Genomic DNA, 143,295 nt, shown 5'->3' on the forward strand with positions numbered 1-143,295 from the left:
TTTACTCAGCAAAGCTGAAGTTAATATTTTTCAATCCTTGAATTGCCTGATAGAAACCTCCTCAGAGGAGGAATTTTTTCTTATTAATCTTAGTGCTCTTTCTTGCTTTGTTTTATTCCTTTGTATGTATTTTGTAGCTTTTAAATACCAAATGAAAGTGCTTTATATCCTGTCATTATTGGCTTTGAAATCAGAGGTTAAAGAAAATCTCTCTGTGTAGCTGAGAATTTATAGGGTTTATTCCCTGGCTGAATATCATGTTCTAAAAGCCTGATGTGATGTTCTGCTTTGGTGACATAATGTAATACTCAATAATTTGACTGGGTTCAGATTTTTTTAATATCAAGGCCATGTCCCTTGCTGTACAGGTTTCCTTTACACAAGCCTGGAAGAACTGGCTTTATGTCTTATAAAATAACACGAACTTGTGTCTTTACCTGCATGTGAAATACAAACTTGCTCTTAAACCCCACCTGTGTTCTGCTCTGCAGAGCCCTGGGGCTCTGGCCTGGGCCCCTGGAGTGCATTTCCTGGGACTATAGAACGTTATTGCAAGTCACAGCTTGGCCTTGCAGTCTCCAGGTAGTGCTTGGCCTGAGTCACATTCCCAGCTTAAAATACGGTCTCTGGCTTAGCAATGTGATGTCTCTGTCTTAGTTCATTGCAACTACCCTTTAAATAATCGGTAATTACCATCCTTTAACCTTTAGTTCTAACCTGAGACAGCAGTTATTTAATATTATTTTATCTTAAGTGTTGAGGAAAGTAAAAATCTGTATTTCAAAGCAATTTAGTTCTAGTTTTTATCACATGATCTGTGCCTTTAATAGCTTCATAATTATTCTTACCTGGTCTGTCTCCTTCTGCCTCCCTTCCTCACAAATCTTCTTAATAGCACGAGCAAGGAATTGGCTCCTTCAGCTCCTTGTGCTGGAGGCAGGAAGGGGACTCAGGGTGGCAGAGCCCAGGCTGGAGCCTGGAGGGAAAACTCCATGGCAGGAGCTGCACTTTCCAACATTCTGTCCCTCTCTTTGTTCTCTGGGGTTTGTTGTGTTACATCTTTGGCAATGAAAATCACACTGAGATTCTCCAGGCAAAAGCTGGAGCCTCCCTTTGTGGAATTACATGAAGGGAGAGAAGATTCCCGACCCAGAGCCCCAAAAAAAGGGCGGGGAGGTGGGACCTGGAGGGGTGAATTGTCCCATCCTTGAGTCTTCATCCAGGTTGGTGGTTTCCTGCAGCCTGACCAAGTGTCCTGGTGTTCTTTGTGCCTTAAATTCATTATATTTTTGAATGTTTGACCTTGGAACATCCCTCAAGAAGTGGGGTGGGAGCAGGACAGTTCCATTTTCTTTTGTGTAGGATGAAATCCAATTCTCAGTCAGAGCTGCCTGTTTGGGTGTTACAATCCCCCTGTTAGAAACACCTCTGGGGGCTCTTTTCCTCCAATAAAGGGACAATTGTGTGTGATTAAATGTACTCAATTCCTCTAATTTTTTGGAATGGCAAACAACTGAATTAAGGGAGAAAAGAGTCCAAATGTGAGTTTTATGCAATGCTGAGTTCCTGTGCGAAGGGAAGTCACACCAAATAAAACATAAAATATTGAAATACTACAAATATATTACAAGCAACTTTTTTCTACCTGCCAACAGTTGAATAAGGGGATGTATTTTTGTTTACTAAGGCAGATTTTTTAGAAGATCCTTCAAGATTAGAGGAAATATTTGTATTTTTAGCAAGGTTTTGTGGTAAAACACCAACACAGTGAGTTAAGCAAACCCTCTATGTTCCACTTCGCTCCTGCCTCCAGTGAGCTCAGCGAGTTCCCCCCAAAGCCAGAGCTTCTCCTGCAGCTCTCACAGAAGGCCATTTCCACTGAGCCACCGACTCCGTGCTCTCCTGTGTGATTCCTTATGACAGAGTTCATTGTAGTTGGGTTGAGAACATAATTAAGCCGTGGCTGCTGCAGGTTCAGGGCTGGCTGCTTCCCTCTGCTGCACAGAGCCAGAACTGCTCCGAGGTTGGGCAGTCGGGGGGTTCTTCACCTCTAATCACATCGAAACGGGAGAACAGCAAAGCTGCCTCTTTGGGATGTGACTGACACTTGTGGGGTGACAACTCTCAGTGAAAAACTGTGTCATTGGCACCAAAAGGGGCTCCTCTTCTCGCTCTGGCTTGTACCTGAAATGATGTTTTCCTACATTAAGAACTACTCAACTTGTTGTGTTTCACACCTGAGGTGGAGGAGCAGCTGCATTTCATGATGTGGCACTGCCTATGAATAATTCAGAGCTGTGGTTACTGAGTGGGTGCCCTCAGTGCTTGCTCTGGAGATTAAAATGAAAATAATGAAGCAAAGAGTTCACTTCCCCCTGTTCCTCCTGTTCCTGGAAAGTCATTAGCAGGTGGCCATTCCAGAGGCACGGGAGGGAACTTAATAATATGACACCTCTGTGTTTGCAGTCCTGGCTAAACTGTCCTTAATTGGGATAAAAATAATGTGCCATTTCTCCTGGCTCCCTGTGGAGACACCAACACCTGGATGTGTGATGAGTGGATGTGGGTGGGATCAGAGGATGAATGTACATGGAGAAATCTAAAAGGGCATGGAAATGAGATAATCACTGATGCTGAAGTCGGGATTCTTCTTTGCCCAGCTGGAGAAAATGCTGCAGGTAAAATTTCAAGTGGAGCTGATTCCCCCAAATTACAAATCAAAGAGCGAATTAGGTATTAAGATTATGACATTTTCTAAATGCCTGGGTCTTATGATTCTTAAAATCGATTAGTGGAGTTCAAATGTTCCTCGCCCCTTGGCATGTTAATGCACATTTTCCTATTCTGATGCACAGCCAACCCCTTCAGCATTTTACTTTTTATCAGACTCACTTTGCTCTGTGCTGTCTGTCAATTTTTGGAATGAGTAAACACAGGGAAATGCAAATAGTTGTGTTGTCTTTCACCTCAAATTAATCAATTTAAAAACAATATAGATCTTTAACTCATCAGAGATGATGTTTTGTGACAGCTCCAATGGTGAATTCACTTTAAAACAAGTGGGTTGGAATTGCTTGAAGAGTCACCATGGGCTTTTCAAAGCAGGTTTTTTTTCCATCTCTGAGGAGGTGAAAGTTCATCCTCTGGAATAAAAGGGTTTATGCAATTCTTTTATTCATACAGAAACAAAATAACACAAATCTTGAGAGCAGCATTCATTTCTAGTTGCTAAAATGTAGAGTAAAGCAAAATCCAAACTAAATTAAGAAGGTATGGACATTGCAAAGAGAAAGATTCCATAATGGATCAGGAGCAAACTCTGATACTGTGATGAAGGATCAGTGGAAATGGGAATATCCACCTGCCCCTTGCCCTGTGCTTACACTGCAGGGTGAGGCCCAAACCCAGGGCTGCTCCCAAATGAGCCTCTCTGAGCTTTAGGGACACGAGACAGAGCATGGAAATAAACTGTTCCTGTCTGTGTGTGCACAGGAAATAACTCAGCCACCAGATGTCCTGGGCAGAGCTGGCACCCAGAGCTGGCACCGACCCTGCACAGTCCCACAGCTCAGCCCTGTGCCCCCAGTGCTGCTGGGGGGGCTGTGGAAGACAAAAATAGAACAAAAATGGAACAACCCCCAAAACTGAACTATTCCCAATTAATGATTAATGGCCCTCAGCCAGCCCTGTAGTGTTTCAGTGCAGGTGCAGCAGGTGCTGTGGCAGCTGAGCCTGTCAGGGCTCCTTTCTGAGCATCCAGTGTTGGATCTTGTTGTTAAACATCTTTGTTGTACCTGGGGCAGTAGTTCCTTATTTTATAAGATTTTGCAAAGTCATATAAAGACAGAGGCCCAAGGAAAAGCATCCTTGAAACCCCAGTTTTGGAGAGAGGAACGAGGGAGAAGGAAAAAAAGGACAAAACTTTTCTTTGATATCACTGATTTTTAAAATTTATGCATTACAAGTTGTGGAAATGCAAACCCCTCCCTTTGCAGGGGCTCTCTCCACCTGCAGAACATCCCAGCCATGAGGAGGTTGGCAGTGCCCAGAACCACCTGCATGGTGTGCCAGTGAGCACAGGGGTAAAGCAGGAGTAAAACTGGTGTAAAGCAGGTGTAAAACTGGTGTAAAATAGGTGTCCTGGGCTTAGGAAGGACTTCTGAGGCAGAGAGGGAGAAATGGTTGGACAGAACTCATGTGTGATCATTGTTTTTATTGCTGGCCTGGCAGAGCATGTTCTTTAAAAGGGTTGAGGGCCTGTGCTGTTTGAGTGCCAGGAGATCCAAAGCTCCTCATGTTTTATCTGCAGAGAGCCCTGTGGGATAACAGAGGCAGCTGAAAACACTGCCAGAAACTTGAGGGCAAAGGAAGAACAGGCTGAATTTCAGCTCTTTCTGCATATTCATGATGTCTTGTGGAACTCAACACTCCTCCTTTCCCTCTGCAGGGTCGATCCATGAGAAAGGCTTTGCTGGTCAGGCTCTTGCTGGTTCATCTGGGTCAGGACAGCTGAGCCCACCCCAAGAGCTTCTCAGCATTTCACTGGTTGTTGTTGCAGTGGATGTTCTGCTCACTCCTCAATTATTTACCTGTTGTACAGGTGTGAACATTTGCACCAGAGCCAACTGGTGTGTGCTGTTCTCTGACCAACAGCAGTGGCTTACATGGATTTATTCTCCCTTATTGCCAGATTTGCTCAGTGCAGCAGTGGCTCTGTCAGATCTGGGGCCATCTCAGGGACGTTTTCATTTGCAAGAGCTGGAAAATGAAGCAGCTCCTTTGATGTGCTCCTGAGATCAAGTCAGCACTGACCTCTCCAGCCTATTCCTGACATCAGGCGATGTGAATTCTGATTTATGGCAGAGCACAGGTGGGTTACTCCAAGGTCATACATCAAGTAACAACCCAATGTAATCACCTGGCTGCAGAGTTTTATGTTGCACTCCAGGAGAGATAGAGACTGAAAGCACCTTTGCAAACTCAGCTGGAACGTTCTGCTGAGTTTCCAGGATGGAGGAGGTGATTTATTTTTTATTTTCTCCTCCTTTCAGCCTGTAGCTGTGTGGGTTATTGAAAGTTCTCAGGGTATTGGCATATTCTGGCTGGAAAGGTTTCCTTTGCAGCTGTAAAGTGCTGTGTATTAGTGAGTTAATGTGGTTGAAGGCTGCAGAAATCTCTTTAGCAACCAGTCAGTGGCACAAGATATTACCTGAGATGTGGGAGGAAGGTGCTCAGAAGTACCTGTGGAAGGAGGAGGTCTCAGAGCTGAGCACTGGGGTGGAGATTTTGGGCTACAGATTCTGTCTGTCTGTCCCTCCCACTGGTTTTCTCACTGCTTGCTGCACTGAGGTGTTCAAGATTGTTGTTTGGTTTGGTATTTCTCCTTTTTGATTTTTGTTCAGTGGGGTTTTGATGCAGCTGCATCAAACTTTACCCTTGGAGCTTCGAGGAAATCAAGAATCCCAGATGTGGAATGTGGACTGAGCCTCCATTCATAGAAACACAGCAGTGCCTTGATCTTCCTTGGCACTTCTGGAGCTTTATTTCTGCATTTATCAGTGTGAGCAATGCTTAAAGAATGTATAACTTCATCCTTAGCTGCATTTCAGAAGCTGCTGGCACTTGCCTCGCCCTGAAATTTTCTTTTTGTGGAATATTCTGCTTATTTTTATTTCCAAGTGCACTGATTGAAGTTACAGCTGCTGCCCTTATTTCTACTTTTGCTCTCTCCCTCCCCATCATAACTGCATTATAAACTGGGAACTTGGTATTTTTATCTAAAGCACCAAACAGGGACTCGGTGGCGTAGGCAAAAATCTGTAATTAGTGGGGCTTGAAGCAGAAGTGGCTGTTTGTGTCCCAGGAAACAGGACTGAGCTGCTGACGTGGGCAGACCTTGGAGGGAGGGTGCAGGATGCTCTGACATGGTGAAACTTTCCTGTGCATCTGCTCAGCTCTGCATGATTTTTTTTTGTGTGTTTGTTTTTGGGTTTGTTTGGGTTTTTTATTGTTACTTTTACTTTCATTGAACAGGGAGAATGACCTAAAAGGCTGTTGAAGAAAATGTATTTTTCATATATTTGCTCTCTGCCTTTGCAGCCCTGCTCCTCATTGGGAGCAAACTGATGGCAAGGGAGGAAGGATCTTCTGATGTGATGTGCTCAGATATTGATTTTCTTCCTCTTAAAATTCTGTTTACAAATTCCTTTTGCTTTAATTATTTGTTTCTTCCTGAAGACAGTACAAAGCCAGCCTGCAGGAGGACCAACTGACAAGCCTTGTTCTTAAGGAGATGTAACTAATCCTGCTGCATTTCTCCAGCCTTTATCAGTCAGGCATTTCAGAACATTTTGTCAGTAGCAACTGAGTCCCCTTAAACCTGAGACATGCACATGTTTTTGAGTTTGGGAGGGAGGGAACTTAGTGCAGCTGCTCAAGTGTGAAGTGTGAATGAGAATAAACCCCGTGCTCTGACTCTCCTGGCCTTAGCACCTGCTGAAAATTGAGTTCATTTCCAAAAGAAAGGGAAATGGAGACCAAAAATCCAATATTTCACCTGTGCAATGCAGGAATATCTTGGCCAGGAATTGCACCATGTTCCACTTCCACAACTCTGTTCCTCTTACACACACCATGGTGCAAACATATTTGTTCTTATGTAGTGGTGTAGGAATCTCATGGTGAAACCCTTCTTTAGTATCAAGTCTCATTTTGAACCTTTTCCTGCTCCATTACTGGAGTTTTGTGTCCCACTAGAAGCTCAGACATGTCAAGTTCAACTGTGGCTTTTCCCTTTCCTGTCCCCCTCTGTCCTCTGATCCCTCTGGCAAAGAAAACCCCACTAATTCCTGATGTCCAATCTCTTATTGATCAAATCTATTCAAAGCAGAACAGCAGCGAATTCACTTGAGCAGAGCCCTGATTTTTTGGCCTTACATTTTGCTTGGACATGTGTCCTGATCAGGTATATAATAAAAATATTTATATGCAATTAGCTGGGGGAAGGGAGAGCAAAACAGTGACACTCCTGGCAAGAAACAGAATTTTTGATCACAGCCCAATGCAATATTAATAAGGCCCCAGAACGGGTGTGCTGGGGGAGTGTGTGTGGGGGGGCACCTTCCTCCTGCTCTCGTTCACAGTTTTGAGGAGTTTGTGCCCAAACGTGTGAATTTAACAGGGGTGAGAGAGAGGGTGGAAGGATTTGGGGAAGCTGCAGGAGCACAGTGAGGGCGGGTGGGAGGCTGTGCTCCCCCACAGCTGGGGGGCAGATGGTTTGCTTGGAGCTCGCACTGAAGTCGGGGAAGAATTTGGGCTCATTCCAGGGGGTCGCCCGGGGCAGGTCCCCCCACTGGGGGTCTCAGTGTAAGGTGGAATCTCAGTTCGGGGGTCTCGGGGGTCTCAGTGCAGGGAGAGTTCAGTTCGGGGAGGGCTCGGGGGTCTCAGTGCAGGGTGGAATCTCAGTTCGGGGGTCTCAGTGTGGGGAGAGTTCAGTTCAGGGGGGGCTCCGGTCCCTCTGCCGAATTTGGGGAGCGCTGATGCTGCACCTGCGCTGCGACCCCGCCCTGGTCACCTGAGTGTCCCCCCTGTCACCTGAGTGTCCCTCCCGGCTCACCCTGGAGGGGGGGGGGCTCGCCCCCCGCCCCACCTGTGCGCGCGCCGCCGGCAGGACCCGCCCCGCGCGCCCCCTAATTGGCTGCGGGGGGAGGGTCTGCTCATTAGTGATGCGGGAACGCGCCGCGGGCCCGGAGTCGGCGGCGGCCGGAGCGGGGAGCGGAGCCCGGAGTCCGCACCCGCAGCATCCCCCGCACCCGCAGCATCCCCCGCACCATTCCCGCACCCGGACTGCGAGAAAGGGCGGGAGAGAGAAGAGGGAGGAATAAACCCACCGCCCCACCAAACCCGCGGCGAATTCCCTGGCTGGAGCGCGACCCCGCAGATCCGCATCCCGGCTCCATCCCCCGGCGCTGCGGGCACAGCATGGGCGGAGGAGCCCCGCGCCTGGACCCGCGGCTGCTGCAGCTGCTGCTGCTGCTGGCGCTCTGCAGCGGGACCGCCGCGCTGCGAGGTGAGTGGGGGGCTCCTCATCCCCCTCCCTGAGCCAGGGCACCGGGAAGTTTGGGGCAGGGGGTCCCACCGGTTGCTCCGGTGCGGGGGACAATCGCGGCACCGGGATGAAGGAGCGCGGGTACCGCAACAAGGGAGGCAGCGGGCACCGCTCCGAGAGAGCACCCGCATCCCTCCGAGACAACCCTCGCCCCGCCGCGGTGCCAGAGCAGAGGTGGCAGTGCCGGGCAGTGCTGCAGGACAGCGGGCTGGGAGCCGGGAGCGACTCGGGGATCCCGGCGGTGCTGCCCGTGGGTTCAGGTCCTCGGAGCGCAGAACATCCACCGCTCGCTGCAGTTCGGCGGGCGGGGAGAGCTCCGCGCTGCTCCCGCATCCTCGGGCGTTCTGCGGGGCGGAGGTCCCCGGGACAGGGTGGAATTGTTCACCATGGTCCTGGCGGTAGGTCTGGCTGTCCCGAGATGGGGATTTGGGAGATTCATTGCCCTGTCCTGACAGCGAGGATCTCACCACCTGTGAAACAGCGCAGGTGCCTGAGAGTGATGCGCACACGCGAGGGGTTTGTTTTTCATGTGCGAGTAAGGCGGGTACTTGCGATGCTCAGAATCTTTTTTATTTTATATAACTTTTTGCTGGTAAATCACTCGAGCGCAGCGATCCCTTTAGGGCACAGAGCCAAAGGATGTCAACAGCCCCTCGCGCTCTGGCATCGCGCATTCCTCGGAGGCTGGAGCTGCATTTCCCCGAGCGTTGGAAGTGCCGGGGGAGGTGGAGGCGAGGGGGTAACCAGGGCTCTGTTATCCTTTTAGGAGGAAGGTACCTGCTGTTGATAAGGCAGTTTCTGTGTTTGGAGTCTGTGTTGGTATGTTCATTACTAATGGTTTGTTTTTGCATAATGGAGTAATCACACTTTGTGGATCCTAAAAGCTTCCTCTCGCTGTTTCGGCACCAGCCCCTCCTCGGAGCTCTCTTTACGTGCCTGTCGTGTCTGTGCTTCCATTTTCCTTTGTATAGACTTTATTGGCTCTGGTCTCTGCGAGGAAAATCATCCACGGGTAGCCAGGGCTTGTGAGACTCATCACAGCTCCTGGAGCCTCAGTGTTCCCTTCACTTGTCACATCTCTCACCGAACCCAGTGACTGATCCAGTACAGGGAAATCTGAGAGGCTTTTGTGTAATGGACAAAATGTAGCCCTTTGGGGGAGAAAAACCAAACAAATGGGGGAAAACCCCCACCTGTCTACAAGGCTGAGAATAAAACGAAAAATATTTCCTAATTTTTTTTTGTGCTTTGATCAAGAAGGGTCTGCACACGAGTGTGTGTGTGCTTTGGTCAGTGGTGTGAGGAGCTTGGTGCCCTTTGTGTTCCACCCCTGGGAGGACAGTGCCAGCTCCTGCCCCGGGGAATGTGGTCAGGATCGGGCACCACCAGCATCGACATCCCACACCACGGGGCAGGGTGATGTTCTGCTGCTGCTAAATAACAAATTTCAACTCTTCAAACTTGCCCCTCGGGACGTTTCAGGTTCAGGGCCGGGGCAGAATCGCTTTGGGGTGTCGTTCTGAGGAAGAGCAGGGCTTTTTTCCAGCAGTTTGGTGTCTGTGGGCTGTCAGTGGTGCTGCTGCCTGGTGTTTACTTGTGGCTTTGGCTGCAGCAGTTAAACCTCAGTTACAAACCCTTGAGCTGTAAGATTTTGGTTTATGAAGTTGTCTAAAAGCTGCCTCTGAGACAGATTGTGTTCCAGGCTCCTGTTCTGAATGGGGATTAAAGAAAAATGAAATGATTGTAGATACCCTTCACACGGCATTTTAAATCTATTGCAATGAATATACATAGATAGCTGTGGGCTTTTATTTTACAGGAAAAATTGCCCAGACACGATGGTAATTTGAGAGGAGTCTCACTAATATTTATTTTCTCATCGATGCCTGGAAACTAATTTTGGGTTGCACACCTCTGAATAAAGATGTGTGTAAACACGAGCATTAATATTCTTCTGCATCCTGATACTGAAGCCTCAAGGTAGATGTTACACAGTGTTGAGGGCTCTGAGTGCATTTTATTCTAAATTAGCCTTGTTTGGGGATTTTCCTGTTCCCACTGTATGGTTTGGTCACCACTGATTTTATGATGATAAAATGCTCTGTGAAGCCACCTAATGGAATTGGGGTTGTGGGCAGTGAGCTGTTGGGGCACAGATCTCCTTTTAGTCTGAAATCTTCTGTTGGTTTGTGGGGTTTTTAATTGCTTTTTAGCACAAAAAGCAGAGATCACATGCTGTTCAGAGAGCTGCATGTTTACAGTGTTATTGTGCATCGAGGAACTGACTCAACCAACCAGGCTCTGGAGAAATAAAACTTGTTTCAGATAAAAATAGCAGCTTTTATTGATATAGAAATAAGTCTAGTGGTGAAGGCAAGGACTAGTGTGCAAGTTGTGTCCTGGTTGTACCTTCTGTTTTAGTTTAATGATGCCCTTGTGGAAATTAGCTGAGCCCCCACTTATTTCCTTTTGAGTGGGTTGGAATTTCATTGTGTGTCTGAGGATTCTGTCCAGAATGTTCCTTGCCAAGAACTCGAGTGTCACCAGCCCAGAGCTGTGTGGGAGCCTCCACTGATGCTCTGAGGGATGTTGTGGGTTTGCTGTGCCAGTTCTGCTTCAGGTTCCACTGCACTCACACTGAGGAGGGTTTTGAGTGTCCCAAGTCCTCCATCCAAAAGGATTTATGTTATTCCTGTTGCTTTCTTGGACTGTCTGAGGTTTTCTTTCTCTGCTGACAGAAAATCTGGCTGGTTGGTTGTGAGGACACTCAACAGTTCAGTGTGTGAAACCTTTCAGATGTGCCACTATATTGATTTATTTGACCTCTAAGGATGTGTGTTAGTGATCCCCCAGCCAGGTGTGGGCTTGAGATGGGAGCAAACCAAAATTAAGGCAGGACATTGGTGCTGTAGGAATCTCTTATGGATTTGCTCAAATCACTCCATCCAGATAATGTTGCATTTTTGTCTTGTTAGGACAAAGCATTTATTAAAATGACAAGTCACTGCTCTGCCTGGGGCCACCCTCCCACTCCCCTGCAGGTCTCATGCGGGTTTCTCTGTCAATATTTATATTATTTAACTTTGTAGCTTCTCTGAAAATAAACTTCCTCTACTTGTGGGTTTATTTACTAAACAGAGTCTATTTCCAGCTCCTCTCAATGACCCAGGCTCGGGCTGTGTGTGCTACAACCTGGATTTGTTTTGAAATTTGTTTCCCTGAGTGGGAAAACTCAGGTTTTGAAACAGGAATTCTCAAACCTCCAGGAAATGTGGGCACTCCAAAGAGCAGGATTTCAAAACTGGGCACAGGGTGCAGCAGTTAAAGGGTTAAAGAGTATCCACACGTCTGTTTTATAAGTAACTTTCTAGTTTTGTTGAGTCCTGAGTTTTTTCTGTGTTTCTTGCTGTCTTTGTAATGTGTCATAACAGAGTTTGTGAGATAATTCAGACAAGTGGGAAAGGCTGAACGTTCCTTTAGAGCCTGACTTTGGCCATGAATGTGCTCCAGTTGTGCCTGTTCTGGGGCACTGATCCTTGGGAGGGTTGGTATCATTTGCTGTGGTGTGTTACCACTCTACAGGCTGGGATTTTTGGGAATGCCACAGCTTGGAATGGCAGCCAGTTCTCCTTGGATTCACCCAAACCCTGGAGAGCTGCAGGTCTGACCCTGGTCTGGAGCTGAAGGTTGCACAGCCCCATCACCTGCTCGCTTTCTAATGCACAAATCTCTCTGAAAATGTTGAAATGTTTGACATTTTGAGTGATTCTGCCCCTCAGGGGGTGCAGGGAGGGGGTGGTGGCTCTTGGCTCACCCCTGGCCCCACATTTCTGCTCAGGAGAGGTGGGATTTTCTGTCCCTTCAGGTGGAGGGGACAAGGTTCAGTCTGTGCAGAGCTGAAACAACCTCCCCATGCCATGAAGAGCATCTTCCATCTTCGTGCAGCAGGAGCTTTGTCTCAGGATGGGTTTTCACCAGGCCAGAATCAAAGCTGAAAGTGTTTTCACAGTGAATTACAGGAGGCAAACACAAATAATGTGATATATTTTGCTAAGATGGAAAATTACTTAAAGAGCAAAGCATTCCTTGGGGTCCCTTGATGCAGCTTTTCTGTGGTTTCAGTCCTGCTTTCTGCTGAAAGGTGCAGTCTGAGGAAGGAACAGAATGTTAACAGCAGAGGCTGCTGTTTCAGTTGTTTTTAGATGCTGCTGCTCTGAAGCAGATGGTCAGACTCATTTGTATGAAACAGAAAAATGTTTCCTTTTCTATTTATACTTTTTAATAGTCTTGTTGTATCACGTGGTTGGATTAGAGCAGGAGTATTTGTAAGTATTGAGGGGTTTATGTTCCCTTATCTCTAGTTGGGGTCAACAATCCACATTTTAGAGCATCTCATGTTCAGAGATGCTGATGCCACGTATGAGGCAGAGTCACCTGAACCTTGAATTTACCTGCAAACAGTGATTAATGTGATTCTCCTCATCTTCCCCTCCCAACCCACCCTTTGGTGGCCTTTCAACACCATTCCAAAATACTGGTAGTGAAGAGCTGTTCTTGCAGGCTCTTGGTGCAGTTCAGTTACTTTCCCAATGCTGTTTAATGCCAAATTCTTTGTAGGAATTTCCATGCTGGGAATGTTGGAGGGCAATTCCACTTAAGCATCATCTTCCCTAATGAATTTTTTTGCTGGCTGCTGCTGTAGGTATTTTTGAATGTTTGAGGGTTTTTTGCCTGTTTTACTTTTTACATTTATAAAAGTACAGACCTCAGTGATGCCCTGAGTCCATTCAGCTCCATTTGGGTTACAAACACTTCCTTTGGGAAGCTCAGCATGGTTGGAATTTATTCAGCAATTAGCTGGCTCTTGGATTATTGGGGAGGATGAATAGGCAGCAGCTAATTAATTTGCTTATACAGGGTATTCTTTGTGCAGTTCTGTAGAACAATGACAAATTAATGTGGTTTCTGAGACAAGAATGTGTGAGAGTCCAAGTACATCCAACACAACTCCAGCACCAGCTCTGCTCCTGGGCAAGAGAAAATGAGGAGAACTGAAGCACCACTGCAGGTGGCTCACCTGGAGATGGTTAAACAAGTGTTCCAATGCTCCTCTTCTGCCTGGATAAGTTTGATTTTTATTTTTTTTTCCTATAAAAAATGCTTTTGTGGCTCTAAAACTTCTCTCCCGTGGAAGGAGCTGCCCCAATCCTGGGAGTGAACATGAACAGGGCAAACATGGAGACTTCTTATAAATTGTGGACAGTTATTCACCAAATCACTCCTGAACTTCCACCTTTCCTAATAATAAATTGCCTTACAGAGAAACAAACATGTTCTATTAATTAAATTCAACCTTTGATATAAATCCATCTCTGATTTGCAGTTCAGCAGATGTGCCTGTGACTTTTATGGTGACAGATGCTCCAGGTTTGCAGCGTTCCAGGCCAGGTTTCAAACCACTAAAGATCTGTGGGAAGCTGTTACCCTTTGAAATATTAATTCCAGCTTCCCATTCCGCTGCTATTGCTGATATATTGGGAGGTATTTGCTGCTGCTGCCACCAAGAATGTTCATTTCCAGGTGGAACTCCTGTGCCTTTTAACTTGGCTGTAAAGAACAGAGGCTGTTTGGGGTAAAAAGGGGATTTGGGGAGGCAGTTGAGAGCTCTTTGCCTGTCAGGGCTGTGCTCTGAGGGTCATGCTGGATGTACTGGCTGCACTGGGGGGTGCTGGGGGTGCAAATATTTAATAAATGGTATCTCCCTTTAGCTCCAAGGGCTCTCAGGGGCATCTCTGTGTGTTATTATTCCCATCCTGGAGTTCTTGGAGTGAAGTGATTTGGAAAAAAGTACAGATTTGTTAAAAAGTGTGTGAAAATTTCCTGAGTAATTGTGTTTCCTGAAGCCTTTGAGCCTCCCCACGTGGTGCCCAGGCCATGAGCAGTGATTTCCCTGCTCTGATGGGAGGGGAGGGAGCTGCCAAGTGTTCCAGGGATGAATCCAGCAGTGCAAAGCCTCTTCTTTACCTTTGTGAACTATAAAGACCTGATAGAATCAAAGGGTCAGATGTGGAGTTCCAAAACTGAGTGACTTGATGTGTCTTCAGGTGGAGAAACATGATGTGAGATGCTGGAGGTTGGTCTTATTTTTCTGCCTTCTGCTCCACTTCTGATTTTGTTTGGGGTTTTGGGACCCATTTTAAGGTAGGAATAACATATTATTTTAGGCCTGGTATATATTATTTGTAATAAACATATTTATCCCCACATTCTTTCTCATTATCAGTCCAGCTTTATAGGCTTTTCCTCAATAGGGAGCACATTCAGTAAAATTAATTTAGTTTCCAGTTAAAAGTGGCAGCGAGTGAGTCCCTCCCAGTTGTCACCTGGAGCCAGAGTTTATAGTTCTCCTGAATTCCCAGAGCATTCCTTTAATTACCCAGTTTGCCACAGGAACAGCAAAACTCCTTCCAGTCCCACTAGAATATTAAAAATGTAGGACTTATTTGTGTCAAATGAGCTCACAAAATAAAAGATGAATTTCGAGCATTTAATCTGTCAGCATCAATGAATCTGAAAGGATTATCATTCCATTACAGATAATAGATTTTTCCCAAAGATAACTCTGCTACTTGACTTGCCTATTTCTGTGAAGATTGTTATGGATCTCATTTAGACTACAATTTAAACATTCCTGCTCTGTTTTGATTGAATCTGAGTCACTAATGTGGTACCTGCTTTATGTTGAGCTCTAACTTCTCTTCAATCCCTTGAAACTCTCATTCCTGCACCTTTAATTCTTCCATACCAAGAATAAAACCAGGATTACCCTTGTGAGGGGCATCAGAGGACTCTGTAAAATGAGGAGCAAAATTCCCACTGGTGTGGCCCAGGAAAAGACACCAGATTTTGGGGTAATTCTGAGTCCTCACATCTTTGTCTGGTCTTGGAGTGACACTGAGGTGTTCAGTTTATAACTTTATTTGATGCCCTAAGGAAATAGAACAGGAATATTTGTACCTTCTCTCCACCTCCCCAAAGAAATCTTTCCACCTCTTCTTCCTTCCTCTGTGGAGAAGAGCCCAGAGTAAGTGGAGAAACTTCCTGGGTTTAGGCAGAGCCTGAGCTGTGATTTTGAGCTGTACAACTGGAACATTCCCCTCCCATTGCCCCCCCAGAGGTCTGGAGCTGTAACAATTAGAATTAAAGGGTGATGGAGAGCAGGCCCTGCAAATAAATCCCCACTTTGCCAGAAGATGCTGGTTCTGTCCCCGAAATGGCCCCACAGGACTTGGCAGCATCTGAGACACTCCACTGAGCTGCACATGGAAATCCAAACGTTTGGAGTGTCCCCCAGGGAGTCTGTGAGTGGATCTTGGCCACATCTGGGGCTGATGCTCCCCCTGCACTCAGGATTGAGCTGTTTGAGGAGACAGAGCAGAGCCAGCTGGAAATGAAGATGCCTCAACCTCCGAGAGCTGCAATCCTGTCCCAGATTAGCACTGCAGAGCTGAGCCTTGGGATGTCAGCCAGGATTATGTGGCTCCTGAACGTCAGGGGGAGCTCCAAAAACTGCCTGAATTATGAGAATAATTGAAGTTTTCAATATTATTTAGTGCTTTTCTCTAGTTTGCTCTTTCCAGTCACCAAGGGGTTTTTGGATGAATCCATTAAACACAGGAAAAGGGGCAAATGATGAATCCCAGTGCAGGAGAATTCCAGGGAAATGCTGGGTGGTGACCTCAGTGTTCTTGGCTCTCCCCTCTGGCTTTGATGTGAGGTTGTGTCTGTAACCAAGTGACATTTTCAGCTGGTTTTACCCTTTCCAGCAGAGCAGCTCCAGCACTCAGGAGCTGGTTTGTGTGGCTGTGTTTGAAATACAGCTCTGCTCTTTAGCACTCTTACCCCTCCAAGATTTGAAGGCCCTCAAGAGATTCCCTATTTTTTCAAAGGGCAGGAGCAATGTTAGTTGAAGGGAGGAGGGACAGAAAACTCGCTGGTTTTACCTGCATTTTGAAAGTGCTGTTACTGAAATACCTGAGACATTCCACCATCCCAGCCTGGAAACCATCCCACTCCCCCTCAAAAACAGCTTCACAGGGAAAAGTAGAACAAGTTGCTACTGGGAAGTGTTTTTAACCCCTGGTTTCTTTGCTAATACGCACAATAAATCCCCACAGAATGCCCACAACCCACACAAAGGAGGTTTGGGGAGGTCTTGATTTTGAAACCTTGAGAAGATCTGTATTTAATGTGGTTTATTAGGGATATAAATTGTTTTCTAGGGGCCAAGCTGCTTTTCATACTGAAGCAGGAAGGAGCTTCACCAATCCCAGGGTTACTTGTGGCATTTTGGGGAGCGATGTTCTGTTTTTCCAGCTGGAAACGAGGAGCTGTGTGTTCCTGTGCTTGTTGTTGCTCCTGTGGGGTTTTCAGGCCATGCCAGTCACAGGATGACACGTCCTGTGTCCAGCCCAAACACTGGCTGGGCACAGTTGGCAGCCCTGGGGGTCCCTTTGCCTTGTCATGCAGAAGGAAAGCCATGGTTTGGACTCAGCTGCAAAGGAGATGTGCAGGAATAAGCTTTGGTTGTAAAAGAAAAAGGGCATCCTGTGCTCAGCTTTGGCTTCTGGTGACTTTAGGTGGGGCTGATCTTGGCTCAGGTACTGGTGTGAGAGATGGTCCACCTGAAAAAACATCGGGAAACTGGGGACAGGCAAAAGCTGCACTGTTGGCAGCGTGAGGTGGTGCTGGTTGTGCTGCTCTGAACTCAGTTCCTGCTGTGTTTCTCCACGTGAAGGTTCCCATCAGACCCAGCTCATGATGACCCGTGGCCATGGCTTGGAGAGCTCCTCCAGTGTGGCCTGGCCCAGCAGGGTACCCAAAATCCATGGATCAGAGTCCATAAAGAGCCCACAACAGTCCAATTTATTGCTGTGGAGCTGCTCAGATCTTTCCACAGTAGAATTATTTTTTTCTGCAGCTCTGTTGGAGGGAGAGGAGAGGAAAGATTCTTCTCTCACATGAACGTGGTGCTGTCACGAGCAGCATCATCTCTTCAAATATCTTGAGAAGGTGATGCAAGAGAAAAGGATCGATGATCAAGGGGAGTCAAGTGCACATGGAATAAATAACTCTTATCAATGGAAGTCAAGTACACATGGAATAAATAACTCTTATCAATTATAAACAATGGCTTGTGCTAATGAGATCTGCCATCTTTATATCATTATTTTAACTTAGTAATGCTAAAGTGCATTCTTGAAAAAAGGCTTCAGTTTGGGCTGGGGAGTCTGATTGTTTGTTTGTTTCTTTCTTTCTTCTTTTTTTTTCCCTTTTTTCCTGTGAATGACTTCAAAACATGATGGGATCTGTCAGAACACCTCCCCATAATTCATCAATGTTGTTCTTGTTTAACCAAGCTTTGTGAAACTCTGTGTTAACTACTGCGATGTGTCATGTTCAGCACCATGGACTGCTCCTTCCTGGAGTTCCCAGCAGCACCTCTTGAGTTTCACGTTTCCAATATTTTCAACAAAATGTAGCTGACATCTCAAAGCCTCCAGGTGGAAATGTTGTTTCATGATTTGTAGCTGTGGTTTTGTTCATCTTTCAGTGGTTTTTCTCTGAGTTTAGGCTGTGGATTTTCTTTTCCCTTTGCCTTTGGGATTAAGTTGGATCCGAGTTTGAAATGAGGCACCAGTTAAAGGGTGAATGAGGAGGTGGAAATAAAATCTATATAAATAAAACAACTTCCCCTCCTCGGAACAAGCAGAACTTTTTTTAAGCCCGAGCTGTTCTCACTCTTGTATTTATTTTCAATCTGCTGGGCAGGAGGAAAAACTCTCTTTGGGGCTATTGCAAATGCTCTTGGTGGCTTAATGAAACCAATTAACAAAATTCTTCTCAAGCATCTGATGCTGTGCAAGAAAGCACAGTGTTATTTTTGCCTGACAGGTGAGCCTCAAATGGGGTCCCAAAGTGCTGTCCTGAGGAAGGTTCTCCTGCAGCCCCTCACCCCTGTTCCGTGTCCCCTCATCCAGCCCAAAGCAGGTGCTTTCCATGCAGCACTGGGGACTCTCCCAGCTGGGCTGGATGCTCTGCTGCTGCCGCGGGGTTCTGGCTCTGCTGCTGCTGCTGCTGCTGCGGGGTTGGTTCTGGCTCTTGTGCCGCCGCCACTGCGGGGTTGGTTCTGGCTCTTGTGCCGCCGCCACTGCGGGGTTGGTTCTGGCTCTTGTGCCGCCGCCACTGCGGGGTTGGTTCTGGCTCTTGTGCCGCCGCCACTGCGGGGTTGGTTCTGGCTCTTGTGCCGCCGCCACTGCGGGGTTGGTTCTGGCTCTGCCGCCACTGCGGGGTTGGTTCTGGCTCTGCCGCCACTGCGGGGTTGGTTCTGGCTCTGCCGCCGCTGCGGGGTTGGTTCTGGCTCTGCCGCCGCTGCGGGGTTGGTTCTGGCTCTGCCGCCGCTGCGGGGTTGGTTCTGGCTCTGCCGCCGCCGCCGCTGCGGGGTTGGTTCTGGCTCTGCCGCCGCCGCCGCGGGGTTGGTTCTGGCTCTGCCGCCGCCGCCGCGGGGTTGGTTCTGGCTCTGCCGCCGCCGCCGCGGGGTTGGTTCTGGCTCTGCCGCCGCCGCCGCGGGGTTGGTTCTGGCTCTGCCGCCGCCACCGCTGCGGGGTTGGTTCTGGCTCTTGTGCCGCCGCCGCTGCGGGGTTGGTTCTGGCTCTGCCGCCGCCGCCGCTGCGGGGTTGGTTCTGGCTCTTGTGCCGCCGCCGCTGCGGGGTTGGTTCTGGCTCTTGTGCCGCCGCCGCCGCGGGGTTGGTTCTGGCTCTGCCGCCGCCGCCGCTGCGGGGTTGGTTCTGGCTCTGCCGCCGCCGCCGCTGCGGGGTTGGTTCTGGCTCTTGTGCCGCCGCCGCTGCGGGGTTGGTTCTGGCTCTTGTGCCGCCGCCGCTGCGGGGTTGGTTCTGGCTCTGCCGCCGCCACCACTGCGGGGTTGGTTCTGGCTCTTGTGCCGCCGCCGCTGCGGGGTTGGTTCTGGCTCTTGTGCCGCCGCCGCTGCGGGGTTGGTTCTGGCTCTGCCGCCGCCGCCGCTGCGGGGTTGGTTCTGGCTCTTGTGCCGCCGCCGCTGCGGGGTTGGTTCTGGCTCTTGTGCCGCCGCCGCTGCGGGGTTGGTTCTGGCTCTGCCGCCGCCGCCGCTGCGGGGTTGGTTCTGGCTCTGCCGCCGCCGCCGCTGCGGGGTTGGTTCTGGCTCTGCCGCCGCCGCTGCGGGGTTGGTTCTGGCTCTGCCGCCGCCGCCGCGGGGTTGGTTCTGGCTCTGCCGCCGCCGCCGCGGGGTTGGTTCTGGCTCTGCCGCCGCCGCCGCGGGGTTGGTTCTGGCTCTGCCGCCGCCACCGCTGCGGGGTTGGTTCTGGCTCTTGTGCCGCCGCCGCTGCGGGGTTGGTTCTGGCTCTTGTGCCGCCGCCGCTGCGGGGTTGGTTCTGGCTCTGCCGCCGCCGCCGCTGCGGGGTTGGTTCTGGCTCTTGTGCCGCCGCCGCTGCGGGGTTGGTTCTGGCTCTTGTGCCGCCGCCGCTGTGGGGTTGGTTCTGGCTCTTGTGCCGCCGCCGCTGCGGGGTTGGTTCTGGCTCTTGTGCCACCGCAGCGGGGTTGGTTCTGGCTCTTGTGCCACCGCAGCGGGGTTGGTTCTGGCTCTGCTGCCACTGCGGGGTTGGTTCTGGCTCTGCCGCCGCCGCTGTGGGGTTCTGGCTCTGCTCCAGGGCTGGTGGGTTGGGAAGGAGCTGCAAGACACGATGAGGAGGCTGAATTTTGCTCAGGGCTGAGCCTTCTGTTCCTGCCATGGCCCTGCTTTCTGCCTGGGTGCAATGATTTCAGGCAGATTTTAGTGCCCTTTGCAAGCCTTTTTGTGCAGGTATTTGTTGCTCTGGGGCTGCCCACAAATGATGTATCTTGATAGTTTTTAATATGTTTGAAAACAAAGGTGTTTGTTTTGCCTTAGTGCATTTTCTGGCAGGACTGACTCACAAAAGCAGAGTAAATAGTGTTGATCAAAGGACTGGAGTCTTATTTATTTTGGTGAAAGTCTGTTGGCTCTTGAGTGGCTCTTCAGTACAAGAGATTTGTCACTGGCAGGTGTTAATAAAGATTGAGGCTGTTCCAGGCACAGACTCTGCTCAGGGCTCAGGTGATGTCCCGTGTTCATGAAAACAGATTTTGACCTCTGGGTTGTCATTAAACGGTTTCTGCTGGAGCTCAGCAAATCTCTGGTGGCCACTCCTGCTGGAGGAACCTCTGCTGCTGACCTGGCACTGCAGCTCCTCGGGGACAACACCAGGGAGGTGTTTTAAAAAGGGGAGACACTGCCAAGGTGACTGGGGAGAGGCTCTTTTTATCATATCAAGGATCATTAAAACTTTAATTCAGCAAGTTTGGTAGTCCTGTTAGTGGTCCTCAGACTCACATTCTTGCACATCCTTAGGGGTATTTTTGGATTAGGACTCTGGAAATCTCCCAGAGTCACTGTTAGAAGATCATGCAGGTGGGGAACTGTGTTTTGCCTCCATGTTCCTGACCTTCAGCTTGGCAGTCAGAGCAGGATATGGGGATATTTCAGCAATTCTCCATTTGCTGTGTGTGATGCATCCAAAAATGTTCGGTTTTCATGAGTGAACTGTGAGAAAAGTCAGACTGAAACTAATTTATTTATTGTGGTTACTTACAAGTCTGCCTCTTCTTTAGCTTTGGGTTTGTTTTCAAATGACAGAGAAGCTGCTTGGAGGAGGGAAGTGTAAACTGTGTTAGTTGAAGTGTCAGTACCTCTCAGGCAAATATTCTGCCAGGTATTAATTTCATAACTGGGTGAACATAAGCAGTGACATAGAAGGGATTTGCTGTAGTTGCAGAGTGAGTGAAAAGGAAGAAACCCTCCAGTATCTTGTCCAGCCCCTGAATGGGCATGACCAGGGGAATACACACATGTGTGAGAGGCTGGGGGGCAGTGGGGGTCACCAACATGCTGTAGTGTTTCATTATTCTCTGTGGTCTCTTCAGAAATCATCCAGTTTCACTTTTAAAACCCCTCAGACCCATTTCCCTTTGTGTCAGATGAGTCAATGAATCCATAAGTTGTCCCACTTGTGTTCTTTCCCATCAGCTGCTCGTTGGCATCATGTGGGTTCAGTTCACTGTCTGAGACAGTGAGAAACTCTGAGTTTCTGCTCGGTGTTTGCTGTCCCTAATGCCTTGTCTCCTCCCATGCCTGCAGTGATAACTGAGTGTTAATGAGACTCACACAATCTGCTTAGGTGTGGAACTAAACCAGCACTTAACTGAAGTCCTGTTGAGCCTGGGTTTAATAGATTAAACCTGGGTTTAACCTCTTGAAACCTAGAACTCTGCACATGCAGGTCTGGTCTGACATGGCTTTGCTGGGTGATGGGCTCAGCCAAGGAGAAGACTTCAGGGTGACCCCAGTGGGCTCTCCAGAGCTCTCAATCCCCTTTGTGGTTTGTCTGGACTGAACTTGATGGAAGTGCAATGAATGTTTTGTGGCTCCTCCTGTGCTGTTGCCCCTCATTCCTCAGTGCTGTGGGACACAGAGACAGAATCTCATGGTGCAGCAGTTTGGGCACACTGTGGGCTTGGCAGGTCAGCCCTGAATTTTCACAAAATACAGAGCAACAAAGCCTTCTGTTTATAAACAAATCCATCTTCTCCCGCCCTGGAACAAACCAGGAAGCTGCTGAATTAATGAACACTGAAAATATGAGTGTGTGGCTGCTCTCACTTGGTTCCTCCCTTGCACCATTACTCTTGCAGGTGACTGTGAGCTCTTTGCCTCGGCTTTCACTGGAGCACAGCACAAACCAACCACGCAGGGAGTGATTCAACAAGTATTTGCTTGTATTGCTGGTTTTTTTTGTTTGCATTCATTTTACAGAAGGAGACTCTGTGAAATGTCTGTGGCATTGTGTATTCCACGTGGGGAGGGTCGGGAGGCAGCTCCTGGGGCCAGACCCTGAAGGGAAAATGGAAAATAAGTGCCAAGGAAAAGCAGCAGTCACTTATTTCTGTGAAGGAAACGCTGTGCTTGGGGCTTGGCTGCTCTGGAGAAGGAAACACTGCTGTGTTGAGCTTGTAACACAGGAGAGGGTAACACAGGACCAATTTCCTGCAGGCTGCAATGCTCCCAGGGCAGGAGCAGTGCCCAGGGCTGGGCTGTGTGTGGCCCAGCAGTGAGGGATGAGCACAGGGTGGGTTTGCAGCGGCACCACCGCCCTCCTCTCATCCCATTCCCATCAATAACCCCCCACTGTCTCATTGCTCCCTGGCCTCTCCTCCTCCTTCCCCTTCCCATTTATCTGCACCTTTTAAAAATGACCTTGTTATGCTTCCAAAAGACAAATTCCAGTGGAGGCAGCCTGGCTCTTCCCTGCCTCCCAATTAACTGCAGGAGAAATCCAGCTGACAGGGAAATGAGAGATGGAATTCATACCCTGAGCTGGGTGTAATCAAGACATAAACCAGCCCATAACATGCATCAACAGGGCTGCAACAGCAGCTTTAAACACATTGTGTGCTATTCTGCACACAAAGGCTGCTCTTTATGGTCTTCTGTGTGACCCAGAGTGGAATTTGCCTGATCTTGCAGAGCACTCTCTGTCTCCTGCTCTGTGACACCCCAATGGTGCCCTGGCTCACCAAAATCCTTCAGGAGAGCTGGGATTTTGCTCCCAGCTTCTCTCAGATTTCCTGAGTGCTGTAAAACCTTTGCTGTAGACACTTCTGAAACAGATTTTATGGGGATTACTATTCTGAAATTTCTTTAAGATATGATTATTTGGCAAATGCCTTTTACATAAAATGACATAGTAAGGGCTGGTTATTAATAGGGTTTTCTTAGTAAACAGGCCCCATATGTCTTTTGTTCTCTTCTGACTTATCTTAGCCCCAGTGAGTCAACCATAAATAATATTTTACCAGAATTCATTCTGCACTTGAAGCAGAATTGATGACCTCAATAGATGCCTTTCACCTGTGAATGTTGGTATCAGACTGTTCTTTGTGTCAGCCTGGCCAGGAGAGATAAAACACTCTGCTGCTCCTCCAAACTTTGAGCAATTCTTAGTAAGGTTGAGAACTAATAAATTTGGGCTTATCAGGAATACAAATATCCCATCTCAATGTCTGCATTTCTGAAAGAAACTTCAAAGAACATCTTTGTCTTAAGGATCCTCTCGTTTTTCACGAAAGGATGAAACCTACTTTTTGGAACCTTAAGTTGGTGTCTTCCCTCAAATCTGTCTTGACAAGTGTTTAATGGCATTATCATCTCACATGGACTCGGTGCTGGAGGGGTCTGAGCAGCTGGGAGTGCCACTGGAGTTCAGGGAGGAATTCTGCCTGGGAAGCAGCTGCATTGGGGGCTGAGCTCCCTGTCTGTGTGGGCTGGGACATCCCCTGGAGCTCAGGGGGTGTTGTGGGCCAGGAACTGCAGAGAAGGGGAAAGAAAGGAGTACTGAAGAAGGCAAGGCAGGGGGTGGCTGCTTCGGTTCAGGCACCAATTCACTGTCCAGAAGCACCAATTCAATTCCTAATCAACGTTTTCCTGCACAATGAGCCTCTGCTCTCCTCATTCCAAGCACTTAGTTTTTCATCTTGAGCTTTTGGGGAAGGATTTCAGTGATTGAGAGATGGGGAGGTAAAAAAAGAAACCTAATAACTCACTGGAATGGTTCTTAAATCACTCCATCTCTTGGGCAGGTCTGGCTTGGAGTGGGTTGGGAATAAAACATGCCCTGAGCAGCACCTGTGCTGTGGCATTCAGGAGGGACAGGAGGTGCTGCCAGGGCAGGTGCCCGTGGCCCTTCCAGCACTGATTGATTTGTTCTGGAGGTTTTCCCTGAACCAGTTCCTTTGCCAGCTGCCTGTACAGGCTGTGGGCCTGGCAGGGCCCAGAAAGGACAGGATGGGAAAAGTTTGAGGCTGTTTGTTATCAGCTGTCCAGGTCACAGATTGCTACAATGGGTTGGTTTCAGAATGTTATTAAATAGCTTTAAATCACCAAAGAGTTCTGCATCTGGGGGCAGATACCACTTGCTAGAAAACAATAAAATTAAATTGAAATAGATTAAATAACCAAGGAAAAGTTGGGTGTTGCCCATTCTTAAAATACAGAAGAAAGGCAGGTGATCAGCTAAAGCATCTTTCTTTCTGTACCAAATGATCCCTTTCATGCCTTATTAAAGGTGTGTGGGGTCCATCCTTGTGGTTCTGCCTTTCCCACAAGGGGATGAGTTTTCCTGGCTCCAGGGAGGAGCTGCTCTGCTCAGGATGGGTCTGGCTTCCTGAGCCTGTGCAATCCACAGGAAATCCATTGACTGGCAGGAAAATTGCCCCAGCCCTGGCTGTGCCTGCTGGAGCCCCACCTGAGACTTGCTTTGCTGCTGCCTCCTTTCCTGTTACTATCACAACAAAACTTGCTGCATTCCCAATGACTATTTTATCTGTTGTAAACACGGTCCCAGGGGAAGGGGCTGCCTTGGAAATGATTTGCATGTTTGACAGCAGCTTCTCTCTCTGGGAAGGGAATGTAGGACAGTTCAGTACCAGCCCCTCTCCTGCTTTTCCCTTCTCTGCTGTGGGTGGAGAATGACATTTGCAGCCCCAAATAAAAAAAAAAAATCTGCTGCCGTGCAGACAGTTTTCATTAATTTTCTAATAACTTAATCTGTGTCAAGGAACATAAAATGGATCAAAACCTAAATGAGAATGACTTTTTAAATAATAAAATATTGGCACGCAGCCTCAGTGCTTTGTCCTCCAGACTGAGGAGCTGCTGGAGCTGGAATGTTGCAGTGCATCTCAAAGGAACCATTTTTGGTTTAATATGGGTAAATTGCATTAAAATTAAAGTACAGAAATAGCCTCTCCTCAATTACAGCTGCAGCATGTGACTCCTCAGGCCTATTTACTAATTTTTCAAATCCTGCTGAAGTTATGACTGAGAATGTCATGAGCTTTTCTATTACAGATTTGGTGAGAGCCAATTAGTCCTGCAGAGCTGGGCCTGGCAGCTGCTGATGTCACGGGCTCAGCTGGGACCAAAAAGGACTTATTGGGATAATTTTAGTAGAATATTATCTAAACCTGGTGGATTAACACAACAAATAGTGCAGTGGACTCTTTATACTTGACTTGCAAAGCAGCTGCTGAACCTGCAGAGATTTGTACCCCTGTTTTCCTGCTTTCCATGAGCTCTGGGATGCAGGCACAGGTCAGGTCCTTGGAATGCACTCACAGGGAGAGTTGGACTAAAAGTTTGGTTATTCCCAAGAAAGTTTTGCCAGATGAAAAGTAAAACTTTATTTACAAGATGCTGCAAAGATATTAATCCTCTGTTGTTAATTGGACTTCATATAACTGGTACAAAAGTTCTGCTTCACCTGGAGATGGTTGTCTTGGTGGGATAAAACCAGGGTGTTGAATGAGTTGGTGGCTGCTTTGTTGTTGCTCAGGTACAAAGAGGGTCTGACCAAGCCAGGGCAGATTTGTCCTGTAGTTTGTGTCCAGTCAGGCACCCCCTCAGCACCTCATGGTTCAGCACAGCACCTTCGAGGCACAAACCAGGATTCTGCCTCTGCAGAGTGGCTCCAGGTCCTCCAGGCAGAGTGGGAAGAGGAGCACACGTGGCCTTGGCGGGAATTACAGAGGCATTTGCTAAAAGAGCATTGTTCTGCTTTTTTTCCCCTTTCCATTTAAAGAGCGATTTAATTGCATGTGAATTAAGGGGGTTTTTTAGATGGATTATTGCTGTCAATGGATTCCATAAACCACGACCTCTGCTCTGCAACCTCCTCTCAGAGCCTGGCAAAAAAAAACCCCAAGCTGCTTAACCATGACATAATTGTCAACTACGTAATTGTGCTTTGAGTGCCTCTGGCACTGGCTGTCACTTGGAAATGTCAGAAACTGCTGCTAAAGGCTCTGCAGTCATTTCAGTATCAGTCTGTAGCATATCCTTTGCTTCATGAAAACACTTCACTGCCTCGTGTACTGCTGCATCAGTGTAGATTTCATAAAGTGTCTAAAAATCCTCTGAATAAGCTCCAGAGCTTGGAATTGTTGGGCAGAGTTGGATTTAGAATCCTTTAAAAAGAACTCAGAGTGGGTCCTGTCATTATAAACAACTAGAAACAAAGATCTGCCACGTGCTCTGAGGTTGGAAATAATTCTATACAGATGTGACTCAGGTGGGGTGTTACCAACAGGTTTGGTCCGTGGGGCACCTGCCCTTGTGTCAGGAGCTGCTACTGGAACTGCTGTTTAAGTTCAGGAGAAGCAGGTTGATAACTGGGGTCAAGTCAGTCACTGTTGTCCTTAAAAACAACTGTCAAAACCTCTTTTAGAAACAGAATTTATCACTGCAGATGGGAAACATGCACTGAAACCACCCTGTCATTTCTTTTAGTGAAATCAGAACATCCCAAAATGTCCTAAACATGTCCCATTCCTTGTCAGTGAACCCAAACCTCCCCAAGAACTTCTTTCTGCTTCACACACTCCAGCCAAGACTATTCTGTTTCTGGATCAGGGCAGGAGAACTGAAGGGATGTGTCTCTGGAATTCCAGGAAAGGTTGGCTTGTGCTCTTTAAGTGGAGGGAACCTCCTTGGCATGTTATGTTTTCCCCTCTGTTTTTTTTTCCTGTCAGATGATTGTGTCAAGCTTTGGTGCTTTGCTGCTGTTTGCTTGAGAGCTTCTCCTCTGCTCGAAGGAGTTGTTGGTGTTTCACGACAACATTTGGGATGTAGTGGTAGTAAATCTCTATAAGCCAATGATGAGGAGACTTTGAAAGGTTTATATTTTGGCAGGAGGCCAGACAGAGGCTCGCTGGCACCTCTCTGCTGCCCTCTGCCTTCCTGTGCCTTCGCTCAGGAACGTTTGTTTCCTTCTGCTTTTCTTGTCCTGAAAGGTTTCCTTTCTCCTCGGTTTTGAGGTGTTGGCTTTGCTTTTTCATCCAGCTCTGATGAAAGTGTCCTTCCAGCTCACACCTCGGGATGGAAATGTCCCAACTCCTGTGCCATGTCCCTGTTGTGTGGCTGTTGGAGTCTCACAGTTCCCGTTCCTTTGGCTGTTGGAGTCTCACGGTTCCCGTTCCTTTGACTGCTGGAATCTCCCAGTTCCCGTTCCTTTGGCTGTTGGAGTCTCACAGTTCCCGTACCTTTGACTGTTGGAATCTCACAGTTCCCGTTCCTTTGACTGTTGGAATCTCACAGTTCCCGTTCCTTTGACTGTTGGAATCTCACAGTTCCCGTTCCTTTGACTGTTGGAATCTCACAGTTCCCGTACCTTTGACTGCTGGAGTCTCACAGTTCCCGTTCCTTTGTTGGAATCTCACAGTTCCCGTTCCTTTGACTGTTGGAGTGTCACAGTTCCCGTTCCTTTGGCTGTTGGAGTCTCACAGTTCCCGTTCCTTTGGCTGTTGGAGTCTCGCTGTCCCATCCCCTGTGCTGAGTCTGAGCCCTGGAGCCCAGCACAGCAGGAGGGGAAAGTTCCGCTCAGGATGCGCTGGGGGAAGCAACAACTCCAGGAGTTATTCCAACCCCTGCCATTCCGTGCCCGCATTTATTTGTGTGTCACAGTTTGTCCTTCCGTCTCCAGAGGCATCCCAGGCACTGGAATGTGGGCAGAGCCGTGTCTGGGATGCTCTCAGAGCCCGAGTGTTCCCTGGCAGCGCTGCCAGCTGTGCCACCCAGCACTGCCACTCGCGCAGCCCCGGCTGGCGCTGTCTGAGAACAGGAGTGCTGATGGGAGACAAAAGAGCTCTAAATGGCAGATTAAGAAATACCGGAGTACCTGTCTGGGCTCTGACAGTCTCTTTTCCATAATCTACTCAGGTGAAAAGGCACAACTAAACTTGCAAGCTCGGGGTTGGTTTTTTTCTTTCCCTTCCCTTGCCTCCCCTCCCCATCCTCTCCCTTTTCCTGACTCCTCTTTGATACCAAAACGCTGCAGCTTTAAAGGGCTTTGAACACAAACCTGGCACCAGGCACAGAATTGCTTCATTTTCCACTGGGCTCAGAAAGCTGGATTTGTCCCCCCCCCCCTTACAGCCTTTATTTCCCCTCTTTTTAATGGCACGCAAGTGGCATTTTCAGATAATCCTTACAATTAATCTGTGCTAAAAGGCCACTTTAGTGTGGGCTTTGGCTTATGGACATGGAAGGAACAGTCATTTGGGTAAAGCTTTGGGCTGAAATGCAGGGGGTTTGGGGCTGGTTTGAGAGATTTCACCAGTGACCTGAGGCACGAAGCTTTCCTGGTCTGTGCCTTGATTAACCTGAAATAGGTAAATCTTCCTGGCATGTGCCATTACTCAGCCCCAAGATATATCTGGCTTTCCAGGCACTATTTCAGCGAGCTGGGCTGAAGCTGCTCAGTGCCAAAGGTTGGGTTTAAATTAGTGTTCACTTAAAATGTTTTATAGATGGTGGTGGCGACGGCTGCGTTTCTGCAAGCCCTTGCAAATGCCTGTAATGTTGCTTTTTACCCTTTATTTAAGCTTGAAGCTGTCCTGAAGAATCCATACAGTCAGCTTTCAGGAGAGCTGTGGCAATAAAACATGCAGGAATTTGGAAATTTAGCAATTTATGGCCATATTTTCACAGGGTATTTGTCTGTAGGAGCCCAGGGTGGGTTGTGTGGTTGAGAGTTATCAATAGAACCTTTGCTGGTCTCTCAATTTCTGTGCTAATGTGCTGTAAGATCTTTCATTATTGATGGACAGTAAAACCTCTGTAAACAGGATTCTCCCAGCCCAGTGTGGATGCTCAGCTGGTTCTGAGGGTGGCAGGTTAAAGCCTCTGTGTTTGCAGTTATTTATGGTCAGAGGAAACAAAACCTTTCCTTACCTATCCAGAGACTCAGGTGGGATTGCTGAGGTGTCCTGGGCAGGGCCAGAAGTTGAACTTTGATGATCCTCGTGGGTTTCTTCCAGCTCAGGGCATTCCATGGTTCTCTGAGTCTGGGTTGTTGTACCTGTTCTATTCAGAAAGACTTTCCAGTTTGATTCTGGGCCACACTTGCAGAGCTGCTGTCCAGGGTCCTGTTCCAGGCACTGCTGGGCCTCCCTCAGCGAGAGCAGCAGAGTCTGGAGGTGCTTTGAAGTGTAAGTGCAATGAATGCTCAGCTACAAACCCTCCACCAGAAGCTGATCCTTCTTCAGAGAGAGAGAGACAATCCATTACATTATCTCTGATTTAGGACTTACAGGGAGAAAAGGAAACGCAGCTGCAGCCCAGGGTGGATGTGCAGCAATGAAAGCACCTCAGTGGAGCCCAGAACTTGCAGAGATCCACTGGAAGTGTAGAGGAGGATCCTGGGGGGCTTTTAAAGGCAGCCCCAGCACCTTCACAGCAGCCCCAGGGTGGGAGATGCTGTCCAGGACCTGCCTTGATTGCTCAGCACTAAGTGATGTGGGATTGTTCCAGCAAGATCTGACCTGAACTTGTTCTCCAGTTGTGTAGAGAAAGGCACAAATAAATGACATGTCTGGGTTTCAAACCTGTGTTTAAAATGTGAAACACACGTTGAGGAGGATCTTTAGCTGTTTGATGGCCATGGATTGATGGTGCTGGGAGTGTAAAACCCTGTGAAATTGAACTTGATGTGAACCATGACAGGCCTGGTTAAAGTGCTGACGCTTGATCTTTTCAGGTTTTTTTTTTTTGCTGTATTATAGGAAATGGGAATCAAGTGATAAGTGTGTTTAAGGATTCCTGTGGAAGGGCAGAGTCTGCCACACAGCAGAGCTTCTCCCTGGGGGAGCTCGGGGTCTGTTCCCTCCCCTGGAAGGGCAGTTCCTACAGCTCCTCTTGCCTTCAACTCTTGTTTTGGTTGTTATTTTTCTCTCTCTCCATGGTCCTATTCAAAACGTTGCAATTTTGTGAGAGGAGCAGGAACACGACCCTGGATACAAAAATAATTACTGTCCTTAAAGAAGGTAAAAGGAAGGGCTGAGTGTTTGGAAATGGAGAGCTTGTCCAGATCTCTTTTATCTGTACCAGGAGCCAATTACTCAGTTCAAGATGAAATGGAGTCTGGGCAGTATCAGAGCAGTGAAAACCTTCACCTGGTGACATCCCTCTGGAAATGTCACCCCTGGATCTGTGCCTGTTTCCTTCTCTTTATTCTGAGAAGATATTTGGATGTTCAAATTAAATACAATTTAAATACTCATATCTCCAGTTGTTATTTATTAATAACAATTTCAATTGCCATTTAACTAATATTCAATTTTAAATGATTTAAAATGATGGTTAAATTTAAATAATTTAAAGCTGAATAATGTTTGTAAGAATAAGTTGCACAAAACAGCAGTTTCATCGACAATATTTCAAAAGTCAATCAATGTTTAGATTTTAGAGCTCTGTCATGTGATGGTGATACTTAAAAAAATCACGATTTTCTTGAAGCACTGAGATTTGCCTCAGGTGTGAACCACTGTGATCCAGCTCTGGCAGGGAAGGTTTGTCAGAAGCCTGGAAACAAACCCTTGACTGAACATCTTTGAAGCACAAAAGCATCTTTGGTATTAAAGGATCAAATAGGAAGAAATTACAGAATCAGTGTGAGGGAATTTGCTGATAAAAATGTATCTCGTGGATGGTTTTTGTTTCTAATCCATTGTGGGTTTAGCTGGAGCTTCCTCTGGGTGTGTCCCACAGTGCCAGTGGGAGCTCTGAGGGGGATGGGATGGATGGAGAGGGAAGGGGAAGGTGGACTGGGCTGATTCTGGTGTTATTTTGGGGTAGAAATGCTGACTTTGCATTGGGGGAAAAGAGTCACATGCAGGGTATTTTTTAGTGTAATTTTTGGTAATTTAGGTTGTGCTCTGATGTTTCCACTGTGATTTTCCAGTGTTTGCATATTTATTTTTTGGAGTGGGATGTCATGTGGGGGATGGTTTTATTGGTGTAAGGAGTGAGAGGTGAGTCCCTTGGCACAGGAGACTGTGGGCTCAGCCCTGCCCTGCTCTGTCCTCCAGCATGGCCCAACTCACCTGCTTTACCTGACAACAAAACTCAGCAGGCTGGACTTTTGTGGTTAAATTGGATAAATTTAAGAATATTTAATTCCATAAAGCTGCCATGCTGTTTTTCCTTCTATCTCAGAGTCCAAACCCAAACTATTGCTGTATGAAAAATAGACTCATTCCTGTGGAAGCCTCTGGGAGTGAGTGTGGCAGAGGGTGGGAGACAATCCAAGCAGGTGGGCAAGGGCAGGGGGAATGGTATGGAGGGCTCAGCCCCAAAGGGAACCCGCACAGCAATTTGCTTTGGGGCTGCAGTGAAACAAAGCTCTGCGTGGCAACGATTTAATTGCAAATTGCGGCTGCCTCGGGGATGCAGCAGTTGAGTGTCTGCAGCATCCTGGGCTGGAGCTGCCACAGCTCTGCCAAGTGCCAGAGGAGGCACATCTGTGCACAGAGGAGGGTTCTTGCCCTCAGACACCTCCAATTGCTGTGTTTCCTTCGGGTGTCTTCTTGAAGAAACACAAATGGGATAAATGTCTTTGTTTGTAGCTGCTCACCAGGTTGAGTTTGCTCCTGGCAAAGCCTTATGGAAGCAGAGCTGCTTTTGTGCTTTCTCAGTGAAATATTTCCTCTGGTTGTTGTTTTTTTTATTTTCCTGGAAGCTTTCTGGAGAATATCTCCTACATTTGCATGTCTGTCATTGTATCTCTTTGCCTTCCCTGATATCTTTTCCTTTCAAGCCCTTTGTTCCCTCCCGGTGTTTTCCTTTCCCTTTGTCCCCCTTTGAAAGGGAGTTACCAGGTCAGCAATGTAGCCCGGGAGAAATGGCCTGTAAAACAACTTAAATAGCAGATCATCTGTCCTCATTTGATGCATTTAGATTCCTGAATACATTCTGGAGGAATTTGTCTTACCTGTGTCAAGAGTTTCTCAGCAGCAGCCATTTCCTCAGCAATAACAGTTATTTAAACCATTTATTTGCTTCCTGGAGTATTCACTTGTTTATGTCGAGGAGATGAGTGTCTGCTTGAAGGTTCCTCTTGATTTTTGGGTAGCAGATCAGCCTTTTCCTTCTGTGTCTGTTCCTGCTTTTGCTTCCCAGACAATTGTCCAGGCCAGAGGAGGGGAATGAACTGAAAGGGGTAATTCCATGCACACAGATTTGTGAATTCTGCATTGCTGATTTTAGAGCCAAGTAACCCACGTGCCCCAAATAAAGTTTTTCTCTGTAATTGGAATATAACTGAAGTTTGTCTCTCTCTCTCCCTGGGTCTGCAGGTCACTGGGGTAAAGGGGCAGTTTGTGGCACACACAGCCCCTGGTGGGTTTGGCACTGGGCTGGTTGTTGATGTGCTGCTCTTGCCCCTCTTCCCTATCCCAGTTCCCAAGGCTTTAACCTTGGAGTCACTCTGCATCCTCTGCTCTCACCTGCCCTTTCCATGTGTCCATTGATCACCCAACACTGTCACCTGGATGTCACCTGGCCAAGGAGCAAAGTGTGAAATTAGAGGTGGATAATGAGGAAGTTGAAGGATAAATCCAGATAAATCCAACTGTGATCCCAAGGTGTGTCCCCAGGCAGATGGATCTGTGATGGTTTGAGGCACAGAAACCAAGAGCAGCTTTTGATGTCAGGTTGGGCAGCAAACTGTGCCCAGCTGGGGTGGAATCAAATAAAGGAGGTGTCAGCTCAGTGTTTATGCAGCAAATCTTGGCTGAAATTCCAGAAAGGTGGAAAATCCACAACACGTGGCCTTGCCCCTCCCTTGAGCTTGGTGAGACTCTTGTGCACACCCACAGGTTGTGAACACAGTGACCAGGGGTTTGATCAGTGTTTTCAGCTCATGTCTATCGAGATGTTTGCTGGTGCTTTGTGAAGGCTCAGCTGCAGTGCAGCACTCGCTGCTTCAGTTATTAAACCTCTCAGACAACCTGGCCTTCTGTTTTCTCATTATTTATGCCAGGTAAGGGGCTCTCTGCTCAGGTAATCATGCTGTGTAACTACAGAGGAATGTAAATGATATTTCTTGATACACTGAGCAGCAGCCTCGGAATATAAATGATATTTATGAGAAGTTGGGAGCGCTTTAAATATTGTGGAGCCGCTTCCTTTGACACCCGGGAGAACGACGCCCAAACACCAAGTTCTTTGTAAACTGCTTAATGGCAACAATTTCCTGAATCAAAGCAATCTGCACTTCCCCATTTACAATTTCATTTCTAAGTGCTAAAGTCTCATAAAAGGGTTTACAACATTGAATCTGTAGCTGCTGTGAAGTTCTCCAGCAGTGGTGCAAAGGCATTATCTTCAGTGGAGTATTTTATCTTTATAAGAATTTGTTCTCTCTTTTATGCAGAAATAGAATGCTAACAGATGCAAAAATTATTTTTAAACTTTGCTAGGGGCTGAAAAAGCACATTTACTGGAGGTGTCATTTGGTGCTTTGAATGTATTTTAGACTTTAATAGTAAAATGGTTTAAAAAAATGACAGTGCTGGTCCTTTCCTATTGCAGGACATGACCCAGACGTAGGGTGGGCACAACTTCTCTCTGGTGCCTCTGCTCTCCATGTGGTGGCAATGGCACAGCTCCCTTCCACTGCTGACCTTCCCTACCTGGATGGGGTTTGAAAAGGAGGTTATTTGTTATTTTTGTATGAATGGATATGAGTGGTGTGAATTTTGTCTGGCTGACATCCCTTCCTGCTGCCTTAGATGGTCCTGCCTCAAAATGTGTGTTCACACCCTGGGTTTTAGCAGGAAAGCAGCAGGAGGGGCCCCACTGGGACTTACCTGAGTTTCTGCTGCCTCCCAGCACGAGACTGTTCCCCAAAGACTTTCCAGTATAAACATGGGATGTTCCCACCAGGTTTCCCCAGAGAAATGACCACGTTCTCAGATCTCACTGCCAAAAAAGCTTTTCCTACACATCTTCAGTTGTCCCTGCTGGCATGGAGAGCACAGGGAATCCAATCCAAACCTTGTCTGGACACCTCACAGAGCACTGAGGGGTTCCATGTTGTGGGGTCTGCCCAGTGAAATCATCTTCTTGTGAGCAGAAGCACAAAAACTTGGGTGATATAAACTGTGCCTCAGATTTATGGATGACAAGCTCATGTAAGTGGCCAATCCATGTGTCACATTAACACTTGCAAGTGAAGATTTATGTCTCCAACTCATCCTCACCCTGTCTGCTTTCCCCTTCCCAGAGCTGGCAGGTTATTTGTAAATTTTATGTTTGTTGTGGTTTTACTGAGCACAAACAGAACCCTGTGTTTAATATCACCTTTGAACAGGTGAAAACATCCCTCCAAATGCTCCTCCTTCCTTCCTCTGAAGGGCAATCCAGGCCTTGCTGGAAGTTCTTTCCCTGAAAGAGGAATTTTTCTGTCCTGACCTTGCCGAGGAGGCAGGACCGTGTCATTTCCTCACTCCAGTATCTGCATCTTCCCTGGCCAGGAGCATTAAATCTTCATTTAGTATTTTAAATAAGAAGTCATGAGTATGCAGGTGTGGAATTGCTGTTGTTGGAGCTAATGAGAATGGATGGCAGCTCTGGGGAGACGACCTTGTGTTGGTTTTCAGTCAGTCTGATAACTGGGTGCTCACCTTTCCCAGGTGCTTGTAAATTTAAATGTTAAAGGTGTTACCCCAGGTGTGGCCAAACTGAAGGATGAGGAGGTTTCTTTGGGTTGATTGGATTTTTGGTATTTTTTAGGTTGGTTTGAGCTTTTGAGGGTGGGCACAGATCAAGTGGGGGGATTCTATTCCTGTAATATTCTTGGTGCTGTTCAGGTTGGATATCAACATTATGATTGAATGTTTTGAATAGGACAGAGCCATAACTGGCCCATGGCAGTTCTGGGGGCAGTAAATGCCAGTCCCTCATGGCCCAGGCTGTGGCATTAACTGGCCTGTGGCAGTTCTGGGGGCAGTAAATGCCAGTCCCTCATGGCCCAGGCTGTGGCATTAACTGGCCTGTGGCAGTTCTGGGGGCAGTAAATGCCAGTCCCTCATGGCCCAGGCTGTGGCATTTCCCAGTTCCAGAGCATTCCAAAGGTCTGTGATGTTGTTGTTGTTGTGGTGGCTGAGCTGGTGAGTGAGGACAGGACTGTTTGAGATCCTCCAGCCTGACTGGGATATGACAAGATAAACCCTTGTGCAGGGATTAAGGAGGGAGGGAGATGGGCTTTTGTGTCCTTATCAATCCCTCATTGCCAGCCTTTAACACCACAGGGATTGAATGCAGCCTCAAGGAGAAAAACATGGATCAGTTTGTCCTGAGCTCATCTTTGTCTCATTTAAGAGCTTTCAAGTGGGATTTTAAGTAGAAAATCAGCAAAACAGGGAGTTTGTCAAACCCCTCATTTTTATTTTTAAAGGTTTATTTTTTATTTCTTAAATCCACACTGTGGTACATGTGGGGTGTGGTGTTGTGCTTGGCTGGACTCAGAGCTGAGGTGGCTCTTGGTGTTCTTTGGAGCTCTGACCATGCTCATATCCTACAATTTGTCTTGTTTAGTGCAGTGTCTGCTCATTGCAGCCATTGCTGGGCCACATTGTCCTCTCTGTGCATCTCATTTGCACCACAGGCAGCCTGTGCAGTTAAGTGTGTGCTGTTCCCAGCCATCCAATGGGAATTTTTATCCCTCAAAGCTGAATTCCTTGGGAAAACACTGCGTGGGGCCACGTGAACTGTTCCAGCTCCACAAACCACAGTGAATCCAGGGCAGGATTATTGGGAGGATGTTACAGAAACTTTACAGGCACATTATATGCTCTGTGGTGTGTGGCAGAGACACAAAAATGAACTTTAATCACTTCAGATTATTGGAAATTATTTTTTCAGCTCATGTCACAACAGTGAACATCAGCAGCCTCCCTGTGTCCCACCCCAGGGGAGCTGCAGGGAGTTGGTGTAACACACTGAGCTTGTCTGCTCCACACAGCGCCTTTACTTATGTTGTGCTGAAACAGGAAAAGAGTCTGTGTTCTTGTGAAAGAAAAAAAATCTTTATTTTCTTTTATTTTGACACTTTTGAAGCCGTGGAAAGGGAAATAGCCATGTGGCAGCAGAACAGACATTTTTATCATTGCATAAACCATTATGCTTAAAAAAAAATATATATATATATATATATCTCCAGGTGGCCTTCCTTGGCAGGTGGGGTTTTTGGCTTTATGGCTCAAATTTCCATTACCTCATGGAACCCAAAAAGTCGTGCTTGTCCCACCCTTTGAAGACATAAAGCCCTAAGTCTCATAATGAGCTGGAGATGTAATTGCAGTGCAGGCCTGTGCAGTTAATTGAAGAGCTCAGAGTCAGTCCCAGCAACAGCGAAGCCGTGGGGCACTTTCACACACTCAGAGCTGGAGGATGTTGCTGTTTGGAACAGCTTGAGGTTTTTGGCTGATAGCTCAAGGCTGAGCACAGTTTGCCTTTCCTTTGCCTTTGATGTGATCTGACACCAGCTTTGGCAATAGTTCTGCTTTACTTCTTGAAACGCTGATTGCCCTCGCTTGGGAAACACTTTCCTATAGGAGAGATCCCACCTGGAGAAGTGTCTTTGAGAGAACAGGTGGTTCATGAGCTTTTCTCTATGTCTGTTTTGGCTGTGATTCCCTTTGCTCTGAGCCTCCCTTTTCCATCCTTGCAGATTTTGCACAGTAATATGTGAACTTGCACAGTTGTGTTTCAGATGTGCCTTTCCAAGGCCAGGCTGGACAAGGCTTGGAGCCACCTGGTCCAGTGGAAGGTGTCCCTGCTCATGGCAGGAGATGGGATAAGATGAGATTTAATGACTCTTCCAACCCAAACTATTCCATGTGAAGGTTTGGAAGAGCCTGTCCAGTGACTTGTGCTCTTCCTGTAACACCTCACTGGAAGCTTCTGCTGGACTGAGGGTTGGTTTCTCTCTCCAAGTGTCCTGTGTAGTAATTATGACTCCTCTTGGATTATATTCTTGCCATGAAACCATCCTGAGGCTTCTGTCTCAGTCCTTTCAGCAGAAAGCAGGATGTGTGTTACTGTGCTAAATGTTCAGTGTTAACTGGGAATGGATCTGAAACAGAGATTGGAAGATGTCCCTTAGATGTCAGTTCCATCCCATGGCATGAGGTTCCATGAAGGTAAAGGGAAAAAGGTAATTTATAGTGACAGTTGGGCTTGGACTCTTTTTGAAGCTGTTGAATACTTCTTAATTTTTAATCTGCAATGACTCTTTCATACAACATTTAACTGACTCTTCTGTCATGTCCTTTTAAAATTTATGACCAGGGAGAATGTCTGTGTGTGTGAGGAACTTAAAGCAAAAGGGTCTTCATGTCTCCACTCATCTTCTGTGGTTGAATGAAACAGAGAGCTTGGGGAAAGCATTCCCAGAGCTGAGCACTCTTGGACATAAGAGTGGAAGTGCAAATCTTAATAGAAGAACTCCTACAAAGCCACACTCTTACAGCACTGATGGTGGGGACATTAATTTGGATCTGTCCATATTATTCATTTACAAAGTCCTGGAGCTGTTGCTTTTTCCTTGACCATTCCATGTGCAGATTTCAGCTCAGTGCAATCCCCAAACCTTAAGCAGCTGATGCTGAGTCTGAGCCAGAGACTGAGAACTGGGCTGGGGCAAAACTTTAATCCCCATCTGCTGCCTGGACTCTCTGTCCCAGTGGAGCTGTTTGAGTCCTGCTGCAGGGCCAGGGCTGTGCCAAGGAAAACAGGATGGAAAGAATTGTCTCAGGCATGGCAGGACCTTAGAACAGTGCAGGGCTGTGGAGGGGCTCAAGGATCCTCCAAGTAATGCTTCTTTTTTAATAAAATACCTGCTAAGGGATGGCAAAGGCACTGCATAAATCTGGGCTTGGAAAGGGCCAGGAAGGACTGGCAGGGAGCTCTGCAGATGGAGATGTGTGAGAGCAATTCCTGTTGAGCTTGTGAGTGATGGAGGTTCAGGGGGGGCCTGGCTGGGCACTGCAGGGAACTTGTCCTCGGGTTGTTGTGTTTGTTTCTGTCTCTCTCTGAGGAAGTGCCTTTCATTCAGGAATTTTTCTCAAGTAGTGAATGTGCCAGTGATTGCTGAGCTCAGTGTGTTTCCTCCCATCCTCCAGTAAAGGATGGAGAAATACTGGGATGTTAAACCTGAGAATCCCTGTATATCCCGAGGGATTTAGTGCTCCTTTCAGAGTATTTCTTTGTCATAAAAACAGAGGGATCCACACAGGTGCCCTTAGACCCCTCCCTACCCCAGTCATGGAGCAATGTGGCCCTAAAGGGAATGGAAGATCTGGAGAAGCAGAAACCAGAAATGAGCCACAGTAAGAGCTCTGCAGCTTCAGCTAAACTGGTTTATTTGAGCTGCTGGAGCTGCTTATCTGTCTGAGGGAGGGTTAGTGTGAATCTGAGATAATCAGAGGCAGAAGGAACCAGGGAAGATAAACCCCCCCAGCTCCAGCAGCCCTGCTTTTCTAGGAGCCATTTGGAAGGGAGTTGTACAAACAGCAGGTTGCACGTTGGGAGGGGGAATGGCCAAAACAAGAGTTCTGAGCACACAAACTCTGCAGGAAGGGAAAACCCGCCGGCTGTGGAAGCTGCAATTAGCACAGGGAGAATTAGGGAAGAGGGAAGTAGTTCCTGTTGGCTGGAAAACAGAACTGGAGAGAAGAGCTTTGTGTGTGTTCCTGCAGTTCTGACAGGTCATTAATTCCAGGGAAATTGCCCCAAAGCTGCTGATGTGTGGATGCCGTTTCCAGGTTCCTCATTAGCTGCTGTCTGGGTTAAATGCTGATGTGGACTGGTGTAAATCCAGCTCTGCAGCTGGGGATGTAATTGCTCTGTAATGCACTTAGTGCATTTTAGCTGCTGTGTCAGTCTGGGGGGAAAGGAATAGTTTGGAGTGGGCCAGTTGTCATTTTGAGCAGCACCTTCTGAAGTACAAAATTAACAGCTCTTCCTCGAAGAGGAGGACAGTGAAGTGTCCAGCTGGCAGAGCAGACACCTCAGGTGCACTCACTGACCACTCCAGCAAAGCCCCTGGGTTGTGTCAGCGTGGAAACAGCCCTGAATTTCATGGACAGCCAGGATAAATACATTTAGTTTTATTGTATTACTACCCCTTCTTCCATTGCTTGAAAAAGGGGAAATGTGGTACACCCTTTCCCCATGACAGGGAATAAGGGGTAAATCCTCCCATTCCAGAGCTGAAACAATAAATAAACTGTTTGGCCAATGCTCTTGGTCCACTCTATCCCCTTGGTGAGCAGCCCCATGGCTTTGGCTGGTTGCAAACAACCTCACAATCCAGGAGTGGGATAAGGACAACTGTCTTTGAAAGACCAAAAAACCCCCAGAACCCAAACAGGTGTTATGTTGATTGGTCGAAAAATAATAGAAAGTTTCCCAACTGTTGTTGGGTTCATTGTCTGTTAGTTGGGCCCAGGAGAACACCCACTATCTCCTGCAGTTGATTATGTAAATCTGAATAAATATGTGAATACCTATTCCAACATTTTATCCTCTGCAATCTAATGTCTCCCCTGACACAATACTCTCAAATTATCTTCAGTGAGTAATGACTTGCATTTAGCATTTTATACCAAACTGTCATATAGATCATTTTCTGTAATACTTTACATAAATTAGGAATCCTCCCCCATGGAATGTGCATGGCTGCCAGAGAGCTTTTACAAGATTAAAAGTGCAAACAACACAATTCTGATGTAATTTGGAACTACATGAACAGAATGAAATAGTAAACTTGGAGGTTACAGTAAATTACAGTGTCATTAGTCAATATCCTGCAGGGAGTCCTTTGGCTTTCCCAAAATGTGGTGATTTTCTTTGGTGGTGACTTGGAGTCATTATCCTGTTAATTGTTGTTGGTGGGTTTGTGGGTCTGGCTGGAGCTCCTGGTCAGCCAGGCTGGGTCACAGCTGGGAGGGAGCCCCTTGTGCCTGAGATCTGGTGCTTCCATGGGGTGAAAGGTGATGATGGGAACACCCTGAGAGAGGGAGAGTGCAGGGGCTGAGGTGGAGCAGCTCTGGGAGCTGCTGCACTGGGCAGGCTCAGGTGCAACAGGAGCATTGCCTGGAAACAGAACACCAGCCTTGGGTGTTTTTCCCACTTCCAGAGAGCTGTGGCTGAACAAGATGCTCCTTTGAGAGCAAGTAGAATTCTTGTTTCATGTAATTATCATTTTAGCAACTTTCAGTGCTGGGCTAAACTTTATTGCTCCTTTTGCCTGTTGGAAGTCGAGTGCGTTGAGCAGGAATGCAGTGCCCTGGACCTGCAGGCTTTGGTTACTGATCTCAGCTCCCCAAGGGGCCATCCCAGCCCTACCTGGCACTGCCAGCAGCCTCACAACTGGGTTATTTAATTCCAGATGCATCAGGGGTTGTCACAAGGCATTGAAAAATGCCTTTATCTGCCTCAATTTTGTGCTAATGAATATTAAAGGTAGCAATTCTTGCCTCTTTTCTCTCTCCTGCACTTCCATCCTTTCCATGTTCCCTGTCCCTTAATGGCTCCCAACTGTTATCCCAGCAGTAGGAGAGGGTTTAGTACCTGCTGTGTTATCACCTGAGGTGATATTTCACAGTGACAATACAGAGCCCATAAAGTGTGAGGTTTAGGACACAAACAGGGCCAGGCCATGGGAATTCTCCCACGGGCAGCTCTGTTTAGGCTTTGCTGTTTATGTCGCTGCAGAGGAAGAGATAAAAATTTATATTGCTTTTAAAAAGAGATAAAAAGTAGTGTGAGTGTGACTGCTGTCCAGGGGACAAGGAAAAGGGGGGATGACAAGCATTTTTAGATGATGGAAGAACAAGCACAGGCAAAGAGGGAGGTTTGGAGTCCCCATCCCTGGAGGTGTCCGAGGAATGACTGGACATGGCACTCAGTGCTCTGGGCTGGGGGACAAGGTGGGCATCGGGCACAGGGTGGGCTTGATGACCTTGGAGGACTTTTCTAGCCTTAGTGATTCTGGGATTCTGTTCTGTGGAGCATCAGGAGAGGAGATGTTGAGGGAGGGAGAGAATTTGTAGAGTGTCTAGGGAGAAAATCTGTCCCAGTGCAGCCCCTGTGCCTGAACTGGGTGTGTGTCCTGGTTTAATGCCAGAAATCCTCAGTGATGCATTTGCTCTCTTGGATGTGCCCTGAGAGTGTCACAGCAGTGCCTGGAGGTCTCTGAGCTTGTGCACAACCCCAGACACCAAGAGCCACTTGGTGCCCATGACACAGCAAGTCCAGGGGGTGGGATATTGCCTTGCAGTGTGGAGAGGGTGAATTTATCCTCACTTGCCTCACCTGGAATAGCCTCCCCTTCCTCTTGTTCAGGTCATATTCTCTTAACCATATATTATGGAACAGCTTCCCCTGCAACAGGCCCAGGGAGAAGGGCAAATTCCTGAGCCAAGAGCTGCAGCTTCAGCAAATTGTTGTTTGCAGGCAGAAGTTGCCCAGCAAAGAAAGGGCTCCCTGGGAGCCAGAGATTACAGAGTGCCCAGGGCACGGGGGCACATCTGCCACATCTCCTACATCAGGGTTCACAGGCTCAGCTCTTCTCTTGACCTGTCCTTTGAAAAACAGAGTAAGTGTCTGCTCAGGAGTTTTGGGGGCAAAGTTCCCAAGACACAGCCAAGAGGAGGATTAGGGTCCTCTTTGTCCTCTTTGTTCTTTGTTTTTGTCTTTGAAATGCACATTTCCCACTCCACAGATGATGCCACTGCCAGTTAGAAAATTGTACTCGGGTGAAAATTCCTGTTCTCAAACCAAAAAGAAAGAGCAAACAAGAGTGGGACAGTCTACATTCCAAACATAACAGATTTAAAATTCAGAGTCTCAAATTGATATGTAACAAAAATGAGAAGGATGAGATTTGTTACTTAGATTATTCTTTGACATAAAAATCGCTTGCAAAAGAAACAGCCTATTGTTACCTTAAAACCCTGAGGTTTGATCAAGTTTTTATTTGAGGGGTTTTATTTTAATTATGTGGAGTTTCTCTGCCTTGCTCTCAGAAGCTGCAGCCAGGACCAGAAGGACCTCATTAAAGATTGCTGAACAGTTTCTTTCTCATTTTGCTACTTCCCTACTGCTACTTTTATTACTTTTCCCTCTGGTGCTTGTCAATGCGGGTGTTGTGTTGTGCATTACTAAGCATAATAGGAAAGCATGTGGGGAATAAAAAGTTATTCTTGAAGCCTCCATAACCTCAGCTAATTTATGGATGAGCTCTGCCAGCAATCTCAGGACCGAGGCAGTTGTGTGTTTTCAAAGGCGGTGCCGCACTTTGGGTTATGCAATTCCAGAATGGAATCTTTCATCTCTGCTTGGCAGGGCCAGAGCTGCTGCAGGGGATGGGGGCAGGATGGGGAGGCTTCCACTCTGGTGGGGGATGTTCAGCAGATGTAGAAATCCCCTGGATAAATCCCTGTCTTGATAGTGCTGCTGTTTCCCCCTTTGGCCCCGTTCCTGTGCTGTGCTGAGGGCCCTTTGCTGATGGATAAATGTCCTGGACTCCTGGTGGTGCTACTGAGCCCTACAAGGGTTTGAACCTCCCCCTGGGATGGGCAGAATGAGGTTTTGCAGGTAGAACTGTGGCTACCCCGTGAACAGGTTGTGGTTCTGCTGTTTAATACCAGAGGAAAACAAGGGTTTCATCTGCTCTTATGCTCACCCTTGCAGCCAAATCCAAAGAGTTGCTCCTCACCTTTGTGAAATCCTTCATTGAAGATGTGGAGTAGAGTTGGATTTCTTAAATCCAGAGGGACAGTGAAGACATGGAATAGGTTCCTTATATCCAGGGGGACAGTGAAGACATGGAATAGATTCCTTATATCCAGGGGGACAGTGAAGACATGGAATAGATTCCTTATATCCAGGGGGACAGTGAAGACATGGAATAGATTCCTTATATCCAGGGGGACAGTGAAGACATGGAATAGATTCCTTATATCCAGGGGGACAGTGAAGACATGGAATAGATTCCTTATATCCAGGGGGAAAGTCAAACAGTGCTTTCTGTGCTCTCCACAAGCTGGTGTGAGCCCTGTGCCCTCCAAGGGGTCTCAGCTCTCCTGGATCCTGCCCTGGGGGATCCATCCCTGCCTTCCAACAGCCTCTGCACAGTCCTCAGGCATTGGGATTAATATTTCAATATTTCAGCATCCTGCCCAATGTGGATTAGAGGCAAACCTTGGTGAAAAATAGCAAAGGTCATTTCAGCAGCAGGAAACAAGATTCTACAGATAACACGTGTCTGGCAGCTTTGCTGAGCCCCATCTCGGGGTAAATTGGTGCTAAAAGCCCACAGGATGCCCATCAAAATCTGGGAATTCACTGGCAGGATCCCTCATGGGCTGTGATGTGTTGTCACCACGTGCTGAGCTCTGTCCCTTCCAGAGTGCAGAGTTGGAGCAGAACAGTCACATCTGCTACAGGAGATGCTTTTGCTTCTCAGCATCTCCCTTTCCTGGAACTTATTGAATTTGGGTTGAAATAGAAACCAGTTCCTCTTCCATCCTGTCTCCACCACCCTTCCTCTATCCAGAGAAATCATTTCACCTGAGAGGCTGTAGGTGCTGTTTTGTTTTGGGGTTGATAAAGCTTAATGTGAATTTTTTTCTTTACCATTTTCCACTTTGATTTCTGGCAGCACCTGCTGCATTTTTACGGTTCATTCAACTAAAGTCTGAAAGTTTCCATGATCACAACCACAGCTTCATTTACTGGCTTAAATATTTGGAATTGAGTTGCTCATTTCCAGGCTCTTGGCTGATTTGTCCCAAATATTGGATATACGTGGTAATGAATTGTTGCTTGATTGTGGTTTTTTTGGATTTTATTTGCTTGGGGTTTTTCCAAAGTTGGTTCTGAGTTCTCCTGAAATGAAGCTCTGACTACAGATGCAGAGGCTTTGAAACCTTTGAGCATCCTTTTTACTTAATTTTATGGCCTGAGCTTTAGATTTTATAACACCATAAGAAAAACCTATTAAATATTCACCATCTCATGTGCATTACTTAAAAGTCAGATCAATAACGAGATGACCAGAGTGGAAAATCCTCCCAGTCATGTAAGAACTCTGCAGCAGAAGCCCCTTTTCTTGCCCAACCTCTGTTTAATTCATATATGGGGATTTTTTTTCCCTTGATATTATTCTTAATTAGCCCTCAAAAAAGAGGCAGAATGTGCCTTTTGGGGCTCAACTCAGCCTAATTAACAGTATATTCTACCAGATTTCCTGGGTATTATTACACTGCTGCTCCTCGCCTGTAAGACACACATCCCTTGTTTGTGTAGTTAACAGATTAAATAAAACCATAAAAAGGGTTGTATTTTTAACTCCAGAGTTTTCTTACCCCCACATGCACCTTTTAATGTGGGAAATTAAGCAGGAGGGAGACTCAGGCCGAGTGTTTGAGGCCATTACAGGGAGCCCATTCAGCAGGCACCGATCCCAGAGCACTCAATCCACGTCTGGGAAGGACTCCGGGGTGTGTTCCCAAAGGAAGGCATTTATTTACCAAATTAAAAGCACAGCAAGCAGAGGCCTGGGTGGTATTTAAGCATATTTTATTGACTGCTATTCTGCTCCTGTTTGCTGAAGCTCTGTCTGATGGAAGATGATGGATGAGCTGATTGCTTGGCTTTCACTAAGGTGAAATACATCTCCTCTGATTTATTCTCCCTGCATTGACAAAACAGCTTTTGGTGTCGTTGGAGGGTGTCCAGGTGGAGACACACAGAGCTGGCAGCTCCTGCTGCTCTGGGCTGGGCTGGCTCCTGGTGGGCATCCTCACAGATGATCCAGGGACCCTCGAGGACATGGATTTTATCCCTTCCCCATAAAATCATAATGATCTTCACTAATTTTCAATCAGACCTGCATTAACTTTGTATTTTATATTAGTTTTGGATTTTAGCTTGTAGTCAAGTTTATCAGTTCTCTTAACCACGCAGAGGTTTAGACAAAGAGAAAGTTAACCCTGGAGCTGTAGGATGGACTTTAAGAAATAAACCCAAACCCTTGTTTAGATCAGAGACTGAGCTGTAAGAAATAAATCAGAAACCCTGTCTGGATTACAGGCCTGGAGCTGTAACATGATTAGTTCAAAGGAAATGCAGAGATCAGAGCAGCCATCAGGGTGTTCAGAGTCACCCCAAATATCCTGCCTGACTTTGGGGAAGGGTTTTCAGTTCTAACTCAGGATATAAACCTGGAAACACAGAAGTCTCATTGAACATCTTCGTTGGGTCACATCTTTAGTGTGGAGCCCATGTTAGAGCCAGTTATGGATGTGCAGAAATCCATGGGCAATAACAAGGGCTGTGTTTCAGTTCCTGACTTACCCTCACACCAGAGGGGCTCTGGCCCATCATTTCTGTGGGTATGGGATATATATGGGGTTATGGACCCCCACACACAGCCAGCTGGTTAAGGGGGTGTGACACACTGAGATTCTAATCAAGGTGGTTTATGAGACCCTGGTGTAGTTGAGTGGTGGTGGCTCTGCCAACGGGTTCCGTTTCTCCCAATACATGACTGAGTTTTCTGATGAGGAAAATAACTTAAAATATGTCATAACACAACACTGTGAAGACCTGAGAAGGTTAATCATACCCTGGGCTTGTTTTCCAAACTCATGTGTTCAAGTGCAGCCTCAGGTAACATCACTCATTTTAGCACAAGGGCAAGAGCAAAGACTATCTGATTTTTACACTAAGTGTGACTTATTTGTACCTGTTGATTTTTCAAGATCTAGAATGAAAGATGTCTGGATGGACTCCAGATGTGTGTATCTTCTAAAATACCTATAAATCATATTTAAGCACATGTGAGTTCTCTCACTGCAGTGTTCCATAATCCTTTCAGGCCTTTTTAGTGAGTCTTTTTTATGGAAATACAGATGTTTATCTCTATATTGTTTATCTCCTCCTCATTTCAGATATCAAACTTTGCCATGACTTTGGCTATTTCCTGCAGCTCATGATTTCATAAATTCCTTTTCAGGCACTGACTTTCTCTGCAGGACTAGATCAGAGCTGTCAGGCTTGACAAATAAATCTTCAAGTCTTGGAACAAAAGGGCTTTCACTCTCTGAGCGGGCGATAACCACGGGGTAATAACTCCGGGGGGAGGGTGACTCAGGCAGCAGCAAAGGAACAAGTGATTTGTATCATCCTGCAGATCTGAAAAGGATATTGTTCATGGGGTGTTGGAAGGGAGTTCTTGAATTATTCCATGTCCTTCTCAGAGCTTTTCACAAAGGTTGAGGAGAGGATAAGGCTCACAGGGCTCGGGGCAGCTGGTCAGGTGTTTGTGGGGATGGTCTGAAATGTGGGAAGGGAATTGTGGACTCATCCCAAGAGACTGGGTTTCTTTCCTCCTGGTGTTGGAACTGGCCCAAAGGAACAGTTCAGTGGGGAAGGGAACATGTTGTTGCATAGGGGAAGTTTCCCTGTATTGGTTTCCTTGGAAGGCAGGCAGGGAGCAGGTCTTGGGATGGATGGATGGGTTGTGATGGGAGGGATGGGAAGGAGGGAATGGATGGATGGGTTGTGATGGGAGGGATGGGAAGGAGGGAATGAATGGATGGGTTGTGATGGGAGGCATGGGAAGGATGGGATGGGATGGATGGATGGATGGATGGATAGGAGCAAACAGCTCAGTGGGATTAGATGTCAGTGCTGTCTCTCACGACTGAGCTCAGTGAGTCACGTACCTGTGCTGAGGGATTTCTGTTCAACAGCCTTTATTAAAGGTGAGGCATCAGTAGCATTTGCAAGACTTTTTAGGATCAGTTGGCATTTGGAAGGGAGGATGAAAATCTCCACACTCTGTTCTGCTTTAAAAAACACTGCAAATGCCTTTGTCTCTGACAGGCCATCTAAGATTGTGAGGACATGCTTTGTACATTATTAATAAAAAAGATTGTCATCAGTATAATTCCTTTGTGCTCTCACTTGCCAACATGAAACATGTGAGTTTTTGTTGATCTCGCAGAGCTGCTTCCACGTGTGTGACAAAATGCTGAGGGTTCTAAGCACCAGAGTGGATTTGCCATCCTCTTCTTAGAGGTGTTTTTCTTTTTGAGCACCTTATACTGCATTTGTATATTTGTTGTGTTGTGATTCACTTTGTTCCCTGTGATGTAGATCAATGGGATCAAGCTGGGAAGCAACAAAACTCCAAGTATTCCAGCACAGACAAGTTGCAGGGTGTCTGTTCCACCAGTGCAGTTTTCCATCCTGCTGATCCCAAGTGTTTAAGGGGAGAGGTGAATAGATGGATGATACTGACTCAAACTCTCATTCATGTATCTAAATAAAATCCTATTTAGGAGTCAAATATTCTGTCATCAAGTGCCACCAGCTTTGGGCAGGTCAGACCCGTCCGTCACCCCTGGGATGCAATTCCTCAGATTAACTAGACTTGGCAAAGGAGTCAAGCATAAGTTGCAAGTCAAGCATGTGCTTAAATCTCATTGACTTTTTAAAAGCAGTCTGAGAACTGTTCTGTGCTAAATTGGAAACTTAATGCTGCTTCACTGTCATCGGGGGGGATTTATTTTTAGCCCTTCACACAGCTCCAGGAAAGGAAGGTTCTAGACACTGAGTGTTTGGATAATGATGGAGAAACCAACCCAGTCCCACCTGGAGGGGCCTGTGCTGGTGTCTCCTGGGAGGAGCAGCAGCAAACTGAGGATTAGAGGTCAGTGGATGAACAGTGATTGAATGGAAATTCAGTGTTTGCAGGGTATAAATGTGGGTTGCTGCTCTGCATGGGGAAGGTAAACAGGGGAATATTGTTGGATCAACATCCTTTTCCCCATTGTGTCCCTCCCCAGGGCAGGGCTGGGCAGGGGGCATGAGAAAGCCCAGCTGGACTGGGCTGGACTGGGAGCAGCTGCCAGAGGAAGAGGTGCCTCATCCATCACTTGGCTAAGTGAGAGCTGGCAGTTATTGCAGCTAATAAAGCACGGTGGCTCTTAACACTGAGAAACTGAACTTAAATATCATGTTTGGGGAGCTTGAAGGAGATGGATTTTAATGTCATACTCCATAAAATCTGACATGCTGGGGGAAAAAAATAGAAGTGTTGTGAGATGCTATTGCTGCCTTTTGTTTTGAGAGTGGCTCTTGAGCTGTGGGAGCACAGAGGTGGCTGTTCACCCTCTTTCCCTGCCCTGGTAGGGACAAACAAGGCAGTTTATCAGCAGGTTTCCAGCTGTGGGTTATATAAAAATATGCAGCATTGAGTCCCAGGGTCTGTAGTTCTGCCCCATTCTTGATCTAGCCCAGTGGTGCAGCCTGAATTACACGGGGCTGCCTCTCAAGCCATCAAGCAGCCTCTGCTTCAAAATTGAAATGATCCCAGTCCTAATGGCACGAAAACCCCTGTAAATGGGGGCTTTGTTGATTCACTCATTTGGCTCATTCACCATAAAAATTACCAGCAATTTTAGGGTAAGTTATGAAGAGTGTAATGTCTCGCAAGACAAGAAGTATAGTGTAGGAAAATTGAAGTGTGGATTGGAATCTGAAGGGATTTCATTGTTCTCTGCAGGAAATGCAATCCTGAGCAAGGCCTGAGGAAAATCACTGCTCTGTGCCTTCCTCCTCTAGAGCCACTTGCAAAAACTCTTTGGGCCACAGTGTTCCTTTTCCCGTGCAGAAAACAAATATGGGTTGTTAGTCAAGCAATAGCAGGTGAAGTTCTGATTTCATGGAATTCCTAAAAGCAAAATATTCCTTTAGAAATCAACCAAAAATTCTGTGCCCCAAAGTTTCTTCCAGCCTTGCTTAGAGGAGAAATGAGGTGTGTTGTGGCATTTCTGATGTGCTGAAGTGAAGGGGGTTCCTTACCCACAATGCAGGAACTTTTCCCACCAGTAAATGGTTGAGATCCCAGAGCTTGTGTCAGCTGCAGAGGCTCCTTTGCAGAGATCTGCAAAATTGTGGAGAATTTGGTAAAATCTGTAAAAAAGATCTTGTAGGGAGTCTGTGAGAGGTCAAAAACTGCAGCTTTGAGCAAGATTGCTTGAAACCATGGGAGCTGATGGAGTTGAAAAAGGCTGAAACTCAGGCAAGAAGGAGCTGTGACACTGGGAGAGCTTTGTGTCACTTGAGACACATAAATGGAGGCTCTACTGAAATCCAGATTTCCAGGCTCCCCCCAAAGTGCGTGTTTGCAGCACGAGCAACTCCCTGCAGAGCCAACAGCTGTAACTCTGCCTGGTCTTTAACATGACAAAAGCAACCAGAGCCTAAAATGCCCTTCTGTGTGAGAAGCAGCGTGTGGAGCAGGATATGGAAAAGATTTTCCACAAAGTAGCTTGTGATTCAGATGGAAAATGTCAGGTTTTGAAAATTATTAATCTTTGTGCTGCACAAAACTGTCAGCTGTAGGGGCGTTGGGTGTGGGAGGCTCTTGCGAGAGTGTTTCCAAGTGGATTTTTTGGGGCTGTTTTTCTCTTTTCCTTTGTTTTTTTTTGGGGGGGATTCTTTTATTCCTTCACGAGGAGCTGAGTAAAAAGGCAATTTAAGTTCCTGATTAGGATTAAGTTCATGATTAGTGAGTGCCAGGGAGCAAAGTTGCAGTGAGGGGAGCTGAGGTGTAGCTGCAGCTCTGGCAGGTTCACAAAGGAGTGTTGCCACCCCTGGACTCTGATTCACTGCCAAGAGAAATGCAGAGAGGGGGAATAATGGGGGAATAAATCAAGAAATTGGTAAACAACCGAATGAGAAACTGTTCTGAGCAGAGTTCTTACGGAAATGTGGGGCTGGTGGGAGGTGCTGCATTAGTTGTGTGCAGAGCTCTGGGCTGGGGGTCTGCCATGGCTCTGTCCTCTGAGCAAGGGCAGGGTCTGAGGGGCTGGACAGCCCCTGGGCTGGGTCTGGCCAGGCAAGGAGAGGGACTGGTTCCAGTTAAGGCTGGTGGGAGGAAGCCCTGACTGTGAGTGTGTCCCACTGAGGGGCAGGAGCAGCCCTTCCTAGGGAGGTTCTCCCTCCATTCCATCCAGGGGCAGTTCTGGGACAGGGCTGTGCTGAGCTGCCCCCCCAGGGGTGGGTTCTGTGCTGGCACTGGAGGTGTCACCAACCCTCAGTAACTCCCCTCCCTGGGCTTGGGATCCAACAGGTGTTTCCAGCCCATGCTGCATTACCACGTTGCACAATTAACAGTTGACCTCAACCATTTTAAAGGTCTTTTCCAACCTAAAAAATTCCACAATCATTTCTGTTGAGTGACTTTCAGATTTCTATTTAAAGCAGCTTTAAGATTGGCAACTGGGGGGGGAAACTGAAAAGCTTTCACTCTCCCACTTTGAGTTGGAAATCTTTGCTTAAATTCTTTCATGGTTTAGCAAAAACGATCTGATTGGAACAAGAAGAATAGAAGAAGAGTTGCAAAATATTTAGTTATTCAAACAATTAACTGGAGGGCACTACAGGAACCTTATCATGTTCTAGTGCAGAAAACAGTTCTGAGAACTACAGGAACGTCGATAAATTGAAATGCCTCACAGGCCTCTGTAAATAACATTACAGTGCTGGAATGCTTCACTATTTCAATTTTAATTGCTTGGAGGGCACGTGTCTGTTGCAGTGAATATTTGTGGCTGAATACCTGGAAAAAGCACAAAAAGAGAAGCCAGTCCAGCACAAAGATGCTCTGGAGCCCAAAGCACTGCACTCTCCTCTGTCTGAATGCACAGAGAGATCCAAACACCTCCATGACTCAAAGCTCTCTATATAAGTAGCAAACATCAACTCTTTGCATCTTTCCACATCCTTCAAAAACTGGACAGTATTTGAAATACCTCTTTTTTTTTTTTTAAGAAAAAGCATTTTACAGCTTTACTTCCTAAACTGCATTATTTCAACACAGAGAAAGTTTGTTTCCTTCATCACAAAAATTAATATTTCAGAACATGAAGATCCATCATTAAATTTAATTCAACTCTTTAATTTATGTAAAGTGCAACAAGGAATGGAAAGGCAAATTCAGCCAATACATGATTTTATAGGGATTTGAAAATCTAATACTCTTCTCCTCTAAACTCATATCTAAATTGAGGACTGTATGTTATAGTTAAAATTATGTCTATTAACACCTAATGGTACCTATTTTCTTATAAAATTTGAGTTACCTGAAGGAGCAGAAATAACTGCAGCATTCTTTAGTCCAATTTTAATTAGATCATTAGGGATTTAAGACTCAGTTGATGAGAATTGCACTGAGTGTCCTTACATTGTGTTTCAATATACATGGATTGCTGCAGTGCTCTCCAACTCCCAGCATTAAAATCAAGGGCACATTTTTAGAGCTTGCTTCTCATTTTCATCCAGAAGAAATGAAACTGTATTTCTTTCTCAGCTGATGTGGTTTTTTTTCCCCCAATGAGCATTTCCATATCACTGTCTCAGTAATTAAGATTAACTGAACCCAGATCTCATCACAGACATAACGCTGAGTTCAGTGAACACGGCAGGAATCAACAGCACTGGGTGGAACAACATCTTCAGGAGAAGCTGAGTTAATTTAGGGAGTCTCCTCCTCCTCCTGGTAATCCTTTTCTTCTGGCAGTTGTGTTTGTCAGTGCCAGGAGCATTTGCTCTTTAGGTGGAAAGGCAGAGGGTGGGCTTGGCAGGGGGCAGTGAACAGTGTGCTCTGCCCTTCTCCTTCCCTGGGGGGAGCTGTGAAGGGCAACAGGTTGGCATTTCAGTGAGAACCAAAGGGCTAAATCCACCCCCAAAGACTCAGATCAGTGGTGGTGGTGCAGCTTTGGGCACCTTGGGCTGTGCAGGAGCAGCTGAGGGGTCTCTGGGACCTGGGAGGGAAGAGCCAAAACCTCCTCTGCTCCTTGGCAGGGATTTCTCTTTGCAGAGAAGTCACTGCAGCTGATCCCAGGGCAGGGCCTGGTTCTAATGTCCTTTATGCCTCTATAAAACCAGTCCTTTAAATAAACCCAGAGGAGGCCAGAGAGTCCTGGTTTGTCCCATATTCCTGTGTGTGGAACTGGCTGTGGCTGAAAAAAGGGGAGTGTGGGAGGGGAAGTTCCTTTTGTGTTTGGAATTGTCCTGCTCCCTGCTCAGACTGTAACACCACACTCAGTTGTTTCCACACTGCAATTTCCTGCTGCCAGTGACTGATATTGGAGTTTGATTCACACCAAGGTTACTGTGCAAGGCAGAGAAAGTTGGATACTCTTTACACATGCTGGAAGAGTTTTGGTTATGGATCCATCTGTTTAGAATGCTGGAGAATCCTTTTTCCCTTTAAAGATTTATATTGCTTGCATAGTGCTGAAATCCAGATGTTAAATAAATGTATGAAAGATTCTTCAAGTTTGTAACCCACTTAATATTTAATAAATGTAATATATCATTTTTATAAATATGTATAACTTAGCTATAAATAAAATTAGAATACCTAAGGGATTACAATAGGATACACATTTATCTCTGTTGGCACAGAAAAAACAGGAGGGTTTTATGAACATGTAAATCCTCATTGGTGAAAAATAAATGCCCTCCTGCAGCCCATTGACAGGGGATTGGTGGAAAATTCCTTTCCTGAACTTCCTGGAACTGGAAATACAGCCCTGCAAAGAGCTACAGAAATGTTTTTGCTTTTGACAAAGAGCCAGGGAGGAACTGAGGTTGGAATTGGGGGATAAAGTTGTGATGATTTTAAAGTTCCTTCCACTTTCTAGGAATGAACGTGTGACTGACTTGGGGCTGCCTTGTGAGCAGGGGCTGAGGGAGGGCTGTGAGAAGTGTGCAGGGAGGAGGATGCAATGAGTGAGGGTTGAGAAAACAGCCTCACTGATGCTGGAATGAAAATCCTTCCTGTGGAGGTGCTGCCCACTGAGGGAACCTCTCTGTGGGTCTGAAGGAACAGTCACAGCTACACTTTGTCTTGGTTTTCCCAGGATTAAAACAGCAACAATAACAGGAAAAAATGGCTTAGCAGCTCAAGCCCAGTCAGTTAAGAAACACAAGGTATTCTGTCACACTGACTGACTCAGTTAAATGCTTTGGGAAGTTTGTTTTACCCCATTTAAGTTCCAGAATTTTACCTTCTCTGCAGGTAACGATTTGGAAGGAGCTTTGTCTCAAACGTGCCTGTGCCCGTCGGGGTTGGCACTCAGCAGTTCAACAGGATGCTTAAAACCTCCTTTGGTTGGCATCACAGGGTCTTTGTCAGGTCTGTGAAGAGGCTTTTAGATTATTCTCTTTGATGAAAAGTTGGGAGGGAAAGGTTCATGGAGGAAAAAGTGGAAGAGATCAGAATGTTTTGGGGCTAACCAGCTTTTCTGCTCAGTGAGGGCTGAGGGACAGGTGTGCTCATGGCAGTGAGTGCTGTCACCCTCCTGCTCCCTGGATTTGTGTCAGACTCCCCTGATCCTGCAAGAAAAGGGGGGATCAAAGCAGCCCCGTGCAGTTCAAAGCACAGCCAAGTGGAAAAAGCCCAGGTGTAGAACTAATAGTCTCAAGAGGCAGCATCCAGCTCCATATCTCGTCCTGTGCACACCAGAGGAGGGATGAGATTCTTTAAAATTCAGATAAGCAGCGTCAGTTTGCAGCTGAGGATTCTGAGCACACTGCTTTTGTGTGATAATATTCTAGATTTGCTTCCACAACTTATTGCACATTCATTTTTTTGGGAGTTTTTCATTGCAGGAAACTGCCAGGAGGGATGGATTTTGTCTTCCTCAGCTGGCAGAACAATTTTCCACCTGTCGCCCAAATATTTGATGAGAAGGATTATGGTACAGCTGCTGGAAGTTTATACTTTATATCCATGGGAAGCAAGAGGGGCTGGTGAAGCAAAGACACTGAGATCAGAGCTTGGCTTGCTGAGATGGATCTGCAGCACTTGTGGCTTCCAACATGTGCTGGAAATTTAGGAGGCTCTGCCAAAGAACAGAGGAATGGGTGGTGTGGTTTCTCCTTTCCCTCCAGTGCCCCCTTTCATTCCAAGCAACACCTGCCCTGGTAAGTGCTGGATTTCCTGAGGTTTGTGGGCTTTCAGTGCAGGTCTCAGCCCTGGCAGGGCAGCAGATTTCCATCAGCACAGCAAGAGGAGTTGGAAGGGTCCATCTCTCTTCAGCTTCCCCAAAGGCACCATCCTGGGAAATGGCACTTCTGACAGGACTGTCTGAAAACACAAGTGGCAGCTCCCACAGACATGTGATTTAACAGCAGGAGAAATGGTTCTGCCTTTGAGGGGAGATGTGAACAGCCAGTAAAGAATGCACCAGTTTACTGGGTGGCAAAGGCATTTTAACTTCATTAATGAAAGCAGATCTGGCATTGCAGAGATTCCTCAGCCTGTGCTCCGTGTCTGACCATCCCCTGCTCTCAGGCTGGGCTAAATTCCATGTCCCTCTGGGCTTTAGCAAATCCCTGAACTAGAGGAAATAACAAGGGCATTAAAGGATTTCCTCTGGGCAACAAAATCTGGTATTTCCATCAATATCTGAGTGACTTCCAAAAAACCCACTTTGCATGTGGGACGGGGTCATCTGATTAAGCAAATGTAGATAAATCTCACTAAGTTGCTTTTCTGAGTAATGACTCAAATTTCATTATGGAAACCATTCCCTGCACGAGGAAATTCTGAATTCTGCACCAGGGATTTTTCCCCCCCCCATTCTCTGATTTCCCTGCAAAACTGAGCTCACATGGAGAAGACATTTGGCATTATTTAGTGTGGTAGAAAATACCAACTGCAGGAGGTTCCACCAGGAATCAGCAGCATCAGTTCCATGGAAAGGGAAGAATGTTGGTGTCTGGAATGTTGGTCACCTCCAGGTGTCCCTCAGCTTGTGAATGGGCCTGTCTAAAGGAGGGGTTGGGATGTTTCCATCTGGGAAAACTCTTTGCACAGTCTCATTTTTATATTTATTACGAGTTATGGTGCTTGTCTGGGACACTTCGAACTTCTTCATTTTTTTTTAATATAGAAAGAATAATGCTATTTATTTTAAATAATTTCTAATTTGAAAAAAAGAGGTGAAGAACTCAGTTTTTCTTTTAAAATTTCACTTTAACATTTAAATTACATCCTAATCAGTTGTGAAGTGCTGAATCATCCCTGTCTGCTGCTGTCCTGGTTTCTAATGTGGTCTTACAGCAGCACTGAATGTACATTTTTTTCACAGAAGAATTTGATGTTTGTTCCAAACTTTTTTCCCCCCCTCCTTTCTTTTTTGTTTCTATTATTGTCATAAAAAGATTTAAAGTCCCTACTGGCCTCGTGTGCAGAGCATAAAGCACAAAGCACTTCCTGAAAGGTAATTTTCCAGGAATGAAAACCACAAGAATTGTGTTTCAGGGTTTGCTCCTCTGTCATTCCCTGTTGCACCAAAACAGCCCTTTCCCTGTAGCTCTGAATCCTGAAAACTGCGAGTTAGACATGACAAACCTCAGGGAGTGGCAGTCAGGCCCCTTGGAAAGTTCCAGATGTTTTCAGGTGAATGTGAATACAAGCTGGGGGATGAGAAAGATGAGGCACAAAAGGAAGAGTTAAGTTAAACTCCATTTATTCAGTGCACTCTCAGAAGAGACTTCACTTTGCTCAGCAGTTACCTGAGAGAAAATGTTATTTATCTGGAAATGTGTATTTATAGAACATCAGTAATAGCCTTATAATTACATGTTTTAGGACTTGACCCTGGAGCAAAAATACAATAATATCTGTCTGTTTGTCTCTTGGGGATAGAAAATCAGATCTCCTTTTGTGTGCTGGGGATCTGCATTAGTTTGATTTTCAAGGGCACTTAATGGAGTTGCATTTAAGTGAAAAGATGCACCTTGACTGACCTCGTGATGGGAAATGTTTTCCTGAGGAAGGAGCCACTTCCCCAGCCCCAAACAACTCAGCAACAGGCAGATCATTAAAGCCAGATGCCACTGGCGAGGAGAATTGTGCCCTGGATTCAGTGGGGCTGGGATTTCATCCTTTGTGTCTTGCCCTAAAAAGCAAATTTAGTGGAATAACGCAGGGTCAGGCAGAGTTCTGCAGCTGAATGATCCTCCTGGAATTGTCTGCAGTTCCCCCTCCCCACGAGTGTCGCTGCCTCGTGGAACACTCAGAGTGTTGATGGGAGCGTGGGATTTCCAAGCCTCTCCCAACTCTGCTAATGACATTTGTGTTATTCCCTCTAAAGCACAGATTTAATAAAGCCTGCAGGGACTCAGCATTGCTGAAGATTGACAAGATGGAAATTGGCAGAAATGTTCAGTAGGAAAACACTACAACTTGTGCTAATGTTTTAGAAAGTGCACCCAGAGTGTGGTTTAAAGTTCTGGGCTCAGTTGAAAGTCACTGATTTCCCAGCACAGGCCCAGTGTTTGCACACCCAGAAGTGCTGGGGGGCAGAGACTTTTCTTTAATGGCAAGAAAGACAAAGTTTGTCCTCATTATTCTGCCACCTACGAGCCTGGGAAGGTTTTCAGATTTACTCCATGACTTACCTCTCATCTGAGTTAATTCCTTGTGTGGGTCCATCACATCCCTGATGCCCTCAGCTCTTCCCTTCCCATCCTGGGATCCTTCATCTGCACAGACATGTCCTCTCTCATCCTTTGACTGGATGAGTTCAATACTTTCTAATCTTCCTTCATAAATCGATCCCTTCTGACTTATTTTGCTGCTGTGCTCTGAATTTCCCCCTCCACCCCCCTCCCAAAAAAAAGACAAACTGCTGATAGAAATCCCAGCATTGCTCAATGGGATTTTCCCAGGTTTGACATCAGTGACGTGGATTTGACTCAAAGAGAAGTTGTAGGAAAGGAAAAGCCTGGACTCCAGGGCTGCTGGGGTTCAGCAAGTGAGGCTCCTACACTCTGAAGGGCTGGCTTTGGATCCTGCTGCTCTGGTAGCAGCTCAGATCCCTCACTATCTGGCCCTACAAAACCCACTTTTCCACTCTGATATCCCCTTTAGAGGCTGCAGGCAGTAAAATCCCATTGAGAATGTCCTCTGAGAGGGAATGGAGCAGCAGTTTGGTTCTCCCAGAGCCGCAGTGATCTGTTCATATCTGTGTTTCTCTGTGATTAACACTGATCCCTGTTAAACCTGCAGCAACTGTCTGAAGGAAAATAAATTCAGTGGCAGAAGGGGAGATTTGGTAGTTCAGGCTCTGGCTGTCACTCAGGGAGTGAGGTTTAGTGTCTTCTTCTTCCCCAGACTTTCTGAGTGACCCTGGTGACTCATTTACTCTCTCTGCCTCAGTTCTCCATCTATAAAACTGGCCACTGTGGTGGTGCAGTTTTCAATTGATTGTGTTACTTTTTTCCTGTCAGTTTTCCTTGACTGTTCTAACACTTAAATTATTTGATTTTGTGTGTGTGTGTCCTTGCAAAGCACAACCTGACAGCCACCAGGTCCTCTTTAAATTAGTTTTACATAAACCCCAAAATTGGTATTTCATCAGTGAAATGAGATTAGACAAAGGTTACAACAACATGAAAAACGTCTTTATTTTCCTTTCCTTCTCTCTCAGGAAATGATAACAGTGAAGCCCTGCCAGAGTCCATCCCCTCTGCCCCTGGGACTCTCCCTCACTTCATGGAGGAGCCAGGTGACTCCTACATCATCAAGAGCAACCCCATCGTGCTGCGCTGCAAGGCCAAGCCTGCCATGCAGATCTTCTTCAAGTGCAACGGGGAGTGGGTGCACCAGAACGAGCACGTGTCCGAGGAGAGCCTGGACGAGGCCACAGGTGAGGGTTGGCTGTGCCAGGGCACATCCCTGCAGGCTGAGGGGGTGGCAGGGGACGAACTGGACAACCACCACCAGCTGCTCCAGGTGGAGGTGCTGAGGGCACTTGGTGTGTTCAGCCGGAGAAGAGGAGGGTGAGGGGAGACCTCACTGCAGGTACAACTTCCTTGGCAGGGGCAGAGGAAGGGCAGGCACTGAGCTCTGCTCTGTGGGGACCAGGGACAGCACCCAGGGAATGGCTGGAGCTGTGCCAGGATAGGGTTAAGTTGGATCTCAGGGAAAGGTTCTTCCCCCAGAGGGTGGTGGGCACTGCCCAGGCTCCCCAGGGCAGTGGGCACAGCCCCGAGGCTGCCAGAGCTCCAGGAGGGTTTGGAAGATCCTCTGTGGCACAAGGTGTGACTCTTGGGGAAGGTCCTGTGCAGGGGTGAGGGTTGGACTCACTGATCCCTGTGGGTTCCTCCCAGTTTGGCATATTCTGGGATTCTGTGAGAGCCAGAGCCTGATCCAGCACCAACCACAGCCCAGGGGCTTTGGGAAAGGGAGGAGCAGCTCTGGAGGGAACAGAGAGGTTCTGTATTTCAGTGCTGTAATTTGTAGTAGCAACTAGAAATGGGGAAACATCAGTTTTTGTGGAATTCCTGTTGAGCTGAAGCCTGAAAACCACCAGTGTGGGTTGGGTTTTGCCCTCAGGCCGATGGAGTGGTTGGGGTTTGGTTGGGAATGATGCTGAGCAGGGAAATGCTCTCAGTACAAGTGTGTGTGGAAGAGAAGAGAGTGAGAAGGGGACGGTTGCAAACGATCAGGAGATTTGATCACCCAGCACTCCCCTCTATCTTTTCTCATTTAGCAGCATCTTGATAACTATTGCAAACCAATTTAATGCTGCGCTGCCTGTAACTCCACAATTGTGTTTTGTTATTGCTTTTCTCCTCTTCTGAAATTCCAGGATTGCTAGGCAACTCCCAGCCTTGGAAAAAGCAGTGTGTGTGTGTAACATCTTCTCTGGCAATACAAGAAATCCCTTTTTTAGAGGCAAAAATGCCACTTTAAAAGAAGTTGCATCTCCTAAAGTGGTGTTTGGCATTCTTTCTAAGTGACACATTCTGAAGCAGTTTCATACTAAAGGTTTTTGTAAATGCTAATCTGGAAGAATTTTAATTTTTACAGTTACCTTTTCAGAAATAATTTAATAGGCATAACCTTTACTTCTACAGGCACTGCTGAATCAATAGAGAAGAAATGTCGTCCCTAAAAGCTTTCCTTCCATATGGTTAATGAAAATCTGTCTTGTGAATGCTGCAATTATGTTTTCTAGGTTTCAGATTAATAACAGAATGAAACAAGATGAAGTAACTTTGGATGGGTTTTGTAGATGATGCCAGTAAAGTTGAGCATTGAGACATGGAGGCACAGGCTGAGCAAATGGGCCCTGGAATACCCATGGAATGGGTTGGGTTGGGAGGAACCTCAAAGCCCTTCTCATTCCAACCCCTGCCATCAGCAGGGACACCTTCCACTAGACCTTATAAATGTTGCAGGTTTGGATTTAACCCAGGGATGGAGGGAACATGAAGGTTTGATCTCTAAAAACAAATGTGGTGCAGACAGTGCAGTGTCTGTGAGTTCCCAAAACTGCCAGAATGGTCCTTGGGACACAAAAATGGGTAAAGACAACATGCAGTGTAATGCTGAAAGACAGACATGGCTCTTCCCTCACCATGAGGGATCCATATCCATGAATTGGTTTGGAACTCAGCCTTCAGCAAACAGCAGACTATGGGGCTCTTTGGAATTCATGAGCATCCTGGCAGTGCTCTCATTTCTGGAGTCAAATCTGGGGCATAAACATGTCTGTTCCCAAGCACACACAGTGCTCTGTGTGCTGGGTGAGCTCCATCTGGAAAAACTGCATTGGGATTTCTGCCAAAAATGATGCCTTTGGTGCCAGGGGGATTCTGGTCCCTCCCTGAAGGGAGATTGTGCTGCAGCAAAAGGATCTGTCCCTCTCCATCCTTCCACTGTTTGTACAGGATTAAAATTCTGAGGGGATTGTATGGAAGTGGTGAAAAATAGCAACAAGAAACCCAAACAAGGGGAAATTTAATGCTGAGTGAAAGAAATGTGTCTTGGCATCTCTGTAAATTCCTGCCAGGGAGCTCTGAGCCAGGAGCTGTTGGCAGTGGGACCTGCAGGCACCATGTCCTGATGGATGTCCCTGAGCACTGCACAAAGGACAGGGGGACACAGAATGGCTGATGAACAGAATCCAATTGTCCATGAGTTTGGTTTTATAGGACAGGAATAAAGATCTCAGGGTAGCAAAGGAGTCATTGTGAACCTGAAGAGGAAGAACAACAGGAGAGGAAGGAATTTTGCAGCTCAGGGCTGTGCCATGTGCTGCCTGCCTGGGAATGTCATGGGAATGCCTGGAAGGGTCTGCTCTGGGTGTCTGTGTGGTGGATTTGCTGCTCTGTATCAGCATTCCCTGTTTCTGTGGCAGAACAGGGACTTGGCTGTCTCCATGCTCTGCCTCACCCAGTGAGAGCTTGAGCTTGGAGACACTGCTGTGATAAAAACATTATAATTACAGTTAGATTCATTTCCTTCTGCTTCCTTTTCCTTGCCTGAGCACTGCCCATGCCCTCCTGACTGCCTTCCCAAACCCTCCAGTCTGGGTTTCAGCAGAGGATCAGACCTGCTCCAAGTAACTCGAGTTTCCTTGTCTGATAACTGGAAGGATTACAGCAATAACTGCTGTCAGTGTTTTTCTCATTTAAACAAATAAAGCTGACAAATGCTGAAGTTCTCTGCAGCTCTGTTGTGTTTAGTACATGGAGAGCAATTATTCATCTGCTGCCAGCATTAGTCTATCTGCAGCTAAACCATCCAACAGAGCAGAAAGCTCATTAGCATATCAGTGCCACAGCCATAATTTTATATTCTGTACGGCTGTACTGTAAAACAAAAGATGATGGTTATAATTTGCACAATAATTTAAAGGGTTGGACTTGCAGTGCTTATTAGAGTTATTCAAGTCACAGGTAAAATGTTGCTCTTGTTTATGATGTGCCTGTTTTTATTTGCATGGATTTTTCATCCGGTGTCATCTCCTATGAGCAATTTCTCTGGTGTTTCTCAAGATGCAGAGGGGAGGTGAATGTATTTGTTAGTGAAATACAGGGATGATAAATGAAGAATATTCCTCTCTTCCCAAAAGGTTTGCTTTCTCTGGTTGTTTCTGAAACAAATGAAAATGCTGTGCTTTCTCCATAAACAAACCATAACTTTCCCCAAAGACTTGATGTTCTCCAGAGGCCTCATCCAACCCCAACAATTCTGAGATTCTGCTGGTTTGGATGCATTTATTTTGTCTATGGGTGACTTGGGAGACCTTTAAAAGGACCTGAAATCCTACCTGGCCCATTCTCAAAATGCTGAACCTCCAGCTTCCCCATGTGCTGTTTGTTTGCCACATGAAATATAGGCTGATTTATAGATTAATTAAATACTGTGGCATGAAAGGAAGAGATGGGCTGAAGAACATTCTGCCTTAATAAATCTGGAGCTGTGAATGGCTGAATCCACTGATGCCTGCTCAGAGATTTTTAGTGCCCATGAGCCAAGAAACAGCTTCTGCTTCTCAAAAATTCATCATCATGTGATGACTTTTTTGGTTTGGTGTCATCATTAGTGTGGATGAAGCAGAAACCTGCACTCAGACCCTGGTTTGCAGCTTCCCCAGATGCCCAGAGTGGCTCAGGCATGGAGGGGTCAGAACCATCAGGGTACCAGCCCTGGGTGGGGGCAGTGGTGGGGCAGCAGGGCTGAAGCTCCCACAGGGAGTGTTCCCTCCCCAGGAAGGTGCTCCTTAGAGGTCCAGCAGGGAGTCAGCTGGTGGTGGGATGGGAGGAGGGCTGGGGATGTTTGGGGTCAGCAAGAGGCTGAGCTGTTTGTCACAAAAGCATCAAGATTGGAGAAGAGGTTTAAGATCATCAAGTCCAACAGTTTCCAGGCAGCGCAGACACACAGGCTGGAGGGCCAGAGGTGCCTGTCAGCCCTGGAGTGCTGGGTGATGATTCCTGAGGGAGTCAGGCCACCTGAGGAAGGTCAGTTTGCCAAGGATTTCATCACTTCACACCCTGGTTGAATCCTTTAAGGAGATGGGCTGTAACCTGCTTGGACAGGACTGTGAATCAGTGTGGATTTGGGGGCTCTGGAGCTCTGAGGCTTCACAGCTTTGACTGAGGTCCCTCAGGGGCTGCTCAAGGCTTGATTTGCCAAAGGTGAGGAGCAAGAAGTGGATGTTTATCCATGTCATGCAGTCTGGGGGGATGGTGGGATGCCAAACCCTCAGCCAGGGAAGACCTGCTATGTCGGTCCTCAGAGCTCAGATGATCTCCAGGGGAACTCACTGCAACTTATCTAAACTCAAACCTTTACAGATCACTCTATAAAATGCTTTGATGTTAAAATCCAAGGATTTATCCCTGGCAGGGCAGCTGGGCTGGTTAAATGGTTCAGTTCTCATGGCAGTGTCAGCAGTGAGGGGTCTCTGGCAGAACTGCCCATTCCAAGGGCTGGGTTTGTTTCCTGAGGGTTTGTTGTCACCAGACAGAAAAGAAAGGGAGTGTTTGTAAACAGCTCTGTTACAAAAACAGAAAGGTATCCACATGGGAAAAAGAAATGTACATAGAACCAACCAGAAAACCTCTGTTTGTTTATTACAGAGGGAATGAATATTTGAGTGACTAAAGTGATTCTTGAGACAACTGGGGAAGCTGTCCCAGGTTTGTCCCTGTCTTTGGGTATTGGTGTGAAGCCAAACAGGCTAAATAGAAAGAAATGAAAATCCCCTTTGCCTGTTGCTGGAAAATGGCAAATATTTTGTATTTTTGTATATGTTGTGTAGTATTTAAGCTTGTCTGACCATCCCTGCCCCTCTTTGGAGCATCCCCAGAGAACCCCAACCCTCCTGTTTGCCACAGGAGAACATTGACCTCCCAGTGCCTTTGAGAAGTGAATGCCCAGCTGTTAATGACGCCTGAGATTAAGTGGAAGCCAATTTTTATGGAGTTCAGGCTTAGAATTCTTGCTGCTTTATAAACTTCCCTGGCATGAAATACTTTTAAGATTGAGTTTTCCTTCATTTCTAGTGAAGGGGAAATAAGTGTCTTGGGACTGCACAGGAGGAGAAAGAAGGAAGTACAAGGCATCAATGTTTTCTATTTTCATTTAATGTCTTTCTGACTCAAATGATTCCTAATGCCTTCGAGCCCAGATTTGGATTATATTTCCCCTCCCAAGGTTGTCCCTCAGAGGTGGTGGCAGGTCTGGTGTGTAGGACAAGGTGTCAGATGTACGAGGCTTCCTGAGGGCTTGAACTTCCCATTGAGCTTTGTCTGAAGCAAATTCCCCTGGTCTGAAGTGCCACAGCTCTGAACTTCACCCGTACTTGAGAAAGGCTTCCAAGGGCACAGAGATGTCAGAACAAAAGACAGTTTTATTCTGTATTATAAAGCTCCACACAAACATTCTGGGTGAAGAAGGCACCAGAGGTGAGACTTCTCAGGGAGGGGTTTTGTGCTTGCAAAGGCCACAGTGGGTGGGTAATTTGTGTACCTTGATGCATTATGACCTGCTCATCTTATAGAATTTAATTAGTGGTAATATATTATTGTCCAAGTAATTAAAGCCTGGCCTTGATTAAAAGTGGAACTGTTCATTAAGAGAAAAGGTTTGGGTAACTTTGCCCCCACTCCCTTGGACTGTTCCCTGTCCCTGCTAACCCTGTGTGTCTCTCTCCCACAGGGCTGAAGGTCCGGGAGGTTTTCATCAACGTCACGAGGCAGCAGGTGGAGGATTTCCATGGCCCAGAGGATTATTGGTGCCAGTGTGTGGCCTGGAGCCACCTGGGCACCTCCAAGAGCAGGAAGGCGTCCGTGCGCATCGCGTGTGAGTGACTGCTCAGGGTGGGCCAGGCTCCCTTGGGGTGGGGAAGGCTCCCTTGGGGGTGGGGAAGGCTCCCTTGGGGGTGGGGAAGGCTCCCTTGGGGGTGGGGAAGGCTCCCTTGGGGTGGGGAAGGCTCCCTTGGGGTGGGGAAGGCTCTCTTTGGGGTGGGAAAGGCTCCCTTGGGGTGGGCAAGGTTCCCTTGGGGGTGGGGAAGGCTCCCTTGGGGTGGGGAAGGCTCCCTTGGAGGTGGGGAAGGCTCCCTTTGGGGTGGGCAAGGCTCCCTTTGGGGTGGGGAAGGCTCCCTTGGGGTGGGGAAGGCTCCCTTGGAGGTGGGGAAGGCTCCCTTTGGGGTGGGCAAGGCTCCCTTGGGGTGGGCAAGGCTCCCTTGGAGGTGGGGAAGGCTCCCTTTGGGGTGGGGAAGGCTCCCTTTGGGGTGGGGAAGGCTCCCTTGGAGGTGGGCAAGGCTCCCTTTGGGGTGTGCAAGGCTCCCTTGGGGGTGGGCAAGGTTCCCTTGGGGGTGGACAAGGCTCCCTTTGGGGTGGACAAGGCTCCCTTTGGGGTGGACAAGGCTTCTTTTGAGGGTTAAACACCACTGGAAGCTCCTGAGGGGCTGCTGTCCATGAGCCCTCCCTGTGGGACACAGTGGGAATAGCCCAGGAAGCCAGAGGGGACACATTTTCCTTCCTTTCTGTAAGGAAATGGATAAACACACCCCAGGCTGTCCCAGAAACTCTGGTGGTTCTCCCCAGACTGAGCTTACAGTGGTCAGAAACAGATACTGTTCGGTGCTGCTCATGCAGACATTTATAGAACCATTGCTGGAGATAATGAAATAACTCCTAAGTAAGGGGTGGGGATGTGCCACTTCTTTAACTCCCTGGATGATGTTCAGTGCTCAGACCCAGCTTCTCCCTGTTCTCCATGTCTGTGAGTGTGGGCTTATAACTCCAATCAGCTCATCAGATGGAAAGGTGCAAGAAAGGACAATGCAATAAATGCCCCCATAGCCAGAGGGACAGCAAAGAGACAGAGCCCAAATGCAATTGGGACTCTGAGACTGTGGAGCTACTCAAAGCCTCATCCAATTTTGACCTTGCAATTAGATCTGTGAGGTTTTTCTAACAGAATCAGAGCCTGAAGCCCCTCTTTGCAGCAGCACTGCCAGCAGAGAATTGGGGGAATTGCTGCCCCCAAACTGCTGTGAACCTTTTTCCTTTAAATCACCAGCTCAGGTCTTCTCTTTCCAGTCCTAGGAAATGAGGCAAGAGCCAGCAAAGAGCTGGGAGGAGATGAGGGCAGCAGGAAGGGCTGGGGAGGCACAAGGGAGAAACTGAAGGGTGACTTTCCAGGGGGTGTTGTAGCAATTCTTGCTAAATCTAAAATGGTGTCTTTTGAGGGGATAAATATTTAACAGGATCAAATAAACATCTGTGGGAAGCAAAAAGGACAATGTAACAACTCCTTCATTTTACAAATGGCAGATTTTTTTTGTTGGCTGATTCAGTTTGAATGTCTAAATACATATAAATTCAATTTTTTATTTCACTGCATTAACTGTCATAACACTGAGCTAATAATTCCCCAGCACTGCTGAGCTGCAAAGGGCCTTTATCTGAATTGAATTTTTATTGACTTTTCTCCGCTCTGTGATTTCCCAACCCCACAAAATGGCAATTTGAGTCCAGCTCAGAGTGAGCAGGAGCAGGTGGAGCCGTGTTGGGACTTTCAAACCCCTCAACTGTGGTGCCAGTTCCTCCCTACACACATGCCCAGCTGCCACCCCAGACCCATTAACCTCCCTCTGCTCCCAGAGGCTCTTCAGCCTGGCCCTGGAATGTTCTGGGGGTGGCTGAGAGCTGTGGCTGAGAGCTGTGCTCCTCTGCTGCCCGTTTTTGTGCCACTTGTGCTTGGAGCTGTGTGTTTTTATGGCAAGAGCAGCAATTGCTGAGTGCAGAGATGAGGGGGCTGGGCAGAGCTCCAGGCAGAGCTGCAGCAGGTGCCTGGAACCACCTCGAGTGCCCAGGGCTGTGTGTGCTCCTGTCCATGGGGAACAACCTCCCTGTGGCACCTGGGACGTGGATTTATGACTGAGGGAACACCCTGTGGAGGACGAGGGATGAGACTGGGCAGGGCTCAGGACCTTTGGGGTGTGCAGGGAGGAACTGACATTCTTTTTCCCCTCCCTTTTTTAATTTTGCACTTAAATCCCAAAGATTGTGAGTTATGAGTCAGGTCCAAAGCGTTGCAGCACTTGGTGTTTCTCTGAAAGAGCAGGTAAGTGTTTCTGTGTGATAGTGGGGAATGCAGAGAAAATGAGAAGATGGATCTTGCTCCATTTTTCATCCTAATAAAGGCATTTGTAGGCACAGCTGCAGCCTGACTGTTAATGAATGACTTTTTAAAGAGAGGACTGGAGAAGATACTGGTTGTCTGTGGGGAAAAAAATCACCATTAACAAAGAATCATGAAAAGGAGAATCCATGCACTGTGTGCATCTTTCTCCAGTGAGCAGCTTGCTAAGATAAGTCTTAATGTATTTTGTATAATATATGGAAGTGGGACTGACTGGGAGCTGCTGCTGAGCAGGGCTGGATTGCAGCAGGTGAAAGCCAGGGAGGAAATTACATCAGTAAATCCACCCTGTGGAGTCTGAGGCACTGTGAGTGTGTCTGGTGGAACATCCCCACTCTCACAGCACATGCAGGAAGGAGCATTCCTGATGTTTTGTTTTCCTTGCACAGTAAGCAAAGCATCCCACATTCCCAGGAATATCTGGGTCAGGGGGATGATGTTAGATCCAGGTTTCCTTTGGGTCTGCTCTGGTTTGCCCAGACACTTTTACACTTCTGTGAGACTCTGAGACATTTCTTACCCTCAGTTTTCAGCCAGGCTGTGGTGTCTGGAATGAAGAATCTTGTAATCACCATGGAATTGCTCTCAGCCCTTCCCTCCAGGCTGCAGTGAGTGCATCCAAACAACACATCTCACTGGGAACACCTTCCCAAACTCTCCTCAGAGTGGGGTGTGCCAGGAACATGGTCCAGCCAGGCTTGAGTTCACCCTGTTGGTTCTCACAGCACACTCAGAATCCCACATTGCTGTCCTTGCATTGAATTCTCCTGGTTTGGAAGGGCAGCAGCTGGAGGGACTGAATGCACAGCTGGAACCATAGGCTGGGGGTTCTGGCATGGGCAGGTGGTTTGGGGAAGGTGGAGAGATGGGAACCCAGCTGGAGCTGATGAGATCCAGGGGCTCTCTGCTCTCACCTGGGTGAGAATCAGCAGCCCTTGGATATCCTTTAGGGTGTGGCAGTGGGGTGAGTGCCAACAGGGCAGGAATTTGGAGGTGTGATGGATTCTAATGAGTTGTTGCATTAAATCCTGCAGATCTACGGAAGAACTTTGAGCAAGACCCTCAGGGGAAGGAGGTTCCCATCGAGGGGATGATCGTCCTGCACTGCCGACCCCCTGAGGGCGTCCCTGCAGCCGAGGTGAGGGCTGGGGGTGGGAGAGGGAGGGGGAAGCCAAAGGTGTGGTGTCTGAGGTCCAGTGTTGGTCACACTGCTCCTCCCTCCCATTTTTTACTTGATAAGCCTTTAAAAGTCTGGCTCTTTACCCAAATTCAGGAATGTTTGCTGAAAAATCCTTACTCTGAGACAATTTCTTACATTCTGTGCTTGCAAACTGAAAACAGACAGTGAGTAATTTAGGATTACTTTTCTTCTTGAAAAATATAATAAAGGAAAAGACAACCCCCCAAAATATTATGATAAATTGTTGCTGAAGAGAGAAAATCTGCTGCAGATACTAATTTGGTGGGGTTTTGCTTTGCTTTCTGTCATGGGAGTTGAATCTTAACAGGAAACTAATGGGGATGCCTTAAAATGGCCCTGGCCGGGCTGTTCTTGAAGGGAGATGTTCTAAGTGGGTCGTGTTTAAAAACCTGCTACAGAGGCTTTAAGAACAACAAGAAAACGTTGCATTTCTAATTGCACTCTGCAAGCTCTTCAACATCTTCTGAGTAAGACAAATGGGCTCACTCAGAAGTTATTTTTGCCCCTTATCTCCACTGTTGCTGGGGTTTGTTTTAATTGAGGGAACAAAAGGAGCAAGGAAAAATAAACTCCAAAGAAATGTGAGCCTTTTAGTTGAGGAGAAGAGTATTGAGGTGATGTCAGTGAAAATAAAGAGGAGAAATGCAGTAAAAAGGGGTGCAAAGACACCATCAGTGAGGTAGAAATGTTACAGCCCCAAAGGGAAATGAGTCAGAAATGGGGTCGTGGGGGGATGAATTTGTGTCCAGGTTTCTGCTGTGCTTTAAACTCTCTCATTCAGGTTTCTGCTCCCACCTTCTCCTCAGCTGTGTTATTGTTGCTCACGTTTAGTGGCTCTGAAAAAATGGATGTTGCATTGCAGAGAATTGCCAATATGATTGAACGTGTGCTCTGGTAAATGGATCTATTTTGTAGACAAAACAAACTTCCAAAGGTGCCTAAACAGCCTGGTCTGCTTGTGTTTTACTGAGAATTTTAGAATTTATTTGTTGAACTGCACAGCTTTACACTCCCCAGTTAAACAGGGGCTCTGTCTTCTCTGGAAGTAAAGAATTATATCCCATGTAAAAGTGACATTTTAATTGCTTTCTATAGATGAAAATGGTGGAGTTCTCAATAAACCCTGATATACTGATGTTGATAGTAAACTTGTTATTGCTGCTAATAAAGCCTGTAAATCTCAACAGGTCATATTTGCTTTGGCCAATAACATTCCCCATAAAGGCTCGGCTAATTCTGGGCCCATCAAGGTAAACAGGCTGCTGGAAGGAATTCAGTGTCTTTAGAAACTGGGGACAGGTTCAATCAGTCCTGGCTCTGGGCTGGGCACTGAGCTCGAGGTTATAAACTCTGCTGGTACCTTCCAGCTAAAGAACAACCTGCCCTCTTAAAAACAGAGATGAGAAATAACTGAGAGTGCCACAAAGTCTCACTCAGTAATTGCCGTGTTGGTGCTGAGAAGTGCAGAAGGTTTCAAACCCAGTGCTGGCAACAAATACATGGTTCTGATCCAAGAATTTAGTTCATTAGAGTTTGGATGGAGCCCTGGATGAAAACATAAGGCTTGAAATAACTCTGGACAAAGGAGCTCATCTTGTGTTTCATTAGATGCAAAGTAGATGCTAATTGGGGATTGTTGTGTGTTTAATCCACGCTGGGCACGGGGCTGGAAATGAGAGTTGCAAACAAAGGGCTCCAGACTCAGCCCCTCCAGAGCTGCTGTGCCAGTGTCTGCCTGGATCCCCTGGGAAGGGTTTGGTTATTCCATCGAGTGCACAAGCTCAGGAGGGTTATTTCCCCAAACCCAAGCACGTTCCCTGTGCTTCCACCATCCCTGGTTCACCCAGCAGTTACTCCTGACAGTGACTGTGAGGGGCTGGCACAGTGGAACCCTCTGACCCTCCCCTGCAGTTCAGGAACCTGAAACTGGAATGGAAGCTCCACTCAGCCCAGTTATTTATGTGACCCTGCCCTAGTACCAAGGATATAAATCTTCATCTCTGGAATTCTTTTTCTGGAGTTTAGAGGTGCTGAAGATTTCTTAAACCTAAGGCTGAAAGTAAATGTTGCTCACCTACCCCAGAACTTAATCTGGAAATTCCTGTCATTAGTCCTGAAGAAGGGGAAGGCAGGGATATTTTCTAGTGAAGGCTGACACAGTTTCCCTGGAATTACCTCCCCAGGAGGAAGAACCTTTCTTTTCCACTCCTTTCCATATTTGTAGTCACTCCTCAAATGCTCCCAGCTGGGGATTTAAGCCACTGCTCATGTTTCCTTGTCTAAACCCAGTGAGTGGATCTCAGCAGTCCTTGGGAGGCAGAGAGGGTTGTTATTAAATGGATCAGCATTTCCCAGGTGTATTTACACCCTCAGGGTCACCTCTCACTGTGCCTTTGAGCAGGGAAAGGTTTTTAACTTTCCCTGCAGCAGCTCTGGGGGTCCTGATGTGAGACCCCCGAGGTGTCACACAGGACTGTGGGGCCTCTCAGCACTAACCCTTTAATTTAGTTATTTATTTGTGGGGTGGGACAGCGGGGAGGACTCAGGGATCATACAGTGATGGAGATTAGACCTCACAGGGAGGTTCCCTGCAGAGAATTCCTTTAGATGAAATTTTTTGGGATAACTGTCTGTTCCTGCCATCTGTTCTGGAGGGAGTGAGGCTTCCACATCTCATCCCCAGCAGCACTGAGAACACCCAGCTTAAGTTTGCTTATATGTGTTCATTTCTGCACACAGGAAGTATAAAATCAATCAGGAGAATATGGATTAAAGGTCTGGTTCTGTAATTTAAATGAGTTGAAAGTGTATGTGGCTTAAAACTCAGCTTGGCTAAGTGAAATTACCAGGAGTGGAAGCTCCTGTGACCCTGTGGCTGCTCAGTTTAGTAAATAGTCTTTAAACTGAAAACCATGTCAGTGAAGGCAAACAGTGCAGGGATTACAAACAGGGAGAGGCAGAGTTGTGATGCAGCTCCCGCAGGGATGACTCAGGATCCTGCTGGGCAGGCACTGGTCAAAGCTGTTGGCAATTCCCTGGGCCCTGGCTGCTCAGCACCACATTCCAGCTGCTCCTGTGGGCTGTGGCTTCAGGGAAAGACTTACAAAGGAGCATCTCTCTGAATGTGCATCCCCTTTCCAAGAACCTGATTATGCTCTTCCTGGAGCCAAATTCCACCTCTTGTGTCAGAAATACCATTGAATGTGCCTGGGTTTACTGGCAATAAAACCTCGTGTGGCAACAGCACTGAGAAAACTGAGTAGCTGAGATGTTGCCTCTTGTTTTGCCCTTTCAGATGGTTTTTATTCAAAACCATTTTGAATTTAATCCCAGGTACCAGGTCCTGGAGCATCTGGCTCTGCTCCTGGAGCTGCTGCCCTTCCTGGGCAGGTCCAGCTCAGCTGCCCTCAGACTCTGCAGCCCAGGCTGTATTTTATTTGTGTCCCTGCAGCCCAGCCCATATTTATTTGTCTCCCTGCAGCCTCTGGGAGCAGTTTCCCATCTCCAGAGTTTGCCTCTATGGAGATGAGAACATGAGAGCACTTGCACACCTCTGAGGGTTTGGGGCTCTCTGGATGCATCACTACAGCAGTAAGAGAGAAAGAAAACCCATATTGGAAAAAGGTTTTAAATCCTCTTCTCCTGCATTTACATAGCAAGCAGGGAGAGCTGGTGAGCAGCTGTGCTTGCAGGCATCAGCACCCAACCCAAATAAATTCAGTTTTTATGAGTTAAGCATCAAAATAAGGAAGAGAATTCAGCATTTAAATGGAACAGCTGAAAATCCCCTGCTGTGGCAAATGTTGATTCAAATCTAAGAGAGTCTCTGCTGGCACAGGCTCTGTGGGACCAGAGCCATTCCTTCCACTGTTGATGTGCAGTTGGCCTGGGGAAAAGGCAGTTCTGACTTTCAGTCCCCAGCAGCTTCTCCCCACGGAGATGTTTATTAATTGTGTGCAGGAGAGGCCTCTGCTGGCTCAGTGTGTGCACTGGGGAGCAGTGGGGGATCCTCCAGGGACCAGCTGAGCCCCCCCAGGGTTCCTCCTGTGCTGGGCATGGATGGGCTGCCAGGGGGCACCTGGGCTGGGCTCTCTGGGCCCCTTTGCATTGCTGGGGCTGTTCCAGAGGAAGGAGTTCTGATTTTCACTGGCAGGATGAAAATGAGAGGGAAGGGAGGGCCGAGTTCACCCACAAAATGTGGACTTGAATATTGAGTTGCCAGAGCCACATCTTTAGCCTTGTGTCTGATGAGGGTCTGTGTCTCCTCACAGGGCTGACCCTGCCCATCACACACAGCCTGTGGTTTGGGCAGCATTCTGAAGAAATCTCTGAAGGGAAGAATGGCTTCTCTATGAGAAAGACATTTTTTAAAGCACTGTGTTTGACAGTGACACGACACACATTTCTTCAAGTGCATTATCTGCTGCTCTCACTTGGCAGTCACTTTCCTTCCCCCAGAATTCTGTCACTAGACAGAAACCTTTACACAGCTTAAACAAGAGCATCATGTTATTGAGGTAAAATGTTTCTCACCCTGGGGTTGTGCTGGTTGGTTTGGTCTCTGCTGTTTTCTGTGCTCTGCCCGTGTTTATCGTGGTGAGCAGGTTCAGGTTATTGCTCTGCATCGTTCCAGGCAGACACAGCAGTTATTCATGGGCCACTCCTGTGTCTCTACACCAAGCAACTCTCACTCTGCTTTTAGATGACTTTTAGAGCACGTCCTTAACCTCCAGCCTGCCATAAAATACACTCTGTGTTCAGCCTTAGCCAGGCTCATGGATCCTGGGTGTGACTCAGCAGTGGCAGCCCTGGGCATGGGAGATGAAAATGGAGCTCCAGGCTGTTTGAAACACAGAGACCTCGGGGTGTGGTGCCCAGCAGAGCTCAGGGCACTCTCTGCTTCCCAAGTGCTCGGGCATTTTCCTCTTCTTGCATCCCAGCCCTGGCAAGAGGCAGCTGTGGGCTCCAGGCTGGGCTCACACACCCTGCAGGCACAGCCTCAGCACATGGGATGGAAGGATTTTGCTCCCTGTCCATGGAATTCTGATCTTTTTATAGGCACTGCTCCATTTTATACAGTACAATATATAATAAGACCTTTTGTTTCTTCTCCTGTACATCTCCTCAAGTGAATTTCCTGACACATTCATCCCTTATCTTCTCAGCTGACCTTTCCATCTTGCTTTAAATAGGTTTCCTTCACTCTGTGCTCTCTTCAGTTTCTTGCAGCTCTCCAGTTTGGGGGGTGGTGGAGTGGAAGGCAGAAAACAGAGGTCCTCCTTTTTGCAGCGTTTGACAAGCTGTGTTTGTGCAGAGTGTCAGCATTTTCAGCTCTCCTTCAGTCTGTTTAATACTTTCTCCTCATTCTGTGTTTAAATCTCTCTTCTCTGAAGAAGCCAAAATGCTGGGAGGTGATTTTCCTGCTGTTCCCCCCTCAGCCTGCACTTGCTGTGCCTGGGGCTCCTCAGGCTGTGAACCAGCATTTGTGGGGTTGGATTGCAGGGCAAGGAGACTCAAATGAGATTCTGCACTTGTTGCCATGTGTTGTGTGATAAGAGTTTGGGGTGTAAGGTCCTGTAACCCTTTGCTTGCAGGCTCACAAAGGTACTTGCAGGACTTAACACACCTGGGTCCCTCAGGTGAGGTCACTCCGTTGTTTTTTACAGCTCTCAGCTTTAAATGGGTGCCCAAAGTGCAGTGGAGGTGCTGCTGTGGGTTTCTAAACAGGTCCAAAGCCCTGATCCTTGAGAAATACACATTGTACTGCGATTTTCTGGGCATTACAGCCCTGCCATTAACGTGATCCAGTGCTGCTCATACCTATTACCCTGGCTGTATAAAGCAGCTTTGGTGGGATTTCATATCCATAATGCTGGCAGGTTGGGAACCTTAATGATACCTTAGTGCTTCCCTCTGCTCTTGCCAAAGGGCATTTTTCTTTCTATTAGTTTTAAGAACACTCTGAGCAGAGCTGGAGCTGCTGCCTCAGCGACATGACCGTTTCCTTTCAGAGGGAAACAGTGAAGAACGTGGACACCTCCATTCTGTCACTTTGTACAGCTCTGACCAGCTCAGGGGGAATCAATGGGACTTAATAGATGCTGCAGCAGTCAGCAAACAGAATAAATTATCCCACCCTCTCTGTTCACTGCTGGCAATTCCTCCTCCCTGCCTCGTTCCCTCAGCCCTGCTGTTGCTCTCTGGCTGTTGTCAAACTCAACTGGAACCTGGAAAATACTCGGTCAATATTCATTTAATGAAGTTTGGGATAATCTCTGTTCTGTGTGTTCTCCCTTATTAGTGCTTCAGAGAGGGAAATATTAATTCTTTTTGGTACAGGAGGAAAAGCAGCTCTTGCTTTTGTAGCCAGTAATCCCTCAGACAGGTGTCATGGTCTGGTGGAGGAGTGTCCCTGCTGCCTCTTCCATCAGTGCCAAAAGGGCTTTGAATTTCTCCAGCTGTCATGGGCTGGTCCTGCTTAATTCAGTGGATTTGATAACCAGGTTTTTAAATGTTTCTCCAGTTGGACAATGAGCTGCCACATCCTGCACTGAAATTCATCATCAGAAAGCATTTGTGTCACCTTCTTGAGACTTGGGTTTATGTGAACTTAGTACGTCAAATCTGAGGAAGGGGTGAAACTCCCAGTGCTGTGCAGTGGGGCTGGAGCTGCCCTGGGCTGGGTTAATAAATCCTGTCCCCACTGCTCTGTCCTGTCCCTCAGAAATGTCAGTCCCTTGGTATTAAAGTGCCATGTGAGCCCTGATAGCAGAGATAAGTGTTTATAAACCTCAGGCTTTGGAATAAATAAACCCAAGCCAAGCCCTGAGCTTGCTGGACTCTGCTTATCTTTAGCAGGGTGATGCTGAGGGACTTGATGTGAGACCTGCAGGGCTGTGCTGAATTCAGGATGAGCTGGGGGAGCCAATTCCCACCTGGAAACACCTGCTGGGGAGCAGCATCCAACTCTGTTGTGATGCATGAGGTGCAAATCTGAGCAGAAGCTGACCTTAAAATTCATCCTAAATCCCTTTATTATGAATAAATACTCTCTGAGGCTAAATCTCTGAGTAGCTCATATTTGAGCAGCCATAGCAACTTGCAGCTCTTCCTGTTATCTCCCATCTGGTTTTGTTGTCCTGGGGGGTTTGGGGGGTTTGGGTTCCTTTTGTTTGCTTGGAGTTTGTTTTGGGGTTGGTTTTTTTTTTTTTTTTTGGTAATAAAAAGGCAGCTGTTGTGCTAAACTATTCCTGATCATTTACTGTTACTAAACTATTACTGTTGAGTGCTCTGCAGAGGTTTGTGGAATACTCTAAAATATCTTTATCACATAATATATGCATATATTTAAGATTTAAATGTGTGGTATCTGGTGCTACTTTTTCAAACGTTTAACACAGATTTTGACATTTTAATGGACTGCTGTAGATGTTCCCAGGAATATCTGCCTGAGTTCCAAGGGTTTATTTACCACTAGAGCTTTTAATGGAAATGTAAAATCATTTCTCTTCTGAGCAGTACATATTCCATTGCAGGCACATCAACAAAATGTGAACCCCACATAAAATTCAAAAGCTGCAAGTATTCCAAAGGCAGGGAGAGTCGTGGCTGCCTGTTTTACATAGGTCTGGGTATTTATGGGGCTTGCACACCCTGGAATGGGCTGTGGAGGATAATGGGGTGCAGTAAAACACCACACAAACCAGGCTGCTGAGTTATGGCCCACAATGAATCTCCTTGTGGTTACAGAAAGCAGAGTGTGATTGCTAAATGCAAACAGCTGCATTTATACAGGTGCTTATGGATCTCAGGGCTTGTGTCTGGAATAGCAATATTTGCTTGACTTTTAAGGGATATTAGTTACAAGTGCAATAAATGTGTTTCATTTCTCACTGAAGGCATTTCACTTTCAAGCCCGAGCTCGAGTATGTGCAATGTGTCTCAGCTGTGATTTATCTGTTGTTTAGATTTAGATTTTTAGCTGCTTTTAAGAGCAATTTCATAATTGTCATGGTTTCATGTCAAGGAAAGATTGAGAACTGTGCAGTTATGGGTAATACAGGACAGGATAGTCAGGACTGACTGTTCAGAATGTGGTGATCTGATAACATGTCAGGTCTCTTTATTCTATAGAACTTGTGCTCAGTCGAAGCTGTTTTGTTTACCCTGCGACTGCTCTGCAGGACCACGGACAGCACCAACCCAGGCTCCAGTTCCTGTTTATTTTATGAGCTGTTTCATCCTTGGTCACTTCTTGCATCCATTCTTGCCCTTCATCTCTTGTCTGGGAGAGAAACGTCTGCCTTGGCAGTTCTGTCTCACCCCTAAAGAGCTTCATCTCCAGTGCCCTGCACTTCTTTTTCAGATCCTGGATTAGGAGCTACAACAGCAGTTGTGATCCCCAGCACAGATCCTGCCCAACCTCTGGGGAGGGTCAGACACAGAACAGGTTTCAAAGGCAACACAGGCTTGTGATTATCAGGGCTTGCAAAAACCACTTTAATGCCAGTGCTCCATATGCAAAAATAGAGCCTCAGATCTCAGTTATTCTGGGTAAGTGGGGAATAAAAGGGCAGGGGTTGGCACAGACCTGCAGCCTACTAAGTACCTGAGAGCCATTCCAGGGGTTGTTGGATGTCTGTGCTGCAGGACAACACCTCCAGTTACATGAACTGGGGGAGCTGGTTGTGCAGCTCAGGTTAATGGGGAGCTTCATTTTTTTGCTTTCTTACAATCACCTTTTTATTGCTATTCTGTTGCTGAGCTATTTAACTTTGAACTGGATGTTTTGGATGCCTCTTTTTTTTTTGAAATTAGCCTATTTGGACTCTCTGTGAGAGCAACAGTTGCTCTGTAGCAGGGCTGTCACCTGAATGGAGTTTTCACAGCTCTGCTGAAGATGTAGAGGTGTGAAGGTTGTTTGATGGAGATCTTTGGCTGGACTGGTGGTTCTTCACTGCTGTGTCCACTGGCCAACAGTGGGGGTGTGGTGGGGACCTTCCTTCTGGTTTGGTGGGGACCTTTTCTCTGGTGTGGTGTCCCATAGGGAGGGATAATCCAGTTCCAGGTAGGCACATTCTGTGATTTATCTTGGCAACCAGGCTCTGAGGGATTTGGGGTGGCTGGAGCTTCTGTGCTCTGAGGAGTTTGGGGTGGCTGGAGCTCCTGTGCTCTGAGGAGTTTGGGGTGGCTGCAGCTCCTGTGCTCTGAGGAGTTTGGAGTGGCTGGAGCTTCTGTGCTCTGAGGGATTTGGGGTGGTTGGAGCTCCTGTGCTCTGAGGAGTTTGGGGTGGCTGGAGCTCCTGTGCTCTGAGGAGTTTGGGGTGGCTGGAGCTCCTGTGCTCTGAGGAGTTTGGGGTGGTTGGAGCTCCTGTGCTCTGAGGGATTTGGGATGGCTGGAGCTCCTGTGCTCTGAGGAGTTTGGGGTGGCTGGAGCTTCTGTGCTCTGAGGAGTTTGGGATGGCTGGAGCTTCTGTGCTCTGAGGAGTTTGGGATGGCTGGAGCTTCTGTGCTCTGAGGAGTTTGGGATGGCTGGAGCTCCTGTGCTCTGAGGGATTTGGGATGGCTGGAGCTCCTGTGCTCTGAGGGATTTGGGGTGGCTGGAGCTCCTGTGCTCTGAGGAGTTTGGGGTGACTGGAGCTCCTGTGCTCTGAGGGATTTGGGGTGGCTGGAGCTCCTGTGCTCTGAGGGATATGGAGTGGCTGGAGCTCCTGTGCTCTGAGGAGTTTGGGGTGGCTGGAGCTCCTGTGCTCTGAGGAGTTTGGGGTGGCTGCAGCTCCTGTGCTCTGAGGAGTTTGGGGTGGCTGGAGCTCCTGTGCTCTGAGGGATTTGGGAGTGACTGGAGCTCCTGTGCTCTGAGGAGTTTGGGGTGGCTGGAGCTTCTGTGCTCTGAGGAGTTTGGGGTGGCTGGAGCTCCTGTGCTCTGAGGGATTTGGGAGTGACTGGAGCTCCTGTGCTCTGAGGAGTTTGGGGTGGCTGGAGCTCCTGTGCTCTGAGGAGTTTGGGGTGGCTGCAGCTCCTGTGCTCCCCAGGAGCACCCAGGACTCCCCTGAGCACAGAGCAGAGCTGTTCCTTCAACCTGTTCCCTCCATCAGCCCTGCCCCTGGGTTTGTCCCACCTCCATCCCAAAATGCTGCTGGAGATTGGACTCTCCATTATTCTGTTGGGATGTGTTAAGCCTCTCACTCATCTTTTGCCTGTGCCCTCGTTTTACCTGCACCAATTACTGGAACAGTGGCAGTTGTCAGCTCTCGTCTCCTCAGCGATATCTCCAGGTGCCTCTTCTGCTGATTTTGTACATTTTGCAGCTATTGAGAGCATTTTAGTCCCTGCTTTTACATCCTTTACTGGACATCAGCCCTTGGATGTTCTCTGCACAGTGAGGGGATGTGCTGCCTTTCAGGCAGGCAAGGGAACTGTGGACAGTGTTTTCTTCCAGCAGCAAAAATGTTTGTTTTCCTTCTGAGGTTTGACTTGTTCTGAATAAATCAATACAGCCAGGAGGTACTGAGGTCATGAAATAGAAATGCTGGAGCAAAGCACTTCTGAATTAGATTGCTAAAATGAAAAGAAAAAAGAAGGGAGATAACTTTGTAGTTCCCCTGAATAGATAATTCCTTTTCATACAGACATGTGCTTTGGGGCTTTGCTGGGTTTGATGTGCTGCTTTGCAGTGGTGTGTATTTTCCTGGTCCTGTTTTCTGAAATGTGCTTAATTTTGAATGCTTGAACATGAAAGGATAAGTTATAAGACTTTATCATTATGTTTATAATTATGCAGATAATTGTATGAGAGAGTCCTACATGGATTTGGAAACTTCACTGTGATGTAGGTTTTGAGTGAAGAACTGGGAGGAGCATCAGCTGAGAAGGGATGACTCTGGGGCTGTTTGCTGGTGCTGGGTCAGTGCCTCCAGGTCTTGTTTGGTTTGTCTGTCCCTGAGGCTGTTTGCCAACCTTCTCCTGGTACTTTTATTTCAGAATACAAGGAACCTGCTCTGGCTCTGAGCCTGTGAAGGGCAGGTACCACTTCTGTACAACACTTTGCTGTGCAGCTGCTTTATTCCCTTTTCACTGGCAGGTATCAGGGTTGGGATCTTTAACAACTTCAGAGGAGTTCTCAGGTTTGTTCCTTCACTTTCCAGCTCTGTTTCTTTTCACAACATCCCTTTGTGTTTGACACGGAGAGGGTTCTTGTGCCTCAGGCTCTGCTGATGAAATGTACTGATGGTCCTTTTATAATCTGGAATTAATGCACTTGGAGTGCTGGGAAACTGGAATGCTGTAACATTAAAGGTTTAGGGAGTGTTTTACCTCTCTGGAGGCAGATCAACACCCTTTCTAATTGCAAACAGTGCTACAAGGAAAGACACTTAGTTGTGAATCTGGTGCTCTGTTGTGTTTAATTTTCAGTGACACTTCATAAATGTTACACATTTGTTAACTGACAATTGTAGTTCTTTAAATACAGACTCTGAGTTTAATTACTTTTTCCAATATGTACAAACCCATGATTCATTAATGGATCTAAAGAATGTTTCTGTTGGTAACATCTCCCAGTTACATTCTTGGAATTATCATCTCTGAAGGCTGCTGACAAAAAAGAGCAACATCATGTTTTAATGATCCACCAGAACTCCTGAGAACAGTCAAATTACAGCCTTGTTTGCTGTGATGTCAGAACAGGATTTGGTTTCAATTACTGCAGAGCTTCCTGTGATGATTTTCTTATCTCCAAGAATTTCCTATGAATGTGGTCCTGCCTATCAGGATTCCACGTTAGCAAAACACTGCAAACAAAAAATCATTGCCAAAAATCTTATCTGAAAGGTTTTGTTGGGTTTTTTTTCAGTGTCAGCAGCACTTTTAATTGCTTTCCAAATATCTGTGCATCAAAACCAAATAAAACCTCACTTGGTGTGGCACCACAAGCACCTTCCCTGCCTTGGGCTGTTTGTTTCTGACCATCCTAATCCACAAGGAACATCCAGTGACATTCTTAATCCACAGGGAGCATCCAGTGTGTGCTGCATGTTTTAGGATCTGTGCATTACTTTGCATCCTTGGATTCTGAGTTATTTGGACAAAGAAAAGCTGTGGTTGAGGCTCAGCTGCTTCTCTGCCTTGCTGGGCTCTGTGGCCAAGGGACCAGGATTTGAGTTTCAACAGGATCAGTTATTTCTGCTTACCATAAAACAACTGAAGTCAAGTCATGTGTGTGCACTGCCCCCCTGGAAAACTCCCATCCAAGCCCAGCTAATGACCTTTGGGCTCATTAATGTTCATCATTTGTACCTGGAGATAAGAAACAGTATTGCAGTTAATGTTAGATACTGATTCCTCCAAAAATAGGAATACAGGTAAACTTATTTGGGATCTGATGATATCTTTAACAGTCAGACAATGTACCATTAGCCAGTGGCATATTTAGCAGTGGATCTTCATTGCAGTGCTCTGAAATAGCCTCTCTGAGTCAGCTCCTTGCCCACCTTTACCACTATAAATTGATACCCACGTCCAGGCTGCCACCTCTCCCTGAGACTGATTCAAAAGCACATTTTAATTTCATATTGACTCACCCTCTTCCGTGTCATCCTGCATTCTCTTCTCTGGATTTCCCATCAATATGAATGTTTGGATGGGATTTTAGAGCACCCAAACCTTGCAAAGTGGGCAGAGCTCAGAGGACAAGCTGTGTCCTGTAGTTGCCACGAGTGAGGATGTTCTCTTATGGCTTCCCTCACTGGTGGAGGTTTCTGCAGCCACATAAAGGGAAATAACAACAAAGAAAATGTGTATTAGCAGCACTCAAGTTTTCAGATGATCCCTCTTGCAACAACCAAGTGCATCCCTTCAAAGCCAGGATTCCTCTGAGCTTCCCACAGCACAACCAACAGCAGCCCGGGCTGATTTATGAGTTAGGCAGCATGTCAGGTTTATGTAATGAGATTATATATTCAATCTAATGAAGGAAAAATATGCTTACCAGCCCAGTATGACAGCACTGTGATTAAATGATTGGGGAACAGTGTTCCCTCAGTGGATTAATTTGAAAGATGCAGCAGGTAGAGCTGACCTGCTTCCTGTGTGTGGAGCGATGGGCCCCGGCACGGAGATTAATGGGGTCTGATTGTGTTGGTAAAACAAGGATGGGATCATAAAGGGAGAGAGCAATGTTTGTATCCACCAAACTGGCCTTTGTTTTGTGTTAAACTCCCACAATGATTTATGCTGATGGAGGCTTCACCTGCTTGTTTAAGTCCTGGGGTAGAGAGGAAAAGGCACGTAACAAAGATTCTGCCATTTCAGTGCATCACTGGAAATGTGCCCTGCCCATCCTCCCCCATTCAGCTGAACAGTAAGGGAGAGTCCTCCAGCTGGAATGTTTGGGAGCAGGAGTTTCAGGCTAGGTCTGAGAGGGAGGTAAGGATGTGTTCACTGCTCTTCCAGCTGAGACAGACTGCTTAAAACCTGGGTCTTGACTCTGCTACAAGAAACCTTTGTGCTGTTGTGAGTCGGGTGTTGACCTTTCCCATCCTGAAATCCTGAAATGTTTATCTTGCATCAAGACACCAATTGATTGTCTCTTGAAGAGGAGCTGACATTCTAACTATATTATCTTTGATATATATGTACTCTGGGGATTGACCACACCAGAAAGTCAGATGTTGTATTTAAAGGGCAGGAGAGGATAATCCAGAAACAGGGGCACTGAGGTCTTTTGTCTTCTGACCTACCAAATTATCACATGTGCCCACAAGAACTGAGGGTTGTGTTGTTGCTGCTGGGTATTAAATCTGTTTGTATTCTCAAACAAGACCACTAAAAAGAGCCAAAAATTCAGTCCTGGGCAACCAGGTCGTGGGATGTTTGAATGACATTGAGCAACTGATGAAGAATTAGTGCATCAAACCATTTCAGACCCATACCTGGTATCTGACCTGCTCTCATCTTCAAGGTTTAAATAATAAATATTTAGATAAATAAATAAGTTTGGTATTAAAACCATCCAAGCAAAAGTAATTTCCTCTACTGCAAATAGGAACATTCTTTACTCTTAGAAGAGGTTTAGATGGCACATAGTCTCCCTCAAACCTGGCACAGTAAGAGTGATTCTGAGCCAGGGGAATGTTGTTCCCTCCTCTGGCAGTTGGTCATTTTGCTCCTGGAATTTCATGAGTGATGCCTGTGGAAGGGCCAACCCTGTGATGGTCAAGGGGGAAAAAACTGTTCCTGTGGTCAAACCCTCAGGCTCCAAAGCAGCTCATTTTGGGGTGTAACATTCTGTTCCTGTGAAAGCCACAACTGTAACCCATGAGTTGGGCAGAGTTTTAAGGGAACTGCAGCAACCTGTGCCAGGAGACAGAAACATGGATGAGGTGGGGTAAGGTTTGTTTTTAAAGAAGAAGAGTTCTCTCACTCCCATGGTAATCTACACAGGATGTGGGGTATTAGCTGATTTTACTTTGATAGTGCTGTAAGCTGGTCTCTGATAATTGCTTTCTGTAATTGGAACAAATTTATGATTATGCTAATTTGTCTGCTGCCACCCAGCTTGGAGGGGCTGAGCTAATCCCCATCTGCCCCTGCACTGCCTTTGGAGATCATTCCCTGATTAGCCTTCCTTACAAATGATGGGGATATTTTCATTCTGAGCAGATTGAATTTTAGGGAAGGAAACAGATATCTCTACACAAACTTATGGTGCATTATAGCAGGTTTTAAGTCTGGTTCAAGATAGAAAAATTCAAGATCTTCCGACAGAGTAATTCTTAAAAAGAAAGGGATGTAATTCTGTTACAAGCCACTGTGTGACCTCCACTGATGACCAAGGGAGGGCAGTTAAATGCTGTTGAGTTTTGAGTCTATTCTTCATATGCTGCAATTCAGGCCCCTGTGGCTGATTTCAGATTGGAGACATTGTAGATTCTGTTGCCTTTATTTTCCTTGGTTGTTTATGTGTATTTGTGTGGGAGCTGAACTTTTCCAAAGGTTACATCCCTACCAGTGTCAATCATTTTTTGTCATCACGACTCCTTTGAATTTACCAGTTTATCCCATAAGTTCATCCCTTAGTTCTCCAGCTTTGAAAGCATCCAACTGATGAGGCAAAGGCATGGAATGACTCTGAATATGTCTGGTTTTCTTCAGGGCAGGGAGAGGCTGGAATGAGGGGAGTGTTGGCAGTGCCATCCACCTCCAGATGAGAAGGGAAAGGCGCTGTGTGTCCTCCCATCCAAATCATGGCTTGATCTCACGTCTCAACACTTGGATGTTTGTGTTCCGTCTGTTTAATGTTCTCCCTTTGCTGTGATCATTCTTGTAAAGGCTTTGCTTTAATGTCAGTGCTTTTTGTTCATCAAACCTTGCAGTCCCAGCCTCAGCAAACACTGGATCAGTGTGTGCTCCCTCCTGGAATAGCCCGGAATGTGTGACAGGAACAGGGACACTGAACCCTCCCACAAAAATCCCTGACCTGCTCAGAGGCAAAATGCAAAATTTATAAATAGACTTGTGCCATAATGAACTCTGGGATTGCTGGACATGTTTGTCATTTCCATGAACATTTCACTGCACATGAAGCAGGTTCAGTTCCGAGTGTGACCATTGAATTTCTGTCACTTGATTTACACTCGTGGCTGCTCCATAATTCCAATTGCACTCCTGATTTCTGTGCTGAAACCCCCTTGGATAATTAGTATTAAAGTTAACTGCGGAAGGGAAACTGAATAGCAAATGGATTACTGAGTTGTTCCGTGTCTTAGACCAAAGGAAAATGGAATATGCTCCAAGAGATGCTGTTCAGGGAAGGGTTTGGCACTGCTGGCACAGGGGAAGAAATGGCAGAGTGTCAGAGCTGGACACTCTTTTTCACAGATGTGTGAAATAAATAACTAATTCCACAGCCCTGGGGTAGGATAAAGTGCCACAGCCCCTTTGGGGTCTCTCCCAGGTGAGATTCCAGCCATGGTGTGGGCTGTGAGGTGATGGATCTGTCCCTGCCACACCTCCTGTCCCCAGTGACCCCACACAACGGGTGCTCCTGGCAGGGAACCTGCTCCCTGGCACGGGGTGTAATTGGCTTTGCTGGGCAGCTCTTGCAGATTTGTTTATAAACTGGAAAATCCACAAATTGCAGACCATCTGCGCAGAGCAGAGTGCTAATGAGTGCCTGTAGCTACCAAATCCATAAGCTCATTACCACAGAGTTCCAAGTCCTTCCACAAGTTACTAACGGAGGTTATTCATCTGAACTGAGCTGAGAAGGGTGTTTGACTTCAGGGCTCGGCCATCCCTCCTTCAGGTCTAGGAAAGCTATTAAAAGAACTCACATGTCTTCAGTCCTTTAATAGAATCAGTTGATTTTGCTTCTATTTTTAATTTTTCACTTCTGTAACAGCAGCTTACCGTGCCTGAACTATTTGATTTTAATGTTTCAAGTGGAGAAATGCCTTGCAGAGCATTCCTGGGTCTGCTCAGAGAGATGGTGGTTGGTGAACTAGAGAAGATGCATTGAAATACATCACACACAGCATTTCCCAGGGTTTATGTGCCATGACAACAAACACTAATGGTGTCTGTTTTAAGGATGTTTATGTAAATTGGGAATCTGTTATGATGACTTGGCTCTTTTTTGTGATGTCAAGCGATTTTATCTTTAGTGTCTCTTAAGTGTCTCTTTAGTGACACTTTAGTGTCTCTCCATTTCTTTCCAGAAAAGTAGAATTAATAACACTTAATAATAAATGCCATCCCACTCTAATATGAACTGTAACTGACAGTTGTCCAATTGTTTAAACATAGGGGATACCAAGAGTAATATTTAAAAATATTTCTTATACTCTCTTCAAGTAAAAATCAACCTTTCTAAGTGACCAATCAAAGGAATTATTTCCCTGTCAGATTAACGAGTTCATTGACCCAAGGCATCAGGTGCCTTCCTTTGGCCTTCTTCACGTGTTCCTCTGCTCCATTCCTGTCCAGGTGGAGTGGCTGAAGAATGAGGAGCCCATTGACTCCAACCTGGACGAGAACATCGACACCAGAGCCGACCACAACCTCATCATCCGCCAGGCGCGGCTCTCGGACTCGGGCAACTACACCTGCATGGCTGCCAACATCGTGGCCAAGAGGAGGAGCATGTCTGCCACCGTGGTGGTGTATGGTCAGTGAAAGCCTCAGTACTGGGCTGGCTGGGCTGGCACTGCCACCCTCCTTGGGGTTTCAACACCCCAGTCCTGTGCCCAACCTCCTTCCCGTCAGGAGTGCCCACCTGGCCAGATGTGTTGCTGGGTGTCTCCTGGCACACCTGGCATGGCCTCAGGCATGTTTTGTTTTGCAGTGAATGGGGGCTGGTCATCGTGGACCGAGTGGTCCAACTGCAATGCCCGCTGTGGGCGGGGCTGGCAGAAGCGCTCCCGGACCTGCACCAACCCTGCCCCTCTCAATGGGGGAGCCTTCTGTGAGGGCATGTCCGTGCAGAAAATCACCTGCACCTCCCTCTGCCCCGGTGAGTTCCACAGCCCCAGAGGTGGTGGGGATGTCACAGCCCAAGGGGTGGTGGGGATGTCACAGCCCAAGGGATGGTGGGGATGTCACAGCCCAAGGGGTGGTTGGACTGTCACATTCATTGGAGAACTTTCAGTGCTCAGCAGAGAGCTGGGCTTTGAGAGCCCCCTGAGGAAGGATGGGAAGGATGTGGGAAATACTCCCAGCCTTGTTTAGGCTGGAGCTCAGAGCCTGTCAGGGTGAGCAGCAGCAACAGCCACCTGTGCCCTGACCTGCCACGTGTGCCAGTGCAGTGACTTACCCTGACAAAACACAGTAACAAACCAGCACCTGGCTCAGTGTGACAGATCACAGAACTGGGTGGGAGTTTGGGAAAGGGGATCTGATGTTAATAATGCCAGAAAGAAAATCCCAAGAAAACTAAGCTAAGAACCTCACCGAAAAGTGGTTTTTAGCTGGCAAATTTTGCTTTCAAGTGTATTAAACATGGAGTTATGGAGGAGGGCTGTGAAGCTGTGGGACGTGGTGCCCCAGCAGTGTTGCTGAGCTGCTCTGTCCCCACAGTGGATGGCAGCTGGGAGGTGTGGTGGCCCCAGCAGTGTTACTGAGCTGTTCTGTCCCCACAGTGGATGGCAGCTGGGAGGTGTGGTGGCCCCAGCAGTGCTCCTGAGCTGTTCTGTCCCCACAGTGGATGGCAGCTGGGAGGTGTGGTGGCCCCAGCAGTGTTGCTGAGCTGTTCTGTCCCCACAGTGGACGGCAGCTGGGAGGTGTGGTGGCCCCAGCAGTGTTGCTGAGCTGTTCTGTCCCCACAGTGGATGGCAGCTGGGAGGTGTGGAGCGAGTGGTCGGTGTGCAGCCCCCAGTGTGAGCACCTGCGTGTCCGGGAGTGCATCGCGCCCCCGCCCCGCAACGGAGGCAAGTTCTGCGAAGGGCTGGGCCAGGAGGCAGAGAACTGCACCGAGGGGCTCTGCATCCAAGGTGAGCTGGCACTGAGCTGGGCTGAGTGGGGATGGCCTGAAAGGACCATGGCACAGCTGGCACGCAGCTGGGTCAGGAGGACTCTTGGGTCTGAGATGCTGCTGTGGAAAGGGAGGTGGCGGTCAGAGGGTTGCACCTGTTGAAGTTTGAAATCCACGGTGGTTTCAGAGTCGTTTGGTTTGTGTAGCACACACTTTGCCTATGAACAATCAGATGACCCTGAAACTCCAGATGCAGGGGGTTTGCAATGTCTGACTGTGACCACCACGACCTGGTCCACACAATGTGTCCCTCAGCCTCCTGCCTTTCCTTGTGAGTAAACGGCAAAGCACCAACACGAACACTCCTGGTGCAAGAGCTGCTCAAGGTCAAACTTTCCTCCATTTGTTGCCTTCAACACAGAAATTAAATACAGGTAAATCTGCAGTTCCCTGGGCAAGGATTTGCCCTCCATCGGTGTCTGGAAAGCATCTGGCACTTGGGAGCTGCTCCTGTCAACAAACAAGTGGGAGCCAGGAAAGGAGCCCTGCAGCTGTGGCACGGCTGGGGAGGCTGTGCAGGCTCCACACAAGGACCAGTTGGCACCTTTATTCCTGCCCTGAGCCTGCTCCTTGTCCCTGTGGAGGGACTGTCACCTCACCAGGTGGCATGGCAGCCTTGGGAGCAATCATGAGAGTCAGGGCTGAAAGATGTGCAGGGGAATGAGTCTGCTTTGGTTGATTTTTTTATTTAACTAGTCCTCTGTTTCTGTGGCATTGTATTGTCCTTTCTCTCCTAAACAAAATGAACTCTTTTTTTCCCCCTGAGATTTTAATATTCTCCTAATGGCAGAGAGAATCCTGTGTATTTATTCAGGCTTCAGAGATACTTACACCTCAGCTGAGACCTTAAATAAGATTTTGTTGGGTTTCGATGAGAGGGAGCACCCAGCACTCTTGCTCGGGTCTCTACTTAAAATTTCAGGGTGTCAGAACACCTCAGATGTCAGGCAGATGAGCCTTGGGGCTTTAAGGGATATAAATGAAATTTAAGCCTTTTTCTTTCCCATGTTCTAAATAAGAACAATTCATGACAGTTTGGGAGTGCTGCCACTCACTCAGCTTTTGAGGAGTGATGTGGTGATCCCATGGATGTTTTCTGAGGGCTTTCTCCTCCCCACACATTGATGAATGCCCATCCCTGCAGATGGCTGGATGAATCCCCAGTCCATCCCTGAGTGCAGATTGGCATATCCATTGGAAAGCTGGCAGGAGGACGTGTGGAAAGGGGCATGAAAAGGCCCAGCTGAGGTCTGCACACTGATCATCAGCTGTGACAGGCAGGAGCTCATTTGCCATTGTTGGCTCCTTCTGTGGCTTCACCAAAGCTAATACAAGGTGGCCCAGTTTGGGTCGCTGCTCCCAGGAACAGCCACACTCCAAGGTGGTGGAGATTCCTCCCCCACCCCAAAAATAATGTCCTTGCAGAGTGTGGAGTTGTGTGTGAGCCCTGGGGGTCCCTTCCCACACTGCACTCATGTTTTAGGGACAGGGGAACAGATCCAGGGCTGCGCCTGTTCTGGCTGTGTGGAAAGAGCCAAGGCCTGGGAAGAGCTGTGGTTGTTGAGCACTGAGAGTTGGGGAACCCACCTGTCCTGAGGGTGGGGGCTTCATTCCAGGGGGAAATACCCAAACTCCTTGTGCCCAAGGTGGGTTTGGGTTCAGACTGAGGCCCTGAGCACTCCCCATCAACAAGGTGCTGTGTCACAGGGATTGCTGTCACTGCCTCCTCCAAATGGTGATGTCTCCTTTCTTAGTCTTTCTCTCCAAGATGTTCATCAGACTCTGCAGACAGGTTGGGAATGTCCCTGCCCCATTCTGTGGAGCAGTGAATGATCACTTGACTGTCACTCTGGTCCTTCTCAGGTGTCACAGGATGATGCTGAGCTTGTTGCTGTTCTTTGAGGACCACTGGGATATTTGCTCATTCCAGGAGTGCATTCCTAGGGACTATTCTGGGATAAAGCCCTTGGAAGCTTTTATATGATCAAAGAAACCACACACTGCTCAAATGAAATGAGGGGAGAGGGTCTGGGTGTTTGGGGTTCTGTTCACAGACATGGCACCAGTGTAATGTTATTATTAATTTATTTATTTATTTTTAAATCATTTGTGTTTTTAAAGAAGTCTGTGTTCCTAAAGCAGGACTGTTCCTCATGGCAAGAAAGATAAAAGCTGCCTTGTAAAATTGCCAGGATGATTTGGGTTGGAGAAGACCTTCAAGCTCACCTTGTGTCACAGGCAGGGACACCTTCCCCTAGCCCAGGTTGCTCCAAGCCCCATCCAACACTTCCCTCTCTGCTCCAAACCTGTTTCCATGTGGATCCAGCTGGACTGGAGTGCTCAGTGTCCTGTTCCTTCCCCCTCCCAGTGTGATTCTATCTCTCCTTTATGGGTCGAGCTGCACATATATCCTTGTGTCAAATTATTTTTAGGACTGTAATTGCTTTCTCAGCAAATAGGAATTGATGCAATTACCCTATTTTTTAAAAATCTTTCTTTCCCCCTGTTCATCTTCCAATATGTGCCTTTCCTGCTCTGCCTCTCATCCCATGGGGAATTGTGGAGGAAATGCAGCACTGTGCTGCAGAAAACTAATCTCTTGGAGGTTATTTATCAGGCACAACTTGTTAACTTTGTTCCTTTGGTGAGGTAAAAATAGAAATGAAACCTTTCTTTGGTTAACAGAGAAGAACTGAAATGAAAGGGAGGATGAGGTGCCAGGGAAACATTGGGCTGATCCTGAGCGGGCAGAGGAAATATCGATCCTTGGGAGGAATGTGGGAATCAGGGAATGAAATGGTGATAAAACAGGGGCAACCCTGGGGTTCTTTCTTTGATCCCTGGCAGGAGAGGTTGGGAATAACCCACAGACAACACCCTGTCACACACAGGAACACCCCTGTCCTTCCTTTGGCCCTTGATTTTCTGGATGGATCCTGATGTCCAGCCCTGAACTGAGGAGCAACTGAAGTGCTTTTCTTTCAGAGAATTTCTTCTCAAACTTGTAACAATTGAAGAGATACAAACTCAGATGCAAAGGAAGAATTATCTTTGGTTTCATACTTGGGAGAGATTGCCAGGGCTGCCAGGCTGGGAGAGAAATGGGCATTGACTCACTCGGAATTCAAAGGTCACTTTGACTCCACATAGTCCCAGTAACCCACTGGTTTCTTGCACATTTGTTCTTCCAGTGTTTATTCCCTCCAATATTTCCAATAGTGTCCTTCTCCACAGTGGATTTCTCTCTTGCAGAGGTGAAGGCTTTTTCTTTGCTTAATAAAAGAGAAGGGTTTTCTTAGAAGTTGTTTTTTTTTTGTTTTACTTTTATCTGTTTGCTTTAAAGTTATTTTTTCTAACTTCAAAACCTATTGATTTCTTTGCCCAGAGCCCAGAAAACAAACAAACAACTGGGCCATAAGCAGCCCAACTACAAACATGTTTTCACTAATGCATCATAAATCACAAATAATTTCACTTTCCATTTTCCACCCAGCTCTGATGCTGAGTATTGCCAGGAGGCTCCTGGATGCAACAATCTCCCAGTTTAGGTGGGAAGTGCCTTTCCATCCCATTGCCTTTTGCTGCAGGCACAGGAAGGTTCCATTGCAGAGCTCCAGTCTGACACTCCTCACTTGGTGGTTTTGTACATTATTTCCTGGCAAAACCAAAAACAACCCCAAGAAGGAAAAAAGTTTCCACCCATTTTTTTGGCAGAGCCAAAATCCAACAATCTTTTGGGTTAGGCATCACTAAACTGACAATTTTCAGTAAAAAACTACAGAAGGTGCCTCATAATCCATTTTCCAGAGTCTCCCGTTTTCCAAGGATTCCTTTGTCAGGTTTTAGCTTATAAATGGTAACTCAAATGCTTATGACAAGGGAGACAGAGAAGCCTCATTTTTGAGAGGTGCAGTCCTGATAAAGCCTATTTTGTCCTATATTTGCATATGTGTGGTGGTGCATTGATTCTCCATGGTCTTATTTACACATAGGGGTGTGATTATTGGTGTGTTTGGGCACATAAATGTGGATATACTGTACATTTTTATATTTTCTAAGCTACTTTGAAGTGTCCATCACTCACCTTTCCATACATCCAACACACAAAAAATCATTAATTCTGAGCTGACTCTTTGCCAAGTGATCCACTGCAAAATATTGAACTTCCTTCTTGCTGAGATGTAAATAAATAACTGCATCCAATAGGGCTAATTCAAATACTTGAATTAACCAAGTGAGAAATTACTGCAAAGAAACATCCTGAAAGGGATTTAGAAAAAAATAAGATGAAGAGAAAAAATATGGACAACATAAAATATTCATATTGTCAGCAAATGAGGAGAAAATGTTTCATTTATAGAGTGAGACAGAAGCAATATAGGAAATAGATATGCTCCATATAAATTTATTAAGTGCAACTTTCTCTCTCTCTCTCTCTTTCTCTCTCTCTCAGATAAAAAACCTCTTCATGAAATAAAATCCCAAAGTAAGTTGGTTTTTTTTCTCTTGTAAATATGATTTTTCTCATCTCCTCTGCCATTTGGTTTATTTGTTTAGGAGCTGAGCACGATGGAAGGTTTTATGAAAGGCTTTAACATCTGCTGAGAGCATCTTCTGAGCACCTTTGTGACCACAGGTTTGGTCTGAAGGCAGAGAAGGGATCACTCCTTAGCAGTTTGTGTCTGATGGGAGCCCTGTCTGCAGGAATGCTTGTCTTGGGATGACTCTCCTGAGCACTTGTAATTAGAAACAAAGAAATTAATACAGGCTTTGGTTTTCTGGGGCCAAATGTGGTTCCACTCCTGGCTCTGAACTTGCTCAGCTCCCTCCAGCCTTCGTGGCTCACCTGCTGCAGGTGCTTCTGTGCCTTGCTCTGCCCTGAGGGGCTGGGCACCATTTCTGGGCAGCTCTGGGGGTCCTGCACCCCATTGCTTGGTGAGCCCTGTCAGGAAAGGGGGGCAGCAGGGGCTCTGCCCCCAGGGACAAGGGGTGAGGTGAGAGGAAACGGCCTCAAGCTGCACCAGGGGATGTTCTTCAGGTTGGACATCAGGGAAAGCTCTTCTGGAAAGGGTTGTCAGGCACTGGAAGGGGCTGCCCAGGGAGGTGGTGGAGTCCCCACCCCTGCAGGTGTTCAGTGGATGTGGCACTTGAGCACCTGGGTTAGTGGTGGCCATGGTGGGGGTGTTGGTTGGCAGTCAAATTTGGGGATCTTAGAGGGCTTTTCCAACCTTTGTGATTCTGTGATTCCAGGATTTTTACTGTCCTGGCTCTTATTTGTAAGGATACACAAAGTCAAGGAGCTCCAAAACATGCTGTGGTTGCTTTGGCTGCTTCAGCATTTTTGATTTGAGCTTGTCTGTGTCTCTTGAGCCCTGCCCTGGGCAGTCCCTGGACTGTGCCATAGCTCCTGTTCATCCCTGCACTTCCCCTTTGAGAGAGGATCTTGAAAGAATAGCAGTCAAATCACTTGATTTTCTGGTTTACCCAAAAAACAGCTTTAATGGAATTGATTTTAGCCCATGAGACACCTGGAGAATTCCAGGGCTCTGTTGTGGCTGTGGCTTAGAGACATAAAACACAGCTCGTTGCTGTTCAGCAGAACAGGGACTTGGGCCAGGACTCCATGACTCATCAGTGATGCAAAATCAAAGCCAATTATGAAGATAATTGAGAAACAACCTGTTCTACTAAATAACCTCTAACACGAGGCTCTGACTCCTGATCCTTGTTCTGGCTCTGGGAGGGAACAGCCCCGTGGCTGCCCCAGGGCACCAGGAGTGAGGGCTGGAGAGCCAGGGAGGATGAGGAGGGCTGGAGAGCCAGGGAGGATGAGGAGGGCTGGGCTGCAGGATCCTTGCAGATCTCCTCCCAAACCCTGCTGGGAGAGGGGAACTCTGTGCCCTGCACAGCTCCTGGAAAGCACTTATTGTAAATGAGATAATTTAATCAATTACGTTTCCTAATGTACTAAACCAAATGTTTCATTTTCTGCTCCTGCACATCTTAAATTATCTTCAGGTGCTTTATGAAACTTAATCATAGTTAATAGAAACTTCATTACCATCAAATGTGCTTTCAATAAATGTTGTGTAACAGTGTCAGGAGGTGGAGTGAAAAATAGGCTGCAATTACCACAAACATGGATCCTGGAACTGAAATGGATAAAAAATGTGGTGTTTTGCCAGAGTCCCTCCTGCCTCTGGGCTGGGAGGATGCAGCTCATTAAATAGTAATTGGTTGGCTATAAATGTTTTCTTTTCTAGTTTGTTTGTTTTTCACTTTGTTCCCTTCTGGGAAAACATAAAAGCAGAAAGTTACCCCACTCCCCAAATTTCCCACAGTTTCCTTTTTCCCTTTGTTTCCAGTCTACCATGAAAGGAATTCTCTGTAAGAAAAGATAGAAAGATGAAGAGATCAAAATTACTTTCAGAGAAATATTAGCATCCTAAACCAAAAATCAAGTCTCTTTCTTAAGGAGTTGTGTTCCATGGGAAGAATTCAAGGACACCACATCCCTCTTGTTTTTCTCTTTTGACATAAAGCTATTTTAAAACCTTCTAAATCCTGAAAAGGAGATCCTTTGCCTCTGAACTCTCTTACTTTGGGGTTGTGGTGGCTTTTCCCCTTGCAATGGGACAGTTATGGGAGCACCTGAGTGACTCTTCCAGGAGTTTCATGAAACAGAGCAGTGACCTTTGTATTAAAGGGAAGGAAACTCAGAAAAAATAACTGTAAGAGTTTTAAATCATATAATTTATAGAATTATATAATATAAATACAGAATATTGATCAATCATATCATTTCTAGCATCAAATTCAAGTTCTGGGGACACTTAAGAACATTCAACAAAAAGAAAATTCTTCTCCAAACAATTTTGCTTCAACCTGTTCTGATTGTTTGGAATTCCACATTCCTGTTCTGCTCTTTAACTCGGAAACAGTTACAAAAGTGTGACCCTGAGATTGTCTGACTGATGCAGAAGCAGCAGCTGAGGAGCTGCAGTAGATTTGGGGTAAGGAATTGCAGCTGCAGGTGAGAGCCTGGAGTGTGTTTTGTAGTCTGGTTTGGAGGGCAGAGTGTTTTCCACCTGTTGCCATTCTGGTGGCAGGAGTTTTTACTGCCAGGTTATTTCTGGAGGGTTTTACTGCCAGGTTATTTCTGCATGTTCCACGCTGTGTAATTTATCATCCCAGGAAGGTAGAAGAGGTAATTCAAATTTTCAACACTTTTCTGTTTTAAAGTAATGATCAAAATGGAAGCTTTAAAGATGCTTTGTGGTGCAATAACCACAACTCATTCTGGCTCTGTGGAAAGGGAAGAACCCACTTGCTCTTGGGTTTCTCCTCCCACTGGAGATCCATCACATTCCTTCTATTGCCTTGTTCATTGTACTAATTGCCCACAAAAATTAAGTCAACAATACAGTTTTGTAATTAATTCCCTGTAACAACAAAGGAACTTGGGAATAGAAAATTGGAAGAAATAGCGATGTAATTAGTTTCTGTACTTGCCTTTCTGCACCTGATCCTGGAGAAAAAACTGAGCTAAACCAGTGTGGGATTGAGGTGTTGGGTTGGGATTTGGGCTGTCTTGGTTTGACCTGAGCTATTTCCAGTTTGCCCGTGTGACCCTGTGAGTTTGTTTTCACTTGTCCTCTCTGGCATCTCCCATCCTTAGTCCCATTTCCATTCTCAGCTCACATCTGACTCTCTGCAATTCCTAATTCAACCTAAAATGCCTAAAATAATCTTTACAACATTTTTCAAGGGAGAAATCTCATGGAAAAAATGGAAAAAAAAGGCTTCAGAAAAAAATCATCTTGTCTAGTGATGCCAAGGGGGTTTCTGATTTTTCATTTTTATAGATTTTAGGAACACAGTAACTGTAGCAAATGTAGTGTTCATATTTGTAACAGCTGAAGTTCATTGTTTATATATCCCAACCCCTACCACAGATTAGTAGCTCAAATTCTTTTAGCTATTTAGGCTCTATTCAAGGTACAAGAGCTGAAGACTATCAGAAAGACCTGCAGAACAAGACCAAACATAAGCCAACAACCCTGAGTCTAAGAACACTGGAAAAACTCCAAAGCCCAAGGAAGAAGAGCTGATGAAGAACAGGGGGTCCCAGTGACCCCAGCCCCAAAATCCTGGGGGATGGCACAGGGGTGGGACTGGGGCTGGACTGAGAGATGTGTAAACTGGAGATTGGGTGGGCAATATTATAAAAACCGTGGAAATCAGTGTTCTAGGAAGAAGGGGGCAGCACAAAGATGTCATCATGTATTCCTAAAAGCCCCAAGCCTGGCCATTGAAGAATGTACCTTTTTATCTTATCCTGCATTAACTTGGCTCGAAGTCCTGGTTTTGGGGGTACTCACAGCAACACCAGTAATTAATTTAGTCAAGCCATGTGGTAATTGAATCATTCTGAGAAGTTGGATCAGAGCTACTTCCAACTTTATTAATGTGGCTCCCTGTGCTGACCTGCCATGGAAGGGGGATTTCTTCTCAAAGCTGCTATTTGCATGCCAATGTTGTGGCCCCCTTTGCTGTCCCCACAGACCTGGAGACCCCCAGTGAGATCGCGCTGTACTCGGGGCTGGGGGCCGCGGTGCTCGCCGTGGCCGTGCTGGTGCTCGGCGTGACGCTCTACAGGCGCAGTCAGAGTGAGTACGGCGTGGATGTCATTGATTCCTCTGCACTCACAGGAGGCTTCCAGACATTTAATTTTAAAACAGTCAGACAAGGTTAGTGCTGTGCTTTTGTTTCCTTCTCCCCAGAGCTCCCTCTGCAAACTCACTGAGGCTGGGGAGGGTGTTCTGGCTGTAGGGACAGGACCTGGGGCTTGGAACTGTCTGTGCCACTGGTCCATCCTGGCAGCTTGGACAAACACAGAATCCTTCCTGACCACGCGGAATCCATCCTGACCACACAGAATCCTTTCTGACCACACAGAATCCTTCCTGACCACACAGACTCCATCCTGACCACACAGACTCCATCCTGACCACGCAGAATCCTCCCTGACCACACAGAATCCATCCTGACCACACAGAATCCTCCCTGACCACACAGAATCCTCCCTGACCACACAGACTCCATCCTGACCACACAGACTCCATCCTGACCACACAGAATCCATCCTGACCACGCAGAATCCTCCCTGACCACACAGAATCCATCCTGACCACACAGAATTGTTATGGGTTCACCTAGTCTCAAACCAAGACAGAATCCATCCTGACCACACAGACTTCTTCCTGACCTCACGGAATCCTTCCTGACCACACAGAATCCTCCCTGACCACACAGAATCCATCCTGACCACGCAGAATCCTCCCTGACCACACGAAATCCTTCCTGACCACACAGACTCCTTCCTGACCACACGGAATCCATCCTGACCACGTGGAATCCATCCTGACCACACGGAATCTTTCCTGACCACACGGACTCCTTCCTGACCACACAGAATCCTTCCTGACCACACGGAATCCATCCTGACCACACAGAATCCTTCCTGACCACACAGAATCCTTCCTGACCACACAGAATCCATCCTGACCACACAGAATCCTCCCTGACCACACAGAATCCATCCTGACCACACAGAATCCATCCTGACCACACAGAATCCTTCCTGACCACACAGAATCCTCCCTGACCACACAGAATCCATCCTGACCACACAGAATCCATCCTGACCACACAGAATCCATCCTGACCACGCAGAATCCTCCCTGCCCACACAGAATCCATCCTGACCACGCAGAATCCATCCTGACCACACAGAATCCTCCCTGACCACACAGAATCCATCCTGACCACACAGAATCCTCCCTGACCACACAGAATCCATCCTGACCACACAGAATCCTCCCTGACCACACAGAATCCATCCTGACCACGCAGAATCCATCCTAACCACACGGAATCCTCCCTGACCACACGGAATCCTCCCTGACCACACAGAATCCATCCTGACCACACAGAATCCATCCTGACCACGCAGAATCCTTCCTGACCACGCAGAATCCATCCTAACCACACGGAATCCTTCCTGACCACACGGAATCCTCCCTGACCACACAGAATCCATCCTGACCACGCAGAATCCTTCCTGACCACACAGAATCCTCCCTGACCACACAGACTTCTTCCTGACCACACGGACTCCTTCCTGACCACACAGACTCCTTCCTGACCACACAGAATCCTCCCTGACCACACAGAATCCTCCCTGACCACACAGAATCCTCCCTGACCACACAGAATCCTCCCTGACCACACAGAATCCTCCCTGACCACGCGAAATCCATCCTGACCACTCAGACTCCTTCCTGACCACACAGAATCCTTCCTGACCACACAGAATCCTTCCTGACCACACAGAATCCATCCTGACCACACAGAATCCATCCTGACCACACAGAATCCATCCTGTCCACACAGAATCCATCCTGACCACACAGAATCCATCCTGACCACACGGAATCTTTCCTGACCACACGGAATCCTTCCTGACCACACGGAATCCATCCTGACCACGCAGACTCCTTCCTGACCACACAGAATCCTCCCTGACCACACAGACTCCTTCCTGACCACACAGAATCCTTCCTGACCACACAGAATCCATCCTGACCACACAGAATCCATCCTGACCACACAGAATCCTTCCTGACCACACAGAATCCATCCTGACCACACAGAATCCATCCTGACCACACAGAATCCTCCCTGACCACACAGAATCCATCCTGACCACACAGAATCCTCCCTGACCGCACAGAATCCTTCCTGACCACACAGAATCCTCCCTGACGACACGGAATCCATCCTGACCACACGGAATCCTCCCTGACCACACAGAATCCATCCTGACCACACAGAATTCTCCCTGACCACACAGAATCCATCCTGACCACACAGAATCCTTCCTGACCCCACTCCAGATGCTTCATAAATACTGTCCCCAGCTCCTACACTGATGTTTGGGACTTAGAAAATGCCCAAACTAAAGCAAAGCAACCAAATGAGATCAAACCCAGGCAGCAGATCTGTAGTTTCTTCCTATTCAGCTCCAGATCTTTTCTCTACTCCAATAAAAGTGATTAGGTTGCTGTAACACACAAACATCCACACTGAGGCCTGTGGGAAATAAATGTGTGTAAAAAACTGCCCAAAAAGCCCTAAAAACTCACCAGTTCAATAAAATACGGGCAAAACACTCAGTAAAAGCAGCGTTTGTGTTGCCTGCAGTGTTATTTCCTTTGGACAGAGAGGTGGGGAGGGATGGAAATGGTGATGAAAACAGAATGTTTCCTGATTCTGCACTGCCTTTCCCCCCCAGCTCAGGCTGTCTGTGGGTGGGTGGTGTGTTGGTGGTGTGTGAAAGCAGCCTCAGGTCTCAGTTCTCTCTGCAGAAAAGGGAAATATGCTCAGAGTTTGTTTGGGGGGTTTTATGTTGTTGTTTCTACAGTTTCTTTGTGCCGTGGGAGACTTTCCTCACCAAGCAGAAACTGGGAGAAGGGCTGGGTAGACAAGGATGTTTGAAGGAGGTTCAGTCATTCATTGCTAAATCCAGACTTTAATTAGAGTTGTGTAATTTTCAATGACTCTCACACTGTGATTTTTTTCCTTTGTGGCTCAGTTTAAATCTTGTTTTGAGCCTGGAGAATTGTTCATTTGACCTAATGTTTAAAACCATTAGTTCTGGATGCTCTGGAAATACCTGAGTAAACAGATTTCTTAACTTATTAGTTCAGTTTCAGTAACTTCGGGCTCTCTATCTGTGGGTTTGTTAAGTAACAGTATTTGTAAATAATTAAGCAGAAAAAAAAGACCAGTTCTCTGTTTAGTTTGGTGAGAAAAGAGAGCACAGTCCTGACCTACAGACAACAGATTAGTGTGATCCAAATTTTACTCTTTGCAGAAATGTATCTATCATGTTGGCAAACCATCCTGCAGTCCTTCAAGGGATCAGATTCTCAAGGGTGCTTCATAGATAATTTCCAGAAAATTAATTATTTTAGAAAATTTGGATTTACAATAACTCACCAACTGACCAAAAAAGGACCAAACCACCTAAAGGTTTCAGGCCCTAAATCCACCCATTCTCTTTTTTTTCCCAAGTGTTTTCTGAGCTAAAAGGCCCCTAAATGAGTAACTGTTGTATTTTCCCCCATATTACTCTTGTCCCACTTGCTTTTCAGCCCAGTTTCCCTCAGGCAGGAAGTTCCCATTTTGTGTAAGCTCCTAGAAAAGGTCTGCAGGAAGCTGTGGCTTCACCCAGGGGGGTTTAATGTAAGGAAAAAAAATGAGAAATAAAAAAGGCAAACACACAAACTTGAATCCAAGACAAAAGGAAGCTCCTTCTTGGATTCCTGCCCTCTGGAGCTGCAGAAAACACGGTGATGTTGGATCTGTTGCACCATTTCATCTGTTCTGGGGTGTGATTTTGAGCTCTGAGAGGGTGAGGAAAGAGGAGCAGGTCATGCAGGAGGTGGGGAGGGCTCAGAAGGGAGTTCCTGGCTAACATTTCCAGCAGTAACGAGCTCCCTGCTCTGCCCCTGGCACAGGTAACTCCCTGCTCCTCAACCCCTCCATGCAGCCCGACCTGACCGTGAGCAGGACCTACAGTGGCCCCATCTGCCTGCAGGACCCCATGGACAAGGAGCTCATGACGGAGTCATCGCTGTTCAACCCACTGTCCGACATCAAGGTCAAGGTCCAGAGCTCCTTCATGGTGTCCCTGGGGGTGACAGAGAGGGCAGAGTACCACGGGAAGGCTCACCCTGGCACCTTCCCCCACGGGAACCACAGGGCATTCGGTACAATCCAGGCCAGGAACAAGGCCATGTACATCCAGAACTTGGCCTCCATTTCCACCACGAGCGAGCTGAAGACAACGGCCCTTTTCGGGCACCTGGGGGGCCGTCTGGTAGTGCCAAACACAGGTGGGTGGATCCTTCCTCATTAAAAAGCACATAAAAGAATTGCAGATGAGTTTGCCTGGTGTAGTGTTTTATAACTAAATTTAAAAAAAGGCAAGAGAAGAAGAAGTAGGGGCTCCCTTAATGCAAATTTTGGGAAGTAGGGCATGTTGCCCACACAGGAGATGAGTGATCAGAAGAAAGCCTGGGATGAGGAGGAAAGAGGCATTATGCCTATGTGAACTGTTTTAAATTACTGCCTCTCTTGATGTCTTCAGCATGAAAGTCATACTAATCAAAGCTGTTGCTTACTTGGATCCTGATCCAAGGGAAGGGCTCCCTGGGAAGGGGGTCGATATCGGAGCAGTTCTTATCTAAAGGGGTCACATTCAAAGCTGCTTCTCCACATCCCACTGCCAGGCTGTGTTCTGAGCCTGGGCTCAGCAGCAGAGGAGGAACAGCCACCCCTGCAGAACAGCTCCCACTCCCCACAGAGCCCTGGGGTGGCTTCCAGGACCAGCCCCTGCTGCCTTTCTGCTCTTCTCTTCTTTCAGCACAAAAGCTCCCCAGGTTTCCACAGTGGGGCTGCACTTGGGGCTGGGCTGTGCACTGAGGTGCTCAGTTTGCACTGTTTGAGGAGTAGAGTTTGGTTTGTGACTTCAGAGTTTTGTGAAATGTATTTTAGATTGACAAACTTGTTTGTGAAAGCAGCTGAAACCATCCAGCAGCAGATTAGACTCAAGTAAAGGATGCTGAGATCCCAGAGCTGCAGTGTGTGGTACCAATCACTGGGTGGGCACAGTGCTGGGTAACAGCCCTGGTGTTGGGCATTTCCTTTCTCAAAAAGACAAATGTAGCAGAAAAAGCCATACCCCCCTTGTCAGCTCAGAGATTGTCATCACCTTTCAAACTCTCATGAACTTTATCCACTCTAAATTTCACTGTTTTCATTTCAGGCTTTTCTCTTGCTCTCTGGCTGAACTGAATAATTTAGAGCTTTACCCCTCATGTTTCATAAAATTGGCACTTTAAAGGTTACCATAAGAAATGTGGTTTGTATTTAGAGAAGATTGATAACAATCTACAATCCAGGGATTCACTATTAGTGCACAATCATGCACAACACATGGAGTGCTTTAATTTCTTCACAGATTGTTTTTATGCTCAGGAATGAACATTACAGAGGCACCAAGTCAGTTAAGGCATAAATTAAGAATTCCCTCACACAGTATATTTAGCTCCTTTATATAATGATAGTCCTATCAATTAGATTATTTAAATATGTATTTAGTCCACTTGTAATTTATGTAATTCTGTCTTTATGTAAGACCATCTTTGCTAACCACTTGTAAATTACAGTGTGATCAGATCACTGCTTTGCTGAGGTTCTGCACTGAGTGAAAGTAAAACACCTCCTTCCTCTCTGGAGGGTTTGATCCAGCAGTTCAACCTCAGTGAGAGCCAGTGCAAAGCTTCCTGTTAACTTCTGATTTATCCTGGTAGAGTAAAAGGATGATGGTATCACTTGGATTCATGAGTTTTTATGTGTAGGAACCAAAGGGTGGTTGCTGTGCAGGTTCAGGCTTGGAGAGGTGCTCTTTGCATCAGGAGATTCCTTGTGATCCTGGAATTATCAGACTTGATTTCAGAGTTGCAAAAGGGACAGAGATCTTTCAAAAGGCTTTTTGGGAAAAGATGTATTTTCCTTTAATGGAAAAATAGTGTCTTTATTTCCTTTAATAATGTATTTTCCTTTCATCTGATGATGTTGCAGTCAAAAGTTCTGTTTCTGAGGAACGTTCCTCTCTTGGCCTTTGTAGTGTCCATCAGAGCCCAGGGGTGTGTGCACCATTCTTTGTGTGTGTGCACCATTCTTTGTGTGTGTGCACTGTCCTTTATGTCCTGTGCCTTTCCCAAAGGGAACTTCTGCCTTTGCTCTTTTGTAGGAGTCAGTTTGTTGATCCCACATGGAGCTATTCCTGAAGAGAGTTCATGGGAAATCTACCTTGCCATCACTCAGAAGGAGTCCAGGTGAGCAGCACAAGCACACACAGACCCAGGATCTGTGGAGCTGCCTCATTTTGTGCCTTTCTGTCAATGCTGAGGGAATGGGAGGGGCAGGAGCCACTCCTTGTTGCCACTCCTTGGTGTGACCCTGCTGAGCATTCCTGGACCTCTCTAAGGGACAGCAAACATGATCTTTGGGAGACACTTCAGTGAAATCCTGTGGAATTCTTGCAGACCTGCCAAAGGCTGGGGTGGCTCGAGGAGATCATGTGCCCTGTGCTGCCCTCTGCTCCCAGGCAGTCCAGGGATTCAGGGAATGGGCTGCAGCACAGGCTGTGGTTGGCATTTTTACAGGCTCAGCATCCTGCAGACACTCAGAAGCATCGAGGCTTCTGCAGCATTTCTGACTGTGGCACTTGAAAAAGGAAAAACAGATTTGGCCTCTTTTTTCCGTGTGTTGTGTCTCTCTTTTTCCTCTCCAGTCTCCATCTCACCAACACTTGTGCACAGTCTTTAGCAAGGGGTGTCACAGAAGCTGTTGGAATGATTCAGCTCTTTCTTTTGCAAGAGTGGCATTTGTAGCTGCATTTTCTGAGCACCAGCTGTTACAGCTCCACTGAAGGTTCCACCCCAGGTGATGGCAGAGCTGTGCAGAGTCAGTCTGGGTTTGGAAGCTGATTTAAGAGCAGGGCTACCCAGAAATGTGCAGCCACCAGAGCTGCAGTCACTGAGATGTGTCATCCAAGTCAGCTTGGGCTTTTCCCCTCATTTATACCTTTGTGTTATTATTTTATCTTCTTATTTATATCGTGGTTGAGGTTCTTTATTTTTATCTTGGTTGAGGTTTTTGCTCCTATTTTTATCCTGGAATCACCATTTGCTTTAATTTTTAAGAGGGAACTGCATGCCCAGTAATTTAGAAGCCAATAACTGGGCTCATACAACCCTGAGGAAGGATCACAGTGCTTAAAATACAACCAAACAACAACAAAACCAACAGGGCAAGATGTTTCAAGTGCTGGTTTTAGTGTTTGAGTCCCTTCCATTTTGGCACTGGGCCTGCACTGGTGTTTATTCTGAGAGATACAGAAAACAGATTGATGTGGGGCTGCTTTAAATTTAGGTTTGAATGAAAGAGCAGATTCCTGTCAGATACTTCAGCTCTGTAACTCAGCAAGCAGACAATGCAACCAAACATGGGTGATGAATTCAGATGGGATGAATCCCTGGACTTGTGCTGGTGGGATCCCCACTCACTGTCCTGGAGCCACATGCACAGATCCACTTTGAGGAGTTCTAAATTTAAGCAAAAGCTTGTCCCTGATGTCTGTGTAAGTTACTGAGCTTGTTCATCCTGCAGAATATAAATGGGTTTTCAAGCCAGGGAGATCACACTCAATCTGGAAGAATTTATGAGCCTGTGTTTCTTAAACCATAATTTGTTTTATCTCCGTTACTGTGAAAATATTGTTGATGTCAGTCTTCGAAGGCAGAGCGTGATGGGAACGGGCCCAGCTGGTGCATGAGGCTGGCACAGAGCAATTGGAGTGTTGTCTTTGGGTTAAGCAAATTGAAATGTTATTTTAAATGCTGGAACCCTGAACTGACCAGTTAGATGGGGTCTGATGGTTTTGTTCCATCTCCAGCTACTGCTCCCCCATGAAAATGAGCACAGGAATTGTCTTGCTCATATTTTTCTGCACCAGAGGAGTGAGGTGCTTAGATCTTGACTAAAGCATTATAAAATTAGCAGTTCAAGTAGATTTTCACTGCTGACAGACATTCCTGTCTTCCCTCCCCACCCCCAGCCTGCAGCCAGAGGGCTCAGATGTCCTGCTGGGGCCGGAGGTGACGTGTGGCCCCTCGGAGGTGACCGTGAGCACCCCCTTCGCCCTGACCATCCCACACTGTGCTGATGCCAACCCCGAGCACTGGAACATCCACCTGAAGAAAAGGACACAGCAGGGGAAGTGGGAGGTAAGGCCAGACCCACTCCCAGGGTGGTACTAATGCTGGAAACACAATTAACTCTTGGTCATGCAGGCACAGCTCAAAGATTTTGGCAGTGACAGACACAGACACAATTAAGAAAGAAATAATTAAAAAAAACCCCCAGCACTCTGCCTTCCACTCTCCTTTTGGGAGAAGCAGCAAAATGTTTTCAACTGTTTTTACCAAGACATGCAAAACAGGGTGAACTTTATGGTCTGCCCCCCTGTGACAGGAGAAATAGTCAATTTTCTCAGATTTATTTGGAAAAACATTGTTTTGATTGATTGCAGCTCCCAAAGAGACTCATGTTAGAATAGAATGTCATGTCCTTGCAAGAATTTATCATGACATAGAGAAAGTTATGGAAGTGCTTAAAATATACAAATTTAATTATTTTTAAAAGCAGAAGGATAGTCCCAATTTAAAAATCTTGTCCCTTTGCACCAGGTATTTAGTGACTGAGCTGTGCTCAGAACCTCTGAAGGATTTTAGTGCACATTAAACTATTGTGCTTTTGTAGTTGAACATCTATTTCCTAACCCTGCCTGCCTGGGGAAATTAAGCTTTGTGCATTTGTAACATAAGTATTTGATGATTTGAGTCTGTCCATCTACATTTTTAATGCCATGGGCCACCTTGGACTGGGCAGCAATCTCAAGTGTGTGGAAATTTCTGCAGCCCTCCTAGAGCAGGACCCAAAGTGTTACAGAAATGCCCAGGGGATGGAAAGGGCTGAACTCCCCCCTGGGAAGTGCTCCCTGTGGCTGTGAACAGCAGGGCCAGGAACCAGACACAAATCCATAGGCAATGGATTTATTGCACTGCTGCTGCTGGAACTATTTGGTTCATTGCATAATGAGGGGAAAAACTTAGGAGTTAAAACATTCATGGGTACAAAATCCAGTTGTGGATTCCATAAACCCCAGTCTGTCCTTTGCCTCCCCCAAACCACCACGTGGTTTGTCGCTCTCCTTTAAACCATTTCCAGGTCAGGATAGTCTTTCTGCTTTGAGACTTCCTTAGTTCTCTCCATCAGTGTGGGTTACAAACAGCCTGGGATCAGGGAGGGGATGACCCCGGAGTGCAGACCCCTAATCAGGGAGGGGGTGACCCCAGGGTGCAGACCCCTAATCAGGGAGGGGGTGACCCCAGGGTGCAGAGTCCTAATCAGGGAGGGGGTGACCCCAGAGGGCAGAGCCCTAATCAGGGAGGGGGTGACCCCAGAGTGCAGAGCCCTAATCAGGGAGGGGGTGACCCCGGAGTGCAAACCCCTAATCAGGGAGGGGGTGACCCCAGAGTGCAGAGCCCTAATCAGGGAGGGGGTGACCCTGGAGTGCAGACCCCTAATCAGGGAGGGGGTGACCCCGGAGTGCAAACCCCTAATCAGGGAGGGGGTGACCCCGGAGTGCAGAGCCCTAATCAGGGAGGGGGTGACCCTGGAGTGCAAACCCCTAATCAGGGAGGGGGTGACCCCGGAGTGCAGAGCCCTAATCAGGGAGGGGGTGACCCCAGAGTGCAGACCCCTAATCAGGGAGGGGGTGACCCCAGAGTGCAGAGCCCTAATCAGGGAGGGGGTGACCCCAGAGTGCAGAGCCCTCCTCTGGTGGGGCTGCAATGCAGGACTGAGCCCCAAAGGCAAAGGATTGGAAGGGGAGATTTTTGATGAAGGCAAAGTAACTGTAGTGGATGTTCTGAAGGGAAGTCAATCCCAGCTATTGTTCAAGGTTTGCTTATTGACTTTAATCTTCAAGGTAATTTTTTTTAACCTGACATTGGGGGAAAAATTAGCTAGAAAGTCAAGAGCACTTGAAAAAAATGCTAAAATTGCTTACGCATCATCATTATTATTGTATGCTGTACACATTGAGTCCTGCACAATGTATTGCCATAAATCCTCCTGCTGGCTCAGGGCTAAATTGGGAATATTTACTCATATAAGTAGTCTACCTGCTCCCCTTCCCTGAGTGTGCAGCCTGGTTCTCAGAAGCACTTTGCATTCCAGTTGAATAAAAATAAGTAATGCAATGACTCCTTTTGTCAAGGCCTATTGATTTGACTTTATTTTATTTTTTTTAAACCTGAATTTCATTTTGCAGGAAGTGATGTCTGTGGAAGAGGAAACTACTTCTTGCTACTGCCTGTTGGATCCTTATGCCTGTCACATTCTCTTAAACAGCTTTGGAACTTATGCTCTAATTGGGGAACCCATCTCTGACTGTGCCGTTCGACAGCTGAAAGTCGCCGTTTTTGGCTGCCTGTCTTGCAATTCTCTGGATTACAATCTGAGAGTTTATTGTATGGATAACACCCCTTGTGCATTCCAGGTAAATGCTTTCACTTTGCTCATTTGGGTTTGTTTATTTTCCCATAGAATATGAACATCCCTTTATTCCTGGGCAACACCAATAGCCCAGAACTCCACCAGAAGTGAGAATATTGGATTTTTTTCAAGCACGACTTGCAAGAAATCCATAATTTCTCTGCTGTGTTGTTTCATGTGTGGATTTACAGTGAGAGCTCGAGGGCAGCCAGACATTGTTGTGATTCTTTGCCAGGAAGATGAAAAAAGAGAATCCCAAAGCCCTGGTTGACCAGCAGAAATCCAGGGCTGGTGGGCAGAGAAGGTTGGGTTGGGCTCGAGCCCTGGGGGCAGCTGGAGCTGAGGCTGCTCCCCCAGGAAATGTAAGGCAGTCCCAGCTGATGGAGAGTCTTCATCACACCCTGAGCCATCAGTAGGACAGGATCTCCTCTCCTGGTTACAACAGGAGCAAGAAGAAAGAGATCATCTTACCATTTTCTTAAATAAAAATTAAATCATTGTGCATTTCCCTTTAAAAAGAAAAAAACACAAATCAATCCCCAAGTGGCAATGGAAACGAGGAGGATTTTTCTAATGGTGGTTCAGAACAAAACAATGAAATTCCGTGGCTTTTGCAGCCTTAGTAAACTCAGAAGTTTTAACAAAATGGTTTTCTTTGGGGAACTGAAATGAAGACAGTTGTGACATGAATTTTTCCCTCCCTTGCTCATCATACAGAAAGGAAACATGACTCTCACTGATGTCTCTGTGCTTCTAATAAAAGCAAAGCCACCAAAAGGATTGTTAAAGACTTACAATAGCTTTGTAATTATACTCTTTATAACACTTCCACAATTAGTGGGTACCAGTATCTTCCTGATGAGTCTGTAGAAAATTATTAGAAGAATAATTACCAGTTTTCTGCATTCACAGAAATGAGAACAGGGTATTTGTAGATTGTGAGACAACTGTGTATTTATGGAATGATACAGCCATTAAAACATGTAAATATTACTGGTGAACATGGAGAATACAGAATTTTGGGGATAAAGGATCAGAGTTTGGGTTGCCAAGTTCTGTTTGACAGTCAGTCCTTTACAGTGCAGACCTACAGGAGATACAAAGGTCTTTCATTCTTGACTTTGCCCCTCTGAGAAAACTCACCTTGGTTTTCCAACAGCTGCTTTTCTGCAGCTCTGAGGTGGGAAACTCTTGGCTCTCAAAATTTGAGAGACCCAAATCCTTTGTGTTTTGTGTTTTCTGCAACCCTGATGGCACGTGAGGATTTATGGCCCATGTGCATCATTAAAGGCAGAGCAGGATTTACAGAACCACAGTACATTAAAAAAAAAAAAAATCCAACATATTCAAGGAATATTGAAAATAATTATGAAACAAGCTACTCTTGTTGTGGTTGGAAATCCAAAACTAAACTCTCCATTCTAATTCCTTCCTTCATATAAACCCAACCACCAGGAGTTAAAACAACCTGAACTCCTGTAAAAATTGGTCTCTAATAGAAATCCATTAGCAGAGTTTCAGGGAGCTCGAGCAGGCATCGAGTTTTCAGAAGGTCACAATCATTCCAGGAGCTCTTCTAACAATAACTTTGGCACTGACAAGCACTAAATCCCTTCAGTGTACACAGATTTTATATAATTTATGTGGCTAAAAAAGGTAATTTGGAAAGACTCCTTGCCAGCTGATTTTTAAAGACTTGTGCAACCTTTCCTTCCTCACTGGTGTTTTTACTGTCACAGCTCAGGAATAAACATCACTTAAGTACAGGCAGGGGTGATTTTTTTTACTATTATGCTTTAAATTCACAGAATTACATAAAAAATTTAGCAGGGAACAGACCTCTAGAGGACTGTAGTACAAACTGCTGCTCAAGGGCTGCCCTTCAGACTGCTCAGGGTCTTGTCCAGTGACTCTGAAGACGCCCCAGAGAGGAGCAATGAGGCTGAATTATTTGACCTGCTGTGTTCACTCCCTGTGTGTGAGTGAGTGCCATGAAAAGCCCTGGGAGAGGTTTCTCAGCACTGGCTCCAGCTGTGCAGAGCAGCCCAGACCCTGCCCTGGCTCTCCATGTGCCTCCCAGTCCCCTGAGAGCCCCTACTGAGCTCTCCATCAGGGGTTTGAGGCACAACCTGCACCAGTTTCTCATTCAAAAGCTTCATGGGAACACCGAGGGCAGTTGTGCTGTTCAGAACACAAGAGGGGCTGAATTGTGATGCTGCCACAGTTAAACCAGTTCCCATTTTCCCTCTGGAGGGAAAAGCTTTGCCTGGAAAGGGCTGACATGGCCTTGGTCCCTCCCTGTGTAGGGTGAGGAACTGCTGGTGACCTTCTTTGCCCCAGAGATCCTGAGGGATTCAACCAAACAGCAACAGTCACACATGAGCAACTTCCAGGGGAAAGGAAAACTGGCTGGTTTTGAGCTGAAATCCCAAAGCACAAGGACAGTCCCTGCTGTGCTACAGTGCCCTGGGAGTTTGCTGCTCCAGCCCCGAGTTCCTGGGCTGCACTGGGGGAGTGGGATGTGGAGGGAGCCAGCACAAAATTCAGTGTCCCAGCCAGAAATTGTACAGCAATTGAGCTGACAGTGCCCAAACCCAGCCCTTTAACTGGAATGGGGACACATAAATACCAATCCCATCAGCTGGCCCATGGGGCAACACTCCCTGACATGCTGGGGGTGAACCAGATGCCTTGGGAAAGGTGAATTTTCTTTGGCTTTGGTTTCTGTTCCTAATACTGAAAAATTTCACTTCTCTGCCATTGCAGGAAGTGGTTTCGGATGAAAGACTCCAAGGAGGACAATTACTGGAGGAACCAAAACTGCTGCATTTTAAAGGAAATACCTGCAGTCTCCAGATCTCAGTCCTTGACATCCCTCCCTTCCTTTGGAGAATTAAACCATTTACTGCATGTCAGGTACTCAATTTTACCTGTTTCCCTTTGCACTGGTATGGGCAGAACCCAAATATTACAAAGGTTCCTTTTATTTTGGAAAGGTGTGGTTTAAATTTCTCGAGTGTGCTACAAAAATTTGTTGCCTTATGAGTTGGACAAACAGAGATCTCGGTTGTATATTTAAAATTGTCATTTTAGAAAAATGCTTGTACTTTCCCTCATTTCTATTACCTCCAACAGAAGGCCAATATTTCTTGTTGAATTTTATCATTCCTGAAGATGTTTCTGATAGCTGTTACTCCAATTTTGGTACAACTGTGTGGCTGAAAATGATATTTAAATGTAATCAGGAGTTCAAATCACAGCACGTAGATAGCGAGAATTAGAAGTGAAGAGCAGCAAATTATTTTCTCTGTACTCCATTAATTAAAGAGGCTGTTGAAAACCGGAAAGGGAAATTCAAAACAAAAGAAGGATTTCTAAGGATGTGGGTTCCTGGGAATCAGAAGTGATGTGCTGGCACATGGAGTGGGCTGCTCTTAAAATACAGAACTCAATTAGACTATATAATCTCCCTTTTCCCAGAAGCAGAGAGACAATTATCTATCATTCAGTATTTTGGCAAAAAACCTGTTTTAAATGTGTTGCCATGTTCTCCAAAACATGAGTGTAATGGGCTCTGAAACTTATAAACACAGATCCACAGCCAGATAAAGTCTTACCTCATTAAGAATATAGAGATAATTTATGCTGCAACTTAAGAAATGAAAGAAACTGAATCATTCTCATCTTCTTATGAAGAACAGCTTTGAAGTGTTTTGGTTTTTCTGCTCTTTTAACTGCATTTTAGAAGCCAAAGCAACCAATATTGGGATACCTCACTACTACAGCAAATACCTACCAAGGGCAGGATCAGCCCAAGCAGTAAAAATCATGGGAGTTTTCTCTAAATCCAACAAATTGAGTTCTGCCCCACACCACACTATGAACACAGCCCTAATTAATTTATTGTCTCTTGATCCCTTGTCCAAACCAGAATAAATGTGTGTAACAGACTGAAATTCAGCCTCAAACTGCTGCTTAGAGTCTGATCAGAGCAGGGACCCAGGGTTAAAAAAAAGCCTGTACAAAACCTCTGCTGCCAGACTGGGCTGACCCAGGGCTGTTTCTGAACCAAAGGAATATTTGCATTTCATAACTGAGTGTAGTTGGGATGACTTGGCCAGCTCAGAAATACAGTAATTGTCTCTAAGGGGAACTGCAGAACCCACACTGGCTTTGTGTTTCCCCTTCAGTGAAGTGTCTTGGTGACAGCTCTGGTTTGGTTCCAGCCTCTTTATGGATAAAAGACTCTATTTCTGCATGTGGAGTTCCTTGCAGTGCTCCCTCGGTTTGTCTCCCACGTCTGTGCAAGCAGCTGCTTGTGCTGCCTGTCAGGAAAACAGAGCCTGGGCCACCACTTTGGTCCACCAGTGAAACCATTATGGGGTGGTGGGATGAGGAGAGATTTATGTTAATGATTTCTCAGATCAGTAACGATGCTGCTTGGAGGGATGAATAAATCATCATGTAAAACTGGCTGCAAGGCAGTTAATGGCAGGTGGTCCCAGAATTCCTCCAGACTCTGCGGAGTGTTTGTTTGTCCTGGCCATGCTGCAGGAGCAGCTGCCGAGTGCTTGGCTCCCTTCCCACCACGCTCCCAAGGAACTGGGGGAACCCTTGGAAGCTGGGTGGGTGTCTGGGCAGGAGGGGCACTGAGCAGCATGTTAAGAGGCTGGGCTGGCATCTTTGGGGTCTAAAAGCAGGTGTGTTCCTCCCATCTCGTGTTCCTCGGAGGATCCGGGGTCTGTCTGGAGCTGTGAGATCATTTCCATTCCCTCTCTCTGCTGAGAACTTAATTATAAAGGCAGAATGAAACTGAAAGCATTTCTGGAATACGTGAACCACTCATCCTTCACCACACGTTGTCCCTCTGTGTGGTTTCATCTGATTCTTTTCAGCCCAGTGATTCCTCCACTCAGGATGAAAGCAGAGATGATTACCCTGAAAAAATCTAATTATGGTTGCTCCACTCTAATGTTTTGCTTCTGTTTTCTTTATCACTGTCAGTATCTTGCTCCTGTTCCCAGCTCAGGGTCCAACCTGGGGCTGGAGACAGACTGGTCTGGGGTGGCTCAGATGGAGAAGGGAAGGCTGACAGAGCAAGGGCTGTTCTTGATTTTGGAAGCTCCTTTTTTTTGGATTCTGTAGTACAAGGGGATGGCAAGGAGGCACAGAGCAGAGTAAGAGTTCTGATATTGGCAAGGAGGAAGCAAAGTGCATTTTTTTTAAAGTTTTAGATAAGTCTCCCATCATTTGTTTCATGGGCTATTTGCTCAGAGTTGGACTCGATGATCCTTGTGGGTCCTTCCCAACTGATACGATTTTGGGATTCTGTGATTCTGATGAAATCTCAGCTTTCAGTAAAGGTACCACCGTGGTATTTATCCTTGGAATGATCATGCATTGGCTTTGTGCTGCTGTGTGGCTGAAGGGATGTTCCTGAAGGCACAGCAGCCTTGGCCCTGCTGCCCTGATGCCATTCCCTTCCCTGGCAGGAGGTGCCGTTCTCGCGCGTGTGGCGTGGCAGTGCCCGGCCCCTGCTCTGTGCCTTCTCCCTGGAGCGCTACAGCCCTGGCACCACCCAGCTGACCTGCAAGGTGTGTGTGCGCCAGCTCAAGGGCCACGAGCAGGTCCTGCACGTGCAGACCTCCATCCTCGAGGTAAGGGCTGCTCTCACCTTCCTTTACTGTGCTGCTCCAGGGCACCATCACAGGGGAGAATCCTGGAATGCTTTGGGTTGGAGAGACCTTAAAGCCCATCCTGTTCCACCCCCTGCCATGGGCAGGGACACCTTCCACCAACCCAGGTTGCTCCAAGCCCCATCCAACCTGTCCTTGAACACTTCCAGGGATGGAGCAGCCACAGCTTCTCTGGGCAACCTCCAGTTTCCTCCCCATTTTTGTCCTTTCTGTGCAGTTTCTCTTCAAACATGTATCCAGCCTATAAGGCCTTACAGGTTCTCTTTTAAGGAGAAATCAAAGCACAGAAATTCCACAACACTAAAAATAATTCGTATTTGGGTTGGTGGCTGCAGTTTTCTTGCAAGAAGTTTGTGCAGAGTTTGCAGAGCACTGGGAGTTGAACACACAGGTACACACAGTGTCTCCTGGGGACTGGGGCTCTGCTCACAGGCAAAAGGAATCAAACCTGTGGCCAAACAGGCTGGTGGTCTCTCCTACAGCAGTGAAAACCTCAGCTGCTTGGTTTTAGGCTATTGAGCATCTTTGCTGATTAATCCAGATTAATAGTTCTGGATTAAAGCTCTACACTCATTGCTAAATGCTCTGTGCAGAGAATGCAGGAGGCAGACAAGAGAACCACCCACATCATCCTCTATAAAAAATCCTCAGAGTATGGCCAAGCATTGTCTGGTTCTTTATTGGTACTTCATAAAAATCTTCTCTTTTTCTCTCTGTGTTTCAATACTGTTGCTGTTGCCTTGTGTTGTCATTGCCTTGTTTTCCCTTGCTCTGTTTTTTACGAGTCCCATCCATACACAAGTCCCCAGAGTGTGTCACAGTTCTGCCTTCACACAAATTTGCTAGCACAGAGGGCTTTCTCATGCCTATCTCCAGCAGTGACTGAAGAGTGAGGGTAATTTGACTGCAAAATAAATGTATAACTGACAACTGCTCACTGGAGTTGCTCATTGGGATACAATTCCCAGGTCTGTGTTGCTTATCTCACATGTGCAGGGCATGGAAATCCACTGCTGCTCTGCATATTTAACAGAGCCAGGCAGAGCTGATGGATCTCCAGCACCTATTGCTGTGCACGGATGGCTTTGGGGATGTGTCATAAATGTTCTGTGAAGTGACTACACAGCACTGTCAGTAACATCGATGCTGCTCTGCACTCAAACGAGTCACACATCAAATCGGGGCTCTGGCACACGAGACTGGTGTTCTTCCATAGCAAAACATGACAGAGCACCTGAATTCCAAAGGGTTTGGGAGAACTGAGGCACATGTAGATAAAACCCCCTACAAACGAGAGATTTGTGTGTCCGTATTTCAGGCTGAAGCAATTAAAGATTTAGAAACCCCTCACTGCTCTGTTTGACTTCATCTGCAAGACAAAAATAACCAAAAAGAAAACTCGTAGAAGGAAAATAACACTATTTTAAACATTTTTACAAGCAAGTCCTTATGATATTCTATGAGTTACTTCACAAATCAAAAAACTCACCTCTCAGCTCTTTCATTCTCCCTTGGCAATTCCCCAAGCTGCAGGAGGGATCTCAGGCTCGGCGTTGCTCCTTCCTCCAACTGCTTTGCTTTCCCATTCTGTGCAGAGTGAAAGAGAAACCATCACGTTCTTTGCACACGACGACAGCAACTTCCCTGCCCAGGTGGGCCCCAAGGCTTTCAAAATCCCCTTCTCCATCAGGCAGAGGATCTGTGCCACCTTCGACACGCCCAGTGCCAAGGGCAAGGACTGGCAGATGCTGGCACAGAAAAACAGCATCAACAGGTAATGGCAGGTGCCTGGAAAAGGGAACATTTCCACGGGGATAACTGGCTGCTGTGGGGGTTGTTTGCTGGTATTAAAGGTGTGTGCAGAGTCGTTAAGGGACTCTCAAGTACCTGATTTTATATACAAATAGTGCTGAGAACAGGAACTTCTCTGTTCCTTCCGTGTGAGTTTTGAAGGGCAGTTCTTTGTTCTGGGCTGGACCTTTGTACACAAGAGTGGGGTCTTGGTGAAGTCCAAGACTGTAGAAGGGCTTTGACACTGTCATCTACTATGAAAACACTGTTTTAAAGGACTTAAAAGGCTGCCTATTCTCTCAAAAAAAAATCCCATGACCTGTTGCCTTGGCTCCTATTGATGTGGTTTGTATTCCAAAATTAATATTGCAGGATTTTTTTTTTTAAGGAAAAGACATCTTTTAAAAAGGCAGTCATGCTCTACTGTTATGAGTAATAATATTATGATTATTAAAACTGAAAGATGCTGTAAAAACCAATTTACTTCTTACTTTGCTTTTTCCACTTCACTAAATTAAGTTGGCGGAGGAAGTTCACTCACAGGAATATTTTCTGACTGTCACGAAAGCCATAAATACGTTCCCAAGAGAGAATAGAAGTACTTAAATCAAGCAAACTAACTTTCCATTGACTTGTTGCTGTGCATGGGAGTCTCAATAAACCACATCTGAAGTAAAGAGAAAAGTGTTTATGATGAACACTTTGTTTTACCAAGTTCTTTGCAAACATCACCCCTGCAGAGTCCTAAAAATGGCACATTAATAAAATATAAATTCACAAACTAAAAGATGTCAGATCTTTATACAAGCACAAGCATCAATTTGTGTTCCATAAACCCTCTGCCTGTCTAATCCTTGCTAAATTTCCCAATGATGCTTTCCAGCACTCTGTTCTCAACTCCACACCTGGTGCTGCTGCCCAGCATTGCTGTCCCCAGTCCCCTGTTCATTTGAAGGATAAATGCCCCAGTGTGTGTCCTCTCCAGGGTTCCTCATCTCACCCCACCCAGCTGAAGGGGTTTGGGTTTTGGCACTGAGGGCAGCTGTTCCTCATCCTTTTCACTCATTTTCTCCTCCCTCTCTCAGGAATCTCTCCTACTTTGCCACCCAAAGCAGCCCCTCTGCCGTCATCCTGGACCTGTGGGAGGCTCGACACCAGCACGATGGAGACCTGGACTCGCTGGCCTGTGCCCTGGAGGAGATTGGGAGGACACACTCCAAGATCTCTGACATCACAGAGACTGAGCTGGAGGAGCCCGACTTCAACTACAGCCGCCAGAACGGACTTTAGTCCCTCTCCCCACTCCAGAACTCGGACTCTGACGCTGGAGGTTCCTTGGGCAGGGAGGAAAGAAGGGATTCTGTGCCTGTGGATGGAACTCATCCCACAGAGCAGTCTGCAGTGGGAGGAGCAGAAGCAGCCCTATTAAATATCACCTGGTGATAAGGAAAACACAACCTTGTCCCTGCCCTCCCTGGTTTAAAATTCACCTGGAAAAGTCCAAAACAAAACTACACATCTGTCAGTCCTGGGGCAGGAAGGAGAAAGATGCAGAGCCATAGAAGGTAAATGTTTGGACAATATATATTTAGGAACAGTAATGCTGATATAATGCCTAGTGAAAATCAACAAATATGATGTTGGATATTTAGAGCCACTGGAGGCTAATCCTGGTCTAAAGGTTTGTCACTTCAAGAGTGGTTTAAAATCCCATTTGAGAGCATCACGTTGTCACTTTATGTCTGCTGCAGGAAAACTGACAAGTTTGGCCTTATCCTGTTCAGATGTCTGAGGAAGTAGAAGATCTCATAGTTATTTCCTATCATGTGTGATCCAGACAATTTCTTTTAAAAGTTCAATCCCTTAATGAATGTACATTTGCTGCAGAGCTTTCCTGCCTGCTCTGTTCCCAAAATTACAGAACAAAAGCTTTTCTCTGTGAAATTGGGGTGTTGCAAACACTGGAGGAATTTTCTAATTTTCTTGGTCTGCAAACTTTGACTTTGTCAGAAACTGTTTCTTTGGGGGTGGATTTAAACAACCAAATAACAGGCAGGAAATTTCCAGCCTTATTTTAGTAAGTCTATACATTTTTTTTATTCCCTCATGTTCTGGAGCTAAACTGAGTAAAGGTGAAGTCAATCAGCACAGCTTAATTTTGGTTTGGTTTCAGATTGAAACAATAAACCCCAGATGGTACTGCCAAAAATGGGCTTGATTTCATTGTACAGTTTGGGAATTTCACAGGATATAAACCTGGCTGTGTTACACTTGGTTTAGCTACAAATTGCATTTACCACCACAATCAAAATCCAGCTAGAGAATTCTCCTTATTTTTTATTCATTTCATACAAATGTAATTTATGACGTCAACCAAACCAAAAAGAGCTGTCACTGTGAAGGAGGGGCCTGGTGGAACTGGTACTGAGCCAAATTCAACCATTGTTTTCACTCATATCCTTGCCAATTAGCCAAGGTGCTCGTTAGGTCAACGTGGGCGACAGGAGCACGATCAGGATGAAGCAGGAACAGAAATGAGGCTTCAGGAGCTTTCTGGAAATGCAAGAAACTGAAAACAGGCATTTTTGGGGCTTTTCCCCCTTGTATTTGGCCAAGAGCAGCACAATGAGCCACAGGGCAGGTACAGTGTGCAAATCCCTAATAATTCTTTACCCAGGTTCTGAAAAGCCTGAACAACAACTCTTGACTCATTCCTGCTGCTCTGAAAGTGCAAATGCCATTCCCTTCCCAGCTCAGCAGCCTGGAATGGTCTGTAAATCCTGAGGCTGGAATAGTCCGAGCTTTGTAAATCCTGAGGCTGGAATAGTCCGAGCTTTGTAAATCCTGAGGCTGGAATAGTCCGAGCTTTGTAAATCCTGAGGCTGGAATAGTCCGAGCTTTGTAAATCCTGAGACTGGAATAGTCCGAGCTTTGTAAATCCTGAGGCTGGAATAGTCTGAGATCTGTAAATCCTGAGGCTGGAATAGTCTGAGATCTGTAAAACCTGAGACTTCTGCAAGGGTTTTCTGCACTTCAGGGTTTCCCAGAGCCTGCCAGGCTGGTTCCTGTGTGCAGGGGAAGGAGGATGGCTGGGAGCAGGTCTGGGGCTGAGGCACGAACAGCAGCTGATTTGGCAGCAGCCTGGCCCTGCTTGAGCTTCTGTCTGGGTTTGAATTTTATTTCTAGTGACTGCCAGTCCTCCTCCTCAGAAACCTGTTCTTCATTGGACAAAATGTCAGGAATGAGGAAAACACAAGATAAGGAGTGGCAGCCAGGGAGGGAGCAGGGGCAGAGTTGGTGTTGTCTGGGAAACCAGAGCCAGGCTCTCTCCAGCAGGGAGTTTGTTCTGAGCTCCTGAGCTCAATCCTGGCCCAGCTCTGTCTGCTCAGAGCTCGGGGACACAGAGACAACCCCAGCAGCTCTCTGGGCTGGTGTCCCCCAAACTCCACCCCAAACCCCAGACTGAGTTAATGGGCTGAAAGGGAATAAAAGGCTCAATCTGCCAATGCCAGAAGGGGAACTGTTTGGTGTTGCCCTTTAGGTTTTCCTCCCTGGTTTTTCTTCACTTTGGCTAAAGCAGCTTCTTTGTTACTGACCTTAAACTTTGAAAACGTGATCACCAACTCCTATTATTGATTGTTGTGATGCCCTTGTATTGTTTGGGTGAACCAGAAATGCCCCAATATCACACATTTCCTTTCTTCCTTTGCCTTAAACAGAATTTTGGAAATCTACATACATGTGTATGATTTGATCCAAAATAGAGATGTAAAAGGAGCACTTAAAGCAGGATTAGAGGCCAGAACCTAAAAATGTATTTCTTTCTTCTATTTTATAAATTATTACATTTGAAAAACAATTTTCACAAATGAGAAAGTAGGAGAAGTGCAATTTTACACATTTAGATTCCATCTGGCTGCCCTGAGTCTGATCAGGTGAAACAGCCATTTTGAGTTTACATCACCAAAGAATCTGCTCTAATATATTTTCATCTTCCTGAGCACTTTGCCCAGGTATTTCTGTGCTGTGAGTCATTTAAGACTAATAGTTGCATTTTAAAAATGACTTTCAGTTGTGTCAGCACAACGTGCAGTCCCAGCACTGTAAAGCTCATTTACAGTCTGTGCAACCCTGAACTCCCACCAAAATTTTATTGGGCTTTTTGTAATAGATGAAAAGATACCAGCACAATTCTCTTAAAATACAGGGAACTGGGGTTGTTATTACTTTTATCTCTGGCAACAACTGGTCTCCCCCTCTCTGGGCATTGTTGACTTTCAGGAGGTTCAGAGGAGCTTGTTCAGCATAAATCCCCAGACCAGGGATCTTGTAGGACTCCAGGGGATTAACACAACCCCACAGAGCCATTGCTTTTATCCCTTTGTCAGACAGGGCTCTATGAGTGTTAACACCTTCAGTAACCAATCAATGCCAGACTGTATTTCCCATTACAAAAAATACAGTTTTGGGTACACACTGAGCTAAACCAAGGGGGGATCTGTCCTGGGCTTCTGGGCATGACTTGAATCGGTTTTTTTCCAGGCTATTTCTGCCTATAAAACACAGATTTAAGCAAAGAGCTGCATTAGTTCTTGGATGGTAATTAACTGAGTGGAAAACAGGAAATTAGATTTCCAAGCCCTTAACAACTGTGAATGATCTCAAGAGTTGTCTTTCTGGCCTTTCTCTAATTTCACTGATCCCCAGGAATTTCTCCACTTGTTTCACAGCAGCAGAGATGGTGAGAATCACTCACTGAGAACCTCTGCCATGTTATCCCTGCTGAAGGATGTTTTCTGGGATGTGGTTTGGTGAAATTACTCCCTCGACACTCTTCTTGTTGCAGCAGAGCCTGGAGGGTTTTGCAGGGCAGCAGTGAAATGGCACCTCTGTCCTTCCCTGGACAAATAACGATGGTCTACTTAAAATTACTTATAGGATTCCTGAGCAAACACAGTGAGTTAAACCACACAACACCTGTCGCCACAAATAGCACTCAATGTGTGGCAAACATCCTGAACCATTTCCCAGTAACACACAAGTCCAGCCTTTTCTCTCATCACAATACCAGCAGAAATGGTAGCAAAAATCTCCTTTCCAACACAGACAGAAATAAATAGATCACTCTAAGATTAAAGAGTCACTTAGAGAACTGTGTGATAGTAACAGTGTCCTCAGTGCAGGGAGCAGAACTCTGTTCTGCCCATTGCCACAAGTAGAGGCAAAGCCTGTCCGTATCCGTGTCCACTGTTCTGTCCAAAAATGAACTAAATGTCTAGGAATTTGCCACTATATCTTTTGTATTAGAGGTGAATAGTACAGATTCTACTAGTGTTTCTTGTCTGGGGCTCGGGTGGGTAGGGGTGTGTTGTACTTTTCAAGCTATTGCAAAAGCTGCTTTAACTGAGCTGTTGAGTTGTGTTGACTGGTTTGTGCTTTCCAAGGGAACCAGGTGAGCCAGGACCGTGGGCAGTGCCCTCACCTCGTGTCACAGGGTAACTAGAGCTGCAGTCACTCGTGAGCAGTAGCCCAGGGGCAGGGTTAGGTGGCCTGCCCTGATCTGTGCTGTGCTATGCCCAGGTAGAGCCTCCCCTCCGTAGAGCTGTGCTGTGTCAGCAGCTGCTTCGTCCGTCCGCCCCGGTGTGAAAACCTTGGTCCAGAATGTCCTTCTGCAGATCTGAGGAGATGTCAAACCCCTGTGTCACCTGGTCTCTACATACCAATCTTACTGTCTAAACCCCAAAGAGAAGGTGGAGCACCCAAGGAAGTTCAGGGTGTCCTGCACCAAGCCTGGCTCGAGCTTCTCTGGCGCAGCAGGAGGGGAAGACACGGATCTCACAGCCAGGGGATCTGCCACAGGAAAGGGGAGTGTTCCCTCCCAAGTCCTCCCACAGAGCTGACTGATGCTTTGGGTTTGCAGGTTGGAACATCTAACACCTGGTACTCCCCACACTGAAATTTGGAGCATTAACATTAGGGTGGTGATACCTTTTCAACAGATTCCTTTGGTTTTCCCCCCATTTGGGCACTGAAGTTGGAGGGGGAGGGAGGGATATTTTTATGTGATGCTGTAGGTTCTTTTTGCATCCTTTCCACTAAACCCCAGCCCCCATTCCTGCACCTCACAGGGTTCCCTGACTGCATCACTAAGCAGTACACACACACAAATATATGCCCCTCATCTATATGTACTCCTGGGATATATATTTGGGAACAGCAAACTGACACCACAGAGTTTGTGACTGGGGAGATGGAGTCGCCTCCTCCCACCTCTTAACCCAGCTCATCCCACTGTGACTCTGATCCCAGTTGCTACATGGGTCCAAAAATGCTAAACCTGCACCTTCTGTTGATTTGGATGAAGTAAAATTTGACACTGGTGAGACTCAGAACAGTGTTAGACACAACAAGAGGTAACAATAAAAATCCCCGTGGCATTTTCATCTTCCAAAATTTTGACAAGCTCTTTGATGAAAAGAGGAAGGGGAACTTCAACCTAATCACACAAAATAAAAGTTATTTTTTAAAAAAAAAGAGAAAAAACCCCACAAGTATTCCCTCTAGAGAGACCTATTTTCTCTTCTGCTCCTTTATTTTTGCAATGAATAGGTTCTGAAAATGTTGGTTCTTGGCTCATTTGACTGAGCATCCTTCCCTCCCCCGGGTCCAGTGTGTTTAGAACTGAAGAAGAGCAGAGGTTTGAACGCTTTCTTTAGTATGAAGCTGAAGGAGAAGGGAAGAGAGACAGAACATGAAATCAAAAGCATGGCCTTGGCTTCATACCACACTTTCTGTGCCTTGTTCTATCAATGTAAATTCTGAATGTTGTACAGTAAAATACTTGGGAAAGACTCCTTGGAAAAGGCTGCACTGGCTTCTTTTTTCAGCACATGTACATATATAAATATATATACATATATATATTTGGTAATGCCAACCAGCTGTGTTATATTGTACTGAGAGAGTAACCCTGGCCAGTTTGGGTGTTTTCTGTAGGGTTTGCAGAACTGTATGGAGAGAAATGTACAGATGGGAATTCCTGCATATCAGTTATTTATGAATAAAGAGTCTTTTACTGACATCTGGGGTCACTGTCCAAGTGGTGATTTCTGGGATAAAACAAAGTGTTCTGGTCTGAGTACTCTGGGATGCTTTGCTGGGTTTATGGGGAGCCTTGTGGGGAGTTTATGCTGGAAACAGAGTACTGGGCACCTTTTCTCCAGAAAAAAATTAAAATCTACAGGAATAGAACCAAAACTGAAGTTTACTGACAACACAGAAACAGGTCAGGAATATCATCCTGCTCTCATACCAGTCTGGACTACAACCAAATACATCTCCCCTAAATTCTGATTTGAGGTATTGCACTACATTTATTTATTTTATTCATCTGAACACAAGTACCACCCCACTCCTGGGGATGGCATTGCCCTTAAGTGGGATATAATAACATGAATTATTAGTCCATACAGCACAGTGGTGCCAAGAGCTATAAATCAAGGCATCCTTCAAACACTTTATGACCTGCATTTGAGCTGTTCTCACCCAGGATCCCAAACTCCAGATACCATCATGGGCACCTTTGACAACAGCCAGGACTGTCACATTAACTGCCCTTGACAGTCATTGCAAAATTATTCATAATTAATTATGTTTCCAGGGAAATAATATCTGCTATTTGGGGAGTTCACAGCACTGTGATTTAAGGAGCAGCCTCTCAGAAATTCCACTGCAAGAAGAGTGGAAGGGACTGGGCTGGGCTGGGCTGGGCTCTTTCAGCCATTCTGAAAACACAAAATCCCCAAGGCAGTGTTTCCAACACAAAGGGAGGACCAAACATCACCTGTTGTTAAGAGCATCAGAAATTATTTTATAAAAAGGATTCAATTTCCAAACAGTTCTGAAAGATTGCATTAAATAAAGTATCACATTTAGGCTTGAAGTAGAAAAATTTTACCAGCAATAATTCAACTGACACCTCTTAAATAATACTCTTTAACTCTTAAATCAAACTAGAAAGAAGCTGCTCAGTTCTCAAATTCACACCCAACTGAATTATTGTAGCATTGTGAAGCTCAATAAATTTGCAAAACTACCTCAGTTGTTGTAACTTTTAACATCCTCCTGCAGGCTGAAGGATTTTTGTGAAGCAAATACTTAGTAAAATAAGTCACTGAGCATCTGAGAGCCCATGGAGGGGGCGCTGACCCCCCAGCCCAGCCCAGCCCAGCCCAGCCCAGCCCAGCCCAGCCCAGTCCAACCCAGCCCAGCCCAGCCCAGCCCAGCCCAGCCCAGCCCAGCCCACACAGCTCAGCCTGAGCCTCAGCCCTGGGCTGTCTGCACAGAGTTTAGGAGGGCTGAGTACAGAACCTGCAGGGATTATTGGAGCTCTGAGCTGCCTTCACTGCTCACTGAACAGGCCCCAGACTGGTTTAGGAACCCCAAACCTTCCCAGGGCCCCCAAACCTCCTCAGAGCCCCCTTGGTTGGCCCAGCAGAGTCTGTGTGTCCCTGACAGCTCCTGGAGCTGGGACAGAATGGGTGGCTGTGGCTGGTGACAGAGAAAAGAAGGAGAGGGAAAGACTTTCTCCCTGCATGTGTTTATTTTCTGTTGTGTTTTAAGGCCATTTGGTTGCTGACTCAAATCCTCTAACCCTTCTGTTGTGACAGGAGGCATCACTGGAGAGAACTCCTGGTTGCAAACACCCCAGACTAATTTAAATCAAACTGAATAAATCCCAATCTGCTCTGCTGGGAAAGTTTGCGCTTTTTTTGCATTTTTTTTCCTCTTCTGAGATATGTTTTGGATTTTATGTATTTTATTCCAATACTTATCACAACTTCAAGGCTATTTTCCCTTATTTTGTTTTTGTTTCTTTGCTTTTTTTCCCCTGCCAGCTTTACTTACTAAATAACAGCACCCACTTGCAGAGTCAAACCTTAAACCACAATCACTGCCTAAAGTCCTGCAGAAAGCTTTGTTAGAAAAAACATACAGATAAATCACAGCCTCTTAAAAATGCCTTCAGAATTCAAAATCAGCTTTAAAGCAGGTCCTTGAAGGAGTTTGGTTCCTTATACCTGAAACATTCCAAGGGGTTTGGTTTGGATCCCCAGTGGCAGCCCAGGCTGGGCTGAGCACGAGGGCTCTCAGCTCCTCATCACACCTGCTAGAGGGTCATTTTGCTACAGAATTAGGGCAAGTCTTGTGCCCAACCCCCCTGGGAAATCCAGGATGTCAGTATATCCCTCTCTTTTAGTGGGATAACCAGCTCATTAAATCTTCCCATGAAGGTTATTTTATTACCAAGTGACAGATCTAAAGATTTACTTCCCCATTTGTCACCTGCCTTCTCCCTCCTGCTTATTCCTTTGTATTTGTTAATGGCCTTTCTCTTGCTATATAATCCTGTCAGGACTGTAAAAATCCCTCTCAGGACTGTTCATTTGGTGTAAATCATGCAGCCTGTCCCTGTGACAAGAGTGTTCCTGGCAGGGCTGGTGTGGGAAGGAGCCCTGTCCTGTCCTCCAGTAATTGTCACCACATGATAAGGAAGTGTAAGATTTAATAAGGTCATAAAGCAGAGTGGCATGAGCTGGTGTGATAGGTATATTTTTTTCATTAACATTCAGAAAATCTGAATTCAGTGGGACAATAAATCACAGCAATTGAGCAGAAATGACCCATTGGATTATTGAACTCCTTCCAGCAGCCTGGGGAGAGCAGCAGGGCTGGAGGAGCTCTGCCATTCCCACAGCACAAGTGTCTTCAATCACTGCCCCCTGTGCCACCCAAGTGCCTCTGCTCAGCTCAGCCACCAGAATCAGGCTCTGAAGTAGCACAAAAACAGCCTTTGGAAGTCGTTTAGTTTTGAATGCAAGGAAATGCATCCATCAAATTGGGCACATCCCTGGCCAGGGGCTCAGGCCTGACTGGGGGATTGTCAGGTTGTATCAAGTTTCTAATGCAGGTGCCTAAATCAACACCAGGGTAAAAACTAAAGTAAGAATTTAAAAAAGAAAACTAAAGAGACTCCCTTCCCCACACAAACATTTCTCTCATCAAAGCAGTCACCCTCTATTTCATCCTCTCATGTCCTCAAGCTCTGGGCGGTTTCTGGAGCAACAACTACACCAACAAGAACAGCCCTTAAACCCACAGTTCCTTTGGAGGAGCAGCTTTGCCTGCACCCCATGAGGTCCATGTCACAGCCCTTCCAAAAGCACAGATCCAGCTATTCCCACCATCACACAGGAACCACTGGGATCACTCCTGGGAGCACTGGGAGCTGCTGGGACATCTGGGAAATAAAAAATCTTGACTTTTTAAAGGAGTTAATCAGCAGCTGAGGACTTTTGAGAAATGCCATCCCATTGTGGGTGACAAACACTTCCAAAAGTAGGACCCTCGATTTCTTTATCCCCATTTCATGTATACACAGATCTCTTTTCCCTCTCATTACCTGGAAACATTCGTGTTTGCTGCTCACACTTGCCCACGGCCAGCAATTATTTAGTGCTCATTATCATGATCTTCTGTCACATTCAGGGAACTGGAGCTGAGTAGGAAACAAGAAACAGAGATTGTGAGTTCCTGGCAACACCCACAGTATTGAAATTCAAGGGAAGAAAAAGTACATTAAGCTCAGCTTGATTTACAAACTTCCCGAGGAGCGACAGTTGTTCCTTAAAGGATTTGTTATGATCAAACTAATTTATAGGGTTGTTACAGTGGTGAAACCTCTGCATTTAACATTTATAGGGAAAGAGCTTCACAGTTTTGCTTCACAGAAATTCAATTAAAATTTGACTTAGGGAAAGGTGCTGTGATTTTCCTCCTTGCATTTTGTCCTTCACTAATTACTTTTGCTTTGAATAATCTCTGCCATGTAATGCACTCTGAGAAGCTCTTTGCAAACAGCAGCTCATCAAAGCCCTGCTCTACATTCACAGGGCTGCCAGAAATGGAGACTGGCCTGAAAAAAGTGCTTTTCTCCCCCTGATACTCCTTGAAGAGTAAGTTCCATGAGCTCTGTCATTTTTCTAAACAGGTGAGGAATCCATTACAAACCATCCCAAACAACCATGCCCCATTTTTTGCCATGCTCATTGTACTCCCCAGTCCTGGTGCCATTACACAAGCACAGAGCTAATGAGGCAGGCAAAGGTTATTCCTGGGGCCACTCTGGGATGATGAGGGGCTGCCAGTGCTGAGACTCCCCCCAGGCTACCTGGAATTGAAATTTTTGCTTAAATTAATAACTCAGCATGAGCCCAGACAGTAATGCTGCCTGGCCCCTGCAGGGCTGAAAATGTCTTTTGACATTAAGAAAAAAAAAAAAGGAGGGGGTGTTACCTGGGCAGACATGGAGGGAAGCAAAGCACTGGGATGTGCTGATGCCAGAGGAAGGTGGGAAGCAGGAAACACATGGAAAAAGGCCAAGTGAATGCTCCTGCTGCCTCTGGATATGCAGCAAGAGGAAGGTAATAATTCCCTCCATCTTTCCCAATACTTGAAGGATTCTTTTATCACTAACAAAGAAAGTTGCTTCAGTATCTTCATTATTATAACAGCACCTGAAAGGCTCTGAGGTGTTTTATGGAGCAGTTTGAAAAAACAAGCCCTGCTCCCAGAGCTGAAGTTTAGTTTAATTTCCACACCCACCCCAGGTCAGGGGCACAAACAGCACCCAAAGGGGTGGGTGAGGATGGACAAAGATCAGAGCAATAACAGCCCACAGTTCATCTGCTGTTTCCAGGAGCAGAGCCAGGTGCAGTGTTTGGCTGATAGAGACACCCAGACAGTGGTAAGGGGAGTGTAGGGAAGGGAGAGGAGCAATATCTTCACAAACAGCATGAAGAAATCAAATTATCCTGCACTATGAATCTGGCAGTAATTCCAAACTGGCCAACACTTCAAACCCTGTCAGTTCACCTGGAGCCCTTTGTCCCATGAGAGCTCAAATGGCACCATGCACAGACATCAGCAAAGTGAGAATCCAGGAGAAAAGCAGGTGAGAAACTCCCACATGAGTGACAGCAGGAGGGAGTCACTGGGACAAAGTGTGTTACATCCCATTAATTTACTTCAGGAAGAAATGTGTGGGCAGCCTGTTCCCTCCATGGCTCAGCCTGTGCCAGGTCTCTGCACCTCCCTCTGAAAGGCTTCAACAGAGCTCAGAGGTTGTTCAGGATTAATGAGGCAAAAGTCCTCAATCAAGAAGCAATTTAAGAGTACATTTCTAATTCCACAGAGTTCTGTAAATGAACTAATTCAATGCTAGTTGACCTTTTTGTTTTGGGGGATGATTTGTGTCTGTGTTTTCCCTGAAGCAGTGGCGGTTTGGAAGGGCATTTCTGGCCCTACATGAAATCAATCATGCAAGAGGGAAAATGAACACACAAGTCAGGAACAATATTACCTTAAAAACATCCTGGCACGCAGCCCTGGGGCACAGGATTATGGCAGTGGCTCCTGGAAAAGGAGGGAACAGCTTCCCTTGGATGAGCAGGATGAAAGGCAGGACAGCCCAGTTGAGTCGTGGCCAAGGCACACAATGGAATATTCAGGAATATTCAGCATTGATTCCTTCTCCAGGCAGCTCCAGACATGTCCCATATCCAGTAGGTCCTCCCCAAACTTCCCTTCCATCCCTGACCTCCAGGACTGGCACTCTGTTGGCAGCCAGAGCTGCTGGTTCCTGCTGCAAAGGCAGGCTGGGAAGATTCAGGAGCTGCTCTGAGAGTTTAACATCTTGGGTTAAATTGGACCAAATTTCACTGGAAAAGGTAAAAAGACCTGTGCAAAATGTCAAACAAGAACAGAGGTTTTCAGGAAAGCCCAAAGCACAGCAATCAGAGCACAGACCATACTGGTTTTCCCAGCAAGTGCTTAAGTGGAGTTGACTTTTTCACATTTCCTTGCCTTGCAAACACTTTGCAGTGTTGAAGCTGAAAACCTCACACAGTTGGTATTTTGTCTATGGAACTCAGTGGGTAAAAACCACATTTTTAAATTGAGATGAGATTTTAAAGTTATTAACCACACTTTTCTTTCCTTTTACAAGGCAAAATGCATTTTAATGCCCTGCTGCACAAAGTGATTGTGGGCTGGGCTGGGAGGATTTGTTGGCCTGTCCCATTATATGCACATGGGCACAGCTGGACACATCTGTAGGAGCCACATGAAGAAAATCCACAGGAACTGGGACTCACAATAAGTTATTTCTAATCCCAGTTCAGTTGCAGAAATAATGAGTGACTTGAGTAACTTTCTTCCAAAAGAAGGAACATTTTCCTACATCACAAAACTTTAAGAAGCCAAGACAATTATTTTATCTCACATCATCTGTATATAAAAGACTGACTACACACCTCTCCTTCAAAGCCCAAATTAGGTTAAATGCATTTATTCCTTCAGAACTTTTCTGCTCATCATCCATCATGCTAAAAACCACAGGAAAAAAAAAAAAGTTTAAAAGAATGGGGTTTATTTACTTCCCAACAGTTGGGCTCTCTGGGAAGCCTGGACCTGGGGAGAGCCCCATGCAATGCACAGTCACATTGGATTAATGCTCCAGGAACACTCAGGGAATGGAGTGGGCACGTCCCCTCCTGCTCCACTCTGTGCTCTGCCTTTAATTACACCCACATTGTGTTCTGAAACCTTGTCATGTTGTCACAAGTGGCCTCTGTGCTGAACTCTGCCTTGTCAGGACAGCTTTATCATTCATAAATATTGCAATGAGAACCAAAGGCTGCTTATGAAAGATTGATTCCTCACAGTTCATTGACCCTTCCTTTGAGGCCTTTTATTCAAATGAGAGCAAACCCATCCTAGAAACCCGAGCATTAATTGTTAATATTACAGGCTACTGAAACACAGAGTCCTCAAGGAACAGAGATCCAGGGCTGGCTTAAAGGGATACACCCAGCAGAAAGGAAAGGCAAGCAACAGAGTTTAAACATGTCAATTCTCACATTCTGAACCAAGCTGAGGTTTTTAATGGACTTTACATTAAATCAGGCAGGTCGAGTGCTTTGGAGGCCTCTTGTCAAAGTTTGGTTTGGAAGGTTGAACTGCAGCCAAGGAGAGGTTTGGGCACTCAGGGGGTTTGGGGGAGTCCTCAGCCACTGCTGCTCTGCTGTCCAGACACCTCAGCCATCCTCTCAGTGCCAGAAAACTGCATCCCTGGAGCCAGTGGGGATGTGCTGCAAACCCTGGAGCCAGTGGGGATGTGCTGCAACCCCTGGAACCACTGGGGATGTGCTGCAGTATCCCTGGAACCAGTGGGGATGTGCTGCAGGAGCCCTGGAGCCAGTGGGGATGTGCTGCAACCCCTGGAACCACTGGGGATGTGCTGCAGGAGCCCTGGGACCAGTGGGGATGTGCTGCAGGAGCCCTGGGACCAGTGGGGATCTGCTGCAGGAGCCCTGGAGCCAGTGGGGATGTGCTGCAGGAGCCCTGGAGCCAGTGGGGATGTGCTGCAGGAGCCCTGGGACCAGTGGGGATGTGCTGCAGGAGCCCTGGGACCAGTGGGGATGTGCTGCAAACCCTGAAGCCAGTGGGGATGTGCAGCACATTCCTGAAAACAAGCAGCAATTCAGTCAGGTGGGACTTTCATGCTTCCCCCAGACACATGGAAAATAACTCTTCTCCAGGGCTTACAGCCTGAGTCCTTTTGGAAGAGGTGAAAACGCAGCAGAGCTTTAGGAACCAGGGTACTCAGAAGTTAAAGGGGGTATCTCTGTTGTTAGAGCTTAATCTTGAAGGAACTGCAGGGTTTTATAGCTAGGAAAGCTCAGTTTAGATAAGGAAATAACGAGGAGATCATTTCTGTCTGACTTGGAGCAATTTCAGGAAGGAAATCACACTCAGGCTGAGCTGCTGGGATGAGCAGGAGACGGATCACAGAGGGAGGACTGAAGAGAGCACTGATAGAAAGAACCCTGACACAGAGAGCAGAGGTGACAGATTATTACCTTTCTTTTGCTTGGTTGAATTTTGATATCCAGGTGAATATACTTCACTCCTTACTGTGTGACTGATCCAGCCCCAAGAACCTGAGCCATCAAGCCCCACATCTTCTTGTACAAATACCAACCATTCATAGATCAAAATCGCTTCCAATCCCACTTTGTCGGTGTCCCCATCTTGCAGCATGTCCCATTTGCCAGCTGGCACTCCCCACACACCCCTGGGCTCTGAGCTGGGCACAGGGACAGTCCTGTGCTGCCTGAGCCCATGGCCAAGCCCCAGATGGTGCAGAACCACGTGCTGTGATGCTGCAGGATGAGCCCAAGCCCAGGAACAAACCCTGAGTGGTCTCTGAGTGCCTGGACCCGAGGGCAGAGACACACTTGGCTCGAGCTGAGCCAACCCAGGGCCTCCCCCCGTGCCCTCCAGCCTCAGAACAGCTGGCAGAGGGCATGGCTGTGTCCTTGCCCTCAGCACTCCATGCTCCTCTTGTCAGCAGAGCAAGAGGAACAAAGTGCAGCTGCTGATTTCTGTCCTCAGGGTGGCTGCAGATGATTGTCTGAACCCAAACTGTCCCTGCAAGTACCTTTGAGCACATCCAGGCACACTCTGAGTCTGAATTTGCAAGATCTTGGGGGCTGTAAAGCATATTACGGGTGCCAGGACAAATCAAAGAGGATGCCCTCAAACAGCTCTGAAGACAAGGAGCAATTGCCCAGCAGATGTCACAGCTTCCCAGTCTCACTGTTTGCTCTATTGCCCTTTGGGTCTTTAAATATGGAGCATTTAAATACTCAATTTTAATTAATTCATTCAGCAATTATTAAAATCACTGCCCACTCCTGTCAGACAGGAAAGTGGCTGGAAAGACACAACTTTTAGCTCAAGTCCGTGGGCTACATCCTGGTAGAGAAATAGAACACTGTAATACACTTCTAATCTGTCATTGAGAAGGTGACATGGAAGAGAATCCCAAAGGACAGCCAAGGAATGGCAGAGAAATCCAAATACCTCCAGTGCCATGTGCTAAACTTGTGATCCTGAGCGAGGTGGACTTGGGTTAAGGAAAAGCAATAAGCCCATGACTGCCTGAGCCTCGTGGCAGCACCTGCCAATGGAATGAACAGAATGTAAAGAAAAATGCACTGAGACCCATTTCCCACAAATTAATTCACCACATGCCATGAATCACCTGTGACAGGTCATAAACATCAGCAATTGGAAAAGATTTGAACTGGGGACTAAGAGGCAAAACAATCCTACTGAGGCCCCTGCCCAAACCATCTTTGCCCACTGATGAGCTTGTTCCACAGTCACAAGGAAAAGCAACACAAAACACGTTGAGGGATTTTTATTTTCCTTTCCCAAAGTAACAAGTGGTTGACACCCATTTAAATATTCAACAGTGCAAGTGTTCTGCCATTTAGTCTCATCACATTGTCATGCTGTGGAAACACTGGCTCAGATTTCCCTGCAGAAATAACACAAGTCTGGTGTGAACTGAACATTTGTGATAAGCAAACTTCCTCCTGCTGCTCAGGAGCTGAAACCTGAGCACAGGCAGAGCACACAGCTCCTCGTTTTTCCAAGTGGCTGGTGCTTCCAGGCCTCTGCAGAGACCAGAAGCTCCATGGCTGAGCACTTGCCCTCCCATTTCCCAGACTGTGCCCCTTTCAGCTACTCAGGAAAACCTGAGAACACCCAGTGTTGGACTGGCAACCAGCAGCTGGACTGAGGTGTGGGGCACAAGGCAGGAGAGAAGGTCCTTTAACTATTCCAAGTGTCAAGGAACAAAGGAAATCTCTGGCCCTAGAACATGACTGGGTGCTCCTGGCCACACACAAGCACAGGAAAGCACCAGTTCTGCTCCAAGAGACATTTCTCACCTCAAGCCTCCCTGGCAGGGACTGTTGAGGCTGCATCAGGCTGGCTCAGGGGGGGATACAGGGGAAATGGAGAGGAGATGAGTGAGAAGTTGCCAAGAAGATGTAATAAATTCATTTTTCCAACCCAGGACCAAGCTTGTCATTAAATGTCAAGTGCTGGATTAACAGCTGGAGGGGAACAAATCTCTGTTTCAACCTCCAGGCTCTGAGCAATAGATAGTAAAAATCCTCCCCCAGAAACGCTCCCTCTAAATGGCAAACTCCTTCTGCTCAGGTTTCAGGATGGAGCTGACAGAGGACTCAGATAATCACACGTTGCTGTTCCCCACAGCACTCCTGCTAACAGAGCTGGAAATAATCACTTTGCATTCTGACAGGTATGAGCCAAAATCACGCCGCGTGTCAGTGGCACCCAACACATGGAACTGAGACAGACCTGAGCTCAGACAGCACACCAGGCACTGCTCATGTGGGCAGGAAGGATCCAAATATAAACCTTGCCCCAATCAGTCCTAGAGTGTTTTGACTTTAACTTGAGAAAAGAAAATTAAAATAAGAAAATTCACGGTCAGTTGAGCCAAGTAAAAAGCTAAAGGAGGTGGCACCTGGAAGTGAACACACAAAGATTTCCCCTGTACTGCAGAGACATTCTCCTCTCCCTTGTCCCTAAATTCAGATAATTTTCCCTGCTGCCCTGCAAAGGCTCAGCCCTTCTATCCTTGTATTTTCCCTTCTGGGTGAGCCAGGGAACAATCCAGAAACACTCCCAGCTCTGCAGAGTCTCCCCAGCCCAGCCCAGGCACCGAGTCCTGCCCGAGGCGATGCTGCTCCACACGCACAAAATGCCAGGAGAATGAACAGGAACTTTCTTTCTTCCTTAATGTTTTTTTCTCCCAACAAGGAACCCCATTGAAATTCCACATCCATTTAAGTGAAGCTCTCTAATGCTGGGTGACCTTTGTGTGACATTTGCTTTGCGTGTGTGCACCAGGAGAGACCAAGGCACCCTTTAACAACTCCATAATGCAGCCCCGGCCGTGGCAGGGAATGATAACGACTGCTGGGAGGAGCACAATCCTCCTTAAATCAGAGCTCTGCACACAGGAGGGAGGTGCATAACTACAAATTTACTCATCATTTGTTACTGCACAAGCAGAATTCCACCCTGAGAGAGCCCCTGTATTTATGGTGTCAGGGGATCTACTCATTGGTACCAAATAAAAGTAATAATTGTTTAGCACAGTTGGCACAAAAGGTTCCTATAGGGGACCAGTTCTGCATATTTATTTAAATACACTTATTCAACTTCCAAACCAGTCTTAAAGCCAGCAAGTGATTCCTGCTGCTTAAAATGGGAAGGGGGTGAAAGACAGGAGAGGGGCAGAGCAAACCCCTGTGCAGCCCTCCATGCAACAGCAGAGATAACAACAATAATCCAGTTTCCAATACTTCTATAAATCATAAATGGGTTGCTACTTGGGTAAGTTCTGCAGGATTCTTGACTTTTTAAAAATAATGAGGAAATTATAGCAAGCTCTCATAGTCTGAGGTTTTGAAACACTTTTGTAAATAGAATTATCTGCTTCAGAGACATTAAACCCACCAGTGGAATCTCTTACATTACCACATTGTGAACATCTGACCTCCAACACTGGGAAATAATGAAAAATTAATGGATCCAGATGTGCCAATCCTGCCTATGGCAGATGTTCATTTTACACACCATTTAGAAATCCCCAGTGCATTTGAGTACATGATGATAAAACAACTGAATAATGGGAAGAAATGGAATAGTGCTGTGAAGTGAAATCTGCCCCTTCCCAGCACGAGCCAACGCAGAGGTGGCTGTGCAAGGGATCACACCAAGAGCAGGTCACGTATGGCACAGCTTTAATTCAGAGACTTCTTTGGGGACAACTGGGCGTTGTCACTGTTAAGGTTGTTCCTAACAACTTCAGCCAAGCCATTCCTAAAGGTTCCAGCCTAAAACAGTAAGTGACAAAGAGTCTGAAGACACGAAAGACACTCCAAACTCACCCCTCCATTAGGTATTTGCCCAGCTGAGTCTTTTCCTCTGCCACTAACTACCTTCACTCTTTTTTTAACTTCTCTTGCTACTGGAGCTTTTGTCTTTGTGGAGATTATTTTTTTCTCTATTCTGCTTGTCCAACCTGGCCCTTACTTCTTACTGAGATCCAGCTGCCCCTTGTCAGCTGAGCTTGTCACACCCAGAGAGAGTTTTACTACATCACAAACCCACAAAATGCCCCGGTATTTAAGAGAGAACTCTCATTCTCTCCTCAAGGTTCTGCACACAGTCCTTGCAATCCAGCAACCCACCCCCAGAAGAAAAGCTTTGGAGCAGCTGTGGTGAGTGTCCAGCTGCCCTGTGGTCACTCCTGCCCTGAGATTCCCACCCCTTCCCCCTGGATCTGCAGCCCCTCCTCTCCTCTCCTCCTCCCTGGGAGCTCTGAGCTGCAGAGGAGCATCTGTTTGTGTGATGCTGAACAATTTGTTACATTACATTCTGAAAGCCTTTGACTAAGGGGTTTATTTATGCTCCGTGCTTTGATAATGACTCTGATGAACAAACTCCAGGAGCAGGGAGAGAAAATGGAAGCTGATGGTGTTTGAACATCATTTCAGTGCTGACTGCACAAAGCCCAACCTTTCAGCAGCAATTCTGCCTCTGTGCCTTTGATTTTGCAGACAGTTGACAAAGGCACAATTCTATTGACCAGGCAGATTCGATTAAAATCCTGTATTCAAATGTTCTCTGGGGCTCTCAGTTATGCTGTCCTTCACCTCCAGTGTTTCAGATAGTGCAGATCCATCTTGGGAACTGAAATACAGACCAATTCCCAGCTGTATTTGGGTCACTATCCATCTTGTCTCTTGTGTTGGCTGGTTCCAAGTGATTCAAAGAAACAAGGAACAAGCAGGTTCTCAAATCATCTCTCAACTGCTCCTGCAAAGAACACACAGACACAGACCACAAACAGCACGGGGAGGTTTCCCTTCAGTCCAACAGAGCCAGTGCTTGTCTTCCAGAGTGAAAAACAGGAGCAGTGTTGGCATTGAAAGGGGAATAAACCAAATCTGAGTTCAGTGCTTTGAGAGGGAAACTGCTGAGACCCACCCATTCCATTTCCAGCTCTAAGTGCAGGTTCCAGGGGCAATGCCTTGTCTTGCTGTGTGTAATTTCCCTCCTAATAAACATCTAAAAGCAGGACAATGAGCCAGGATTGCAGTGCAGGCACAACTGCCTTGCCCAAGGTCACACATTGCACCTGGGACAGAGCAGGGACCAGGAGGAAGAGGCTCCCTGGTGCCTTCTCCCCTTAGAGTGAAACCACAGACCTGAGGAGACAGGAGAGCAGCAGAGAGCCTGAGTGTCCCACCCAGAGGGGATGGCAGGGCCAGTAGTGGCCTGGATTGCCCTGGGAAGGCTCATCCCACCCTGCACAGGGCTGTGCTGCTCACTCAGCACTCAGGGCTTCACTGGACATTGACTGCAAGGACTTATTTACCCAGTTAATGGGCAGTAACACCAGGAGTTATCAATCCTCAAATGAAAACAAAATAAAAAAAAACAAAACACCAAACCAAAACCCACCCCATAAACCAAAAAAAGCCTAATTTCTCATTTGAGATTAGAAGAGAAATCAGAGAGGGGCAAATCCTTTGAGCACAAACAGATTGCACTATTTATATATGAAAATGTTTTCTGCATCTATAAACTTACCATGCCCAAGTACTTTAATTAATTGCAGGGGTTGCTATGGTAACCTTCCTAACTCAATTATAGCTCTACAAAGAGGTGCAGTGCACTTGTGACAGAAAGCAGGTAACTCTTGCTGAGACTGAAGTGGGGAGCAGATACAACTGCAATGGATTTCTGCAGATCTGACCCCCAACATCCCAGCAACTTAAATTATCCTGTGATTCCACCCACTCTTCAACCCTTTTGAGGGATGATACAACATGGGAGCACCACCAACAGATTTGTGCCAAACTCTGTGATTAAACACAGCTGATTTCCTTGGCTCCATCCTGGGCTGAGCAGAACAGCAACGTGACAGGTGGAGAGCAGGAAGATTTTGGTGAGGGAACTGCAGCTCCTGACAGGATGAGTGAACGAGGGCCCCACTATGGGGAAATCAGATTTCACAGGAGGCTGAACAGCAGGACCTCAGCAGGAAGAGCTCAACTACTTGACCCTAAAAATCTGCCCTACCACAGATTTTCCCTCTGACACAGCAAAAATGAGTCTCTTACTTGTCCCCCAGTTCCCACCTGTAAAATCAGGACAGCACTGCCTGATTCCTGAACAGCTGAGAGACAAAAATCATCATCAGCTGCTCCAACTCAGCATGGAGAAGGTCTGTCTGAAGGTTACTAACAGAGTAATGATGCTAAAGATTGATGATTTATGGCCAGATCTCTCTCCCACCAAGTACCTCAGGAGTTACCAGCCTAAGCTGGGCACTGGAGAAGACTCCAAAGCCTCACAGAGATCTAATTCCTTCCCTTCACTACAGCAGACAAACCATCTCCATCACAACCAGCATTCTGCCTCCAGATGTTTCAAAAGAAAAATGCAATATTCCCTATTTGTGCCACAGCAGGCATAGGGAATAGAAGAGGAAAGGCAAGAAAAAAGAAGGAAGAAATGGTATTTTCTCTTAGGATTGTCACCTGAAATCTGTGGATTGATACCCTTTACATCCATCATGAAAAGTCCTCCTGCCACGTGACTGGGGCTCTGCTCTCTCCATACTTGCACTGCTCAGACCTGGACTCCTCTGGCACCTTTTCCAGGGGTGGACTCATGACCACAGGGACACTGCCTGTCCAGCTCATGTGTTTGTCATCCCTTGTCCTCATGTGTCTGTCATCCCTTGTCCTAAAAGTGGCTTTTAGTCACTGTGGCAAGAGATTCATTTGCCCCTCTCCAGCCCCTGTCACTTCCATCCAGTGCCCTTTTTACCCCACTTCAAATTAAATGCCTTGTTAGATACTTCAGAAGGTGCCTTTAGTGAGACACAGTGATATTTCTTACCCTCTCTGCCCCCATCCTTCAAGGCCACAGACAGAGACTTCAGCTTGTTTCTTAAAGGTTAAATGCAAGTTCCAGAAGAGCAGCTTGAACTTTGGAGAGCTAAAGCACAAAAAACCAACCCCCCCAGAGAATACAATATTGTTGTGTGAGAGGCAGTGAATGGGAAGGATAAACCAGCAGCTGGAGGAGCTGGACAGCAAACAGCAGTTCCCTTCCTGAGCAACAACTTCATCTATCTCTGCAAACCAACTGGTACTTTTTCATGCCTTTTCCCCAGCCTGCCCTGCTCTGAAGAACATCACTGCCTACAGAGCAGGAACTTGCCAGAGGCTTTTTATTTCAGCAAAGCCCCCCACCAGCTGTGCCTGCTCTCCCTGAAGGATACACAATGTTAACTCTTCAGAGATGGCATTTTCCAGCCTGTCAGGCAAATAGATGCTTACTCAAAGTCACAGCGTTCAGAGGTTGAACAAATTTTTCTCTCCTCTCCAACAGGCACTTTCAATCATAAATTCCTGCTCAGCTTCCTGCACCCCTGTTATTCTCTGAGGGCTGAAATTTGTCCAATTCAAAGGATCTTACTCTTTAGGAGGTACTTTTTTTATTCTCTCCTTTTTTTCTGTGCCCATCATTTTTTGCCCTGGCCTTCCAATTTCCTGGGTTTGCACCAGAGAGCTGCAGAAATTCAGAGGGTTTACACACACAGAGGAATTGGGACTCAGGGTCATTGTATCTCTGCTGGCCTTCAAGTTCTTCAACCAAAATACTGTCACAGGCACAGCTTAACTTTGCAACACCCTCACTCCAAACCTGTGCAGGGAACCCTGAGCCTCAGAAAATCAGAATCTCACTCTGACACATCCTCGTCATCACTGACAGCAATTTGGCAATTTTGCATCGACTTTGTCTTTAAAAGTTTGTGGGTTTTTTCTCTCCAGCCTTGTACTCACACAGTCCTGGCAGCTGGATGTGATTTCTGCCTTGGCAGGGGCTGTGGAAGCTGAGGCTGACAGGGATCAGTCTGTGCCTCCCTGGCAGCGCCGCCGCCTCTCCGGGCCGGGATTATCAAGGTCAGTTTAGCAGCAAGAGCTTCTCCAGCTCATCAGACATGACTGGACATCTCCAAGGGCCAGAGAGCCCTGCTGAGGAATTCCAAACCTGTCCTGCTGGAAAACGCAGCCAGAGAAAGACATTCTGTCCTCCTCAGTTTGGTTTAACCAATTAAACACACAGAGCAAACCTCCTGTGGGTGCCCATTGTGGTGTTCAGTTATTTCTGCAAATCCAGGGATCACTCCAGGCTTGCAACTGTTTTATTAAACTATCTGAGACTCCTCCTTACCAACAAACTGCATTAGAAGCATCCCTGAAAAGAGCCGTAGACACTGGAATCTTCCCATGTATATTTTACATCTGTGGGTAAATACATGTCTAAAAGAGACACTGGGTTAAAACAGGTATGAGAATGGTTGAACAGACCCTTCCAGTTCAGTTCTTGTTATTCACAAGCAAAGGAGATCAGTGGACAAGAAACAAGGAAAACTTAGAAAACCCAGCACATGTCCTGTGCTGTGTCCTCAGCAGCACTGATCAGATACCAAAACTCTAAAGAGATAAAAAAGCAAACCCAAGCTACTTGCAGCAACAATGAGAAGGTTCTACCTTTGCACCAGTTTAAGGAAAGAAAAGGAAAATTGACCTTGTTTCAAGGCATAAATCGACCTCGAACGGATTAGGATTTCCCTGCAAGCAGGTCTTAATTAAAAAGTGCACAAAATCACTTTGCAACATAATTGTTAGTGGTAGCCACTATTGGAGAGGTTATTAAACTAAAGTACTACCAACTCAATAGTGCCATATGGCCATTCCCATGCCACTAAAGAAATAATTTTTACACATCCAGAGCATAAATCGATTACAGTAAGTTGTTACAATGGGGACAGCCCTGCCCATCCATGCCCAGTGGAAACTGGTGTTCTCAGAGCCAGCCCATGGAAATATCCAGTCAGGAATGAGGGGATGCAGCAGCTCTGGGTTGGTTTGAACCAGCCCCAGACTTGGGGGTGAGTGAGGAGTGATGCTGTGCCACACCATGGCTGTAACAGGGCACAGCTCTGCACTGAGCAGCCAAACACAATCACTTCTGCTGTTCACAGTTTGCATTTTCAGATTTCCTCCCTTCCTGGTGCTCCTGTTCTCCTCTCAGGGGAGCTGAGACGTAGGAAGCAGCAGGCTGACCTTTAACACCACACTAATGCTTCTCCTCCTTCAGTCCTTCACAAAGCAGCTAATTAAAGCCATTGTTCCTCCCAGCACCACACAGCAGGCCCTACCCTGGCACTGCAGAGCCAGTTCTCCTTCTAATTGCATCCTGTGCAGTCCATTCCGAGGGGTCAGACCACCTAAATCAGCTCTGCTTCACTGGCACACGAGCAGCTGGGCCAATTTACACCAGGGCACAGCCAGAGAGGGTCAAAGGTATTCCTTGGAAACATGTACAAAATTATTAGGACTATTATTCCATGAAGCATTGAAGGATTTTCATATTTTGCCAGGAAATTTGAAAAAGCAAACACAAAGATGCTGAGAATGCAGCTAATGACACAAAAAGAACAGGTCACCCAGGAAGTGAGATCACAGGCCATGGCAGGATTCTCCCTCTGCCATCTCCATTTCAGTCCTGGTTTTCAATAGACAGAAAAGTCCGTGGAAAGTTGAAGCTTAACACTTAAAGGTAGATGCTCATCTACATCAACACCACCACCCTTGGAGCATCAATCTTTGCATAGAAACCTCTGTGTGAACCCAACACTTGATCCCACACTTTGATTCAGGAAAGAATTATATGCACAGCATCATCTGCGGATTTCAACGGGTTCTGTAAAGGGATTTGCAGCAAAGCCAGTGAATAGCTCTGCAGAAATTGTCTCAGCTCAGGTAGAACAAAGGCTCAAACTGTTGGTTGGATCCCATAACAAATGCTAATAATGCAGAGAGCACTGCCCTGGCTCAGCTGACCTTATTACGTACCAACAGCTCATCTATAATGCATTTAACTCAAGTTCTTCCTCTTCTAATGAATTAACTGCACTCCAGTGGACTGCCACTGAGAACTTGCTTGGGAAAATAGCTCCAATAAAAATCACATCAATAATAACACCTCAAACCATTTAGCAGTTGGGAAATGCTTAAACAGTGATTGTTTTTTTCCTCCCTTCTCTTGTCAGAAGGTCTTTAGAGGACGCAAACCTTCTGTGATCATCTTTTGTAAATTGAATGCAATGCTTTTTTTAAAAAATTAAAAAACTCCCAAAAAATAAATAAGAAAAATTAGGCCCTCAACGGGATGCAATTTATTCTTCAGGCTCAGGATATGATGTCCTTACACCACTTAATTACTCCACAGGAGTAAATTCGCTCTTAAGGGCTGCTGACAACAGATGACATTTGCATTACAATTTTCCCCCAAACTTTTGAGACAGTCAGTCTCCTTAAAGGTGATGCTAAGCTGGTATTTAGATGATCCTGTCTAAAATGATGGTGCTGCCTAATTGTTTTCATGAGCTCACCCAGTGAGATCCTAATGCATTATTTATACCCCTGGCTGGGCAAACCATTGTGCTAAGTGCAGTATGAATATATAACCACAATGCTCCTTGTCCTGGGTAAACTGTAGAGATCTCAAGTGAAGAAAACATTTACAGCATATGCTTAATGTTAAAAGCGTATTTTAAACCCCATTGAAGTCAGTCTTGCTTTTATAAAACATATTTATCACTCATCACACAGAGTATCCCAGAGCACACTGAGCTGGAATGTCACCCTGTGCTGCCCAGGACACAAGAATCAGCATTAGCACTAAAAAGAACTAACCTTGTCCATAAACCAGTGAGGGTGGGGAGGGAAGAGCAACTGGGGAATAAACTTGGCAAGAACAGCCTCGGATTTCATAGTTCCTCCTCGTCTCCCTCACGCACACCCACCCCAAAGCTGGGTGATTACAGAACAGATGTAGAGTTCTAGAGAGCCAATGAATCAATGCACAGTTAAATTACACAACCCGTAAAAAAATCAATGGAACCACAAGATGTAACACCGGGATATAAAAACCCTGCGAACAATAAATAAAGCACAGCCATATTTAGGGGCTGTCTTGCTCTTTATCTAAAGCAGAGCTTGGGCACATTGTTTGCACCTCAGGAAATTACTATCAAAAAATAAAGGCCTACAATGTCCCTGTCCAGATCTCCCATTTTCCCATTTTCCCCTTATATGCCAAATATCCCCAAATTAACAGCAATTTCCTTTATATCCCACAGAGTTTCTGAATGCAGCACATCCCCCTATTCCTGTTCCCCTGAAAGGCCACTGCACACAACAACCATTTCCATCAGATCAGTGCCTGAGGGACAGGAGATCTCTGGCAACCAAGTCAGACCATCCCACTCAAGAGCTGCAGACACTTCCAGGGGTCACATCTCACAGATTTTGTGGTTTTAAATTCTGCTTTTCTTTGTCCCTATTTCTTTTTCAAGACAAGGGGAGAGAAGGAGTGCTGCTGTCAAATTAATGTGTATTTATAGAACACATTGATTGCACTATTTATTCATACCCTTTCTGGCAACTAAAATCAGACCCCATTTCCTTAAGGGGCTCAATTTGCTCCTCACTGATTCACTGTCTGAGCATCTCACTGGTCCCATTGATTGCAGTGGGACAACGTTTTTCCACACACATTTGTCTCTCAGTGCTGCCACAGAGGCCATGAACTTCCTGCATGGCATTTGGAAAGATCTGCTGATATTCTGCTTTGTGAAGGTAACACTGAGAGCCACAGCTGTGCATTCCATGGGGAAGGGCCAGCTCAGGTTTGCTGGATGCTCCTTCCCAGCTCAGCTGGGAGATGCACATTGAAGCCTTTTCAGGTCTTTTTCCCTCTATCTATACCAAAGATCCTTATTTTCCAACACATCCAGAAGCCTCCAGAATGCCAACTGTGCTGCCAATGAGAATGGCAGGTCCAGGCAATGCTGTTTCAGTCCCCCAGTGTCACTTAGTGTGACAAAAACACGACAGTGGCTGTGCAGCCCCATCCAGCAAGGAGAAGGGAGCAGAGGCAAATCCCCCTTTTCTTTGGCTCCCACACCACTGCTCATTGTGTCCAATGCAGGGCTTGAAGAGCTGAAGAGCAGTGACAGTGCATGGCCTGATGCCCCCACTCAGCACACACAAATGCACATTCCTCCCTTCAGACATGAGCCCTTCACCAACACAAGTTCTGGATCCTTTCCTCATTATCATTTCATAAATTGCAGGATTTAAGGCTTGTTTGTGTTATAGCTGCTGATGTTAAAGTAACACTTACCCTGAAGCTTTCATAAAATTTTCAGGACTGCTATTATTTTTAACCTGCTGCCAGAGGCAAATCTTCCAGCAGAAGGCAGCTGCAAGAGGTCACCTATTTCCTCCTGGCAAACGAACTCAGTGTCCTCACCTGGGCAAACAAACACCAATAAAGCAAGTGCAGAACAGTTGCCCCTTGCAGTGCCACCAGGGTAGAACATTGTCCCAGTGATGATGGAGTCAGGACCATCCTCACCCACACCAATCTCAATTGTTAAGGAGAAAGATTATAGTAAAATTAAACAGCTTCCCATGTGACAGTGGGATGTTTTTACACATTCTGGGTTAATTCCTCCTGTCCTTGTTACTAGTTACACTCAAATCCTCCAAATTCCTCATTTAATTCAAATTGGTCTACAGAAATAGCAGATTCTTTTGAAAGCTCAATTTGAAAGATCATTAAAACATACAAAAGACTTTATCTGTTGGGAGAAAAAAAATCTGTATACAAAGAAGAGGGGAAGAGGAGATCTCACACATGGAAAACGACAGTATTTTCTACCTTAACCTCTTCAGCTGGAGTTGCTAAGTAACCATGACACACCACTGTGGATTCTCTGCAGAGTCTGGTCTACAGCCTGACAGTCTGATTAATTCTTCCCAGTACCAAACCAGCATGGTGAATATTTTAAATACTTAAGCTTTACTGGGTGGGGAAAAAAATCAAAAAAACCATCCCACAAAAACCCCCAAACCCATCTATAATTTATAAATTAAGTTTTATTACTAGGCTGCCATATTTAGATGGGAAATTAAATCCCTCTTCCAATAGAAGAAGGTGAAATATGTAGTGATTTCTTCTGCTAACAACGTTGCCTCACACACCAGTAAATACATTTCTCCAGCCTCCAAAACATGCATATTTAATTATGGATTCTGCATATCAGTGTTTGTAAAGAAACAGGAAAAGAAAAGCCCTCCACTGTCATTGCATTGTCCTCTAAGCCTCTACATTTCTGTGTGAGGAAGTTTGAGAAAAATCAACAAACATTCGTGTGCCAAAGTACAGGTGAAGCAAAACTCTCTGATCTTCTCTGTCTGTACCAGAGCCCCACATTTCATGTTCCAGCTGATCAGGATGTTAATTAATGCAGACTGTAATGATCACCCAGCTGATGGTTCAGCCATCTCTGCATCAGGCAGTGCTGGGGGATCCCAGGCAGGCACAGCCCTGGCCAGGGCAGGGCAGGGAGGAGAAACCTCTGCCTGCCCCAAACCCCAGAGGGATTTACAAAGCCAAAATCAATTGTCTCCAAGCTGGAGTTGGGGCAGAGCTGTGGGACCAAGCCCTGACCTTCCACCAGGGGCACTCCAGGGTGTGCCCTCTGAGTAACCAACTGCACTCAGAGCCCCCAGGGGCTGCCAGGGGGCACAGCAGCAATAAAATACCCTCTTAGATGTTACTGCACTACTTAAAGAAACTATGGATGGAAAGAAAAGTCACCCAAAAGCCAAACCTTTTGCCAACTAATGCAGCCAAACAGCACAGAATCTTTGAGAGCTCCCAGCTCATGAGCACAGAATCTTTGAGAGCTCCCAGCTCGTGCTTTTCAAAGAAACCATCCTGTTTCTCCTGAACCACCCACTTCTGCATGGCAATAAAAACAGAATTCCCTTTGTGTTTCTATTGTAACGTAATTGTGTCATGCTTGCTAAGTACAATTTGACTTGATTGACTAATTAGGCACTGCAGATTACCAGTCTTGGAGCAATCAATCTGTCTGGTCACATTAAATATTTCCTCTTTTAACTCTAAGGAACTTTTTGAGAGGCTCAAGTGTATCCTTCACCAATAGGAAATGCTTTCCCAGGGTAGGATTTTAAATGTACCACATGATTTGCTACAACCAGATCTTTAGGTGTTCTTACCAGGAATGTTCTTGGATAGAAAGGTTAGGATCCTGTTAGGATGCTCCCTGGAATGCTTTGTCCTCTCTTTTGCTCCAGCAATTTTCCTACTCCGTTGCCTCAGACACCTTCTGTAGACCAGGACAAAATGGATTAAAATATGATCAAAATTATATTATTATACCCCTGTTCTCAGCCCCATGGGTTTAAATGCTTTCTAAAAGAGATCATAGAACCAAAAATTACCCTGAGTTGGAAGGACCCCACAAGGATCATCAAGTCCAGCTCCTGGCTTGACATGCCTGGCTTATCTCCACAGGACTGAGGTGTGACATTCTCACATCTTACTGAGCTTTTGATCCTCAGTGCCTGCTATGAGTCTATGTTCTCCTTCTTAATCTATATTAAATTTACATCAAATATGCACAATAACCCAACAAAAATACCCTCTTGCTCCTCACACTAAGTACACTGCTTAGCTAAGAGGTTTGCAAGTAATTAATCCAAAGCCTTACACTTGTTTTAACTGACTCCCCCCCTCCCCATGTTTTATCCTTGAAAACACTGAGTACATTGTATTAAATGTTAAGCACAGATGCTGCAAATCATCTTGGCTCTGGTGTGTTTCTGTGCATCTCCTCGGGGTAATGAAGGAAGCTTCGAAAAGAACTAATTCATTTACAGCAGCTGCAGGTGAGAGCCACAAGGTGCCTTTACCTCAGCAGAGCTGGGGGTACAGACAGGTAACAAACTGGGTAGTGCTGAATGTGCTGCAGTCCTTGACTCCTCCAATGCTAAATGAATTAATCAAAAGATAATTAAACATCCCGGACATACTTGTGTTCAATAAGTGGGACATGCTTAGTTTCCCTCCACGTGAATTCCTCCTGATGAGGCACTTTCTGCTGCACCACAGAAATAAAGCCACGTCTCTTGGTGATTCAATGCAGACCCAGCAATTAATTCCACCTCGCTGGGATTTTGTTTTAGAAGTTTGGGTTTATGAAAAAGAAAAACCTTAATTTAAATCTCTGGGTGATAACTGATAATGATTTTATTTTCCTCCCACTGGGGTAGAATGGGAAGTGTATTTTAGGACCAAACCAGAGCAGTTATCAGTGTTTCAGTCCTGCCCATGAAGGTTGCAGATGGACTGGGGGGTGGGTGCCCCTCTGTCCCCACTCACCTCGGCATAAATCAGCTTTCTGACTGGGTTCCTGGTCACTGCAGAGCTGCTCACACCTTCTGTTCCACGTGGAGCACATTTCTGCTTTCCTTCATTACTCTGACAGTTGCCAGGGGCACATTTTCCTTTTTTTTCTGGATTAAAATAGTTGCAAACCACCCAAGTGTAACTGGAGAGAAGTCTAGTTCAGGAAAGTTTGTGATCAGAGTAGGGCAGGGCACAGAGAAGTGGATCAAAGGCAGTTGGGTGAGGGAAAGGAATGTAAAAGAATCAAATTAAGAAGGGTGTTTTAACCCAGTCTCC

At 46.4% G+C, this 143,295-nt stretch overlaps 1 protein-coding gene across 4 annotated transcripts; it reads left to right on the forward strand.

Annotated features, from left to right (window-relative positions):
- Positions 1-7,766: 7,766 nt before the first annotated feature.
- On the forward strand, positions 7,767-119,711 carry UNC5D (unc-5 netrin receptor D). Of its 4 annotated transcripts, none has more exons than XM_071579093.1 (17): positions 7,767-8,068; positions 57,644-57,862; positions 63,670-63,813; positions 67,197-67,300; positions 84,346-84,526; positions 84,704-84,871; positions 85,683-85,847; positions 90,342-90,374; positions 94,453-94,638; positions 98,473-98,850; positions 100,773-100,857; positions 102,642-102,810; positions 104,922-105,149; positions 107,912-108,061; positions 110,638-110,802; positions 112,437-112,615; positions 113,718-119,711. In XM_071579093.1, exons 1-17 carry the CDS (start codon positions 7,981-7,983, stop codon positions 113,920-113,922), a joined length of 2,847 nt encoding a protein of 948 aa, XP_071435194.1. In that variant the 5' UTR covers positions 7,767-7,980; the 3' UTR covers positions 113,923-119,711. The 4 variants fall into 4 exon arrangements, with proteins under 4 accessions (XP_071435194.1, XP_071435198.1, XP_071435195.1 ...); XM_071579097.1 differs by having other exon boundaries at positions 94,453-94,557; XM_071579094.1 differs by lacking the exon at positions 90,342-90,374.
- The last annotated feature ends 23,584 nt before the right edge of the window (positions 119,712-143,295 follow it).

This window comes from Pithys albifrons, chromosome 29 (assembly GCF_047495875.1).
Source record: "Pithys albifrons albifrons isolate INPA30051 chromosome 29, PitAlb_v1, whole genome shotgun sequence".
In the NCBI taxonomy this organism is placed as follows: domain Eukaryota; kingdom Metazoa; phylum Chordata; class Aves; order Passeriformes; family Thamnophilidae; genus Pithys; species Pithys albifrons.

Coding starts and splice junctions, on each gene's coding strand:
- UNC5D (XM_071579093.1), top strand. CDS start 7,981: ATGGGCGGAGGAGCCCCGCGCCTGGACCCGCGGCTGCTGCAGCTGCTG. Junction 57,863..63,669: donor GAGCCTGGACGAGGCCACAG/GTGAGGGTTGGC, acceptor TCTCTCCCACAG/GGCTGAAGGTCCGGGAGGTT. Junction 67,301..84,345: donor AGGGCGTCCCTGCAGCCGAG/GTGAGGGCTGGG, acceptor ATTCCTGTCCAG/GTGGAGTGGCTGAAGAATGA.